The sequence below is a fragment of the Choloepus didactylus genome, chromosome X, assembly GCF_015220235.1.
Source record: "Choloepus didactylus isolate mChoDid1 chromosome X, mChoDid1.pri, whole genome shotgun sequence".
Lineage (NCBI taxonomy): Eukaryota > Metazoa > Chordata > Mammalia > Pilosa > Megalonychidae > Choloepus > Choloepus didactylus.
In genome coordinates, this window is record NC_051334.1 from 167,237,077 (window position 1) to 167,381,255 (window position 144,179).

General features: G+C 41.0%; 1 protein-coding gene, 1 non-coding gene and 3 pseudogenes across 5 annotated transcripts; 1 reads left to right on the top strand and 4 right to left on the bottom strand.

Moving 5' to 3' along the window:
* The first annotated feature begins 22,268 nt into the window (after positions 1-22,268).
* LOC119523890 lies at positions 22,269-22,403 on the top strand. The gene has a single exon (XR_005214694.1). It is a non-coding gene; the product is annotated as a small nucleolar RNA SNORA9 (small nucleolar RNA).
* Positions 22,404-22,729: 326 nt separating this feature from the next.
* MOSPD1 (motile sperm domain containing 1) lies at positions 22,730-47,950 on the bottom strand. Of its 4 annotated transcripts, none has more exons than XM_037822426.1 (7): positions 47,675-47,918; positions 47,114-47,231; positions 33,500-33,752; positions 33,310-33,385; positions 31,644-31,861; positions 27,420-27,581; positions 22,730-24,231 (listed from the first exon to the last, which is right to left on the bottom strand). In XM_037822426.1, the coding sequence occupies exons 3-7, from the start codon at positions 33,651-33,653 to the stop codon at positions 24,200-24,202; spliced, it is 642 nt and encodes a 213-aa protein (XP_037678354.1). In that variant the 5' UTR covers positions 33,654-33,752; positions 47,114-47,231; positions 47,675-47,918; the 3' UTR covers positions 22,730-24,199. The 4 variants fall into 4 exon arrangements, with proteins under 4 accessions (XP_037678354.1, XP_037678355.1, XP_037678353.1 ...); XM_037822427.1 differs by having other exon boundaries at positions 47,107-47,231; XM_037822425.1 differs by lacking the exon at positions 47,114-47,231 and having other exon boundaries at positions 47,675-47,916.
* A 13,409-nt stretch (positions 47,951-61,359) lies between these two features.
* LOC119523211 lies at positions 61,360-63,314 on the bottom strand (annotated as a pseudogene).
* A 32,602-nt stretch (positions 63,315-95,916) lies between these two features.
* LOC119522453 lies at positions 95,917-102,995 on the bottom strand (annotated as a pseudogene).
* An 8,494-nt stretch (positions 102,996-111,489) lies between these two features.
* Positions 111,490-112,545, bottom strand: LOC119522454 (annotated as a pseudogene).
* Positions 112,546-144,179: the final 31,634 nt, after the last annotated feature.

Sequence of the window (144,179 nt, forward strand, 5' to 3'; positions counted from 1 at the left end):
TAGTACACTTCCCCCGTGCTCTCACAGAATCCTTTCTCACATGGAACTGTACTTGCCTCATTATCTGTCTCCCCCTCAGACTGCGAACTCCTGGTTTAAGGACAGAGACCATGTCTTGTTCTCTCCTGAAAACCTCACACCTAACTCAGTGTCTAGCACACGGTTAAATGCTCAAAACAGCATATATTTTAAAATTTTAATTTGGCATATATTGAAACTACAGAAAATGGTAAGCAAAAATAGTAAAAAGGATTTACACATGCCCTTTGTCAAGATGCATCATTTGTTAGCATCTTGTCACATTTGCTGTATACACATATACACACACACTTTTTTCTGAAACACTTGAGAATAAGTTGCAGAATCATATCCCTTTCCCCTTAATGCTTCAAAGTGTGGTTCCTAAGAACAAGGACATTCTTTTGGATAATCACTATATGGTTATCAAATTCAGGAAACAGAACATTGATACAGTATACTGTTATCTGCTCTACAGTTCTTTTTCAAATTCCACTAATTGTCCAAATAATGTCCTTCATGGCTATTTTTTTCCCAGTTCATGAGCCAGACTAGATCACATGTTCTATTTAGTTGTCATGACTCTTAATTCTCTCAAGTATCCTCAAATCTGGAACAGTCCTCAACTTTTCTTTGTGTTTCAGGGCATTGACATTTTTGAACAGTACAGGCCAGTTATTTTGTAGAATGTCCCCCAGTTGGGTTTGCCTGATGGGTCCCTATGATTAGAGTCATGCTAGGCATTTTTGGGCAGAAGTAAAACATTTTTTAAAAAAAGGTGCATGATGATGATTGTTGGTAATGTTAACTTTGATTACTTGGTTATGGTGATATTTGCCAGCTTTTTCAACTGTAAAGATAGTATTTTTCCTTTGTACTTAATAACTAATGTATGGGGATGACCTAAGATGGCAGCTAGGAGAGACAGTGCAAAAAAAAACACCTCTGTGAAAAATACTAGATAGAGGCCAGAAAGTGACCCAGAACACCAGTTCCAGCAATTAACCAGCTGGACAAGGTCTGCTAAATCCACAGGAACCGTGCACTTGGTGAAACCAGGAGTCTGCGTTCTGAAACGAGTGAGTGAGCCTGCTGAATGTCCGGCAGCCATGCTGCGGTGTGGGGAAACCGTGGGTTTGCGTTTGGATTTGGACTAGTTCTTTTTTAAAAACCCAAAAGCGGCTGCAGATATGGCAGTGAGAACTGCACAGCGAAGCACGGCAGGAAAGGGCTGTGTGAACGCCTCAATATCTGGCATGGAAGGTAGCCTTTCGTGCACCCACTGCTAGTTGTCTTGGAGCAAGGAGGGCAGAGGTGAGCCAAAAGGGGAAAAATACCAAGCCCCTTGCAGCCATCTTCCTGGCAGCTGGGAAAGCTCCTGCCCGGCACCGGCACCACAGCCCAGAGCCGCGCCAAGGGACCCAGTGTGACAGGAAGTGTTTCCGGCAACACTGCGCACACGACACAATATTGGGCATGGTCAATAGCCTTTTGCACACCCACAGCTAATTGTCCCGGAGCTGGGAAGGCGGAGCTGTGCAAAAAGGGGGAAATTAATGCACCCCATTCAGCCATCTTTACAGCAGGCTGGGAATGCCCCTGCATGGCCCAACGGGCCAGGGCTTCCCTTGAGGGACAGCACACACTTGTGACGTAGCACAGCCTTCCCTCAGCAGAGGCCCTAGAAGGGCACGGCTGGGAAGAGGAACCCACCCGGAAATCCCAGGGACCATACGCCAATACCAAGGACTTGTGGGTCAGCGGCAGAGACACTCTGTGGCGAGACTGAAATGAAGGTTTAGACTCTTGCAACAGCCTTAAATCTCCAGGAACACCTGGGAGGTTTGACTATTAAAGCTGCCCTGCCTCCCTAACTGCTCAGACACATGCCGCACATTCAGGGCGGACAGCACCAACAACACACCCAAACTTGGTGCACCAATTGGACCCCACAAGAATCAGACCCCCACACACCACAAAGACAAAGCTGGGGAGAACTGACTTGAGGGGAATAGGTGACTCACGGACCCCATCTGCTGGTTAGTTAGAGAAAGTGTACACCACCGAGCTGTAGATCTGACAAATTAGAGATTGGCATTTTTTAGATCCTGAAAGAACCCTGTCAAGTAAAGCAAATGCCAAGAAGCCAAAAACAACAGAAAATTTTAAAGCATATGATAAAACCAAACGATATGGATATCCCAAGCCCAAACACCCAAATCAAAAGATCAGAGGAGACACAGTACTTGGAGCAATTAATCAAAGAACTAAAGACAAGCAACAAGAGCATGGCACAGGATATAAAGGACATGAAGAAGACCCTAGAAGAGGATAAAGAAGAAATTGCAAGAGTAAATAAAAAAATAGATGATCTTATGGAAATAAAAGAAACTGTTGACCAAATTAAAAAGATTCTGGATACTAATAGTACAACACTAGAGGAAGCTGAACAACTAATCAGTGACCTCGAGGGCCACAGAATGGAAAATGAAAGAACAAAAGAAAGAATGGGGAAAAAATTGAAAAAATCAAAATGGACCTCAGGGATAGGATAGATAAAATAAAACATCCAAATATAAGACTCATTGGTGTCCCAGAAGGGGAAGAGAAGGGTAAAGGTCTAGAAAGAGTATTCAAAGAAATTGTTGGGGAAAACTTCCCAAACCTTATACACAATATAAATACACAAAGCATAAATGCCCAGCAAACTTCAAATAGAATAAATCCAAATAAACCCACTCCAAGACATATTCGGATCAGACTGTCAAATACTGAAAAGAAGGAGCAAGTTCTGAAAGCAGCAAGAGAAAAGCAATTCACCACATACAAAGGAAACAGCATAAGACTAAGTAGTGACTACTCAGTGGTCACCATGGAGGTGAGAAGGCAGTGGCATGACATATTTAAAATTCTGAGAGAGAAGAATTTCCAACCAAGAATACTTTATCCAGCAAAACTCCCCTTCAAATTTGAGGGAGAGCTTAAATTTTTCACAGACAAACAAATGCTGAGAGATTTTGCTAATAAAAGACCTGCCCTACAAGAAATACTAAAGGGAGCCCTACCAACAGAGAAACAAAGAGATAGGACAGAGATATAGAGAAATTTAACAGACATATATAGAACATTACATCCCAAATCACCAGGATACACATTCTTCTCTAGTGATCATGGAACTTTCTCCAGAATAGACCATAGGCTGGGACATAAAACAAGCCTCAATAATTTAAAAAAATTGAAATTATTCAAAGCACATTCTCTGACCACAATGGAATACAAATAGAAGTCAATAACCATCAGAGACTTAGAAAATTCACAAACACCTGGAGGTTAAAAATGAGGGAGAGATGAAAAATTCCTGGATAATCAAAAGCTGAGGGACTTCATCACCAGTAGATCAGTCCTATAAGAAATGCTAAAGGGAATTGTGCAGGCTGAAAGGAAGGGACACTAAACAATTGACTGAAACCACATGAAGAAATAAAGATTTCCAGTAAAGATCACATGGTAAATATAAATACTACTGTATTTTTGATTTGTGACTCCACTATTTACTTCCTACAGGATCTAAAATACATAAACTGTAATGATAAATCAGTGGTTTTGGACTCAATGTAAAATATGTAATTTTTGACAAGAACTACATAAAGATGGGGGAATGGAGGAGTATAGGAACATAGTTTATGCGCCCTATTGAAGTTAAGTTGGTATCAAAGAAAACAAGATTGTTATAGACTTAACATGTTAAATTTAAGCCCCACAGTAAACACAAAGAAAGTATCAGAGAATATGGTCATAGAGATGAAAAGTAGAGTATGGGTTACGAGAAGTGGGGGATGGGGCAATGGGGAGTTAATAAAAATGAGTGTAGGGTTTCTGTTTGGGGTGAAGGGAAATTTCTAGTAATGGATGGTGGGAAGGTGATGGCATTGCAACATTGTGAATGTGATTAATCCCACTAAATGGAATACTTGGGAGGAGTTGGAATGGGAAGATTTATGCTGTATATATGTTTTCACAATTGAAAAAAAAGACAGTCTAAATAGATAATGACAATTAAATGCCATAGATGATCCTGGATGAGATCTAAGAATAGAGGAGAAAAGGCTCAAAAGGACACAATTTGGACATAAGAAAAAAATGAAATATAGAGTGTAAGCTTTATATCAATGTTAAATTTCTTGAACTTCTTAACTACACTTAATTGATTACATAAATGAATATTCTTGTTCATAGGAAATGTATATGTGAATTATATTATTTGTTCAAGGATGTGTGCAACTTGCTCTCATATGTTCAGAAGACAGAGCAATAGATGATGGGAAAGAAAGAAATGGTAAAGTGACAAAAATATTAAAGTTGGTAGATCGGGGTGTTGGTGGAGGGGGTTGGGGTATGCTGGAGTTCTGTGTATGGGGTTTGTATTATTTTTGCAACTGTTACTGTAAGTTTGAATTTATTTCAAAATAAAAATAAAAAAATAGCTAATGTATTGAGAGATATTTTTAGACTATGTAAATATCATGTTTCTCATCAAACTTTTACCCACTAATTTTAGGATTCATTGATGACTCTTGTCTGAGTCAGCTATTACTATGGTGGTTGCCAAATGGTGATTTTCAAAATAATGCATATGCATTGGTTAAATGAATCATCTATTTGTCCTCCAGAAGGGATGACAAGATCTCAAAAATCCCCCTTTGCTAGAATGGCAGCTTCAGGTTGACTGCAAGTTTGGAACCTAGACAGAGACAAACTGGTAGCTTGGCTCTAAAGCACAAGGATACTTTTCAGCACTTGGAAAACTTAGATGAGGTTCTGCAATCCCTCCTGGCCTTTATCAGGGCCCAAAATGGACTCCATGCATTTCCCAAGATAATCTCCATACTGAGGGGTAGCAGCAGCAGCAGCAGCAGCTGTTTGCTCAGTAGGGCCCATGCCCATGGGTTCCCAGGCTCTTGCTCTCAAACTTGAGAGCAGAGAGGGTGTTCTAGTTTGCTAATGCTGCCAGCATGCAAAACACCAGAGATGGATTGGCTTTTATAAAGGGGGTTTATTTGGTTACACAGTTACAGTCTTAAGGCCATAAAGTGTCCAAGATAACACATCAGCAATCAGGTACCTTCACTGGAGGATGGCCAGTGGTGTCCGGAAAACCTCTGTTAGCTGGGAAGGCACGTGGCTGGCATCTGCTCCAAAGTTCTGGTTTCAAAATGACTTTCTCCCAGGACTTTCCTCTCTAGGCTGCAGTTCCTCAAAAATGTCACTCTTAGTTGCTCTTGGGGTGTTTGTCCTCTGTTAGCTTCTCCAGAGCAAAAGTCTGCTTCCAACAGTGTCTTCAAAATGTCTCTCATCTCCAACTCCTGTGCTTTCTTCAAAGTGTCCCTCTTGGCTGTAGCAAGCTGGCTCCTTCTGCCTGAGCTTATATAGTGCTCCAGTAATCAAGGCCCACGCTGAATGGGCGGGGCCACACCTCCATGGAAATTATCTCATCAGAGTTATCACCTACAGTTGAGTGGGTCACATCTCCATGGAAACACTCAAAGGATTCCAATCTAATCAGCACTAAAATGTCTGCCCCACAAGATTGCATCAAAGAATATGGCTTTTTCTGGGAAACATAATACATTCAAACTGGCGCAGAGGGTAAGGGGGCAGTCTTGCCTTCCCTTCTGTTTATTTGCAGAACATGAGACAGAATTCAGTATTCCATGCAAGCTCTTCTGCTAGTCTGTAGCGCCACATTTTTAAGTGCTTGGATCAAGGCATCATTTTCATGTGAATTCATGTACAGAAAAGGAAAGTGCACCATGACTACATGGAGGGCAGAGGGAAGTGCGTGATGGGGCTATTCCTGTTTGGGGACCATATCTGAAATCAAGAACACAAGTGGAATGCTGTCCCTTTTAATGCTTCAGCCCAGTAGTAGGACTGTCTGTCCCTCCTGCTCACTCTGGTCTTGGTTGGCTTGCCAACATGTAAGGGAGGAAAATGAGATGGGTGGGACATGCCCCGTCCCCCTGAAAGAGGCTTTGGACATAATTTTCAAATGATCACAATCTATTCATGTAACTATTACATAGAGGACAATAATAGAGAACAATCACAGTCTGCAAAGCTCTCACACTTGTATTCCCTCATCCTTCTCACAATTACTCTGTGAAATAAATATATTTGTTACCATTTGACAGATGGGGAGCTTGAGACCCAGAGAGGTGAAGTGACTTCCCACAGCTACTGACTTAGTAAATTCCACGAAGGGCAGGACCATGTCTGTGATGTGTAGAGCCTGGCCCCTTGGTAGGCACTCAATAAATATTTTTGACTGAATGAGTGAATGAATGACTAAATCTGAGCTCTGGGCAGACTAGATCTCTATAGTCTTCATTTCTTCACCCATTATTCTTTCCACTGAACCTCACAAATAACTATAGACCGAGATATGGTCTCAAGACCCAGTGATTGGGTCAATTCAGATTCTCTTGCTGTATTTGGTAACTTCTAAATTCTGTGGCCATAATCACATCAGTCTATAATTGATGGTTTTCCCTGCTCTACATCTGGTCAACTGATTAAGAAGCCATTTCATTGATACTTAAACCATTGATTTCTAATTTTACTTGAGCTATATTTGTCCAAAATTGTTAGCATGGAAGGCAGGCCTTATCACATGAAGTTTTGCTACAACAATGTATCAAGGAAGTAAAGAACTTGGCATATTGTCTTCATATCTTTGAAATGGAATGTTGATGTTCCCTTATGTCCATTTCTTGGTCTCCATCAGCATTATTGAGGCAGCCGGAAAAGCTAGCAGGCCCACCATTTAGCCCAGCCGGCAAAGACTCATCAACAACCTGCTGTGTACCCAGCGCTTTGCTAAGCCCATGGGGAGAAAAAAAGAGAAGTAAGCCCTCAAGGAGTTTCCACTCTAGTGAGGGATATGGTATCCACATGGGAAACAATTAGCAGAGGAAGGAGAAGGCCAGCATTTGCTGAGCACCTGTTAGGTGCCAGACACTTTACAAACACTTTGAGGCAGATACTACCCCCATTTAACAGATGAGAAAATGGAAGGGCAGAGAAGTTAAGACAACTTGCCCAAGATCACATACCCAGCAAGTAGCAGAATTATAATTAGAATCCAAGTCCCTCTGACTCCAATAGAATATCAGACAACATATAGTCAAGCGCTGGGTTGTGTGGGCAAATGAGACGTACTGAAGAAGTTTCAGTGAGACGTACTGAAGAAGTTTCAGTGAGATGAATGGGATCTCTGAAGACCCAGATGGGGCCTCTGTGAAATAGTGTATGTCAGGAAGCTGACAGCCTGTGGTGAGTGCTCCCATTTCAATCCCTTTGTTACCTGCCCATTACAACCACCTGTTCCTACTGAAGGGTTCAGACTTTGTCTAACTGTCTTCTGGTGTACTTGGAGAGGTGGGGAGGAGAAGCTGGTTCAGATTTCTGGATTCAATTCAAATTGCCTCTTCTCTGAGGCTTCTTAACTGTTATTCTTCCTAATAAATACCTGACTTCCAGGGGGCAAATTTTCCGTGTTTCTCAACTCCAAAAGCACAGCTCCCTCTAAGTCCAGAGGAACCTCTCTCTCTGCATGGTGGCCTGGTGCCTTTTATTTCAGAACCACAGGACTCTGCACCCACCTAGCCTGCCCTCTCCCTCCTCCCTACCCTTATGCTTCTATTCACATTGAAGGGGCGAGAGGAATTTAACTTGTTTCTGATTTTTTTTCCATGACAGGGAGAAGAGTTGAATTTGTTAAGCACAGAATCTTCCCCATCTGCTCAAGTCCTTACCAGTGGAATAGCTTCTTTTGAAACATAAGATCTGCAGATTAAAATAAAAGAAGGGTGCATGCATTCTCCAACTTTCTTTCCAGTAGAGAAATTAAGATGGAAAGGGAAAAGCTTGTTCCTAAGTCTGTAGTTCTAGTTCTCAAGAGCCAAAGAGTTAAGGTGTGCTTGCGTGTGTGTATGTGGTGGGGGGGTGGGGGTGGGGGTGGAGGGGTTCTCTCAAAAGAGAAATTGGATAAATGAAGGGTTTGGTTGGGCACTTGCAAGAAATGCAGGATTGTGCTTGAGTTTTTTTTTAACTTTTTATTTTGAAATAATTATTGATTCCCAGGAAGTTGCCCTTCACCCAGTCTCCTCCAATGGTTATACCCGACATCATTATAGTACAATATCAAAAAGCAGGAAATTAATGTTAGTACAATTGTAGTGTATGCATATAGTTCTATGCTATTTTATTACATATATTGATTCATGGAGCCACCACTGCAATCAAGATACAAACTATTCCATCACCTCAAAGATCTGTCTCCCTTGTGCGACCCCTTTATAGTCCTACCCACCCCTCTTCCGCTACCAGCCCTAACCCCTGGTAACCATTAATATGTTCTCCATCTCTGTAAGTTTGTACTTTAAAAAGTACAATTTCCTTAAGCACCTGAATTGGCTCCTCTAGTTTTCACAAAATCCCAGGCTCAAAGGAGTGGCTTCTCCAGCCCAGTCGTCTATCCCATGCCCAAATTCCCTCTACAACATCACTGCCCAGTGTTCATCCAGCCCTCACTACACACAAATCAGAACCTTCTCTGGGATTTTAGGAGTATTAAGGTATTTAATTTAAATACTTAGAGCAAAGGTGTTGTTTTCATTCAATGAACTTATTCAATGATTAGCAAAATTGTTACCTTTACATTAAATATTACCACATACTGATTTTCCCACCACATATTGTCTTTTCCCAAACTGAAACATCCCTTTTTCTATACCTTTTACCTAGTGAGAGAGACAAGATGCAGGGAGCCTGGAAGGTTCACAGAGAATTCCAGAAATCCTTTCCTTAACTATAAATAGTCTGGCCTCATGTTTGCTTCCAGCCCATTATAATTGTAACTGAGCCTTTTCCAATGTAAGTGATTCATGTGTGGAATTTATTTCCTGGACTGATTGTGAGCATGTTATCTGCATGATGTCTACAAGGGTCATTCTTAAGATCATCCAAACTGGAGTCCAGCTCTCCAGGATTCCTTTGTGGGTAAATGAGCTTTACAGGACACTCTAACCCTGTTGTGGTAGCATCACAAAATGATGAATTGAAGTCACCCTAAGACCAGAAGGGGCTAGCACATGTGAAGCCATGGGGATTCCATGGCTAGGATTAATTTGAATCCCCCACCCCCGCTCCCCCAGACTATTTTGACATCTTTCCACTTTGCACAAACATAACTTGCTCTTTCCTTTACAAAGAGCACCATGCTCTCCTCAACTGGACAGTGGGAAATACACAAATCCAGGCTCAGACCCATTAAGATGCGCCATTTAGAAATCTCAGAGGTTTTCTAAGAAATGACACCAAACTAATGACTCCCTCCACAGCCAGCCCCAGAGGTAGAGGTAGGAGGTTTCCCCCCTCACAAAATAACCCATTGGTGTAATTTCTAATTTCCAAAGTGAAAAGATATTTCCAACTAATTTAGTAATATTGACATGCTCTCAGCTGCCCAGCAGTTTTATTTTTGGGTGGGGGGGGGCAGGGAGAGTAATTTTATAGCTACTCTTGTGCTATCTTTTTCTTCAGTCAATGTTAGGTAGAAAGAACATAAGGCCATAAATCCCATGGCCTGGATGTTGGTCTCAGCCCTGCCACTTACCCGCTGGGAGGCCTTCTTGTGGAGGGCAAATTCCTTTAACTCTCAGAGCCTCAATTTCCTCATATGTAAAAGAGGGATAAATAATAACTACCCTCATAACCTTACAGAGGTGATCATTTAGATAAAAAGAGAGCTTAGGCTATTATTGTGAATATAATTAACTGTGCTGAATTGTGGGTGAATGTGGTGGAAAGGGGAACTTTAGAGTCATGTATGTCACCAGAAGGAAAGTTGGAGGTTAAAACATGGGACTGTATAACACAGTGAATCTTGTGGTGGATGATGACTTTTATTAACAGCGCAAATATAAAGAAGTTCTTTAATGAATTAGAACAAATGTACGGCACTATTACAAGGAGTTAATAATAGACTGGTATATGGGAAAAATGTACCTATTAAAAACTACGGACTATAGTTAACAGTAATATTTTAATATTGTATCATCAACAGTAACAAATGTACCATACCAATACTAGGGGTCAATAATAGGGGGGAAGGGGCATGGGATGTTTCGGGTTTTCTTTTTTATTTTTATTTGCTTTTGGAGTTATGAAAATGTTTTAAAATTAATTGTGGTGATGAATGCACATGCAACGATACTGCGAGCCACTGATTGTATACTTTGGATGGACTGTATGGTGTGGGAATATATCTCAATAAAATTTCATTCAAAGAAAAGAGAGCATAGAAAAGTCTTTGTGAAAGTTTTGGAGGGGAAAAACACTGAGTATACTAAAAATACTCTGGTTTAAATTTTCTTCAGTTTAGAAAAACAGTCTTAAAATAACTCAGTCTTATCATCTGTTTTACCTTAAGTGGCTTTGTTTGTTTGCCTGTTTTGACCCAATTCTTAGTATTATCCATGACTTTTTTTTATCATGAGGGTGAAGTTGGCCATAAAATATTATTAAATCCATTAGAATGTAGAATAAAGTGCTTCAAATAGTTATTTACATGGCAGAGGGGATACACTTAATTTGAATTCATGCATAAAGACAGTTAGCTTTGTTGAGCTAGGGGTTCATTGTTTTCAGTGGGATTACTGTTTCACTACAGCAAGTTGTGTCCAGGTCATTTGGTTACAAAATAGAGAGTCAATCATATCCCCCGTGGCAGCCTCTCCCTGGTTAATTTGCATTCCTCTTCACCTGGTCTTTTATACTGAGGGCAGATTGCCCTGAACTGAATCCCTGAGGCTTTGAGCTGAGAACTTCATCATGTTCCTGCTAGAGGCTAATCAATCATCAAATAATCTCATTGCAAAACCAAGTAACCGTGCTGCTCCATTAATGCAGATCCCCAGGGTCATTATGGCAATGAAAGAGAAGGAAATGGCCTAATCTCCTCCCTGGAATAAAGGAGAGAAGTTCCTGAGCTCTAATGAGTCCTTGCTTAACTGGGGGTGTGCTCCAGGAATTGTGCTTTTTCTACCATTTCCTGTAATATTCCTTTCAAAAACCTACCCAGAGAGCAAATAAAGAGACAGTGAGAATTAAATATAGTACATGATCCTGGATGGGATCTAGCAAGGGAGGAGAAAAGGCTCAAAGGAACATTATTGGGACATATGAAAAACTTGGAATATTGATGGTAAGCTTTATGTCCATGATAAATTTCTTGAACTTGATACTTGCACTTTAAGATGGTTACATAAGTCAATGTCCGTGTTCTAAGGAAATGTGCATAGTAGTATTAAGTGTTCAAAGAGCATGATGTATATGATGTATACAACCTACACTGTACAGTGTTCGGAAAATGGATTGATGGACAGATACACAGACGGGCAGATAGACAAAAGGATAGATAGATGGTTGGATGGATGGAATGAAACTGCAACTGTGGCGGATGTTGAAATTGGTGTTGGTGTCTGGGGGTGGGGTCACAGATGTGTTAGAGATCTCCATATAGGGTTTGTATTGTTTTTGTAACTGTCCTGTGGGTTTGGGAGCATTTCAAAATAAAAAGCTTTTGGAAGTAAAGTAGTTATTTTAGGTTAGTTGTCTTTTTCTTACTCCCTCGTTATGTTATGGTTTGTTTGAAATGTTTTTTTACTGTATGTTTTTCTTAAGTAGTTAATTTAAAAAAAAAGAAATAAAAAAAAAAAACAATGAAAAAAATATGCACAGCCCCCTTGAGGAGCTGGTGGAGAATGCAGGGGTGTTGGGCTTCCCCACCTCCATGGTTGCTGATGTGCTCACAGACATAGGGGACTGGTGGTTTGATGGGTTGAGCCCTCTACCACAGGACTTGCCCTTGGGAAGACTGTTGCTGCAAAGGAGAGGCTAGGCCTCCCTATAATCGTGCCTAAGAGCCTCCTCCCGAATGCCTCTTTGTTGCTCAGATGTGGCCCTCTCTCTCTAGCTAAGCCAACTTGAAAGGTGAAATCACTGCCCTCCCCCCTACATGGGATCTGACACCCAGGGGAGTGAATCTCCCTGGCAACGTGGAATACGACTCCCGGGGAGGAATGTAGACCCGGCATCGTGGGACGGAGAACATCTTCTTGACCAAAAGGGGGACGTGAAAGGAAATGAAATAAGCTTCAGTAGCAGAGAGATTCCAAAAGGAGCTGAGAGGTCACTCTGGTGGGCACTCTTACTCACACTATAGACAACCTTTTTTAGGTTCTAATGAATTGGGGTAGCTGGCAGTAGATACCTGAAACTATCAAACTACAACCCAGAACCCATGAATCTTGAAGACAATTGTATAATAATGTAGCTTATGAGGGGTGACAATGGGATTGGGAAAGCCATAAGGACCACACTCCCCTTTGTCTAGTTTATGGATGGATGAGTAGAAGAATGGGGGCAAAAAAAAAAAGGCACCCAGTGTTCTTTTTCATTTTAATTGTTCTTTTTCACTTTAATTTTTATTCTTATTATTTTTGTGTGTGTGGTAATAAAAATGTTCAAAAATTAATTTTGGGGATGAATGCACAACTATATAATGGCACTGTGGACAATTGAATGTATGATTTGTATGACTGCATGGTATGTGAATATATCCCAATAAAAATGAATTTAAAAAAAATACAGATCCTAAAAAAAAAAAAAAAAGCTCTACCCTACAGAAGTAGAACGGTGCAGCTCCTAGCTCTTCTAGAGGACAGTGTGGTGGTTCCACAGGAGCCTGGGTGTAGGGCTGCCATAGGATCCTGCAACCCCATTATGTGGTGTATACTTGGAAGAAATGAAAGCAGGGACACAAATAGACATTTGCACACTGATGTTTATAGCAGCATTATTCATGATTTGCAAAGGATGGAGGTGGCCTAAGGGTACATCAATGGATAAATGAAGGGGTGAACTGTGGTGTATACATAACAACGGAATATAGAGCGACTGCAAGAAGGACTGAAGTCATGAAGCATGCAACTAGATGAATGAATCTGGAGGACATTATGTTGAGTGATTTAAGCCAAAAACAAAGGGACAAATATTGTAAGGCCTCACTAATATAAACTAACTATGATGAGCAAATGCTGAGAATTGAATTCGAGATCATAGGTTATCGGGGGATAGAACATGGACAGAGACTGGGCAATTGATGATTAAGGAGTACAGAATGTTCAAATAAATCTTATTGTAAAGGTTCTTAGATTTTAAGCTCTTACAGCAGTCACGTATTCCTGAGTTGCAATGGTTATCTCTAAATTCTGAGATGCTGATCCCTTTGTGTATAACCTGGTAGTTCCCTGGGACATTGGGTATCTGTGTGACACCTGAGACTCAGAGTTACAGTTCTGCAGCTCTTAAAGTCAGCATTAATCCATAAAACAACTGTTAAAGAAGCTAAAAATGAGATCAGACTACAGTTATATATATGAATGAAATGGACTTGGTTAGGACTAAGATAAATTAGAATACAGGGTAAAGGATGATATTGACTGTATTTTAAAACTCCAATTTCTGCATAAGACCAAAGGAAAAGAGGTTTATTTGGTACAAAATTTATATTTTCTGTAGCACACTATCTAATTTAACCTGTCTGGTCAGTTTATTTAAACAGCATAATTACATAGAACTTAGAATAAGGAATAAATTCTTGTTATTCTGTACAGGCTAATGTAATACCCCAATAAATCCCAGAATATTTTGGGAAGAAAATAAAAAAGTATTTACAAAGTCCCCTTGAGGGACTGGGGAAAAATGTGGAAACATTAAACTTCCCCACTTGGGGAATTCCTGCCATTCTCTTAAGCAATAGGGGCCCCTAATTTAATAAGCCAAGCCCTGAATCTAGAGGCTTGCCCTTGTGAAGCTTGTTATTGCAAAGGAGAAGCTAAGCCTACTCATAACTATGCCTAAGAGTCGCCCCCAGAGAGCCTCTTTTGTTGCTCTGATATGCCTGTATCTCTAAGCCAACTCTGCAAAGTAACTCACTGCCTTCCCCCCTACATGGGACATGACTCCCAGGGGTGTAAGTCTCCTTTGCAATGTGGGACATGACTACCAGGGAGGAGCCTGGCATGGGATTGAGAGTGACTTCTTGACCAAAAGGAGGAAAAGAAATGAAACAAAATAAAGTTTCACTGGCTAAGAGATTTCAAATAGAGTTGAGAAGTCATTCTGGAAGTTATTCTTATGCACTATATAGATAGTCCTTTCAGTTTCTAGTGTATTAGAATAGATAGAAGGAAATACCTAAAACTGTTGAACTGTAATGCAGTAACCTTGATTCTCAGTGATGATTGTATAACTATACAGCTTTTATTGTGTGACCGTGTGATTGTGAAAACCTCGTGACTGACTGTGCCAGTTTGGATATATTTTGTCCCCCAGAAAAAAATCATGTTCTTTGATGCAATCTTGTGGGGCAGATTGATTAATCTTTTTGATTAGGTGTGACCTCTTGATTGGATGTTTCCATGGAGATATTACCCACCCAAATGTGCATAGTACCTTTGATTAAATTATTTCCATGGAGGCATGGCCCCTCCCATTCAGGGTGGGTCTTGATTGATTTATTGGAGTACTTTCAAAAGAGCAATGCAGGCCCAGACAGAGCTGTAGCTAAGAGAGGACAAAATGCCCCAAGAGCAACACTTTGGAGAACGCCATTTTGAAACGCAACTTGGGAGCAAGTGGACACCAGCCACATGCCTTCCGAGCTAACAGAGGTTTTCCGGACGCCAATGGCCATCCTTCAGTGAAGGTATCCTTTTGTTGATGCCTTACCTTGGACACTTTATGGCCTTAAGACTGTAACTGTGTAACCAAATAAACCCCATTTATAAAAGCCAATCCACTTCTGGTATTTTGCATAATGGCAGCATTAGCAAACTGGTACAGATTTTGGTACTGAGAGTGGGGCGCTGCTGAGTTTGCAAATACCAAACATGTTGGAATGGCTTTTTAAATGGATAACAGGAAGATTCTGGAAGAATTGTGAGGAGCTTGATAGAAAAGACCTAAACTGCTTTGAAGAGACTGTTTGTGGAAATATGGACTCTAAAGATACTTCTGATGAGGCCTTGAACAGAAATGATGAATGTGTTGTTGCGAACTGGAAGAAAGGCAATCCTTGTTTTAAAGTGGCAGGGAATTTGGCAAAATTGTGTCCTGTTATCAGGTAGAAGGCAGAATTTGAAAGTGATGAGTGGGAATACTTAGGGGCTTGAGAGAGCAGGAGTCCAACCTCTTTCAAGGAGATCTCCAGACTACGTGTGGGGGATATAGCCTGGCTTCTCCTTGCAGCTTATAGTAAAATGCGACAGGACAGAGATAAGCTGAGAAATGACCTCTTGGGTATGAAGAAACCAGAAACTGATAGTTTGGAAAATTCTGGACTTCCAGAAACTGAGACCCTAGAGACTACAGCCCCACATGAGGATTTAACCAAACATGGAATCCGACCACCTTTTCAGCACAAGCCAGGATTGGAGATGGAGTTATCCAGAAAAGGATTTGTGGAAAGTCCTATTGTCTGATGGTTTTGACCCCTGTAAACTACATGCCAAGCCTACAGAATTTTTGTGAAATCTGTATAAATGGAACCATTGCTGGTCTGGACTGGAGGAGATGGAAAAGGAACAAATTGAAGGAAAAATGTCTTCAAAGACAGAACCATGGTGATTGAGGTCTGGAGTCAAGAGTTCTAGGACAGGGAGAGTGGAGCAGCCCACGCACATGGAAAGGGTGAGTTTGCCCTGGAGGTCGAGGGTGGGCCTTCCACCTCGATGTTCAGGAAGAGTGCTGCCACCCCAGGCCCCAGAGAGGGTGGAGCACAGTCCCCAGGGATTGGAGAGAGCCTGACCACCACCCCACTGTTCTGAAGGGGTTGAGCGTGTGCCCCGGAGATGGAAGAGAGTCCGGGTGCTGCCCTGAAGTTTGAGGAGGGTGGGGCCGAGAAGGTGGTCTCCCCAATGTGTGGATATGTTGCAGCACTCACCCTAGCATTTGGAGAGAAAAGGGCTGCCACAAAGGCCCTTAGGAACGGTTAGACTCCTGCTTGCTCAAGCCCCAAGGATGCAACATCGTTCTGTAAATGACTCTCAGACTTTGAAATCTAATGGAGTTTGCCCTGCAGGTTTTAGGAACTGTTTTGGTCCTGTTTTCCTTACTGTTTCCCCTTATGGCAATGAGAATGTTTATCTTATGACTGTCCCACCTTTGTATATTGGAAGCAGATTACTTGTTCTGAGTTTCACATGTCCACAGCCAGAGGGGAATTTTGCTTTAGGACAAGACCACGCCTGTAACTGATTTTCACGGGATCTTGCATTTAACTATTGTTACTGAAATGATTTAAGTTTCTGTGATATTGTGATGGGATGAATGTATTTTGTATATGGAAAGATCATGTTTTTCTGAGGTCCAGGGGGTGGAATGTGCCAGTTTGTATATATTACGTCCCCCAGAAAAAGCCATGTTCTTTGATGCAATCTTGTGGGGCAGATTGATTAATCTTTTTGATTAGGGTGTGACCTCTTGTTTAGACGTTTCCATGAAGATATTACCCACCCAAATGTGGGTAGTACCTTTGATTAAATTATTTCATGGAGGTATGGCCCCGCCCATTCAGGGTGGGTCTTGATCGATTTACTGGAGTACTTTCAAAAGATCCAGGCAGGCCCAGACAGAGCTGTAGCTAAGAGAGGACAAAATGCCCCAAGAGCAACACTTTGGAGAACGCCATTTTGAAATGCAACCTGGGAGCAAGCGGACACCAGCCACGTGCCTTCCCAGCTAACAGAGGTTTTCCAGATGCCATTGGCCATCCTCCAGTGAAGGTACCCTTTTGTTGATGCCTTACCTTGGACACTTTATGGCCTTAACACTGTAACTGTGTAACCAAATAAACCCCCTTTATAAAAGCCAATCCATTTCTGGTGTTTTGCATTCCAGCAGTATTAGCAAACTAGAACACTGACACTCCCTGGATTGAGTGGACAGATGAGTAATAAAATCAAGACAAAAAATATATAAATAATAGGGGGTTTGTGGATAAGGAGAATGGGATGTTTTGGGTGTTCTTCTTTATTCTTATTTTTATTTTTTAAATTTTTATTATTTTAGGGGGAAGTAATGAAAATGTTCTAAAATTGTGGTGATGAATGCACAACTATATGATGATACTGTGAGCCATTGATTGTGTACTTTGGATGGATTATATGGTGTGTGAATATATCTCAATAAAATTACATTATGAAAATGCTACCCAGAAAACTAAAGGGTCTATTTCACTGTCTGGTAGTGCTCAGGGGTTTATGGCTTCCTCCTTCATGTGAGCAACTCAAAGCCCATGCAGAGCTACAGGATAAGGCCACCCAACTGACTTGAAAGTGAAACAGCAGTTAACTACCTGTCCCCCCTTTCTATATGATGTCAAAATTGTATGAATGATTTTTAAAATGCATTTACCAGGTATTTGGATCTATAGCAAATCTTTTTGTTCTGGGAGAGCTTGTGGTTTGTAATTCAGTTCATATTTGGGTCAATGGGCACTGGAAACAGGGAGTAACTTTGAAAATTGCTCCAGTGTTGTTTTTTTTTCTGACCATCCAGAAATACTTAGCTGTCTACATGATGCCATAATAACTGGTTGAAGAGTGAAAAGTTCTTTCAGTGGAGCAAGTGACTGCTTGCACAGTAACAATTTGCTTTTCTGTTGTTGCCGAGTTCACTGGTTGCTTTTCTGTCATGTACATGTATACCATCTGGGTTCTTTTTTTTTTTTTTTTTACTGAGTTGCCCCAAAATTGATCTCCCTAACTGGAAGGCAGCATACTATAAGTGTAAAATAATTAACTCTAAAGCCAGACAGATCTAAGTTTATTAGCTGTGGGATCTTGGGAAAGTCAAATAATACCTCTGAGCTTCAGTTATCTCATCGGTAAATTTGGCACAGTAATGTCTGCCTTGCAGTGTTGTTGCAAGATTGTTAGGAGAATGTTAAGTGTCTACCATGTACCAGGTGATCAGCGCTTTTTAACTTTTAATGTCCATACAAATCACCTGGGATTTTGTTAAACTGCAGACCATCATTCAGGAGGTCTGGGGCCGGCCCTGAGATTATTCATTGCCAACAAGCTCTGGATGATGCCAATTCTTCTAATCCACAATCATGTTCTGAGTGGCAAGGATCGAGATATTATTTGCAAAGTGCCTATTATAGTTAATATTTACTACATGGTCACCCCAAATAATTCAATCACCCATTTAAAAATTACTGAGAAGAACTCTCTATTCCACAAAAGTAACATGAGCCCACCAGTTGCTATGTTGCCATAGCCCTTACAAAATCTGTCTCATCAGGATTGGCCGTGATTGGCAATTTTTGAAGCCAGGTGTTAGATACACAGGAGGCATTCATTCATTATTCTCTCTGCTTTTGTAAATGTTTGCGTTTTTCATATTAATTTTTTTCATATGGAGCAGTCTCAGCAAAGCACAAAGCCCCTCTCTTAGGGCACCTAAGAAATTCTGACTCTCTTGCTTCACTCCAAAATTTCCATTTTTCTGAAGTAAACTAAGACTAGATATTTAGACTGTGTGCTAATTCATCAACTGTAAAACAGTGATAATATAATGATTAACCTCACAAATGCTTAAATTAATTAATGCCATTAGGGAGCCAAGAATATTGCCTGTCATGTAGTAAACACTCAAATGTTATCTGCTTTCATAGTAAATATCATTTCACAGTTTTATCTTGCTTAGTATGATGCTGAGTGGGGATAGGTCCCATATGTTTCCACTCTCTGTTATTCTATGTCAGATGTTTCTATGATTTTACATTCAGAAATTTGAAATAACATGCTCAATTTCCTGTGTTTGGTAACAAGAGAATTACATAATTGGTAGGTACTCCGTATATGTCAAAATGTTTGATTTTAAGATTTTTAAGGATACAAGCATAAAAGAAAATGCTACAGGCATAATAAATTTTTAAGTAAAAATATCCCAGAAACAGAAAACACCTCTTGGCTAACATCCTGAGAACAGCCCAAGAACAGCGGAGGATGGAGGTTACCTAGTACAGTGATTAGCTCCAAAAACATGTTCATTTCGGGAGAGAGTGCTTTTGTTTAAATTCTACAAATAAATCCATTCCTAACCTTGCCTCCCGTGACTTATTGATTGTACGAAAGTGATTTGCTGTGGGGTTTCGTTGGTGTCTTTTTTTATGTTGCAGGCCAGTGTGTGCCAGCTTTGCATTTTTACCATCCATCCCGGTGGTCAGCCCATGTTTTTCCTTCACGTTAGCACAGCTCACGCTTCATTTCATCAGGACAGATTTTGCATTGTGTTTCTCTACGTTGGTGGACTAAAATCTGCTCTCCATCCTTATGATATCATTTCACCTATTCTTTTCAATTTACTGAATAGGCTTTTCTCCCACCCACCTTGATCACATCCTGCGATGCCTAGCTTATGTGTTCATTAAGCCTGTGATTCACAAAGCAAATCACCCAGCTAATTGGAAATGCACTTAGTGAGTTGGACATACCCCACCATCATCTTCCCTGAACTGGGCCCAGTTTTTATTAGGTGCCAAACCTGACAAAGCCCAGAATAAGTGTCACTTTAATTTGTCGAACGTCTTTTGATGAACCCTGTGACAGAGGCAAATCAGAGAGAAACTAGATGAACAAAATAAACAGCCAGTTTGAGTTACATTCATTTGCATTTCTTTGTCCTCTTAGTCATATAAAGCCTCTCCAAACCAGTGTCCTAATTTATTCCTCCTTTTTCTGCCTATGGCTTATGGAAAGGGGCTTTGATGTGGTAACTGGATATGGCCTCATCCGAATGCCCCGTTGCTGGAACAACTCTTTGTTATTCTGTCTGGCATTTAATTCTGGAGAGCAATGTTCTGCTCTGGCATGTTGTTTATCACTTCCAGATTATAGGTGTAACGAATATTTTCCTAATGAAATAATCACTAACTTGACATGCTGCTACTGGGATAATACAGCTAGCCTCTGCCAGTTCTCTTCATTTGAATCTTTTAACCTTCCTTTGGGTCTATTTTAAATTGTTCCTTTTAGGCACGTTCTCTCAAACTGTCAGGACTTTAGGTGCCGCTTGAAATCCTCAATCTCTTTCATGATAGCAGAGTTTTGAAAACTTACTATTTCCATGTTCATCTTGAAACCCTTGTAGGTGTCTCCTCTGCAGCTGCTATGTTCTTTCCACTTAATCATTATTCAGTGAACAGAAATGTCTGGGAGATGCTCATTTCCAGAATCCTTTCTCAACATTGGAAACTTTACATGCTGACTTTGTACAACCCCTTTTGCAGTGAACTCGGGTGGCAGGATTGTGCTGGCCTTAACGATTTCGAAGTGGCAGAAACACCTGCAGTGACAGATAATTACAACTGTGGCCATGTCCCTTACTGTGCATTTCCTGTTTGCTAGCTGCTTTCAGGATGAATCATATATATATTTTTTCACAACGTCAGCTAATTTGCCTCTTCCCTGACTAAACTTTGTAATACTTGTGGCCCCTTGTTTAGCTTGGTTCTTTCCTCACTAGCCTCTATGTTCATCTCCTTCTCTCAGGGACATAAGTTTTCTTCATGGTAGGCAGGAAATAATAGCACACATGTCAGTCTCAAATATCTCCCTAGGAATTGTTTCAAAATAGCTCCCTTCACCTCCTGGCACACATATCCATGCCTTTTTTTGGGAACCCAACTTCTTTCTGCATATGAATCAAACCCACCCCTTCAAGAGCCAGTTGAAATCCCACTTCTGTAACTACCCACAAAACTGTCCCTCTGAGTCCTGCAGCATCTGTGATTTGGGCTCAGAATTTGATCATAGGCTGTTAAGTTGCATTTCTTTTCCATCCTTCCCCTGCCCCACCACACACTCAAATCTGGGCTGTAAATCTGGACAGGGTGGACACATGGTGTATGATAACGTGCCCTGGCACCCAGTTCTTGTCGACTGTAGCCGTCAAAATGAGGCAGGTTTTGAATTAAAGGGGAGGACTTAGTGAGTTAAATAAAATAGTATCTAATAAGAAAGATTCAACGATCCAACTCTTAAATGATTCTGGGAATCTACTCTGGAAGTTTTTGTTTTTTTCTGGTTCTTTCATAAAATTGTGGGAAATTCCATACAGCGGTGGGGAGGAAAACAGCTGTGAAGGGGAGACATTGGTTACAAAGTTTAGTCTTTGATATGAAATATTACTAAGGAGCCATCAAAAATTAACTCTCTCCAAGGTTATAAAGGAATTGTCTCCCATATTTTTGTGTAGCACTTTTATGGTTTTTTTTACCATTTAAATTTTTTGATCCATTTAACATATATGATGTTGAGAATACATATCCGAAAACATCCTGGGATGTCTTTCCATTTGTTCGAGTCTCCTTTTCTGCTTACCAGGAGTGTTTTATAGCTTCCCTTGTAAAGGGTTTTTGGATTTTAATTTTTTGCTATTGTAAATTTTCCATTATATCCTCTGACTGTTGCTTGTGTGTATATATGAAAGCTCCAATTTGTAATTTTAGAGTAGAATAGGGTTTTCTGTGATTCAAAATCCAGAAGCCATAAAGCATTCATAAATTCAACTACCACAGGAAAAAATTTGCATGGTAAAAACACCATAAGCACATTCAAAAGAAAAACAATCAACTAGAAGGGAATGTTTGCAACTTGTATCACCAAGAGCTCCTACAAACCAATAAGGAAAAGACCAACAACTGACCACAAAGGCGGGGTGTGTGTGTGCAAAGGATATAAATAAATAGCTTTAGGAAAAGATGCTCAATCTCACTTGTATAACAAGCTAAATAAAATTTCGAATTACACTGAGATACCATTTAGCTATCAGAGGCTGTGGGAAAACAGGCACTCTTGTGCATTGCTGGTGGGATTGGTCAGGAGGGAACTGGTTAAGTGAATTACGGTACAGTCATACAAGAAAATTACTGTGCAGTATAATAAAAAGAATGAGGATGCTCTTTAAGTACCAATATAGAATGTTCTCCTGGATATACTGTTAAGTGAAAAAAAGGCTAGATGCAGTATACTACAGTATATAGAACGTTACCATTTGTATATAAAAGCAGAAAAATAAGGATATTAACATATTAGCATTAAAAAACAATGGAATTGCAAGCCTCCAGCATGCTTGGGTTTGGGGTGACCCTGTGCATTCCTATAGTGCTTGCAAGAACAGTTTCAAAATGGTTTGAGACCTTGCTCTGCTCCATCTACGGAGCAAGGTTATAGAAATACCATAGAGTTGGAAAAAATAGAAGTACAAGCTAATAAAAGTGGTTACTTGTAGGGGGTTGAGTGGGTAGGGGATGAGGTGGACAGAAATGGTGAGGAGTGAATTTTCATTACCTTTTTGACTGTTACCTATTCAAAAAGTTAAATTAAAAAATGAATTATCTTCCTTGGTAAATTAAGAAACTCGAGGCATTTTTAGCTCACACACTTCACTGTTCTTGTTTTTCCTATTTAACTCACAGGGATAGGAGGCAACTTTGGGAAACAGGAGATCTAAAACTTTGAGCTCCTTAGACATAACCCAGACAGAATGTTTAAATCAACATGCAACTCAGGTATCCATTTTCTTTTATTTTTTAAAAGTAATTTCTGTCCTTTACAATGTGTTGTCAAACGTGTGTGTGCACTTACACACAACACAAATGACTTGAGATAGAGAAACAAGGATAACCTACAGTTTGTTTTTTTTACAAAATTCAAAGTAGATTACATTTATGTGCTTTTCAGTCATTACATAATGTACAGACATGATCCATTTAATGATTTATGCTCCCCAAATGGTTAAACAAGAGAATTTTCTATGAAAGCTTTTTAGAAGCAAAGTCCTGTTTCCTACAAAAACCAGTCTCAGGCATACATTTTGTGTTTACATATAGTCCTTGAGAATACTACAGTAGCAGTGCATAAGTTCATTCTGTAAAAATATCTGAAAGATGATTTTCAAGAGACTTCTTCATAATGCATTGTGCTCTCAGATAAAAATTCTAAGTCAAAAGATAACAGTTAAAACTGCATACTTGTGTCAGAGATCAGAAGAGGCCATAAAGAAATGTAAATAGTTGTGCTTAGGGGATTCTTTTTGGTAAAGTTGTTCTAATAATAAATAAAAACTTAAAAAGTCTCAGCGACTGATACAAAATAGACACAGATATCAAGGATTTTCTATACTTGGCTTAGAGTTTAAAGGAGAAAATAATCTCCATGTGAACGACACAGCATCTAATAATCTCAGTTTAGGCAAGTCATTACAGTCAGTCAGGCAAAGGGGCTGGGGAGAAAAGATAAAATTTTTCCTCCCTGTTAGCAGAAAGCCAGGGTGAATCTACAAGCCAAACAAACGCCTTCCTTCATTTAGAACTCTTAGACCAAAGAGAGAGGTCGCCCTATTTCTAGTGGGCTTAAAAAAAAAAAAAACCACCCACATACTTGGCGTCTGGACCACAACCTATTTTGTAGTTCACCAGATGAGACCCTAGGGTGAGCATGATCCCTCAGTACCTTATGCTTTTTTGAACCTCCATGCATGAACTGTAAAACGCTTACTTTAGAAATACCATAGCAACTGTTGATGGTGCCAGAGGACAAGGTATAATTTACATAGTAACGTTGATCCTTGTAGCCAAGAAATAAACGTAATTTTTATTTTTAGGCTGGTCAGTTTGTTCTTTTAGGCCTTTCGCTTTGAAGGACACATGACCCTAACAATCAAAGCAAACTAGAAAAAGATGACAAAATAACAAATGTTGTTTTAATTAAAGTCTTTTGCATGATAGGTATAGATATAAAAAGAATTTCTTCAAATAATTTCATAGGTGTCACTCAGAAGCATCCTTGCTGTCTGTAACATAATGTGCTAGAGTCCTTTGAATAAAATTATAGTAATTTAAAATATATATTATATATTTGCAATTTTTTTAAATCATTCTATAGTTTATAGCATTTTAATGGAGTGAGACAGAGATAAAGGCAGTCCACATTCATGATATTTCAAAGATATAATTACTTCAGAAGTCAATTGAAATCCTTGCTCATGTTCTAAGTATAGCCATTGTGAGAAGACCTGAAGGAAAAAAATTGAAGAACAGTGAAAGAAATGCATTTTACAGAATCTTCCATTTAATAAGCAATTGTTTAGCCCTCAATGAGAAAATAAAATAAAGCATCCAAGTAGGCACTCTACCAAGAACTCAAAGTCAGTTTGAATTTAGTTGATATTATACAGAAGAAATCCAATTTGCAGCAAAGGGCAGTCCCTGGTTATATTTAATTAAATCACTAATGTCTGGCCATAACTAATTTAACCATCAAATATAACTTCTACTTTATCTGGTCACATCAGCTATAATAATAGCAGACATGCCATTTAAAAGTGTCAGGAAAGTCAGTCGACTTCATCAACAAAAACATGGAGAGCTTATTTATATCCCAGGGCCCTCGGGCCACAAAGAGACAGAAGCATAGTGTTCCTGCTTTCCTTGTCTCTTGCAGAGACTCCATATAGAAAACCATAAAAATGTAATAATGTAAGAATATACCAAGTCTCAAATGAGAGGAAAAGAAAATGAGTGGAAACAAAAAAACAGCAAGAGAATCATCACATAGGACTGGGGCAGTCAGAAAAGATGCCCCAAAGAGATAAAAGTGGAGATAAGCATTAAAAGATGGGCAAGAAAGATCCAGAACAAAGAGATGAGATGGGCAGGCATTTCATTTGAGGGAATGGCAAGAGTGAGGGGCACAGAGGTAGGACCTTTGGGGAGGATCAAAAAAGCAATCTTGTGGACTCTAATCAAGAATTTATACAGGGAAGCAGCTAGACAAGTTAGGCTCAAAGAGATCTCAAACAGATTGCAGGGAACCTTTAAATGTCAAACTATGACGTTGTCCTTTATTCTGTGGACTACAGAGAACCACTGAATGTTTCTGCGTGTGGGTGGTGGTGATGAAATCACAACAGAAAGGAAATCAGTGTGACAGCAATGTGGTGGATGATTATGGGGGGAAGGAATAGAGGGAGAAGGGACACAGAAGGTAGGGAGACAACTTAGGAGACCATTTGGAAATTGAAAAAAAAGAAAATACAGACCCAAGGAATAGTGACAGAGACATACTGAGAAGAGTTGGCATGTAAGAAAAGGTGAGAGGGGAATATGAGGAAAGAGTCACAAGTGGTCACCTCAGACACATGGTATGTACAGATAAAACGTTCAATTGAACTAATTAACTGTAAGATTCAAGCCAGGATGACTGAAAGAAAATGATTTAACTGGAAATAAGGGAACAGGTTTAAAGTTGTCTTTTTCTTACTCCCTTGTTATGGTTTGTTTGAAATTTTTTTATTGTATTAAAAATTTTTTGTGTGATATAGTTAATTTAAAAAAAAAAAGTTAATTTAAAAAAATGAGAAAAATATGCAGAGCCCTCTTGAGGAGCTGGTGGAGAATGCACGGGTGTTGGGCTTCCCCACCTCGATGGTCGCTGATGTGCTCACAGACATAGGGGACTGGTGGTTTGATGGGTTGAGCCCTCTACCACAGGACTTGCCCTTGGGAAGACTGTTGCTGCAAAGGAGAGGCTAGGCCTCCCTATAATCGTGCCTAAGAGCCTCCTCCCGAATGCCTCTTTGTTGCTCAGATGTGGCCTCTCTCTCTACCTAAGCCACCTTGGCAAGTGAAATCACTGCCCTCCCCTCTACATGGGATCTGACACCCAAAGGTGTAAATCTCCCTGGCAACGTGGACTATGACTCCTGGGGAGGAATCTAGACCCAGCATCGTGGGATGGAGAACATCTTCTTGACCAAAAGGGGGATGCGAAATGAAACGAAATAAAGCTTCAGTGGCTGAGAGATTTTCAATGGGGTCGAGAGGTCACTCTGGTGGACATTCTGACTCACTATATAGATAACACTTTTTAGGTTTTAATATATTGGAATAGTTAGAAGTAAATACCTGAAACTACCAAACTCCAATCCAGTAGCCTTGACTCTTGAAGATGATTGTATAAAAATGTAGCTTATGAGGGGTGACAATGTGATTGGGAAAGCCATATGGACCACACTCCCCTTTGTCCAGTGTATGAATGGGTGAGTAGAAAAATGGGGGCAAAAAAAAAAAAAGGCACTCAGTGTTTTTTTTTCAATTTAATTGTTCTTTTATACTTTAATTTTTATTCTTGTTATTTTTGTGTGTGTGGTAATGAAAATGTTCAAAAATTAATTTTGGGGATGAACATACAACTATCTAATGGTACTGTGAACAACTGAATGTACGCTTTATATGACTGCATGGCATGTGAATATATCTCAATAAAAATGAATTAAAAAAAGAGAAAGGTTCACAATATTAAACAAGGCCACATTGTTCATCTTTATCACTGTATGAACTTTAAGTGTTTCCCTTGGATCAATTCCTAGAAGTAGAAATGCTGTATCATGGGATGTACACACCTTACATTTTATACATGTTTTATACCACTATAAGTCAGCAAAAAGAAAATGAATGGAATAAAAATATTGGGTACTAGATAAATAAGCTGAAAAGAACTAAATGTGAGCCAATAACTAAATCTTAAAAAGTACCTTACCTGCTTTCGACCCAGCAATTCCACATACATATATACATACATATATACATATTCTAGAGAATATGTATCTATTCTCTAGAATACATACATATATACATATTCTAGAGAAATCTCACACGTGCAAAAGGAGATATGAATAAGAATGCTTTTGTAACATTGCTTGTGATAGTAAAAAGAATGTAAATACCCTAAATATCCATCAACAGAACGGATAAATTGTAATATAGTCATACAATTAAAATTAATGGGCAGGAGCCAGAGTTCAGATAAATAAAACTGAGAAATAAAATAGATATTACATGAGAGCAATTTGGCGGAAAAATGAGATACCAACTACTTGGATTGCCAGCATCTAAATAAATATAACACAAAACTAAGGAAAAGAAATCTACCAAAAACACTGGATGTCTAGATTATCAGTGGGATAGTCTTCCAATTCATGAACACAGCATGTCTCTGAATTTATGGTCATCTTAATTTTTTTCAATAAAGTTTTATAATATACTCTAAAAAAAAGTACCTTACCTGAGCATGCTTTTGAAGCAATCCTTTATCTGTTTTTTTTTAATCAAAACATCACCACCATCACCCCACGCATACAAACTACCACTAATGCCTCTAAGCAATAAAAGTTGCCCCAAATGCATCTTTAAGAATACTTACCTAAAATATAAGCAGCCACTAATTTTTGATTCACACTTAAATGGAGATAGAGAGGTACCAGGGATTCCACATCCCCCAGTGTAGGAAGCATTAGGGCTGCAATGCACACCAATCCCAGGAAGACAGTTAGTAAACTAGGCTCTGAGGAGACAGTTTTGTTTCCTGTGAAAACACAAAAGTCCCTGAGCTTGCTTCTAAAAACAAGTTTGTTCACATATATTCATTGTCTGCCACTTACCAAGATTCTGGTTTTGTCTGATCCCTTCCCCATTATTCCCATTCCAGGGGGACTTATCTAATGGACTTATCTGGAAGCCCATAACTCAAATGCTAAGTCATTACGGGATGGAATGCTGAGATAGCATTGTGAGGTAGTGAGTTCCTACTGCAAAGAACAGTGGTCACCAACTTTTTCTCCCCCAAATACACACTAATCAGTAAAAAGTATCTGAGCATGTATCACTGATGTATGTATATTTATAAATTATATACATGACCACTGTACTACTATTATGCATAATATAAAGCATACTCACAAATAGAATTTTAAAGGAATATGCTAAAAATAAGCATAAATTTAAGTTCTGATATTTTCTTCCTGTACCCCAATGGATTGTGTGTTTGTACTGCATTCTGGAGATCACTGCCTTACAGCTCCATTATCTTCTGGGCATATCTTAAGATCTGTCTCCAGATAGGTTTGGTTCATAATAACTGAACTTCCCTGCTACCATTTTTGAAAATGTTAAGGCACCAAAAAGGCATCACTCTGGTATTAGAAAGCTGCCTGTGAAAATTCTTGCCCTCTGCTCTACCCCACTGATAGCGAAAAAGCAAGAAAGCAGCAGAAACACTATCTGGCAAATAAAATTCCTATAAAATATGTTATCAGGCCTGTCTTTCTACAGTTCTAGCTGGAGGCATACAGTATACATAGCCATATTTTTAAGAAACTCAATAACAGCAATGGGCTTTTCCCATTATCCTTCTTTTCATTAAAAGGAATAGCCAACAGCAACACAGTCTTTGTGTTTTATTAATGAAATAACACTGTTCATTTTATTATTAAATGCAGCTTCTCTAAATTATTAATACCTTAGCTGTTGTGCGAAGTTTAATTGAACCTCACCAAAGCCAAAGAGCTGAAAACAAATTCAAATTTTACAGTGATTATTGCTTGAAATGAAGCAATAGCATAAATACCTGAGAACAAGTCTTACCTTAGCTAATAAATGAAGCACCTTTATACTTAAATTCATTGCAAAAATGAATTTAAGGAAAACATTTATGACAACCACATCACTCAGTGCAAACCCACGATAAAGATAAATTCAAGGAATTTTTAGTAAAAAAAGTCCTAAAACATTTGTTTAAATGCTTGGCATTTTTCAAAATGAAAATAGCTTTTTTTCTGATACTACATGACTTTGTAAATACGTAAAATATTTTTAAATACATAGGACCATATTATACATACTGTTCTATAACTTTTTTTCTCTCAGAAATATATTTGAACCTATTTCTCTGTCAATATATATAGCCATTTATCATTCTATCAGATCCCTTTAAATGCCTGCCCAGTATTCTACCTTATGGATATTCATAAGTTTACCAATCCCCAATGGATGGACTTTTAGGTCATTTTCAATTTTTTGTTATTATAAATAATAATAATGAGCGTAATTTTCTTAAGCCAGAGGGCACAGACTCAAACATACAAAGTAGTTCATTAATAATGTAATTAAGACAAAACCTCCAAGATACAGCTGGATCTTTCAAAATGTATTTTTAATAACCTGAGCTTTGGTGTTTTGTGAAAGTATACTTAGTGGGTTTCTCTTGGTTACATCTCCATTAAATGAAAAAAAAAGACAAAATACAAAAGTTTGTTTATGAAAATGGTCTAGATCTAGAAAGTAACAGAGAGCACATATAAGATTTGTTAAGTGTGTGAGATTATAGAAGCTTTTAGCCCTTTTGAATTCGTTACTGCTCTAATTTTTTGTACACAATGAGCTTAAGAGAAATTCATTTACTGACTCTCAATACATTTTAAAACCAAATTTTTCATGATGCAGCTTTCAACCATTTTCCAGCTAACACTGAGTCTTACAACATTGCTGTACTTCTAATGCTTTTAATAACATGCTTCTGCTGAAACATTTTAGATGTTAAAGACTTGCAAACATAGTGCCATTAAAAAACCTCTCAGAAAGCAATCTTGGTTTGTTTCAACATTTTACTTCCAAGAAAATTAACGAAAAACCTCAGAATCCCATGTACTGGAAATCACAAATAATTACTCTTAATTTAACAGAAAGGAGTGATATTTTTAATTGTCAATAGAGACTAAATCAGTCATTATTATACTCTATTAAAGAAGAAAACTTTACTCACCTTACTGCCAAATTACTAGAAACATTGGGGTAACTACCCATAAATGGGCAATGTAGGCCAGGACCACGGATGGGGCTCAACTGCGGCACTGCCCTTCCTGTAGAGCCTCAATAGCCAGAGGCGCCTCATTTCAAAGAAAACCAATCCAATGGACCCGTACAAGATGTGAAGTCCAGCCTTCCTAATTCAGCCCATTCAACACACATTTACTGCGTAACTACTCTGTGCCAGGCATTGTGCTAGGTGCTGAGGCCATAATGGCGAACAAGATAAATAAGGCAAATAAGACATCTGCCTTCATGGAACTTCCTGATGTGAACAGTTTGGAGACATTTTTTTTCCCCAAACAGAGACCACCATGTGATATATGCCAATGCTACCTGTCCTCATTCATCTACTCTACTCCAATTTTACAATTAGAAGAATTCCCTAATATATTTTAGGTACCAAAGTTTCATCAGAAAAATGAAATAAGAATTAGAAAATCTCAGTTAAATGCACAATGTAATCATTTAGCCCTTTCAGGATAATTTTCACCTGAATTCTAACAAATTAAAAAACTTAAAGGAATCATGCTCTCCATACATATTCCATATTACAGCTAAACCTTAAACCTTATTATTCTTGGCTCTTAAACCAGCCCATTAAATATCAAACTGAGCTCCAATGACCACTTTCTTTTAAGTTATGAGTTTAATGTCAAAAACCAAATGCTTTCTTGTCCTAGAGAAGGCATTTAAAAAGGGGAATCTTGCCAACTTTGCAATACACTCTTTCAGCCTCAATAGATAAAAAGTGATGCTGTCACTCAATAACCAAAAAAGAGAATGCTCTCCTAGCTACTACTAAGTCCCTAGTCCTCTACATTTTCCTGGTGATAAAATGTCACTGGAAAATCTGAGCACTACCTACATGGACTGAAAAGACACTTGGCTACAGTAAATCGAAGACACACTATTCCCTGCCTTATTGAAATAAACATTCTAAGATGAGCAAATTGATACAGATCTAGGAATTATTGTAATGACAGGAGATTAAAAAAATATCCCACATATATAATATTGTAATTCCAAGGACAGCTGCTATACCACATTCATGTATCACTATCAAAAAGTTTCCATGTTTTTTCTATGGAAAATGTTATCTTCCTCCTCTTTTAATAGGGTTGGGGGGAAATAATGAGAAGTTAAGGAGGGAGGATGACATCCAAAGAGTTGAATATGAGGGTAGTGTCAATGTTGAAAGAATATATCATAACACTTCTGAATATCTAAACTGGAAGGAAATGAGGAATGGAGAGGGATTCAATTAATAGCCCACCGGGGATATTATAATCTACTTAGTTTAATTAACTTCAACTTTAATGAGATTTTTTCAAAATAATATGAACAGTGCACTAAGCTTGGTGTATTGCCAAACACAATCTTTCTCCTCCTTCAAACTAATTAAATGAGAAAGGATACAGGAAAGTCACAGAAACAAAAGTATGTAATTGCCAAATTGTACTAGAATCAAAGTATGGTGCCTGCATTCTCAGATTTTAAAATATATATGCATTTAAAAGGCTGTGGCAACATTTCCCTTCTCCTCCTAGCTTTGTTCAATGAGGGGTATTGTCCCCTCTGAGAGTCCAGCCCTAGAGATCTCGCTCTATTTCAGATACCGAACCCTAGGTTCAGTTTTGAAGTGGTTGAATAGGTTTAATGTGGCAGCAAGAAACAGGTTTTAAAAGATTATTTTTCTAGTCATTATTCTTAGTTCCTTGATCATTATAAAGTTAGAAATATGTATGACCTCAAAAGGGCTTTAAAAACAACCCAAAACTACCTGGTTGAAATGACTGCTCAAAGAATAAACTTTCTCTTAAATGTTCCTTTATTCTTTTTTCCTCTTCTTCCTTTTGTTGTTCTTTTGCGGATGGAAGAAGAGTAGCAACAACTTCTTTCCTTCCTAAAGCCTTCCTCTGGCTTTGCTCGGAAACTTGGAGACGAAATTTGTCTATTACTCCATAGTGACAGGATCGAACATCTCTATGACGAATCACACTGGAAACATCAAAAAATAACAAATGCTATTTAGGTTTCTGGGGGCCTGTCAAACACAATGCAGCAAAAGATTTCAATACAGTAAAACAATATTAACTAACACAACAAAATACACAAATATAGAAATTTGCTGATGATGCTAAAAAAGAAATTGCAGTATCACCCAAAAGCAGCGGGTAATTCTGAAATATTTGATGAAAGCACAAACTCTAAAACAAAGAATAAAAGACTTAAATAAAAGTGATGAGTAAAGAAAATTACTTCTAGTGATGACTTCTTTCCTGGATATCTGTGTGCAGAAATATTTACTAAATAGGAATATATGAAATTGCTTCTTCTCCACAAAAGTCTCATAAATTTCAGTACTGCTTATTTATTGTTCAAGTGATAAACCTAACCTTAGACCTAAAGCTGAATTCCAGGCACACAAATGAAAATAAGCAATTGATTAAGTCCACCATGACTGATGCGACAGAAGGTTCACAGTACACCTTCACATTAAGAGAAAAAGCATAATGCAGTGGAATTTTTATTTGAGTTATCTGCAGTTACATTTATTTTACTTTGTTCTTACTAGCGAGCACAAAACAATTTGGTCAAAGGAAACACGTTTCTTTAGCAAGAGACTACATTTCTTTGGCATAGCCCTTGCCTTTTGTATACTGAATGAAAATCAAAAGCAATGTGGAAAAACATATTCTCAAAGATACATAATTTTAGTGCTCTGAGAATGAAAATGTATTCCAAAGAAAAGACTTCTGCTTCTTGTCCTCACAGACGATTTAAAAGCATAAAGTTTACTCAGTAGTTTAAATTAAGGGCCAGTCAATGGATCCATCTGGTCAGCACTAGTTCTAAAGTGAAAATTAAATATGAACAGCTTGAACAAACAATCGTTTAACTGACACTCTAAGACGAAATTATCTGGAAGAGCTCAGATAACCTTTTACAGATGAGTAGTTACACACTTGCTTCCTGTTTGTATAGATTAACTTCCAGGCTTATTAGCTGAATCACTTCAGATGAATTTACATTACCATTGTTCTTAAGAGTGTAGCATTAGTAAGTTTTCTAAATGTTACTATAATAGCAGGATGTTCCAAAATAAGCTAAATTTCCTACAATAAATGGAGATATTTAAGGGAATCGTCAGAACTTCACTTTCATAGATGTGTTTGCTACAATAAAACTGTAACAATGAAGAAATGTTCATGGAAATATTCACACCTGCATTAGCTCCAATACAATGAAATATTATTAAGTATTCGGTCTTCCTGTTTACAATCTCTTAGAAACTTCTTAAAGATAATTTTGATAGGACTTAAACTTTCAGCAAAAACACAAGTAAATGCTTATGTGGAAACAGCTTCAAGAAAAGCTCTTTTTCAAGTTAGAAACATAAATATTAGCACACTTAAAACATGCTACCAGGAAGTGATGTGACTTACATATCCACACAACACTGAGGCTTTACTGCACCTGCAGCGTCAACGACAACATACTTATTTGGAGTAGTACACAAAACTGAAAGAAAAAGTCACAATGGCCATTAGTGGTTTTTTTTTTTTAAATAGTTTCTACAAGTATAAAATTAGTAGAGACTAGTTAAAACCCTTAAAATATACCTAGGAGACTTACCTTTGAACTTTAAGGCAAACTCATAAGGATTGTAGAGAGTCAACACTTGCTTATGTGTTGACTGATCATCTGCATAAAATATTAGCTCCGTGGGAAACACAAAAACAGGAAGATTTCCTTCCACTAACTCTGGTTGTCTTTTTTGTTGATGCATTGGCACTAATCCCCCCTTGCTGCAGCTTCTGTTTTCACAGTCTCGTCTATTCTGGACTTTTCTTAGATTCAGTTAAAAAGTCCGAAGCATTTTGGCAATCTAGAAAATGACAGAGAAAGAGATAAATAAAAAACAAATGACTTTCATTTTCATTAACTTCTAGTCCCTCCTCAAAAAAAAAAAAAAACAAAAAAAAGCAAAAAAACAAAAACCAAAAAAAACATGTTCAGCATGCATTAAAATAGGTCCCCAAATCATTTAAACATGGCTTTGACTTTTCCTCTTGGCTTACTTACATAGCTTATCAAACTAGGCAAAGAAATTTACACATGCTCCTTACACATTCAAGATTTCAACTTGTGATAAAATACATAAATACTTGGATAAAAGAATAAAGGCTTTCTACCTCAAATTAATCACCCCCTTCAAAGAGGTAAGATCAAAGGGACATCACTATTTTTAAACCTCAGATCTAAAAAAAAAAAAGAAAAAGTATTGCCACAACTGAATTTTATGTGAGCCAATCAGAATTCTTGAACAGTAAAAAATAAGAAACAAAGGAAGTTTCCATGATTTATGGGAGAAAAACACGAGAATCGCATTTATACTCATTTCAACAATGCTTTATTTAGTGCCTTCTGGGCAGTATGGCTGGGAAAGTTCTTCTCATCTCTTTTTTCTACCGAAACCCAAAACAAGCTAAAATCTCATCTAAAGGGGACCAAATCTCCAAACTTGTTAAGCCATCCTTTTGAGTTTTCTATGAAAATTCAAAGTCAGTAACTAGTCTTTGGCATGAGAGTGGCACAGTGCCTCTCCTCCTACGTCGAGGACACAGGCTTTGTGTGAACTATTTTCCACCAACTTCAGAAGCCTTTTTGGATTCCTTCTGGGCTTCTTGAATATGCTCCAGAGAGTTGTAGCTAGCAGAAGTCTGACTGTCTGATAAGTGCTGTGTTTCTGTATTTATTTCCTAACCCAATTTTAATCAACAACATTCTTATTTAGCTAGCACTCTAAGTGTGGCTTTTAAATAAAATATAAAAGCTAAAACCCACAATGACAGCAAATATCTTGATTTTCACCCTGTGGATCACACCTTTAAAATAAGCTATAAACCATTTATAATGAGCTCAGGTTCTCACACATTCAAACAGAAATATAGCAAATGAATAAATGGTTTGGTTTTACTAGCAAGAAGGGGCTCATGTGCTCTGGGTTCTTGATGGAGGCCTTCCCAACCAACTTTTATCAAAAAGGACACTGTATAAATCAGCTATACTAATATTTATTCTTTTCTTTCGGCCGAACGCCAGTACTATGTCAGGAGCTGAGCAGAGACACACGAGTGAATAATGCACTGGCCCTGCCCTCAAGAAACTTGAGTCTAATTGGTGAGACAAGATCAATATTTAAGCTACCTCTATTATAACGCACACCATTGTATATCAAGTGCTAGGGAATCAGAAGTCTACGTGAATAATTCTGCCTAGGAGAGAGGATGGGAGATGACATTTGAGGTAGTCCCTAAAGAAAAGAAGGGTACATGTTTATGTGTTGTGGGGGGACAGGGAAGACATTCAGACCAAGGGAACAGCATAAGCAAAGGCACAGAAGGGTGAGGGTAAGGGGGAATGTTGGGGACAGTACTATCCACAGGCTGTCTCAGATAATCTTTCTATTTTTATCCATATGCTTTATAACTTGCATGTAGCTCCTAACAGTGTTTGGTTTTGTTTTATTTTAATGAGCTGAAAGGGCCTTTAGAGATTATCTATGCCTATTGGCATTTTTATTAGTAACAATACCTAACATTTGTATAATTCATAAGAAATTACAAACTTTTAAATTAATTATATATTGAATGAATTAATATATGTAAAGCTCTTAGACAGCACTTACTGTGGGCCAGGCAATGCTCCAGATGTTTGTTGTTATCATCATCAACATCATCATCATCATCATCATCATCAAATGATGAAGAAACCAGACTGAGACACAAAAATAAGGCCAGCAGGCCTCCTGGTTCCTAGTCCAGCATTCTTTCTGTTACACCAAACTGTCTATTTCAATAAAATAAAACTAAGAATATTCTGAAAAGCATCTGATTAAATAATTTTGATTTTGAGTTTCTGTTTGCTCCAAATTTCTTTCTTTTGCTGAGACCCATACATTTCTATTTGGATAATGTGCTTTCAGAAGTGTGGTATATGATTTTTTCAGTAGAAAAGAATAAGCTCTTTAGTTTCTTACGAAGCTTGATTATTAGGAATCCAACATCCAAATTTGACATCACTAAATAATATTCACCATCTCATTCTAAAACTCTTTTAAGATGAGAAGGTTGCTTATGATAAAAAGTGGCATCTCTGATTTGTGGGGAATATTTGGATTATTCAATAGAATTTGGTACAACCAAGTATCCGTCTATATTAAAAAGTAAAGTTGCGATAAAATCCAACTGAGAGGAGGCGGGGCAAGATGGCGGCATAGAGAGGAGTGGAAGCTAAGTAGTCCCCCTGGAACAATTACAAAAAACCAGAAACAACTAGTAAATCATCCAGAATAACTGCAGGGGGACAAACGAGACCATCCACTCATCATACACCAACCTGAATTGGGAGGAATGCCTGAGAACACAGCATAAAATCTGTAAGTAAAACCTGCGGATCCAAGTCGCGAGACCCCCTCCCCCATAGCCCGAGCTGCAAAGCCTCGTGGTGCCAGAGAGAAGCTCTCTCCCAGCAAGCAAATATAGCTCAGCTGAGCTCCAACTGGGGTTTTAAGTAGCGAGTGTGAACTGCTCACTACAGGTACACATCCCCAAAAAACAGACAGAGGCTTTGGGTGACGACTGACCTTGGAGAGCCAGAGGGTCGCCTTGGACTGGGTCTGAAGGGGACTATCTGTTTCTTTTTCGGCTCAGTGGAGAAAGCCCCAGTCATATTCAGTTTCCAGGGCTGTGACTCGGGGAAGGGTGGAGACAGCACAAGCAGAGAGAGAGACCATTGAAATGCTAATGACCTCCACCTGGGGGGTCTGTCTTCTCTAGGAGGAAAGGGGTGGGGCCCTTTCCATTCAGAACCAGACCCCAGAGCCTGGGGGAACACGGCCATACCTCCTCACAGCAGTCAAGAATTATAGGCTAACAGGCATCACCTGCTGGGCAGAAAAGCACAGTGACCTGAGGCATCAAAGGGTGGAGCAATTTTCTAAGACACACCCTCAGGGAAACCAGATACTGAATATTTCTTCCCTCTGGGACCTGAGCCTGTTCTGGTCTGGGAAAACCTGATTTGGATAACCAAGGAAACCATGCCTAGACAACAGAAGATTACAACCTACACTAAGAAAAACAAAGTTATGGCCCAGTCAAAGGAACAAATGTACACTTCAACTGAGATACAGGAATTTAAACAACTAATGCTAAATCAATTCAAAAAGTTTAGAGAAGATATTGCAAAAGAGATAGAGGCTGTAAAGGAAACACTGGGCATATATACGGCAGAAATCAAAAGTTCAAAAAAACAACTAGTAGAATCTATGGAAATGAAAGGTACAACACAAGAGATGAAAGACACAATGGAAACATACAACAGCAGATCTCAAGAGGCAGAAGAAAACACTCAGGAACTGGAGAACAAAACACCTGAAAGCCTACACACAAAGGAGCAGATGGAGAAAAGAATGAAAAAATATAAGCAACGTCTCCAGGAACTCAAGGATGAAACAAAGTACAATAATGTACGTATCATTGGTGTCCCAGAAGGAGAAGAGAAGGGAAAGGGGGCAGAAGCAATAATAGAGGAAATAATTAATGAAAATTTCCCATCTCTTATGAAAGACAAAATTACAGATCCAAGAAGCGCAGCGTACTCCAAACAGAAGAGTTATGAATAGGCCTACGCCAAGACACTTAATAATCAGATTATCAAATGTCAAAGACAAAGAGAGAATCCTGAAAGCAGCAAGAGAAAAGCGATCCATCACATACAAAGGAAGCTTAATAAGACTATGTGCGGATCTCTCAGCAGAAACCATGGAGGCAAGAAGGAAGTGGTGTGATATATTTAAGATACTGAAAGAGAAAAACCGCCAACCAAGAATCCTATATCCAGCAAAGCTGTCCTTCAAATATGAGGGAGAGCTCAAAACATTTTCTGACAAACAGACAATGAGAGACTTTGTGAACAAGACACCTGCCCTACAGGAAATACTAAAGGGAGCACTACAGGGTGATAGAAGACAGGAGTGTGTGGTTTGGAACACAATTTTGGGAGATGGTAGCACAACAATGTAAGTACACTGAACAAAGGTAACTATGAATATGGTTGAGAGAGGAAGGTGGGGAGCATGTGAGACACCACAAGAAAGGAGGAAAGATAAAGACTGGGACTGTGTAACTTGGTGAAATCTAGAGTATTCAACAATTGTGATAAAATGTACAAATATGTTCTTTTATGAGGGAGAACAAGCAAATGTCAACCTTGCAAGGTGTTAAAAATGGGGAGGCATTGGGGGAGGGATGCAATCAGCATAAACTAGAGACTGTAACTAATAGAATCATTGTATTATGCTTCCTTTAATGTAACAAAGGTGATATACCAAGGTAAATGCAGATAAGAGGGGGGGATAGGGGAGGCATGTTAGACACTTGACATTGGTGGTATTGTCTGATTCTTTATTCTACTTTGATTTAAGGTTATTTTTCCTTTTGCTGCTTCCTAGCTGTCATTTTTTTTCCCTCTTTCTTTTGCCTCTGTACCTTCTTTGACTCTCCCTCCTGCCTTGTGGAAGAAATGTAGATGCCCTTATATAGATAGTGGTGAAGGTGGTGAACACATAAATGTATGACCATGCAGAGAACCATCGATTATTTACTTGGGATGGAATGTATGGTGAGTGAACAAAACCATATTAAAAAAAAAATGGGTTGATGACAAAACCTCGAGGGCAATATACTGAGTGAAATAAGCCAGACACATAAGGACAATTATTGCAGGGTCTCACTGATAGGAATTAATTATAATATGTAAACTCATAGACATGAAATATAAGGTACCAAGATATAGGACGAGGCTTAAGAATGGGGAGTGGTTGCTTAGTATGAGCAGAATGTTCAATTAGGATGAACTTAAATGTTTGGAAATGAACAGGGGTGTTGGTAGCAAGATGTGAGAATAGCTAACAGCACCGAATGGTGTGTGAATGAGGTGGAAAGGGGAAGCTCAGAGTCATATATGTCACCAGAAGGAAAGTTGGAGGTCAAAAGATGGGAATGTATAAAACTAAATCCTATGGTGGGCAATGTCCATGATCAACTGTACAAATACTAGAAATCGCTTCCATGAACCAGAACAAATGTATGACAATACAATTAGAAGTTAATAATAGAGGGGCATATAGGGAAGAACTATATACCTATTACAAACTATATACTACAGTTAGTAGTATTTCAACATTTTTTCATAAACAGTAACAAATGTACTATATCAATACTACGAGTCAACAATTGAGGGGGGGTTGGTTAGGGATGGGGAGGATTAGAGTTTCCTTTTCTTTTTTTCTTTTTTCATCTTTCACTTTATTTCTTGTCTGGAGTAATGAAAAGTTTCTAAAAATTGAACAAAAATTAAGTGTGATGGATGTACAGCTGTATGAGGGTACCCAAGGGCAAGTGATTGTACACTTTGGATCTTTGGATAATTGTATGGTATCTGAACAATCTCAATACAAATGAAAAAAAAAAAAAGTAAAGTTGCATTTATTCCTCGTGCCTTATACCAGGGTAAATTCCAAATAGATCAAAGCTTTAAAAATGAAACCATAAAAGCACTAGAAGAACCCATGGAAAGTCTTTTCTCATAAAATCTCAGAGTTTAGGGGCTTTCTAACAATGGTATAAAACCAGAAACTACAAGATATTGATAAATTCAAATATACAATAATGTTTAAAAATTCTGCATGGGAAAAAACTTTATAAGCAAAGCAAAAACAACATTTGTAACTCATACTATAGGCAATGTCTAATTTCCCTACTATATAGAGAGAAACTTCAAATTATTAAGAAAGACCAAAAACTCAATATAAAAATGTGGAAAGAATATATTTTATAGAAAAGGACACATAAATTGTTCTTTAACTTATGAAAGGATGTTTATCCTCACTCACAAGAAACACACAACTTAAAACTACACAGATATATTTTTTCCCCTATCAGGTTGGCAAAAATTAAAAAGTTTGATAGCAAGTGGTGGGAGCAATAAGGCGTATACTTGGGATGTAAATCGGTCCAACCACTACACCTGCCAGGATTAAATGCATGTTCCCTTGGATCCAGAGATTCTACTTCTAGGAATTTATCCAACAGACACACTCACCCATGTGTGAAATCACATATGCAAAAGGTCTTCTTTGCAGCATTGACAAATAACATAACTTATGTGAAGCACATAAAACAGAACTTTGTACTCAGTAAGGGTTTGTTGTTGTTAATGGCAAAATATTGCAAACAGCCCAACTGTCTATTAATAGGGGATTCATTAAATAAAGTATGGTGTATCCATTCATTCAGATACCTGTCATAAATAAACAGGAAGCTCTATGTGTAGTGTGGATACGAAATGATCTTCAAGGTGTAGGGCTAAGTGAGAAAAGCAAGGTGCAATGTAGTACCTAGGGTATGTTACTATCTGTATGAAAAAGGGAGATGAAAGAATATGTAAAAAAAAAAAAGACTATGTAAACCTATTTTATTGGACTTGGATAAAATATCTGTGGAAAGATATCCCAGAAACTGAAAACATTGGTTGCCTCTGGAGACTGAAACTGAGTTGTTGGGGATAAAGGTGGAAAGGAAATTTTCTCTGAATACCCCTTTGTATCTTTTGAATTCTGAACCCTGTGACTACCAATTCAAAAGTTAAAAAGGAAAAGTCAAATCATACAACAATAATAATATTAGGGTTCTTTGGAATTTGAGAAAGGTGCCAGTTTTGAAATACAGAATTCAGAAACAACGTGTGAAAAAGTCTCTGTTAATTGCATTTTCCAATTTATGATCCTATAAACAGATATGGAAAGCCTTCAACTATGTGTTAAATATGATTTATAATAACTTTACATACAACAGAAACTCATTACAATGAGAAAGCAAAGCTTTATTGAAGATGACTAGCAAACTTAGGAAAACATATAACTCTAATGTATAACTTTTTATAAAGGAGTATGAGATGGTTCATAAATCTGGGAAGTCAAAATTAACCACACAAAACAAGTGCTAAACTCTTAGTTCTAACTTTAAGAGAGGAGAGGTTAGTCAGCACACGCTAGAGTAGAAATTTTACTGGCTTTGAATAATAGCTTAGTAACGATTCTTATTCTTTTTCTTTTGAAGTTTTCTTTACGATTTGAATATGCATACATTTTCCATGAATCATGAACAGGCTGTCTATATTCTTGTCACCATTAAAGACATGTTTGATCAGTTTTGAGCAGTTTATTATTACTGCTTTTCATTTCCTTATTCCCATTTTCACTTATCTTGGCTAAGATATATGAGTTGCCTCCTAAACTGCTTCCGATAGAAATTAGAGCGGAATTAACACCAGGTCACCAGAGCAATATTAGCAACTCTGCCAACAAACATTAATGAAGCATAACACCGGCCTTTAATTGACGGTTTTCTGAAGACTAACACTTTCTCTTTTCTCCAGTCCATATTGCAAAATGATAAAGTGCAAAAATCCTGGGGAACTATTATATACTAAGCTGGTAAATCCTACCGCAAATCGGTTTATGAGGTTGATTTCCAAAAGTCAAGTACCCAGAAAGTTAAAGAAAGTTAGCTCCCAACACTTAACCATTTTACTGGTGAGGAAAGCAGGCCCAGGATGGGTAAATGACTTACCCAAGTTTACACAGGATATTGGTGGCAGAAGTCTGGATTCTGGCCTCACACTTCCTTCATACCATATCATCTCTATCTCTCGATGCAAAAATCCTGCCTCCCTGAAGCTGACTACCATGCATGCCCTCACCTCTAGAAAATTTCCCCACTTTTCAAGAACAGTTCTCAAAAGATGACCCAAAATCCAAGTCACAAACAAGTATGCATTGTCTTGATTTATGTATTTCTTTTTCAGTTTTGTAAAGAAAAATCAAGAGACAATTTCACCAACTATGTTGCACGCCCTTTCCTTTCCTGATGATGAAACAATGCCTATGGCTGTCAGTAACTATTCATTAGGGCATAAATAATCGCGGTTTGCCCCTGTGGTGGTTTGAAGCTGTATGCACCCCAGAAAAACATGTTCTTAAATCTAATCCATTCCTGTGGGTGTGAACCCATTTTAAGTAGGACCTTTTGATGAGACTACTTAAGGTGTGGGTCTTAATCCTCTTACTGGAGTCCTTTATAAACGAGATGACCAGAGAGACAGAGCACACCATGGAAGCAAGAAGCTGAAATCAAGGAAACCTCAAGGAAAAAGGAGAGACCAGCAGTCGCCACTGAGTGCCTTGCCACATGGCAGAGGAGCCAAGGATCACCAGTAGCCAGTCTTTGGGAAGAAAGCATCACCTTGATTTGGACATTTTAGTGGCCTCAAAACTGTAAGCTAATAAATGCCCATGGTTTAAGCTAACCCATTTCATGGCATTTGCTGGAGCAGCCCCTTTCTTCCTCTCTGCACACCAAAATCTTCAAAGCCTAGTTCAAATTCCACCTCCAATTCCTTCCTTCTTTTACTACACTGATCTACATGGAGCTTGCTACTTTGTTGTTATTCTTAATGTTCTTACTGTATGGATTTGTTGACATTTGTTTTGTGTGGGTTAATTTAGACTCCTCAGTCAGATCTCAGACATAATGCCATAGTATTGGCATTTTGCATCCCTCATAGCAACAAGCTCAGGGCTGGGCACTTAGCAGATATGGAGTGAATCAGTTCATCTACAAGTGTCTGCTAGTAGCTGTCTCATCCATCCGGGGAATACCACCCTCCCCCAGAGCTGAACAAACTTTGTTCATATAAGACAGGCAAAGGAGTCCAGTTAAAGGAACAGGTTAGGGGTAAGAGGAGAACAGAGAGAATCCACACTCCCAGCTGCCTCTCCCCTCCCTTCCCTTTCCCTCTCATCTCTCCTGGCTCCTCAGTGCCAAACTGAGCCAGTGTTTAGGCATCTGAGACCCCAACACACCCTCAACCTTACAGGGAGACAGTGCAGCTAGGAGATAGCGGTTCAGGAAACTGCTTTGTCCTTTTCCTCTGTACCAAAGGCTCAGAAGAAACAATCCTGAATGAAGTAAAATTCAAAAGAAAATCTGATGTGTGCACACCACCTTGTGACCACTTTGCAAACTACTCTTCCACAGAGAAGCATAAACACATTGACATCTTCACACACACACACTTGCCACCATCGGTCAAAGAGAAGACCAGTGCGCCAGAGCGTGATTATTTTCTCTGTTTTCCTCATTTGAAATTGAACAGAAGGTAAGATGACCAGATAAATAGGGGTGTTTCAATATCTTTGACCACCATAGATTCAAAACTTGGAGACTGTTAAAGCATATGAAGACCACTTTAAAAGCATATTCTCATTTACTCTGGCAGAACTGGTCCCATTGGAGGGTGGGAGCAGGAGACTGTAAGAAGAATCAAGCAAAATAAGTGGATGTTGGAAATTCTTGGGCTGAAGTGGTTCAGTTTGAAATCTAGTGACCCATCTGTTTGGCCACAGTGTAACAGCTACTACCTGTGCCCAGATCTTGCTGTTTACTTTGATTAGGGTTCCCAGCTCCACCTTCAGGTCAGCCCCGCCCCCTCCTTTATCTGGGCACAGGCCTTGCCAATTAGCAAATAAGTACTAAAAAAGAGCAATAAGTCATTTTGTTTTAGTCTCTCCAGTATCAAAACCCCTCTTTCCTTCCCATTTCATAAACTCAGTTCTCTTCCTCTTTGAATTTCCAGTTTTGTCAACTTGGATTTCTAATGGCTGGTATGTTCCTAAGGTCAACTCTTTCAAAAGTGATGTTATAATGTCACTTTAGATTTTAAATGGCCCATTGCTCAATATTAGGCAATTTTGTTTTTATGCATTTTCTAGGCTTTTGTCATAATTTGATATCTTACTAATGGGATTGACCAGTATAAATGATATAGCAATAGGTGATACCATATTAAAGATGTAAAAGTTCAGTAGTTTAGTGTGCATTTTAAGATAAAAAATAAAAAGAATCCCTGACAGTAATGTCTTTTAAAAAAATTTCATTTTCTTTTAAACTAGTGATTTCAACCCTTGTTTTACAACATTCCAATGTCTTCAGTTATTTCAAAATGCATATGCAATTCTCAAAGCAAAATCCATATAAATTCATGATATGAACTATATATTTTACTATATGTAGCACACTCAGAAGTTTCAGAATCGCAAATTCACTAACCAAACATTTACTGAGCACTTGTATATTAGGCACTGTGCTAGGGAATATGGAGGAAACAGGAAGACTGCCTCAGTCCTTCAAGAACTCAATCTAGCAGGAAAAGCAGAATATACGGAGTATTTAAGATATGATGTGACAAGTGTTAGAAAACAGGTAGATACAAAGTGTTCAGGAAACAAAAGCAGGAGGCTGCCTTAAAAATATGCCTTGCAATATGGGTGGAGTAGAGGGTGAATTCCAGGAAGAAGGAAGAATGTGTGTAGAGTCATGAAAGGGACGCTCAAAAAGAGCTTGGCATTGCATATAGTTACAAAAAAATAGCACATGTAGTGGAGAGTGGGGAGAGATAAGGCTGGAAAGGTAAATTGGAGGCAGATTGTAAAAGGTCTCACAAAGCCAAGTTTGGGGGTTTAGATTGGATTTTGTATGTCAGTGGTTCTCAAAGTGTGGTCCCCAGACCAGCAGCAACAGCTTTGGGAGCTTGTTAGAAATGCAAATTCCCAGGCCCTACCCCAGACCTACTAGATTAGAAAGTCTGGTATTAGGCCCACCCATCTGTGTTTTAACAAGCCCTCCAAGTGATTCTGATGCACACTAAATTTTGAGAGCCACTGCTGTGGGCAAGGGCAAACCTCAGAAGGATTTTAAGCAGGGAACTGATCATATCAGATTTAAATAGAACATTTGCCATTGAATCAAGCAAGCACCTGGCACCTGAGTATAGTTACAATTAAAAAAACACTATTGAATGAATATACAATGAAGAGATGATGAGGACTAGACTAAGGTAGAAGGAATGGAGAGGAAACATTTTAGACATGTTTTAGAGGTGACCCACATTCAATAAGGTGACTAGGATGTATCCATACAAAGGTGTGACTGAAAGGTTTTTGATATAAAAGAAAGCCACAGTTTTAGCAAATGTATCAACCGCTAGCCTGGTATTTGAGGAAAGAAGTGGTCCGCATAGAATCTAGAAAAGGGGAACGTCAAGAGCAATCTCTATATGTGCCCCCATATTGTCAAGGGCAATGGGTGCCCTGGCTTGTGCACTAGTCTTCTGGCCTACTTGGCAGTTCTTTCTCACTGTAAGTTAGTAAACTGGCATCCATATTAACGTACAAATCTTTTGTGAGTTTGGCTATTATGAATCAGCCCCAGAGTCTGATCATTTCTGGATGTGCTGACAAAATTAAATTCCTAACCCTGAAAAGCTGAAAACCAGACATTGGTTCTGTAGATCTAACCAAGTACTGCCAAGGTGAGAGCCTGCTAGGTAGAGACTTCCTCTTTTTATTCAAACTTTATTACTAACCACATAGCTCACTTAATTCAAGAAGTTGGAATGAGCGAAAGAAATCAGACTTTGTAACTATGCCTTGAAGGTCAACAAAGTCTGTGTAGCTTACTTCTAATTTTTGGTGGCAGGATTTAGCTGAGACTATCTTCAGTTTCCCGATGGAGGGGAAAGAGAGAGGCAGGTCAACCTCCATGGCTAATTTAATATGTAAAGAGAATTTTGTGAGGTGCAACTCCTGTTTTAGTTCAGGCTCTGGATGCCTCTTGTTACTGAAGTTTCTTTTAGTTGATACAAATATCTTGGCTTATTTGACCAGCTTATTTTGTCCAAGAATAGTTCCCAATGAAAAACTGTTCTATTTCATGGAAATTGAGTGCTATAAGGGACTTTGGAGAGGAAATTGAGGGCCTCAAAGAGTAAGTTACTTAATGTATTTTAAATTTCTCTATTTTCCATCTTAAACTTTTTTAAAAAAACAGAAAATAGTAGCAAATCACTTTATACTGGGGGATGGGGTAGCTTTTCTTGTGGTTTCTTAATTGGTTTGTATTTTTAGAAATTGGAGTTAACGTAAAAGTCCTATGAGACAAAAATTTTAAAATAAAAATTGGGGGAAGAAAATGTACATGAACAATTTTAAGGGAGAAATGCATTATTTTATAAGCTATTCGTTCTATTTTCTAACTTTACAATGACTGTTGTCCATTATGTTTTATTATATATTACATGGAAAGAGAATCTATCACAACTACCCCTGACAGATTTGAAATTCCAAATTTTCAAATAGCCTGGTGTTTGAATAAACCTCTTATTTTGAGAGTTCTATAAATGCTTCAGAAACTAGTTTAATCTCACATCCTGTTTGAATATGTAGACATGAACAACTTCAAAGACACATTTGGCCTTGTTTCCTGTCTTCCAAACTTCCCACTGCTTTATAGCAAATATATGTGTAATCTAAAAGTTGGGGTCCACTCCCTATTCAACATCCTGTCTATAATATTCTATAAACAATGAGATTTCCCAGGACTTAGGGAAAATGTGGACAAGATTTTCATTATCAAGAATATATTCAAACCTCCCCCAAACAAATAAAAATAAAAATAATAAAAAAAACAAAAAGAATATATTCAATCCTATGTGGGCCCTGTCTGAAAAAAGTAGACTTTCCCCCTGTCTGAAATTCACATGAAAATCGGCAATGCATTCCAAAAGAACAGAACTGCTTTTGGGGCAAGATCCAAAGGACCACAATTTTCAGATTTACATATTCCTCTTATTTCCCCTAAAGATAAAAGATCCGGGACCGTTTTCACTTTATATTTGCCTTTCCGCTTCCCGACGTGAGGTCCCTTCAATTCTACTAGGACAGAAATGCTATTTCAGTCCGGAGAGGACAGATGTCTTCCTTTATCCAAAGGCGAAACCGCAGAGTATTAAGGACTGGGGAGGCAGCATAAAACGGTCCGTCCCAGGACTTCAACTCCACCTGATTGGGGCCCAGCCTTCCCAGCCCTTGTCCCCACACCGGCCCACTCCATGTGAAACCAGTCATGTGAGCCTGTTTACGGCTGAGCAGCTGGTGCAACCATCGGGATCCGAGCGGAGGTCCGGGGAGGGGGCAGGATACAGGCCACACACCCCCTAACCCTCCTCCTCATTATTCCAAGAAGCCGTTCGTTCTCCCCCACTGCCAGTCCCCTCACCCCTCACTTTCATCGCCCTCCAGGCAGAGAGCAGAACAGAAGCCAGCCCGGGACGCCTCGCTTCAGCCCCGCCGATTTCCTTCCAGTTGTTCGCTGGGGGCGGGAGGGGGGGAGTACTCGCTGGGCTGGAGGAAGGAGAAGGAAGGAAGAGGACGGTGTCACCTCGAACTGGGAGCCAACCTCCCTCCCCCAGTCCTCCTCACAACGTTCGCCGAAGAGTTGTCCCTGGAGCCGGATCCCCGGGGTAACCGAACTCTGCCAGGCAGGCACCCGGAGGCTCCCGTGCCTGCCTTCGCCCGGGCACACACCAGCTCTTCAGACACTGGGGCCGGGATCTAGGGGCAGCGGGGCAACTGACAGCCAGAGATCGGGGCAGACAGTGACCCCCGTCTGCCTCCTCCCCGCCTCCCACCCGCATCCCGGCGCCGCGGAGCCCGGCTGTCAGTCCGCGAGTCAAGCTGGCGGTTTGGGTATGGGTCATTCTTTCCGCGGGGTCTCTCGGCAACGTAACTTCCACGTTTCCCCGAAGTCGGAGGAAGTGGGTGACGCGACGGTGGGGGACTCTCACCTCGGGAACACCGGCTCCTCAGAAAGCAGCTGCGATTGCTCCTTTGGTCCTTTGTCAGCGTCTCTAGGCTGCACTGCCTGCTGGGATACCGGAGGACTCAAATGCCACCTCTCTCCGCCCTCGAGGATGAGCTGCGTCTGGATCGGGGTGGGGGGGCGGGGGTGTGTGGGAAGAGGGAGAGGAGGTGGAGCTGGGGCCGGGCCGGGCCGGGCCCAGGCCGGAGGCGGGGACGGGGCCTCGTTATTGCCCCCTGGCCTCTCGGGGTTTCTTCCTTCTCTGTGCTTTAAACTTCTTTCTTCTCTGTCCTGTGACCGGCCCCTCCTCTCGCCCCTCCCCTCGAGGAGATTGGAGACGCCCAGGGAGGGCCACCTCTCTTTGCACTTGTTAGGCAGTCACCTTTGACTCCCCAATGTCACTCCCCTCCACCCACACACATCCATTGGAGGAGTACCCAAGTTCTATCTTTGAGACATATCTTATTGGCCACTTCTTTCCCCACTCTATTCTCAGAGCTACAGACTCTTTAGGCCCCATCACTTTTTGCTTGGACTACTGTGGTAGCCTGCGGATTGGTCTGTCTCCTTCCATTCTTGCCTTTGTCTAAACCATCTCCCAGACAGCAACCAGAGGGATCTATCCAAAATGCATATATGGTCGTTTTATTGCTCTGCTTAAAACTTTTTAATGTCTCTGCAGGATCAAGTCCAAACAGGGTCAAGCCCAAACCCTTTACCCTGATATATAAGGTCCTCTATAATCCTTTTCTGATGCACCCAATACTCTAATCCAATAAAGGAAGACCATGGGGACTGGGGCAACTCAACCAGTGCTGGTTGCCCCAAATACTCCCCCTTGAAAGGAGGCTGCACTCAGTAACTTTCACAGGCCCTTTGAAGTATCATTAAAGTTAGAATTTTGAAATTAAATTTTAATAATGTTCAGAAAGGAAGAGTAAGGTGCAGTGGCCACAGGCCCCCTTCCCACAAGTCCAAGATCCAAAGAATTCGCCCCAGTTGCCCTGCCAAGCAAAGGGCTGCCAGTAGATGTTCGTTGCACATGGGCCTCTGGTAAACTGTTGTTCATAGATTCCCCTCATTTAAAATGCCCTTCTCTGGCTATGGAATACCTACTTATCCTTCAAAGTCCAGAATAAATGCCACTTCCTCCAATAAACCCTCCAGGATCCTCCATGAGAACTGTTTACTCCTGCTCCAACATCAAAGAACGTTGCTTATTCTGCTATGCAATTCTTCCTGACTTGAGTAGTTGTGTATGTGTCTTCCTTTCCCCCTTACCCAGTCTGTGAATTCCTCAAAGCCGGCCCACAGCTGCCAGTACTGTGCCTTATCTAGAAAAGACATCAATAGAATTATTTTAGCAGTTTTTAAAATTTTTTTATTCTGGTAACATATACATAACCTAAAATTTCCTATTCTAACCACATTCAGATATATAATTCAGTGGTGTTAATTATATTCACAATGTTGCCCTACTATCACCAAAACTTTTCCATCACCCCAAACAGGAAATCTGGACCAATTAAACATTAACTCCCCATTCCATACTCTACCGTGGCCGCTGGTAACCTGTAATCTAGTTTCTGCTTCTGTGAATTTGCATGTTCTAATTATTTCATATCAATGAGATCATATGATATATGTCCTTGTTTTGCTTATTTCATTCAACATGTTGACTTCAAGGTTCATTCATGTTGTAGCATGTGTAAGAACTTCATTGCTTTTTTATGGCAGAGTAATATTCCATTGAATGTATATACCACATTTTGTTTATCTAGTCATCTGTTGATGGACACTTGGGTTGCTTCCATCTTTTGGCATTGTACATCAACACAGTTTGATGAAATGAAATGAAATCCTTCATCTCCATTGCATGTGAAGTCCTAAGTAGACCCAGAAAGGACTCTGGGCAAGACCTCCTACAGCAACTGTCCTCCCTTCACTAGGACATCTCCATCTTGACCTGGCCATGTGTTGCTTTTGCAAACATAAACTGGTTTGGCAGCAGAGCATTGCAAGATTACAAAAGCTTGGACTTCTCTTGCAGGTCAGACTGGTTTATGGTACAATGTGTGGTTGTGGAAAATGTAACTAGTACGGCTCACTTGAGAAGCCAGTGTAGAAAATTTCATGATGCCATAGAAAATAAGTGAGTTTCTATATGCAGACATTGTCTCCTGCATTGTGGAGGCTTTTGACTCCTGTTTGCTTCAGGTTAGCCTTGGGCTTCACATCCCTTCAGAACTAGTATACATCTGTGTTATAAAGTATTCTTTTTGCAACAGTTGACATCTTGTATTGAGTGGTTCTTCTGTCATTAATGTGTATTTGGTTTTCCCCCACTTATATTACAAGCTATGCTCTGGCGGCATCTCCTCACCCCCAAAACAGGGACAAGAATTCTGGATCTGCGTAGCTCATCAAGCTGTTAGGAAGTTCTAATGTGGTGATTTACCTGGTATCTGTGGTAATGTAAACTGTAGGATGCTTTTCAAACATAAGGTCTGTTTTATTGTTACAATTTTTAAAAATCTTAACACTCTACTGCTTAGGTATGTGTGTCTAAGATGCCACATTAGAAATCAAAGCCTGTATTGCAGATTCCTGGGGATAATGCTTTAGATCACAGCTTCCCTTTTTAGAAACAGATTCCCAGACCCTCACCCCACCACCACCACCCACTTGTTGAATAAAAATTTCCAGGGGAAAGACAAGGTAAACATTTTATTAGGAATGGTGCCGGGTGTTTCTTATCCTCAGGCAAGTTATTTACATCTCACAATGAAGGTATTTAAGATCCTTTCTGGAAGCTCCTTTAGATAAGGAGAAAGCCACACTGAGAAACGAGCTTGGAAGGAGGCTTGAGCATGGCAGGCAAATTTTTCTGCATTACAATCTTGCCTGTGGCTGGTATAAGCAAAACCTTCCCCTTGAATGTCTTTGTCTCTGCCCCAAACTCTCAGAACCTGGCTTGAGGCTAGATGGCTTGTAGCTAATCTGATTTACCAGCTGATGCAAAAATGGGGCCTTCACTGCCTCAATCCAATCAGTGATTTTTCCAGGATCTTCTCAAGGCCACAGTGGCTTTGGGCAACACCCCTTATGCTCACTGTGCCAGTTTGAATGTATTATGTCCCCCCAAATGCCATTATCTTTGATGTAATCTTGTGTGGGCAGACCTATCAGTGTTAATTAGATTGTAATCCTTTGAGTGTTTCTATGGAGATGCACCCCACCCAACTGTGGGTGATGACTCTGATTGGATAATTTCCATGGAGGTGTTGGCCTGCCCATTGGGTGGGTCTGAATTTAATTACTGGCGCACTATATAAGATCAGACAGAAGGAGCGAGCTTGCTACAGCCAAGAGGGACACTTTGAAGAAAGCACAGGAGCTGCAGATGAGAGAGTTTGAAGACGGCCGTTGAAAGCAGACTCTTTCTTTGGAGAAACTGAGAGAGGACAAATATCCCAAGTGCAACTAAGATTGACATTTTTGAGGAACTGCAGCCTAGAGAGGAACGTCCTGGGAGAAAGCCATTTTGAAACCAGAACTTTGGAGCAGACGCCAGCCACGTGCCTTCCCACCTAACAAACAGAGGTTTTCCGGACACCATTGGCCATCCTCCAGTGAAGGTACCCGATTGCTGATGTGTTACCTTGGACACTTTATGGACTTAAGACTGTAACTTTGTAACCAAATAAACCCCCTTTATAAAAGTCAATCCACCTCTGGTGTTTTGCATTCCGGCAGCATTAGCAAACTAGAACACCCACTCTTCCAGGGCTGAGCTAGGTACCTGTCTTCTGGGTGCCCCCAGCTCCCTGGGCAGTCCTCTTCCAGAGCAGTTATGTCCTGTATTGTCATTGTTTTCGTGTTTGTGTCTTGGGTGGTGAGGGCTGGACTTGTTCTTGTCACCTTTTCATCTCCAGGGCCTACCATTGTAACTATATATTGTAGGTGCTTTGGTTGAACTGATCTGTGAACTTGTCTGTTTACTGCCTGCCTCGTCCACCTGCTTGACAGTGAGCTCACTTGAGGGCAGTAGCAGAAATAGGTTCAAGCCTGTATCCTCATGGCCCAGCTTTGTGCTATGCACAGAGTTAGAGGTCAGCAAATGTTTGTGGAAGAATGAATGGTCTCCCTTTTGGTAAAGCCTATGTTAGCTACTTTGGGAGAGATGCCGAGTCCCCTAGGCTTTGGCACTGGCCGTCTTGGAATTAGGACTCGGTGAGAGTTCCACATATCGAGGTGCTGCTCTTTTCAATATTGAGGTGAAATTCACAGAAACACAAAATTAACTAGCTGAAAGTGAACAATTCAGTGGCATTCTGTGCATTCACCATGCTGTGCAGCCACCATGTTTATCAAGTTCCAAAACATTTTCATTTTCCTCATTCATACCCATTAAGCAGTTATTCCCCACCCCCACCCCCCACCCCCCAGCCACTGCCAGTTACCAATCTACTTTCTGTCTCTATCGATTCACCTATGCTGGATAATTCACGTAAGAGAAATCATACAATACATGGCTTTTCGTGTCTGATTTCTTCTGTCCTGGTTCTCTGCCCAAATTTATGGAATCAAACCACAGAGAAATTGTTCTGTATTTTTCTTCTCCTCCATCCTCTGACCCATATTAGCTAAATAAAAATGGCTAAATTGCCAGTGAGTCAAGAACATGTATTGAATTGCCTGCTAGATTTCAACACTCTATATGAATGATTCTGTTTTATTTTTAAAATAGTGGGAGCGTTTCTACTGTCCAGGAGCTTGAGGTGGCCTCAGTGACCTCGAGAAGAGCCTATGACTTAGTGAGCCTGTGGGCAGAGTCACTGATAGTTTTCCTCTTCTGTTGTGGCAACCAGGGCACCTTTATCCTTTGCACCTGTCAGGTTACAACACTGTTTCAGAAGGCTCTCTGTTCACCATGCTAGAGAAAGTTGACCAAGACAAGGAGTCAGTCTTAGGCATAGTATTAAGGGAAAAGAAGCAAAAGTCAGGAACTTTTTTTGTGAATACAGAAAACAACTGTGGAATGAGACATGCAAGACAGTGTGGTTATGGGAGCCCTGGGCCCAGGGCCTTCCCTAAGGGCCTTGAAGGCTGCACATAGCAGCTTGTATGACCTAGGTCAGTTAAGATTTGACCTACTCTCCTTGTAAAATCAGGTTTCTGGCACTAAATGTAATCTATAGCTTACTTCCCTCCTGAAACTACCTCCTCCCGGAAACTCTCTGAGATACTGTTATCTGCAAGATAATCTGTAGTCCTCCCCTCCTCCCTGTTGACTATAATCGATCCCTCCCTATGTCACAAGACCCCCACTCACAAGACTCCCCACTCCCACCTTATGCTCTGTCATGGCCCAAGAGGGCTTTTGTAGCCAAAGGACTAAAGAAAGTACCGGACACGTTCTGAGACATGAGCTTTTATTATGGGGTTTACCTACAGGGGTGGGGGGAAGTCAAGTCACATTGCCCTGGATTCAGGAGCTGCTCTGAATGGCAGTGGGTTCAGAACTCAATGTGAAGATACTCTGCCATTTGGGGGGGCTGAATAAGCTGGTTATAAGGGCTCGACATTCCAATGGGTATGAGAGCATAAGGCAGGAGCGGGGTCTTGCAATGTATGGAGGGACTGATTGTAATCAACAGAGAGGAGGGGAGGATTATAGATTATTTTATAGATGACAGTATCTCAGGGAGTCTCAGGAAGGAGGTAGTTTTGGGTATAGACTACATTTAGCACCTGATTTTACAAGGAGAATAGGTCAAACCTTAACTGACCCAGGTCACGCAAGCTGCTGTGTGCAGTCTTCAAGGCCCTTGGGGAATGCCCTGGGTCTGGGGTTCCCACGTGCTCTCATACCCATTGGAATGTTGAGCCCTTATAACCAGCTTGTTCAGCCCCCCAAAGGGCAGAGTACCTTACACACGAAGCTCTGAACCCACCGCCATTCAGAGCAGCTCCTGAATCCAGGCAACATGACCGACTTCCATTTCCTTGTAAGCAAGCCCCAAATCAAAAGGTCATGCTTCTGAATATGCCCGGCATCTTCTTTGGTCTCTCAGCAGCAATGGCCCATTTGGGCCATGACAGTGGTTTACTGGAAGAAGTCTTGAGTCATAAGCTATGAGAACTGGGGTGAGTTGCTTACCTTTCTGAGCTTTGTCTGTAAAACCTTACTTCATAGGGTTGCCTGAATGGAGGAAATAATACACTTTTGTAAAGAGACTAGAACACAGAAGGTACTCAGTCCACAGTAATTATTATTACTATTAAGAATCTAACATCTGATGAAGAAAGAAAGAAAGGCCATGGGACACTGAGACTAGGGAACTTTGTTATAAAAATTCAAGGGGAGAGGGAGCCCAGGCTGAGGACATCAGAGCTGTGCTGCTCCCCGTTGCCTCCTTGGCCTCATGGCACAGGCAGGGCCCGCCATCGTGAAGATGCTGAGCTCGGCCCTATGGGGCAAGCCCGTAAATGATGCCTAAAAATAAAACATGTATGAAGAGAGAGTAAATTTAATGAGCATCCACCATGTGCCATCATGTGTGGGCTGAGATGTAGCCAATCCAAAGTGGACCTCCAGGACTCATAGCACTTCCAGGGAAAAGGCCAAATATGAGTCAAGGACAGAAGGGTCAGCAAAACAGACCTGGACCTTGCTGTCAGGAACCTACCAACCTTCAGGGGGGAGACAGGCATTAATGTAATTAGGAAATGAGGTAAGAAAAACCAAAGCTCAGTGAAGAATTTACAGCAAAAAGATGGCGTGAGCATTTATGATTTGAGGTTACTCTGGATGCAACATGGAGAAGAGAATGTGCTTCAGCGTGACATCCAGGCACAAAGCTTCCATGCACCCTTTCTGCTCAGGAGACAGTGGGCTGGGACTGTAGCTGTCCATGTAGCAGTTATAGATAGAGTTTAAGAGTGAAAAGCCAAAAGGCATAGCTATGCTCAAAAACAAGAACTCTGAAATGAAAGTGAACAGAAATGCAAAGTGGTGAGTGCAGCCAAAGACATGGGCTTGCTGGGCTTCTCCATCACACATGCTTGTGAAAGAAGGCTGAAAAGAAAAATGCAGACCACCAGGGACACCTATGCAGCCTTCTGACCAGGACCTGAACCAAGCCATTCCCAGCCTTGAGGTTTGGCTGGGATCTGTGGTGTCCTCAATGCCAGGCAGGGCTTTAAGGCTTGGAGAGTGTATAGCAGAGACTACAGCTGCACCCAGTCCTGTCTGCCCTTCATCTGCACTAACTGGGCATGTGGCCGCCCAGTAACACTACATTTCCCAGCTTCCCTTGGAGTTTGGTGCAGCCAAATGACCAAGTTCTCACCAACGGAACATGAGAGGAAGTGATATGCACGACTTTGGGGCCTGGCCCATGGAACCTCACACATGGATCCCTCTATGCCCCCTTACTATGGGCTATAGCGGCAACAAAAGTGTATTGATTTCTTATTGCTACTGTAACAAGCTACCACAAAATTATTGCCTTAAAGCAACACAAATTATTCTTTTACTAGTTCTGGAGGCCAGAAGTCCAAAATCAGTTTCACTGAGCTAAAGACAAGGAGTCAGCAGGGGTGGTTCCTTCTGGAGACTCTAGAGGAGAATCCACTTGTGGCCTTTTCTAGCTTATGGAGGCCACCTGCATTCCTTGGTTCATGGCCCCTTCCTCACATCCAGCCTCTGCTTCTGCCATCACATCTCCTATTGCCTCTCTGTAGTCAAATCTCCTTCTCCCTTCTCTCTGACACTTCTGATTACATTTAGGGTCCACCTGGATAATCCAAGGTAATCTCCCCATTTTGAAATCCTTAATCACATCTGCAAAGTCCCTTTTGCTATATGAGGTAACATTCTCAGGTTCCAGGGATTAGTGTGTGGACATATTTGGGGGCCTTTAATCAGCCTACCACAAAAGGTGACAGGTACAACCTTGGAAGCCACATGTTCAGATGGGCATAGCCCCAGTCACCCTGGGTCCCTGAAAGACTGCGTGGAATAGAGTACTTTCCCTTACCATCCCCATTCCCCTCCTCTACACACTGGAGAGAAATAAAATCTTGTTTTGAATTAAAACCAAAAAATTCAAGGGAAGTCCATATTTTCTAATGATGGTGTAACCCAGATATTGACTTGGCTCATCTGCTAGATTTAATACCATAAGCACGGCTTTTTTCCAATAGAAGGTCCTGCCTGACCCAGTGCTACAAAGGAGAAACACATCTCTTAGTGTGACGATCATTTATTGACAGTGCTCTTGCAAAGAACTAGAGGAATCTTCCCCAAACCAGTTCAAAGTAGGGATGTGAGTTAGGGTTTTTATAGGTAAAGGAAAGGGGATGGGGTAAAAAACTAAGTATGGCTGCATGATTCATTCTTGTCTGGTCAGCGATGACGTTGGCTCTTTGCAAGGAGGGCACGGGCAAATTTCTTGTTGTTCCAGCTTCAGTGATTAGATTTAGATAACTGATGTGCAAGCTCTTACGTGTAGGGTCTTCATGACTCTTTTCAAACTTTTGTTTTTTGAGGAGGAAGTCATTGATTCACTGGCCACAGAGTGTTCTTGACGCTGTTCTGGTATATTATTCTCATAAGCAGTACTGAGAAGGTCTGATTAATGTCCTTCCGGGAACCAAGTACAAAGAGTAGACAGCTAAGCTCAGCTAGGGTAAGCATATTTTCTAGCTATCAGATTTGATTAGGTTTGGCCTGAACCCCAGTTCCAGCTCATGTCTTAGCATCTTCCAGAGAATTTCCATGCTTGGCTTCCTCATACTTTTCGGCCTCCATGTTCTCAGACATTTGTGCATGCCATTTTGATGCTGTCATGCATCAAACCCAGATGAGAAGTTCTACTCCTTTCCCATTCCCACTAGAAATTCCAGCATACTCAGCATTTTCTAAATTTGGTAACTTTGCTGAAAATTTTAAGGGTTGTAGGAGAGATCCCACATCATGCCCTGGATAGTTCTCCACACTATCTGTCTTGGCTGTCTCCACACTTTCATTCTGTTCCTTTTCAATACCAATGACCCCAACCTTTATGTCTAACTCCTTAGCATCTTTCACAAAGGGCTATCCTGCCAGGCTAATCTAGATTTTCCTATTTAGTAATGTGGTAGGTGCTCAATAAAATATATTTCAATTTTGAGCTTAAAACTGCACTACAACTTTTGGGACAACCTATTAAAGTAGCATGCCAAAGGGCAGCATTAAAATTTCATTAAGCATCCAAGATGCATGACTTATCACACTCAACTTTCTTTATAGGAAAACTTGGAGGGCAGACTGAACTAATATGCTTGAAAAGTTGTTTTTTTTTTTTTTTTTTTTTTTTTTTTTTTGTCTTTTAATGTAAGCATGCACGCCATGGCACATCTGGGAATCTTTCATTACAGAGGCAGAGATTATTTCAATGATTATAATGAGTAAGACAAGGCAGGGAGATCTTACAATAACACATACTTAAGATGTAGCTTGTATATAATTATACTTCACTTCAGCCATGTGATTTTGAACTTCAAAAGTGACCAGCCCTATAATCCAGCTTTAAGTATTTTTCTAAATGTCCACTGCAGGAGGAAGGTATACTATACTGCAATGCAGTGGTTAAGAGCATGGATTAGAATTATTCAGATCTGAGTTAAAACCTCATCTTTGGCAGTTAGCAGCTGTATGTGATCTTGGGCCTCTTGTGGTCTCAGATTTCTTATCTGTAAATGCGGGCAACCATATAATAGTACTCATCTCATAGAGGGTTGGAGGAATGCACATAGTCAATATTCAATTAATAGTGGTTCTTATTAGAAATAACTAAAAGTTATAAAGCAGTTGTGGTGGTTTGAAGCTGTATGTACCCCAGAAGAACATGCTCTTAATGTTAATCCATTCCTGTGGGTGTGAACCTATTATTGTAAGGACCTTTCGATGAGGTTACTTCTGTTAAAGCATGGCCCAGGATGGGTCTTAATCCTATTACTGGAGTCCTTTATAAGAGAATGAAATTCAGACAAAGAAGGAGAAAGCCAGGGAAGCAAGAAGCTGAAGTTAAAGAAATCTGGAAGAGAAGGGAGAGACCAGCAGACGTTGCCATGTGCCTTGTCACGTGACACAGGAGCCAAGCATCACCGGCAGCCAGTCTTTGGGAAGAAAACATCACCTTGATGATGCCTTGATTTGGACATTATCTTGGGCTCAATAGTGTAAGCTAATAAATTCCCATTGTTCAAGCCAAACCATTTCATGGTATTTGCTTTAAGAAGCCTGAGTGCTGCTGCCATCATCCTGCAGAACTTCGTTGTCTACCTGGTCAACCTATTCATTATCCTGGCCATTCTATTCCTTGACCTGCTTGCCTTCAACGACCCTCTCTTCACTCAGACACCCACTCCTACAGTTACACCCTAGACATTGTAATCAGCAGAAACTTATCCTAATTTAAAATTCCACTTTCTGGTTAAACCTCCCATTATGGTGCTTTCCCTTTAATTACCCCACTATGCCTAGCTCTTTTCATCCAATAAAGAGACACTTGGTTAGTTATCAACACTAGATTCTGTTTCTCTTCCATGCTAACAGAACCCCACTTTTTTCCACTATCTACCCTCAAGGAATGTGCCTCTATTCGCTGGCTTAGGGGTAAATCCTGAGTAATCTAAAACAGTGGAATTTTTAAATTGTGGTCTGTGGAGATCCCTGAGACTCTTACCAGAGGTCCACAAGGTCAAAGGTCAAAACTATTTTCATAACAGAAGTCATTATTTGCCTTTTTCAAAAAAACCTGTGTGGTCATTTTTCACTGACAGGCATTAGCATGAATCAAGGCAGTGACACCAAACTCTACTGGTAGTCATCATAGTTTTCATCACCATGGTAGTCACCATAGTTTTTCTTTTTGCAGAAAGAAAAAAGAATTCAACTTCACATGATGAAGCCATGAAACATTAGTTTTATTAAACCTTATCCCTTCAATATGTCTTCTTAATATTCTGTGTGATAAAATAAGAAGTAGGCATACAGCACTTCCTCTGCATACCATAGAACGATGGTAGTCCCAAGAAAAAGCACTTGCTCAGTTGAAATGTAAACTGAATTATCCACTTTTTTCATGGAACTCCATTTTTATTTGAAAGAATGACGAACTGTGGTTATTCAGACAAGTATTTGGCAGACATTTTCTTCATAAATAAATGAAGTGGGCCTTTCACTTTCAGAGTACAACCAACAGTATTTGTTTTCAACTGTTACAAATGCTGCTGAGATACCAAGGGAGATGAGACTAAAACAATGCCCATTAGATTTGGGAACATGAAGGTCCTGCTGACCTACTTGAAAGATTTCACGGAATGGTGGGGGTGGGATACAGATTAAGGTAGATTGAGACGTCATTGGTAAGTGAAAAAATAGAGGCAGGGAGAATAGACAACTCTTTGGAGAAGTTTAACAGTGAAGGGGAAAAGAATAGAATGATAGCCAGAGGGGGAAGTGACATCGAGGAAAGTAGCTCTAAAGAGGTGAAAGGCTTGAGGATATACAAATGATGGTGGGAGGGAGAAAGTAAAGAGGGAGTGGCAAAAGATATAAGAGAAATGGGGAATTTGTGGGCAAGATTCAGGAGAACAGATTGGGATCTTGGGTTCAGTTGATGATAGTGGTGGTTGTGGTGGTTGTCATGGTATGTTTGTTTTTTAATTCTATTTTATTGAGATTGTTCACATAACATACAATTATCCAAAGATCCAAATTGCACAATAAATTGCCCTGGTACCATCATACAGCTGTGCATCCATCACCACAATTAATTTTTTTCCAATTTTTTGAACATTTTCATCACTCCAGAAAAGATATAAAGACAAAAAAGAAAACCCAATTCCTCCCCTACCTCTAACCACCCCCCTTCCATTATTGACTCATAGTATTGGTATAATACATTTGTTACTGTTGATGAAAGAATGTTAAAATTTTGTTAACTGGAGTACATGCTTTGTGATGGGTATATTTTTTCCCTATATATCCCTCTATTATTAACTTCTGGTTATGATGTCATGCATTTGATCTAGTTCATGAAAGAGAATTTATAATATTTGCATAGTTAATCATGGACATTGTCTACCACAAGACTCACTGTTTTATACATTCCCACCTTTTTTTTCCTTTTTGGAGGAAAAATTTTATTGTTAAATGTTTACATCATTGAGAAATATCATTGTAATTTCCACTATATACAAAAAATAATTGTTTTAAATTACAACCATACTCTTTTTTGCTAAACATATTGGACAAGAGTAAGTAAGCCAACAGAACAGATTAATAAAACGCTAATGGTTAAGGCCAAATTTTTCTGGTGATTGTCATCCTTTTGCAGACCTCCAACTTTCCTTCTGGTGACATACATGACTCTAAGTTTCCCCTTTCCACCACATTCACACACCATTCAGCACTGTCAGTTATTCTCACAATAACGTGCTACTGTCATGTCTGTCCATTTCCAAATACTTAAGTTCAACCTAGTTGAACATTCTGTTCATAATAAGTAACTTCTCCCCATTCTTGAGCCTCATTCTATATCCTGGTAACTTGTATTTCATGTCTATGAGTTTACATATTACAATTAGTTCATATCAGTGAGACCCTGCAATATTTGTCCTTTTGTGTCTGACTTATTTCACTCAGTATAGTGCCCTCAAGTTTTCTTCATCAACTCGTTTTTTTTTTTTAATTTCATTTCTATATTTCAGAAAACCTACTTGAATACACTTTGAAACAAGAGTACAACAAAATAGAATATACTTCAAATGTTGAATATACAAACTATTATAGTTCAAATCTGAACACTGGCACTTACCCTCTTAAACTTCAACTAAAAAAAAAAAAAGAAAGAAAGAAAAAAAAGAAATAAAACTCCAGGTTTTAGAGCTACCTGACAAAAATTAATGCTGAGCCTGCACATCCAAGTGACAGTAGAACTGAAACTGATATATCTGCACAGATGCCAGGGCTAAGTGAGTGACACACGCATGTTACCGCAAAAGGCCAGAGCCAACTGTTAATTTGTCCACAATTAAGAAACTGACAGACTTAAACTACCATATAAAATGTTACATGCAAATTCTATAACAATACTGTGCTAGGTACAAGATTTAAAAAAAAATTTTAATAAAAAAGCTTTACACAAATGAGCCATTAGCTTATTTCAAGAAAGAAAACTGAAAATTAGTCTAAGGCCTTTGTATTAAATCAGCTTAAGCTATATGATATTTAAAAAAATGCACTAGATCTTTTTTGCTATTCTGTTTCTGAAGCTTTTGGATCCATTCTTCAATTCACATTCTAAAATACCTATACTAGCAGAGTCTTCACATAGCACCAGTTAAGTGAGTACTGTGCAAACACAGTAATAATTGCTGGTATGCATACAAAATGCATCGAGAATTGCTATATGTAACAATAAGATCACCCATCCCAACCCCTCCCTGCTGAAAACTACATAACCTCTTACAGAATTTTAGTGTTCCAAGTCTTAGTGTAACTTGATATTGTAGTGAGCTGCCTGGTCCCTTTCAATCCTTTTTCTTATTGACGGGTTCAGTTGTTTCCTACTGCAAGAGGCAGTTTTCTGTCAGCATCTCAATATGTAGTTCAATTCCCACTGAAACATGGGATAGGTAATTTATTTCCATTAAGTTTGATTGTTTTCTTATATGCATTAAAAATGTTTTAAAGTCTTCTTTTGACTGATCTTCATGCCTTCCCTTGCACACATTTATGTCAGTACTGTTTAACCAATCATCAACAGTCTAAAGTCCATGGTAGAGCTGCTATTTTATTACTCACATGTCACTAGTCCTTCTGAATTCATAGTTACAGGAAGGGCAATAGCTGAAGGCACACTGACAACCACTACATGGGTCACTGTCTTATTTCCATCTGCTGGTTTTTCTTCTTGTACCAGCTGCAAAGTTTCTTGCTTTTTTTGCCACTGCTTCTGATTTAACCTCTGGCCCTTTTATGATGGCACTGATAACTCAGGGAGGAGTCTGGCCAGATGCCTCCTGAGCAGGCATTGATAGTCTCATTACAGGTCTACCATGGGCTATTGAAACAGGGGTAAGTGCTCTCACAGCCAGTGGGGTTCCAACAATGTTAATGCTTCCTGATCCAGTCAGACTTGACTTTGTCTGCAGCTGACACTGTGCAAGTTGTGTAGCTGGGATGGTAATAGTTTTGGCAGGCTGCATGGTGATTTTGTCTCCATTTTCAGAAGAGGCTGGCATCATAGTAGGGATTGTCTGAATGACTACCTTTGGCGAGGTTGCTGTTGTTGGACTAGTGCTGGTTATAAACTGTGCACCTGCATTCACTGACTGAAATGACACAGTTGAAATTTTCTGACCCAATGAGGTCATTACAACAGGTACTTGCACTGCCACATGAACTGTCCTTGGAGCTGCTGTCACCGATACAGATGTGGTGGTAGTAGGAGACCTGGATGAAGCATCATGACCAGGGCAAGTGATATTCACAACTCTAGCAACCCCTTTTTCTGCTCTGGAGCAATTTATAGGAGATGAGTTTTTCCACCACGAACAGAGGGTGCGGCTTTCAGGAGACTCTGTAGACAGTGACACTCGTTTTAATGATTTTTCATCAGTAGCTGCTGCTAAATCTTCATTACAGGTTTCATTTTTGTCATCATCTTTGGCCACTATATTTTTGGGCATATCCTTGAACTGATATAGAAGCCTCTGTCCTTCAACCTTTGCAAGAATTCCCCTTTGGTAGTAGTATCTCAAAGCTCATCCCATAGTTTCGTAGTTCATGTCTGGCTTGTTCTTATGCTTTCCCCAAAGTTTAGAGACAGCCTTTGAATCGATGAGCTTAAAAATGCCTTTCCCTCTCTGAGTCCACTTAATATACCGGAGACAAGTATTTTTACCTTGAAGCAGATCTAAAAGAAGCTCCCACAAATAGGTTGTGTTCCCTTTTCCTTCTCTGGGTTTCTTATTTATACCTAACTCAGGAGACCCATTGGAAATTGGTGATTGCTGGGTCTTTGGTTTACAGCCAACTTTTTTCTTTTTCATTGGTTCATGGCTATCTGGTGATGTAGGAATAGGAGAGGTATCCATTGGTTCAGACTCTTCAGTTGACGCCTCCACTACAGTTTCTGTAATGACATCTGGCCTCATAGCAGCATGGATAAATTCAGGACTTCTTGAATCCCTCAGGCAGGTAGAAGATTCCATATGAAGCAGGGCTTCAGCAGCTTCAATTATTTTATCTGTACAGTGTGCATTACTGCTATGAACTGATGCTTCCACAGTATTGTCTTCCTTCTGGCTCAATCTGTTTCAACTTCAGGTAATTCTAGGATTAGGGGCTCCTTTTCAGATCTCCAGTTTTTTATGTCCATCTTCTACCTCCCTGTTTCCACATTCTCGGTCTCAACTTCTTGTTCTTCTGCCACATCTTGCATCATATAAGTCTCACCATCATAAACCAGAACCTGGGCTGCATAGCCCTGCTCTAATCTGGCACTCAGAACTGGCTCCACAATCACTGCTGGATATTCAGAAACCTTTCCACTTTCCTCTTGATTTTCTACTGGATTGCTCCACCGTCAACCACTGCTGATGTCATTGTTTATTCCCTGAGGAAGCTTCAAATGCTATTAATCAAATGGTATTAATCAATGTAATTAAAGGTTCATGGATGATTGCCAGAGTTACAGGTTTGCATTATCATGTTTAAAGTCAAAAGAGATGGAGTGGAGTATATATCCAGAAATCCAGTCTTCTAAAGTTGATTAACCAGAGAGCAATTTGGGTGTTAAGCAGTTTAAGCATCCTCCACTACTTTCACACCTTGGCAAGAGCTAAAATCTGAACCAGTAGTTCTTTGGAACTACTGTTCGCCACGTTGCCTGGGAAGACTGCGGCGACACTCTTCCTCCCTGCAGGGCCGCGGACTAACCACCGCCACCGCAGCCGGGCTGGGCGTCCGCAGGGAGTCAGGGCCTCCCTGTGCCGGAGCTGCTCCACAGGGAGAGGAAGAGACAGAACAGCTCCGCGCTGCCCCGCGCGACGCCCCCAGCCCACTCAACTCGTTTTTGTTTAAGACGGTTTTGTTCACATACTATACATTCCATCTTAAGTAAACAATCGATGGCTCCCTGTATAATCACATATTTATGCATTCACCACTATCACCACTATCTGCATAAGGACATCTCCATTTCTTCCACAAACAAGGAGGAAGAGTCAAAGAAGGTAGAGAGACAAAAGAAAAAGAGAGAGGGAAAAAAAAAATGACAGCTAAAAAGCAACAAAAGGAAAGATAGAATTAAACTAAAGTAGAATAAAAGAGTCAGACAACATCACCAATGCCAAGAGTCCCATATCCCTCCCTTATGTCCCCCTCTTATAGGCATTTAGCTTTGCTATATTGCCTTTGTTATGTTAAATTAAGCGTAATACAATGTTTCTGTTAACTATAGTCTCTAGTTTGCATTGATTGTATTTTTCTCCAATACCACCCCATTTTTAACACCTTGCGAGTTTGACATTCATCTGTTCTCCCTCATGTAAAAACATATTTGCACATTTTATTACAGTCATTGCCCACTCTAGATTTCACCAAGTTACACAGTTCCAGTCTTTATCTTTCCTCCTTTCTTCTGGTGTCTCACATGCTCCCAACCTTCCTCTCTCAACCGTATTCATTGTTATCTTTGTTCAGTGTACTTACATTGCTGTGCTACCATCTCCCAAAATTGTGTTCCAAACCTCTCACTCCTGTCTTCTCCTATCACTCTGTAGTGCTCCCTTTAGTATTTCCTGTAGGGCGGGTGTCTTGTTCACAAAATCTCTCATTGTCTGTTTGTCAGAAAATATTTTGAGCTCTCCCTCATATTTGAAGGGCAGCTTTGCTGGATATAGGATTCTTGGTTAGCAGTTTTCCTCTTTCAGTATCTTAAATATATCACACCACTTCCTTCTTGCCTCCGTGATTTCTGCTGAGATATCCGCACATAGTCTTATTAAGCTTCCTTTGTATGTGATGGACTGCTTTTCTCTTGCTGCTTTCAGGATTCTCTCTTTGTCTTTGATGTTTGATAATCTGATTATTAAGTGTCTCGGCATAGGTCTATTTAGATCTATTCTGTTTGGGGTATGCTGCATTTCTCGGATCTGCAATTTTATGTCTTTCATAAGAGATGGGAAATTTTCATTGATTATTTCCTCTATTATTGCTTCTGCCCCTTTTCCCCTCTCTTCTCCTTCTGGGACACCCATGACATGCACATTCATGTGCTTCATGTTGTCATTTCATTCCCTGAGATATTGCTCATATTTTTCCATTCTTTTCCCTGTTGTCATTTCATTCCCTGAGATATTGCTCATATTTTTCCATTCTTTTCCCTATCTGTCTGTGCCGGTTTGAATGTATTATGTTCCCCAAAATGCCATTATCTTTGATGTAATCTTGTGTGGGCAGATGTATCAGTGTTGATTAGATTGTAATTCTTTGAGTGTTTCCATGGAGATGTGCCCCACCCAACTGTGGGTGATGACTCTGATTGGATAATTGCCATGGAGGTGTTACCCCATCCATTCAGGATGGGTCTAAATTAAATCACTGGAGCCATATAAATGAGCTGATAAACAGAAGGAATGCAGTGCAGCTGAGAGTGACATTTTGAAGAGGAGCTACAGCCAAGGGGGACACTTTGAAGAATGCACAGGAGCTGAGAGAGTAGCTGCAGATGAGAGACAGTTTGAAGACAGCCGTTGAAAGCAGACTTTTGTTCTGGAGAAGCCAAGAGAGGGAAAATGCCCCAAGAGCAACTAAGAGTGACATTTTTGAGGAACTGCAGCCTAGAGAGGAATGTCCTGGGAGAAAGCCATTTTGAAACCAGAACTCTGGAGCAGACACCAGCCACATGCCTTTCTAGCTAACAGAGGTTTTCCAGATGCCATTGGCCATTCTCCAGTGAATGTACCCTATTGCTGATGACTTACCTTGGACACTTTATGGCCTTAAGACTGTAACTGTGTAACCAAATAAACCCCATTTATAAAAGCCAATCCATTTCTGGTGTTTTGCATTCTGGCAGCATTAGCAAGCTAGAACAGATTTTGTTACCAGGATTGGGTTGCTGGTGCTGCTGAGTTTGCAAATACCGAACATGTTGGAATGGCTTTTTAAATGGATAAGGGGAAGATTCTGGAAGAATTGTGAGGAGCTTGATAGAAAAGGCCAAAACTGCTTTGAAGAGACTGTTTGTGGAAATATGGACTCTAAAGATAGTTCTGATGAGGCCTTGAGCAGAAATGATGAATGTGTTGTTGCAAACTGGAAGGAAGGCGATCCTTGTTTTAAAGTAGCAGAGAATTTGGCAAAATTGAGTCCTGGTGTTGGATGGAAGGCAGAATTTAAAAGCAACAAACTGAAATATTTAGCTGATGAGATCTCCAAGCAAAATATAGAAGCCTCTGTCTGCTTGTTGGGGGTTTGTAGCTTGTATTCAGCAGTCCACATTTGTTAATTACAACCCCAGTTGGAGGTGGGCTGAGCTATGTTCGTTTGTTCGGGGAGTGATGCTTTCTACCACAGTGAGGTTTTGCAGCTCAGCCTGTCATGGAGGGAGGGGACTCTTGACATGGGTCTGCAGTTTTTACTTACAGATTTTATGCTGCGATCTCAGGCATTCCTCCCAATCCAGGTTGGTGTACAATGTGTGGATGGTCACGGTTGTCCCCGAGCAGTTATTCCAAATTATTTACTAGGTGTTCCTTGTTTATTAGTTGATCCAGGGGACTGACTAAATTTCACTTCTCTCTATGCCACCATCTTCCCTTGCTTTGTGGTATGTGTTTTTATGTGTTGCTTGAGTAGGGGTGGTGATGTTTTGAAGAAGATGGAGAAAGTGTGAAACGGTCACTACAGAAAGAGGGAGAGCAAACAGACCAGAGAAACAAAGTAGTCAGGGTTGATCTCATCACTTCTGTTGCTTCTACCATCTATACATTGCTGGCTCCAGCTTCAGACCTATATAATTGCCCATTCAGTATAGCCACTTGGATGTTACACAGGAATTTCATTCACCATGTCCAAAATCAAAATCACATTTTTCTCTTCCAAACCAGGTCCTCTTTTAGTGTTCTTTATCCCAGTGAATGACACCATTATCCATCCTGTTATGCAAGATAGAATCCTAGGACTCATCCTTGTTTCATCCATTTTCCTCATCTTCCACATCCAATCAGTCACCAGATCCCAATGATTCAACTTCCTTTACACATCTCAAGTCTATCCTCATCATTCCATTCCACTCCTACCACCATAGTTCAGGTCAGTATAATCTTTCATTTGGGCTATTTCTGTGTCTTCCTACCTGCCTCCTTTACCCTTTATTCTATATTCCATAAGCAGCCATAGTGATCTGTCTGAAAAGTAAATATCATGTCGCACCTGTGTTTTAAAATTTTCAATAGGTTTTCATCGCCCTTAGGATAAAGAACAAATATTGTAAATCCCTTTCTCTACTCCCACCCTCACCCACGTCTTCCATCACACACCCCATATTCCCAATGCCCCCATCCTGCTATACTTTTCCTTTTTTTTCCATAGCACTTATCATCTTCTAACATTCTATGTACTTTTATTACAATTACTGTTTATTGTCTGTCTCCCCCTGCCAGAGTATAATCTCCATGAGGGCATGGATCTTTTTTTTAATTCATAGCTATATCCCAAGCACCAAGAATAGCTCCTGGCACAATAGTAAGAATTCAGTAAATTTTTGCTGAGAGAATAGATGAATGTTATGCCCTGCCTGATCTAGACCCTACCACCTCTTTGTCTTCATCTCCTGCAACTTTAGCCTTTGCTCTCTCAGTTCCAGCCAAACAGGTCTTTTCTGAACTTCTCAAATATATCATACCCCCCACACACACACAGGACCCTTGCACATTTCTCTCTACCTGGAGTGCTCTCTCCCTAATCCTGTCACTCCCCACTCCACACCCCATACACCAGCACCACAATTTCCCTCTATTCATCTTTCAGGTCTCAAATTAAATATTTTTTTAAAAAATTTGAAAACAGTCACTGTTTATTAACTAATCAGATTACAAAAATAATCATGGTAGACACCTTAGCTCATCCTTCTAATAAGCCTATTGATCTGGTCTTCCCTGTTGCCAGCATCTCCTCCTTCTACAAACTGGGTGGTCTTTTTCTTCATCCCCCCTCTGGGAGAAGATAATTTGAAGGGCCACAGAAAGTTGTTTGCTTCTTTGAAGCATTTCCCAACAATATAGAGCTCATAAATCAGGTCCTCCATGCAGATGATGCCATATTTACCAAGAGATCGTGCAACCAAAGAGTTATCTGTGAAGACAAACCGTTCCTTATTGATTTTGCCATAACTATGCTTATAGATCAGTTCATTCACTGACTTCAGGTTCAGGTACCCCATGCAATATATGGTTCCACAATTCTCAGCATATTAACTGAGGACTTGTTGAACTTAACAAAGGTGCCATTGAAGATTTGGTGAAGGCGAAGAAGCTGCAACACTTCGGACCTTTGGGCTCACACCAATCATTTACTTTACTTTTCATTTATGGACAACAGACCTTACTCCAAGCTTTTGTATTTACGTTCTTGAAGCTTTGGATGTACTTTGAAAGAGTCCGGCATTCTTATTTTACAGATGAGAAAAGTAGGCCCAGAAATGGGATGTGACTTGCCCAAGGTCACCTTTGTATTCTATCCCTCAACATCCTCATCCAATCACTCCTCACAGTTCATAGCATTTTCTATGTTCCAAAGTGCTTTGACACTCTTAATGTCTCATGTTCTTCACCTGGAAAAGGAGGATAATTATGGGCACTAGCTCCTCTGAATGATACATATAGCACCTCCTACCTGACCAAAGATTGGACTTGCCCCTACCCCCACTTCAGTCATCCCTGGAGGTCTATGACTCCCTGGAATCATATCAAGTTTTGGTTGCTATAACCTTGAACTCTGCCTGCCCTGAGTGCACCTTGTTTTGAGACAAGAGCACAGGCCAAAATGTTTTCCCACTATTTGCACACAGCCCCTGGCACTTAGCCACCTTGGTCCCTCAGCCCTATATAACCTTGTAGAGTGGTTGCCATAGGTACGGACATACTCAAGTGAACTTCTTGCCAGTCTCGCTGTCTGTCATGAGGTTGCTGCAGCTCTCTGTCCGTGAGTGCTCTAATAAATGGTTAAGGACTGATCACCTTGGCATTCAATTCCTCTTTCTTTGGAATCTTAACAGGCCCTGTTGTGGGGCCATTCGAGGTAGTCCTGACTGGGTCTCCCCCATTCCTTCTTTTGGGGCAAGTCCTGCTGCTGTTTCAGTGAGACACAACACTCATCCAAGGTTGATATAAGAATTGCATGAGATAACTTAGCCTTCAGTAAGTGTTAGCTATTGCTATTCTCTTTGTTGTAACAATTACCATATCATGGATTCTTCTCCATGACCTTGGAAGGCAGGCAGTTTAGGCCTTCGCATCATTTTACCTTGAACAGATTTAAAAGACAGAGGGGTTAAGTGGCTTGTCTGGCTTGTAAGTATCACAGTCAGATCTGGAACTCTGATATTCTGCCACCACCTGGTGCATTGGGTAACACCTTCAAGAGCCTTTCCAACTCTAAAATTTTGTGGTTCTATATAAAGTAGTTTCATGGTCAGCCTTTTAAAAACTCTTTAGGCCTGTTTTGTCTCAGAGATTGAGTAGCAGAGCGGGGCTCACACTAAATGACACTGAAGGGAGCCAGCTCCCTACTACTATAAATCAGCGATGCCCCATCTACTGCACTTAACTTATGCAATTTCAACTGTGTGTGTACGGCCAACCCCCCACCCCCACCCCATACAGGAAAATAAAATAAATAGAAAGAGTGATTCCACTTGAAGTTCTATTCAGTAAGCATATGCCACAGAGTGATCATGATATAGAGGTAATTCAGCTAGACAGGAAATATGCAAAAGTATGCATAGTGGATTTTATGGGAAACATGTAGGACTTTTCAAGAATAATTTTAAGGTGATTTTTATTTGACATGCTGACTTTATAACATACTCTTCACATTTGATGTAACACTACAATAATACCACTGCTGATATTACTACAGCTATTACTACTAAAAGCCACCATTTATTGAACAATTACTACATGCCAAAGTGCTAAGTGCTTTGTAGGTAGTATCTCATTTAGTCATCATAACAATCCTATGGGTTAGGTACTTAATTATCTCCCTTTTAAGTGGGAATTTATAATGGTCACAGCAAAAACAACAACAATAATAGCTACAACTTGAATAACTAAGAGTTCAGAGAGGTCATATGTCCAGCATCTTAAGAGATGTGTCAAATCCAGAGTTACAGCCAACATTGGATTCTGTATTCTTTCCCACAGGGGACACAGACATCACTCATAAAATGTGAAAGCCATTGAGAAGCTCTTTCTTATTAGTCATCATATCTTTATGGGCGGTTGTGTCTAAAAATCCTAGAATGTCATTTGGCACAGGCTTTTTTTTTTAATTATAGAAGTCATAGGTTTACAGAAAAGTCATGCATAAAATGCAGAGTTACGATATACCCCCTGTGCTGGCTTGAATCCATTATGTTCCCCAGAAAAGCCATGTTCTTTAATGCAATCTTGTGGGGGCAGACTTATTAGTCTTTTGATTAGGGTGGAATCTTTTGATTGACTGTTTCCATGGAGATGTGACTCACCCAACAGTAGGTGAGGCTTTTGATTAAGTTATTTCCATGGAGATATGACTCTGCCCATTCAGGGTGGGTCTTGATTAGATCATTGGAGGCTTATAAGGGATCACAGAGAGGAGAAGCTCAGAGGAGCTGAGAGAGACATTTTGGAGAGAAGCTAAGAGCTGACACAGACCCAGACGCTTGGAGACACTTGGAGATGCAGACAGAAAGATATTTGGCGATGCTCAGAGTTTACCCTGGAGAAGCTAAGAGAGGACCCTCAGATGCTTAGAGAGAAATGCCCTGGGAGAACAAGCAAGGATGTACAGAGGCTGAGAGAGAGAAGCCATGAGAGATAGAAGCCCAGAGACATTTTGGAGAAAGCCATTTTGAAAGCAGAACCTGGGAGCACGGGACCAGCAGACGCCAGCCACATGCCTTCCCAGTTGACAGAGATGTTCCAGATGCCATTGGCCTTTCTACAGTGAAGGCATCCTCTTGATGATGCTTTAGTTGGGATACTTTTATGGCCTTAGAACTGCAAATTTGTAACCTAGTAAATCCCCTTTATAAAATTCAATGTATTTTTGGTATTTTGCATTCCAGCAGCATTAGCAGACCGGAACACCCCCCTATTATTTACACCTTGCATTAGTGTGGTAAATTTGTTGCAACTGATGAAAGAACATTTTTATAATTGTACTATTAACTATAGTCCCTGGTTTACTTTAGGGTTCACTGTTTATGTTGTACAGTCCCATGTTTATTTTAAAATTTTTATTCTAGTAACATATAGACAACCTAAAATTTCCACTTCTAACACCATTCAAATATATATTTCAGTGCTGTTAATTACATCCACAATGTTGTGCAACCATCACCATCATCCATTACCAAAACTTTTCCATCATCCCAAATAGATACTCTGTACAATTAAACCACAGGCTTTTAAATCCCCGTCAAGACCAAAATGATTTCCCTGTCACCCTGACAGCTGATAGACCTGTGTTTCTCTAAAATTATTTGTTTTGGCTCTTTTTTAAAAGTTATTTTGTAAGATAGCTACAGTTTTTTTCAATTGATGAAAGTTTTGTTCAATTGAAGCAATGCCTAAAGTTTCAGAAATCATATACTTTTAGAAATTGAGAAAAGTTTGTCCACAAGCTTTAATCTGATTTCCATCCTGCAAATCTGGTTCAGTGGGCTAGAAATTTGGAGGCCAGTTTCCTCGTTAATACTCTGGGTGACTTTAGGCAACCCACCTACTCTCTAAGGATCTTTAGTTTTCTTCTCCTAAAAACAAGGAGACACCTTAAGATTCTGTCCTGCCTTGACTATATGAGTTGAAATATTCCTGGATCATCTTAAATACCTGAATAATTCTAGCCTTTATAAATGGTTAGCTGTTTTAAATCAATCACTAAGTCTCAATGTTGCCTAGGGTATGAAGAGCAAAACTTTCAAAGAGGATCACCCAAATTTGAGTGATGCCCTTCTTTTTTTTTATCTTCATTTTATTGAGATATATTCACATACCATGCAGTCATACAAAACAAATCGTACATTCGATTGTTCACAGTATGATGCCCTTTTATATGGGGATATGTCTGTGTCCCCAAATAGGGAAACAAGTTGTAGGCATAAAAACCTACTTGCAAAAGCCCACTGACACGAGGGCAAAAGCAGGGATTTTCTCAGCAATTGTGGAAACTGCTTTAAAAATAAATACTTTTCCCTTTCACAAGGTTGACATTAAAGATAAAACCCATTTCATACTTTCTATGTCTTCCTAAGAACCTAATTTAGCTCTTGTGCTGTCTCCTTCACATTCTTCATACTTCTCAATCATGTCTTTATTTTCTGAGAGCTCTTTCTCATTTTCTGGTTGCTAGTTTTAGTTTTATATACACAATATACTCTCTTATCTTTCCATGGGTGCTAAGTTATCTTTTTAATGATCTTTTTATCCTCCCATTATCTGCTTCCTCCAGGATCAGATATTTATTTGTTCATCTTGAACTTATTTTTTGCTGCTTTTTTTCCTCAAATACTTGTTCCTTTGTTGACGATGTTTATGATGGGAGGACTTTGCTGAATGGGAGAAATAGCTTTGCTTTTATATATATCTATACCCAAAGTCCCTCTTCTATGAATGGAAGGCTTGACTGTATAAGAAGATGGGTCCACCAATAAGCAGGCTCCCTTTTGTGTACTGCACAGAGAGCCCAGCTCAGCATGACCTCCCCCTACTCCAACTGCCAGAGCAAGGAGGACTTTATTCTTAGTGTGTACTCCTGGATACAGCTTTCTTTCCTTTTTTTCCCTCTGGATCTGCTGTGGAGGTCTGGAGTAATCTTAGGCTCTGTTCTCCCTCAACCCAATGCCCACTCCTAAGGCCTGCCCAAGGCAAATTTTCAGCTCTGTTTAGAAAGCAGTTATTTGGGTGGAAGATAATTACAAATGCTATTTCTGATACCCAAGAAAGAGAGGGACCTTGACTGCTGTCCCTCAATCTATACATCTTCTGTGTCAACTTCAAGACACTAACCCTACGAGCTTTTTGAGATTCAGGGCCATGTCCCATTTACCATTGTTTCTCCAGCATCTAGAACAGTATCTGACACAGAGTAGGTGCTCAAGAAGTGCTTATTTCATGAACAAATTACAGATGGACATGGATCAAATGATGGAGGGCCTTGGTGCCAAGTTATTTAACCTGAAGAAAATGAGAAGTTATCAAAGTTTTTTTTTTTTTTTTGAACAGGGGAATGTCATGATTGGATCTGCAGTTTTAGAAGATCAGTTTGACTGCTGAGTGGATAGGGTGGAAACACGGGGACCAGTTAGGGGGCCATTTCGATTATCCACATGAGATATGATGATAACAGCTTAAAACTAAGTTCATACTTCTGGGAAGATGGCAGAATAGGAGAGGCCGAGCAAACATCTCCTCCATGAAAGAAACTACAGAAAAGGCGGAGAACGCCCAGGACAGCAGTTCCAGGGTGTGAGCAGCCAGGGAAGGACCTCTATAATACGCAGTGGGGACTTGGACGAAAAAGCAGAGAAACTGCATCTCAGTGGACAGGGTGAGTTTGTGCATCTGGGACCACCACCAGGGGGGTCAGGGCTGGCAGCTGTGAGACAGCCACTGAGAAGGGGAGGGAGCAGCTCTCCACTCCCATGTGACGGTCTCAGCAATTATCTGGGGAGATAATCCACCACAGCCATATGGCTGGGAGCTTCTGTGAGGGAACCTGGGAGGCAGCAGACCAGTGTTGACTGCATTTGCTCTCCATCTATGGAAGTCCATGGTGTGCACGGGTGAGAGGTGGTGATAGGTCAGGGTGCCACATGGAAGCACCAGGAGTCCTTCCTACACCCTAGAGTCTTGTGGGCACATGGCAGGTAGGGAGCAGGGTATGTTTGAGCTGGAGGGTGAGGCATACACCCCACAGCCCAAGAGCAATCCACTTGGATGCTCAGGAATCACCAGACTTATGGGGCCCTTTAGTGGACTCCCTGCCAAACCGCACAGGGCCCACCCTGCACCCACAGGGCTGCCAGTCCCCAGTGAACATGGAAAACTTGTGCACTGATTGGATTTCCACCAATGGAAACTGCTCAGCACACAGGCAAACTTGAAGGAAAAGTTGAGGATGAGAGGTGGCCCAAGAGCATGATCTGTTGGGAAGACAGGGGAAGTGCATACCAGCAAGCTGTGGCTCTGCCAAAAAGATACAAATGTTCAAATAATTCTGCATTTCCCAAAATAACTTTATTAAGATAATCAAATGCCTCAAAGCCAACAGAAAATCAGAAAGCACATGAAGATCCAAGAAGATACGGACAAGCCAAATGACCAGATTAAAAAGCTGGAGGAGACAGAGAATTTGGAGCAATTAATCAAAGACGTACACACAAATCTCCAGAACAACTCCAGTGGGTTGGCTAAAGACATAAAGGGCATCAAGAAGACTATAGAAGAGCATAAAGAGGAATTTGAAAGTGTAAATAAAAATATAGCTGATCTTAGGGGCAGGGCAAGATGGCAGCATACAAAGGTGTGGAATTTAGTTAGTTCCCTAGAGCAACAAGTAAACAGGCAGGAATAACTAGAAAATTGTATGGAACAACTGTTGGGGGGACATCCATGACTGGACACACATCATACACCAGTCCGGAATGGGTAGAAAGGCTGAGATTGCAGCATAGAACTGGAAACTTGATACTGATTACACCCTGCTCCTGGGACCTGGACCCAACTGGTCTGGGAAAATCTGATTGCGGCAATCAAGGAAACCAGATGCCTAACAACAAAAAATTACTATTCACACAAGGAAAAATGAAGATATGGCCCAGTCAGAGGAACAAACTTACACTTCAAGTGAGATACAGGAGTCAAAACAACTAATTAAAGATGTTCAAACAAATCTCCTAAATCAAATCAATAAGCTGAGGAAAATGTGGCGAAAGAGATGAAGGATATAAAGAAGACACTGGATGACCATAAAGAAGAATGCATAAGCTTGAAAAAAACAAATGGCAGAACTTACCTGAATGAAAGGCGAAATACGAGATGAAAAACACAATGGAGACATAAAAGAGTGGATTGGAAGAGGCAGAAGAAAGGATTCAGGAACTACAGGACAGGACATTGGAAATCCTACACACAGAAGAACAGATAGAGAAAGGATGGAAAAACATGAGCAGAGTCTCAAGAAATTGAAGGAATACATGAAGCACATGAATATACATATCATGGGTGTCCCAGAAGGAGAAGAGAAGGGAAAGGGGGTAGAAAGAATAATGGAGGATGTAATCACTGAAAATTTCCCTTCTTTTGTGAAAGATATAAAACTACAGATCCAAGAAGCGCAGCATACCCCAAACAGAATGGATCCAAATATACCTACTACAAGACATTTACTAATCAGCTTGTCAAATGTCAGACAAAGAGAGAATTCTGAAAGCAACAAGAGAAAAGTGATCCATCACATACAAGGGAAGCTTGATAAGACTGTGTGCATTTCTCAGTAGAAACCATGGAAGTGAGAAGGCAGTGGCATGATATACTTAAGATGTTAAGAGAAAAACTACCAACCAAGTATTCTATATCCAGAAAAACTGTCCTTCAAAAATGAGGGAAAGTTTAAAATATTTTCAGACAAACAGACACTGAGAAAGTTTGTGAACAAGATGCCTGCTCTACAAGAAATACTAAGGGGAGCACTATAGGCAGATAGGAAAAGCAAGGAGAGAAAGGTTTGGAGAAGACTGTGGAAATGGAGACTATTAGTAAGGGTAAAAAGAGAGAGAGAGAGGAAAAGACAAATAAAATAAAATATGACATATAAGATCCAAAAGACAAAATGGTGGACATTACATTGAGTGAAATTAGCCAGAAACAAAAGGACAAATACTGTGTTGTCTCACTAATATGAGCTAACATTGATGAGTGAACATTGAGAGTTAAAGTTGAGAACACAGGGGTTCTTGGGGTACGGTAGGGAACTGTGAACCAAGGAATGTGGAGGCCTCTAGAAGCTGGAAAAGACAAGGGAACAGATTCTCCCCTAGAGCCTCCGCAAGGGATTGCTGCCCTGCTAACACCTTGATTTTAGCCCAGTGACACCTGTGTCACTTCTAGCCTCCAGGGCTGTAAGACAATAAATTTTGGTGTTGTCTTAAGCCACTAAAATTGTGGCAATTTGTTACAATAGCCACAGGAAACTAACACAAGCAAGTGAGATTGATTGCGCAGTAAAACGTGGGAAACCAGTTCGGAGGTGTTAACATTAATCCAGAGTACGGTGAAATGAAAGAGGGTATGGATTTGAAGACATTTGGAAGATAGAAGTGAAATACAAAATTCTCTGCTTGCTTTTTTGATATTAAAACATTTTTAGCACCTGATTGTTTTACTGAAGAAATGTCTGCATGCATAACTTGAACGTCATTGCTTTGAAGCATTAGGAGCACTTGACAAATTAGGTCACTTTTCTCTGCCTTGAAACACTGTCTTCCCCTGGTTTCCAGGGCAACATGTATTCCTAGTTTTCCTTCCACATCAATGGCTGCTCCTTCTCAGCCTTCCTTGCTTTTTTCCTCTCTTTTCCCCTCCACTTTTGAAACATTTTATTAACCCAAGATACCAAAATCAGAGACTTTGACACATTTGTGGAAGATGGGAAATAGCTGGAATTTTGTTGTCAGATAAATCAAAATGGAGAAAACCGCAGCCTGTACCATGCACAGGAGAAAACAGCAGCAGAGGTGGCATCCCTTCTACTGTACAAGTTGCAGAAGGAGACTTGAAGCAAGAATGTCTGTCTATCTGAGGGACTCCTGGCAGTCTTTCTAGAAGAGCGGTTCACCTGAGTTAAGGAGGAGTTTTGGGGGACAGAAACGATTGAGATGGTGCAGGGAAAGGAACAGCATTTACAAAGACACAGAGGCTTTCTTGTTCCAGAAATTCCAGGTAGTTCAGGATTAATGTAGTATAAACTTCTGGTGTATGCATATTAGAAAATGGGGCCAGAAACAATGTGTTATGGTTGCCTATTTACTTGTATGTTGTCCGCCCCCCCACCTCCTATATAGGAAATATTTGTTTAACCAATTGTCACAAAGAAATTCTCCTGTGTTTTCATCTATCAGACTTGCAGATGTGCCATTTAGGCCTGTGATCTATTTCTAGTTAATTGTTGTGTATGGTTTGAGTTAAGGATTGAAGTTAATTTTTTTGTGCACATGGATACAATCATTCCAGCACCATTTATTGAAAAGTTTGCCATTTCCACATTGCATTACCTTGACACCTTTGTCAAAAATCAATCAATCAACTATATATGTGGATCCATTTCTTGACCTTATAATTCTGTTTCATTGATCTTTATGGCTGTTCTTACACCGACTACACTGTCCTGATTATTGTAACTTTGTAGTAAATCTTAAAATTATGTAGTATAAGTCTTACAAATTTGTTCTTCTTTTTCAAAATCATTTTGGCTATTCTGGGCCTTTTGCTGCCCATATAAATTTTAAAATCAGCTTGTCAATTTCTAAAAAAATGTTTCTGCATTTTTAATCAGAATTACTTTAAATCTATAGATAAATTTGGGGAGAATTCATGAGACTTCCAATACAGGAAATGGTGTGTGTGTGTGTGTGTGTGTGTGTGTGTGTGTGTGTGTATCTGTGTCTGTGTGTATGTACTTTTCCATTTTTCCATTTATTTAGGCCTTCTTTAATTTCTCCTAGCAATATTTCGTAAACTTCAGAGTACAGGTCTAACACGTACCTTGTTAAATTTATCTGTATTGAATTTTGGGGGGTATTGTAAATGGTATATTTGAGTTTTTTTAAATTTATTAATTTTTATTGAGGTTGTTCAGATACCATACAACTATCCAAAGATCCAAAGTGTACTATCAGTTGCCCATGGCACCACCATACAGTTGTGCATCCATCAACACAATTATTTTCTTTCAATTTTTAGAACATTTTCACTACTCCAGAAAAGAAACAAAGACAAAAGAAGGAAACTCAGATCCTTCGTACCCCTAACCACACCCCCCACTCCATTATTGATTCATACTTTTGGTATAGTACATTTGTTACTGTTGATGAAAGAATGTTACAATACTACTAACTGTAGTACACAGTTTGCAATAGGCATATATTTTTTTCCCTATATACCTCTCTATTATTAACCTCTAGTTATAGTGACATACATTTGTTCTAGCTCCTGAGAGAGATTTCTAATATTTGTATAGTTAATCACAGACATTGTCCACCAAAAGATTCACTGTTTCATACATTCCCATCTTTTAACCTCCAACTTTCCTTCTGGTGACATGCATGATTCTGAGCTTACCCTTTCCATCACCTTCACACACCTTTCAGCACTGCTGGTTATTCTCATTACATGCTACCATCACCCCTATCCATTTCCAAATATTTAAGTTCACTCTAGTTGAAAATTCTGCTAATAAGCAACCGCTCCCCATTTTTTAGCCTCATTCTATATCTTGGTAACTTATATTTCATGTCTATGAGTTTACATATTATAATTAGTTCAATATTATAATTAGTTCATATCAGTGAGACCCTGCAATATATGCCTTTATGTGTTTGTCTTATTTCACTCAATATAGTGCCCTCAAGATTTCTTCATCAACCCATTTCTTTGAAGATGGTTTTGTTCAAGCACTATACATTCCGTCCTAAGTAAACAAACGTTGGTTTCCCATATAGTCACATATTTATGTATTGAGCACCATCGCCACTCTCTATATAAGGACATTTCTTCCACAAAGAAGGAGGAAGAGTCAAAGAAGGCAGAGAGGCCAAAGAAAAAGGCAAGAGAAAGAGAGAAAAACAAATAAACAAACAAACAAGAAAACTTGATAGCTGGAAAGCGACAAAAGGAAAGATAGCATTAACCTAAAGTAGAATAAAGAGTCAGACAACATCACCAATGCCGGGAGTCCCATACCCTTCCCCTATCTGCCCCCCCCCCTCATATGCATTTAGCTTTGGTGTATTGCTTTTGTTACATTAAAGGAAGCATAATACTATGTTTCTGTTAATTCTAGTCCCTAGTTTGCATTGATGGTATTTTTAGCACCTTGCAATGTTGACATTCATTTGTTCTACCTCATGTAAAAACATATTTTACCTTTTATTACAATCATTGAGCACCCTAGGGTTCCCTGAGTTACACAGTCCCAGTCTTTATCGTTCGTCTTTTGTTCTGGTGTCCCATATGATCCCAGCCTTCCTCTTTCAACCATATTCACAGTCATCTTTGTTCAGTGCACTTACACTGCTGTCCTACTGTCTCCCAAAATTGGTTTCCAAACCTCTCACTCCTGTCTTTTCCTTTCTGTCTGCAGTGCTTCCTTCAGTGCTTCCTGTAGAGCAGGTTTCTTGTTCACAAACTCGGTCATTGTCTGTTTGTCAGAGAATATTTTAAGCTTTCTCTCATATCTGAAGGATATAGGATTCTTGGTTGGTGGTTTTTCTCTTGCAGTATCTTAAATATATCACCCTACTTCCTTCTTGCCTTCATGGCTTCTACTGAGAAATCCACACATAGTCTTATCAAGCTTCCTTTGTATGTGATAGACTGTTTCTCACTTGATGCTTTCAGGATTCTCTCATTATCTTTGATGTTTGATAATCTGATTACTAAGTGTATTGGCATAGGCCTATTCCAATGTATTCTGTTTGGGGTACACTGCATTTCTTGGATCCGTAATTTTATGTCTTTCCTAAGAGATGGGAAATTTTCATTGTTTATTTCCTCTATTATTGCCTCTGCCCCTTTTCCCTTCTCTTCTCCTTTTGGGACACCCATGACATGTACATTCCTGCATTTCATGTTGTCATTCAATTCCCGGAAACATTGCTCATATTTTTCCATTCTTTTCTCTATTTGTTCTTTTGTGTGTTTTCTTTCAGGTGCCTTGTTCTCCAGTTCCTGAGTGTTTTCTTCTGCCTCTTGAGACCTGCTGTTGTATGTTTCCAGTGTGTCTTTCATCTCTTGTGTTGTGCCTTTCATTTCCATAGATTCTGCCAGTTGGTTTTTTGAACTTTCAATTTCTACCTTATGTACGTCTTGTGTTTTCATTATATGGTTCAGCTCTTTGCCATATGTTCCCTAAACTTTTTGAATTGACTTATTATTAGTTGTTTCATTTCCAGTATCACAGTTGAAAGGCAAGTTTGTTCCCCTGACTGGGCCATAACCTCATTTTTCTTGGTGTAGGTTGTAGTTTTCTGTTGTCTAGGCATGGTTTCCTTGGTTACCCCAATCAGGCCTCCCCAGACCAGAATGGGCTCAGGCCCCAGAAGGAAGAAATATTCAGTATCCAGTTTCCCTGAGGGTGTGTCTTAGAAAATTGGTACACTCTCTGATGCCTCCAGTCACTGTACTTTTCTGCCCAGCACGTGGCGCCTGTTAGCCTATAATTCTTGACTGGTGTAAGTTCTGAATGAAAGGCAGGTAGTAGAGCTGGGCCCCACCCCTTTCCTCTTAGAGAAGATAGATGCCCTAGGGAGACATTATTAGCATTTCAATGGTCTCTCTCTGCCTGTGCTATACCCTTGTCTGGGTCACAGAACTGGGAACTGAAAATGGCTGAGGCTTTCTCCACTGAGTCGAAAAAGGAACAGAGCCAGTCCGAGGTGACCCTCTGGCTCTCCAAGGTCAGTTGTCACCCAAAGCTTCTGTCTACTTGTTGGAGATGCATACCTCGTAGTGAGAAGGTCACACTTGCTAATTAAAACCCGAGTTGGAGCTCAGCTGAGCTATATTTGCTTGCTGGGAGAAGGCTTCCCTCTGGCACCATGAGGCTTTGTAGCTCGGGCTGTGGGGGAGGGGTCTCCCGATTTGGATCTGCAGTTTTTACTGACAGATTTTATGCTGTGATCTCAGGCGTTCCTCCCAATTCAGGTTGGTGTATGATGAATGGACAGTCATGTTTGTCCCTCTGCAGTTATTCCAGATTATTTACTAGTTGTTTCTGTTTTTTTTTGGTTGTTGCAGGGGGACTACCTAGCTTCCACTCCTCTCAATGCCACCATCTTAGATCCTCAGTACATTTGAATTTTAATATCTAATTCTAGCTGCTCTTACTTCCCAGATGGAATAACAGGGACCAGACTAATTATCCTCTGACCTGAAACAATGAAAAATTAGACAAAATATATGAAACAATGCACTTAATACATCAGACTTCAGGCAATGAAGGGGGATGATCCCTGAGAAATGGAAAACAAATGAGGTGAGCTCTACCACTGTCCCAGTTTACTACCTATAAGCTCTAAAGTAACCTCTAAAATAGTACAAAAGATTCCCATTTTATCTTCTTTGTGGGTTTATTTTTGTTGCATTATTTTGTTGCATTATTTTGGAGTTTATAGTATACATCTTTAAATTATTACAGTGTACCTTCAAATGATATTATACTACTTCACATACAAAATCCTTACAAAAGAGTACTTTGGTTTTACACTCCCGCTGTCTGTGCTACTGTTGTACATTTTACTCCTATATATGTTATAAATCCCAAAATATATTATTATTTTTTGTGTTAGATGGTTAATATTTTGTGTGTTTGCTAAAATACCTGTTTTAACAGAGATAAAATTCACATAACATAAAATTCACCATTTTAAATTGTATAATTCAGTCATTTTCAGTAGACTAACATGTTTGTGCAACCTCCACCAACAGAAAGTAAATTGGCTGATGCATAATATAAATAAGTCTTATTTGTTGGTGTCTAAAGGGTCTTTCATATACCTTTGAGAATAAGAGGTCTTACTTCACCATCATCTCTCCCTCTCCCAGCAATCAATCACAACAAGCACTGTACATTCCAGATCCATTAAACCTTTCAGTGAGCTTTTTACACTTTGTATACCCATGAGGGTAAGACTTGTGTTATCATCATTTATTTCCCTCATTGTTCCAGGCCAAAGCCAATATGCATAGACCCACTATGAGGTGTATATGCAAAGTTTTGAAGCCAGGGGAGGTGATGCCTAAATGGGGGCTGGGCCTACTTTATGGGGTGGATCCTCAATGAGGCTGAGCTAGTCTGGAACCTCATTGCTTAGTATCAGTGCCTGGAACATAGTAGACACCCAGGGGTAACTTCATCTCTGAATAAGCATTGCATTTTCTAGTCTTGGTGCTCAACTGTCACCATTTCGAGGAGGCCTTCTTTGACTACTGTGCCAGTTTGGATATATTATGTCCCCCAAGAAAAAGCCATGATATTCTAATCCAATCTTGTGGGATATTGGGATTGGGATTAGGTTGTTTCCATGGAAATGTGACCCACCTAACTGTGAGTGACACCTTTGGTTAGGGTGATGACTCTGATTGAAATTTCCATGGAGGTGTTACCCCACCCATTCAGGGTTGGTCTTAATTGACTCACTGGAGTCCTATAAAAGTGTACACAGACAGAAGGAGGTGCTACAGCCAAGAGAGACATTTGAAGAATGCACAGGAGCTGAGAGTGGAGCTGGAACACAACCTGTGATCAGCAGACACCAGCCATGTGCCTTCCCAGCTAACAGAGTTTTCCGGACGCCATTGGCCTCCCTTCAGTGAAGGTACCCTAATGTTTATGCCTTCATTTGTACATTTTCACAGCCTTCAGACTGTAACTTTGTAATCAAATAAACCCCCTTTACAAAAGCCAATCCATTTCTGGTATTTTGCATAATGGCAGCATCAGCAAACTGGAACAACTACCCACAAGTTAATTGTCCATTCATTCAGCAAACACTCATTGAGCAAGTGCATATAAATATGAACCAGTTCCCCTCTCCTGTGATCCCATAACACTTGAATGTATAAGACAGCAGCACACTTAGGTTAAATGAGTAGTAGAATAAATAAGGAGTTAGAATAAATGAAAGCCCAGTTTCAAGTTCTCTATCTATCTCTGTCTCTATCTCTATCTCTATCTCTCTCTATCTCAATCTCTATCTCTATCTCTATCTATCTTTCAGTGTATCTGCACTGCCTAGATCAATGCTTGGCATATAGAAAGGCCACAATAAATGCAAGTTGAATGAATGAACAAGTGAATGAAAAGGCATGGAGATGTCAAAAGCAGAGGCTAATAAATAGTCTAAGGTCAGAGCAGAGGCTCCAGAGGGAACCAGATACTTGCCACATTCTGTCAAATCTTCTTTTACAGTGTCCCTTGAATTAGTCCCTTCTCTATTCCCATTGTCATCACCCAAGTCCAAGCCATTTTATCTCATATCTGGACTATTTGCAGTAGTCTTATAACTTGTCTCCTTTCTTCCTTCTTTTTCCTCTTCAACCCATCTTGCATGCCAGTGCCAAATTAATCTTCCACTTCACTGCCTAATGAAAAAAAAAACAAACCATGAATTAGCATTGCTTACATCAGAGATCTTTATTCCAGGGTCTGTTAACTCATAGGATATCTGTTAACTTCCTGAAATTATGTTTCAAATTTGTCATTTTTCTGTGAAGAGGGTCTGTTGCTTTTGTCAAGAGAGGCTCATATTGCCCCACTACTCATGTTTCCATGAGGAGAGGGACTGCAATTCTTCTCCGCAGGAGACATTTCTGTTCCCTCTCTCTCTCTCCACTTTATTTGCTTCTTGCCTCAGGAGGAGGAGTAACTCATGCTAATGATGGCCTGATTTCCATTGCTCCCAGTTCTGGGCCAGGTTAATATGTTCAAGGTTACTGCAAATAAATGACCCAACCTCCTGATTCATTTCTCTGTATAAGTGGCAAGTATTGTCTGCTCCCTGCTTCCCACAACCAGGTCAGGACTTCTCTTGCCAGTGACTAAATAGCTAATCCCATCTAATTTAGGAGGAAGGAGTAGGAAATCTGCCTTGTGGTCATGCAGACATGTGGTCATATCCTTCAATACAGCTTTTACAGATAACAAAGCTCATATTTTATTCCCATCTCATTCTTGTATATATTTCTCTGTTGGTTCAGAACCCATAAGGGTGGAAGGATGTGATTAATTAGCATCCTTGATCCCGTCCCTCACCATACGCATAGCTTTTTATTCAATGCTTAGAGGATCCATCACACGCACACACACACACACACACACACACACACACACACACACAGTTTAAGAACCTACAAGATAAAGTCCACAGTCCTTTACTTGGGATTCATGTCCTTCCTAAACCTGCCTCCCCACCTCTATCCCTCACTGCTTTCCATAATGAATCCTCTGTTTCAGTCAGACTGTTCCATCCACCTCTATGGCAGCCACTGGGTCTCAACCTACCAATTTCTTCTCCCTGGGATAATCTCCCCACTCCTTTCTGCCAGTCCAAATCCTACATATATTTCAAAGCCAAGATCATCCTCCTCTATGAAAACTCTCCCAGACATTCCAGCACAAAGTTTGGATTTACTGATTGTCTGTCACATAAGTTAATGTTAATTTTTCCTCTTTCTTTGTTCATGCCTCTATTCTTCCACACTACATTTGTGAGTCCCAGGAGAGCATGAATCCCATAATCTCTCTTCATTCCCTCAAAGCTTAGCATGCGTTAGAATCTCAACAGACACTTGTGGCTAGAATTTATCTCCTCTTATTCCTTCATTCACAGCAATGGTTTCCAGAGCTAGTGGTTTCAAGGACATGAAACTGCCCTTCATCCACAATTAATAATAGCAATTGACTATCTTCTAAAAATATGTTAACAGTTTCCATTTATTAGATGCTTACACTCTGCCAGGCATCATGCTTTACTTGGATTAACTCATGGACTCCTTGCACCAACCCTTTTAGAAATGAAGACATTCGGAAGAGCTTAAGTAATTTACTCAAGGTCCATCAGCCCTTACAGTGACAGAGCCAGGATTAAAACCCATGTCTGACAACTGTGAAAACACCATTTCTCAACGTTGGCTGTATAACACAGGCATCTGGGATGCTTTAAAAGATTCTGATGTCTGAGTTCCACCCCTAGAGATCCTGATGTAATTGGCATGGGGTGAAGTCTTAAAACTTCCCCAGATGATGCAAGGGTGCAGCCGGGACTGGGCTCTTAATTTCTATACTCCACAGTCTCTGATGTGGGGAAAGTGACAGTAAGGGTGTCATGGTGACAGCATCTGTAGACTGAGCTAATAAAGCACCAACAAGAACTTGGAGCCACAGGTGTGTGATTAGGAGAAAGGCAGCTTCTCCTGTGAATGCCCAGACAGACAGATGATGGGATGCCTATGGACAGGGGACATGGCTTTATGCCAATGATGTGGGAATCTCAAATGACAGGGTGGCCCCAGTTAGCATCTAAGTTTTACAGACCCCTTGCCCATCCCAGATGGTCATTCATTTACTCTACAACTGCTATTCTGAAGCCTTGGGCAGGACCTCCTTTTCCAAAGGTTCAAAGCTTGAGAGCTTGAAATATTTGAATAAAATATTCAAAAGCATCTGATTAAAACAGGGAGGCACACTCCATAGTTAAGGCCTTACCAGCTACTATCCTAAGGTTATTAGTCAGGAGTCAGCAAAAAAATAAACAAACAAACAACAAAACAAACAAAAAAAGCAAAAAACAAACAAACAAAAAATAAGCCTCTTTCTCCCACTTTATCTCACTGTACCCTCTGTGCCGAGTACAGAGCTTAGAATGAGAACAAGCAAGTCTGGTTCAGGGTGAGGTCATACCTCCCTTCAGGGGCATCAGGAGAGGCAGTGTCAAGTAAGTTATCCACAGCACCAACCCGGCCAGCCTCCTGTGAGGTCCTGGGCAGGTTTTCTCAGTGGTCAGTACCATGGGCTCTCTGGAAGGATTTTCCATCCCCCACCCTGGCTCTAACCCCTTGCGGGCCCAGAGCAGAAATAAGACTCTCCCTTTGCCAGGGGCCCACAGAAGTAGAAACCTCACCAGCGTGGGCATTGATGATGCCAGACCAGCAGCCACAGGTAACAAGGGCAAACAGGAGGAAGCAGTGAGTCTGTGAGGATAGCCTAAGAGAGGCAGAGGTGGGGGGGGGGGCGGTCTGCAACAGTGCTGGCAGAGCCCCAGCAGAGACCAGGAGTAGCCTCTACCATTGATTAAGCACTGTGTGCCAGGCACACCTTACCTCATGAAGGGTTAGAGTTAGGTGCCCTAAGATTTTTTTCTGTTCTTGTTTTTTGCCTTTTATTAAGGCATAATTTTTTTAATTGAGATTGTTCACAAACCATACAATTATCCAAAGATCCAAAGTGTACAAGCAATTGCCCATGATACCATCATACAGCTGTGCATCTATCAACACAATTAATTTGTTTTCAATTTTTAGAACATTTTCATTATTCCAGAAAAGAAATAGAGACAAAAAAAGGAAACTCAAATCCTCCCATACCCCTAACCACCCCCCCTCCATTATTGACTAATAGTATTCATATAGCACATTTGTTATTGTTGATGAAAGAATGTTAAAACTACTAACTGTAGTATATAGTTTGCAGTAGGTATATTTTTTTCCTATATGCCCCTCTATTATTAACTTCTAGTTATAGTGTCATACATTTGTTTTAGTTCATGAAAGGGATTTCTAATATTTGTACAGTTAATCACAGACATTGTCCACCACAAGGTTCTCTGTTTTATACATTCCCAACTTTTAACCTCCAATTTTCCTTCTGGTGACACACATGACTCTAAGCTTCCCCTTTCTACCACATTCACACACCATTCAGCACTGTTAGATATTCTCACAATGTGCTACTGTCATCTCTGTCCATTTCCAACCATTTAAGTTCAACCTAGTTGAACATTCTGCTCTTAATAAGAAACTGCTCCCCATTCTTCAGCCTCGTTCTATATCCTGGTAACTTATATTTCATGTCTATGGGTTTACACATTATCATTAATTCATATCAGTGGGACCGTGCAATGTTTGTCCTTGTGTGTCTGTCTTATTTCACTCAATTCAGCGCCCTCAAGGTTTCTTCATCAACCCACTTCTTTTAAGATGGTTTTGTTCAAACACAATACAGTCCGTCCTAAGTAAACAATTGTTGGTTCCCCATATAGTCATGTATTTATGTATTGAGCACCATCACCACTCTCTATATAAGGACATTTCTTCCACAAAGAAGGAGGAAGAGTCAAAGAAGGCAGAGAGGCCAAAGAAAAAGGCAAGAGAAAGAGAGAAAAACAAACAAACACACCAAAAAAAAAAACAAAAAAACAAACAAAAAAAAAAACTTGATAACTAGAAGGTGACAGAAGGAAAGATAGCATTAACCTAAAGTAGAATAAAGAGTCAGACAACATCACCAATGCCAGGAGTCCCATACCCTTCCCCTATCCCCCACCCCCCATATGCTTTTAGCTTTGGTATATTGCTTTTGTTACATTAAAGGAAGCATAATACAATGTTTCTGTTAATTCTAGCCTCTAGTTTGCATTGATTGTATTTGCCCCCCAGTCCCATCCTGTTTTTAACACCTTGCAATGTTGACATTCATTTGTTCTACCTCATGTAAAAACATATTTGTACCTTTTATTACAATTGTTGAGCACCCTAGGGTTCCCTGAGTTACACAGTCCCAGTCTTTATTGTTCGTCTTTTGTTCTGGTGTCCCACATGATCCCAGCCTTCCTCTTTCAACCATATTCACAGTCCTCTTTGTTCAGTGCACTTACATTGCTGTGCTATCTGCCAAAATTGTGTTCCAAAACTCTCACTCCTGTCTTTTCCTTTGTCTGCAGTGCTTCCTTTAGTGTTTCCTGTAGGGCAGGTATCTTGTTCACAAACTCTGTCATTGTCTGTTTGTCAGAGAATATTTTAAGCTCTCCCTCATATTTGAAGGACAGTTTTGCTGGATATAGGATTCTTGGTTGGCAGTTTTTCTCTTTCAGTATCTTAAATATAGCACACCGCTTCCTTCTTGCCTCTATGGTTTCTATTGAGAAACCCTTACATAGTCTTATCAAGCTTCCTTTGTATGTGATGGATCTCTTTTCTCTTGCTGCTTTCAGGATTCTCTCTTTATCTTTGATGTTTGATAATCTGATTATTAAGTGTCTTGGTGTAGGCTTATTCAGATCTTGTTTGGGGTACACTGCACTTCTTGGGTCCATAATTTTATGTCTTTCATAAGAGATGGGAAATTTTCATTGATTATTTCCTCTGTTATTGCTTCTACCTCTTTTCCCTTCTCTCCTCCTTCTGGGACACCAATGACACGTACACTTTGGCATTTCATTTTGTCCTTAAGTTCCCAGCGACCTTGCTCATATTTTTCCATTCTTTTCTCTATCTGTTCTTTTGTGTGTAGGCTTTCAGGTGCCTTGTTCTCCAGTTCCTGAGTGTTTTCTGCTGCCTCTTGAGATCTGCTGTTGTATGTTTCCATTGTGTCTTTCATCTCTTGTGTTGTGCCTTTCATTTCCATAGATTCTGCCAGCTGTTTTTTCAAACTTTCAATTTCTACCTTATGTATGCCCAGTGTTTTCATTATACTCTTCATCTCTTTTGCCATATCTTCCCTAAACTTTTTGAGTTGATTTAGCATTAGTTGTTTAAATTCCTGTATCTCAGTTGAAGTGTAAGTTTGTTCCTTTGACTGGTCCATAACTTCATTTTTTCTTAGTGTAGGTTGTAGTTTTCTGCTGTTTAGGCATCTGGTTTCCTTGGTTACCCCAATCAGGTTTTCCCAGACCAGAATGGGCTCTGGTCTTGGAAGGAGGGAATAGTATCCCTGGTTTCCCTGAGAGTATCTTAGAAGATTGATACACCCTGTGAGGCCTCAAGTCATTGTGATTTTCTGCCCAGCAGGTGGTGCCTGTCGGCCTGTAGCTCCTGACTGGTGTAAGGAGGTGTGGCCCATGGCTGTTTTCGCCCAGGCTCTGGGTTCTGGTTCTGTATGGAAGGCAGGTAGTAGAGCTGGGCCCTACCTCTTTCCTCTTATGGAAGATACCTCCCCTGGGGGAGGTCATTAGCATTTGAATAGTCTCTCTGTCTGTGCTATCTCCACCCTTGTCTGGGTCAGAGCGCTGAGAATTGAAAATGGCTGAGGCTTTCTCCACTGATCTGAAAAAGGGACAGAAAGCCCCTTTGGGGCCAGTCTGTGACCACCCTCTGGCTCTCCAAGGTCAGTTGTCACCCAAAGCCTCTGTCAGCTTGTTGGGGATTCATAGCTTGTGTCAAGCAGTCCACGTTTGTTGATTAAAACCCCAGTTGGAGCTCAGCTGAGCTATATTCACTTGCTGGGAGAGTGCTGCTCTCTAGCACCACAAGGCTTTGCAGTTTGGGCTGTGGGGGGAGAAGGCTCCTGGCTTGGATCCACAGTTTTTACTTACAGATTTTATGCTGTGATCTTGAGCATTCCTCCCAATTCAGCTTGGTGTATGATGAGTGGACAGTCACATTTGTCCCCCTGCAGTTATTCCAGATTATTTACTAGTTGTTCCTGGTTGTTTATTAGTTGTTCCAGGGGGACAAACTAGCTTCCACTCCTCTCTATGCCACCATCTTCTTCCATCTCTTTAAATTTTTTTAAATGCAATTTTGTTGAGATATATTCACACACCATATAATCCATCCAAAGTGTGCAATTAATGGTTCACTATATCATCATATAGTTGTGCATTCATCACCACAATCAATTTTAGAACATTTTCATTACTCCAAAATAAAGAAAAAATAAAAATAAAAAAGAACACCCAAAACATCCTGTACCCCATATCCCCCGCCCCCATTTATTTATATATCTTTTGTTTTTATTTATTACTCATCTGCCCATACACTAGATAAAGGGATTGCCAGTCACCAGGTTTTCACAATCACACAGTCACATGATAAAATCTATATATCTATATATCTATATCTATATCTATCTATCTATCTATAGTTATACAATCATCATCAAGGATGAGGTCTACTAGATTACACTTAAACAGATTCAGGTATTTCCTTCTGGCTATTCTAATACACTAGAAATTAAAAAAGGGATATCTATATAATGCATAAGAATAACCTCCAGAATGACCTCTTGACTCTATTTGAAATGTCTCAGTCACTGAAACTTCATTTTGTTTCATTTCTTTTCCCCCTTTCGATCAAGAAGACTTTCTCAATCCCATGATACCAGGGCCAGGCTCATGCCCGAGAGTCAGGTCCCACATTTCCAGGGAGACTTACACCCCTGGGATTCAAGTCCCACATAGGGGGAAGTGAAGTGAGTTTATTTGCAGAGTTGGCTGAGAGAGAGAGATCAGCAACAAAAGAGGTTCTCTGGGCATGGCTCTTAGGCATAATTATAAGCAGGATTAGCTTCTCCTTTGCAGGAATAAGTTTCATAAAGGCAAGCCCCAAGATCAAGGCTTGACTTACTAAAATTAATAAGCAAATTAATGCTTGCAAGAATATCAGGAATTCCCCAGGTGGGGAAATTTAATATTTCCACATTTTCCCCCAGTCCCTCAATGGGACTTTGCAACTACTTTTTTATTTTCTGCCCAAAATACTCTGAGGTGTATTGGGGTACTACATTAACCTGTATAGAATAATACAATCTTGTTCCCTAGTCTAGGTCCATGTAATTATGTTGTTTATATAAACTGACCATAAAGGTTAAATTAGATATCTGCTACAGAGAATATAAATTCTGGACCAAATAAACACCTCTTAAATAACAGTTAAAACTCAGGAATAGATGTGACTGCTGTAAGAACTTACAATCTGAAACCTTTACAATAAGCCTTATTGAACATTCTGAACTCCTGCATTGTCAATTGCCCAGTCTCTGCCCATTTTCTATCCCCTGATAACCTATGCTTTTCAATTCCATTCTCAGCATATGCTCATTATATTTAATTTATATTAGTAAAGCCTTACAATATTTGAACTTTTGTTTCTGGCTTATTTCACTCAACATAATGTCCTCAAGTTTCATTCACCTAGTTGTATGCCTTACAACTTCAGTGTTTCTTGCAGCTGCTAAATATTCCATTGCATGTATACACCACAGCTAGCCCTTCCATTCAAGTGGCGATGTGCCCTTAGGCCACTTCCATCCGTTGGCAATCATGAATAATGCTGCCATAAACGCCAGTGTGCAAATGCCTGTTTGTGACCCTGCTTTCAGTTCTTCCAAGTATATACCAAATAATGGGGTTGCAGAGGTCCTATTATTTTTAAGTGGCCATTTTCTTGATTCAGCACTCGCTATGTTCCTGCAATCCATTAACTGTTTTTAGGAGCTTTCAGAAGGAGTTTTCTGCCAGTTCTTGCTGGTTGTTCAAAGCTTCGGTGAGGGGACAGAGCCCTGGAGCGTCTCACTCCACCATCTTGATTGGGGCAGAACAATTGGTTGCATCCAAATTATTTTTTGAACATTAGAGACAATAACTCTAGAAGGTATGGCTGAGCTGCCCTATAAGAAATTAAACAATTTGGTATCTAAATTAGAAATCCCATGCTAGTATTGTTTATTTATTGACCCTATATATGCATCACGTATGAAACTTTTCATCTTGCAAGTTCTCTCATTAATGAGTTACATAAACTTTTAACACATACTTACTGTGTATTTGGATAAGAATCACATTTTTAATAGTACTATACTTTCATGGTTTTGAAGCACCCAGGAAGATGCCCAAGTGGACTCACTGGCTGAGTTAATATGACTCTTTTGCCTAAAGAGTGCACCTCATGAACTACTTATACTCAGCCATGCCTTTTCTTGGCTCTCAGAGTGAATCCCAAACAGAAATAGAATTTCTCTCTCTCTTTCCTGTCCCATGTTTTGTTTCTAGTTCTAGTTCTAGTCTGCATGTAGTTCTGATTCTAGTTTTCACTAAACCAATAATTTATTCCTTATTAATGGTTACATGACAAGAAATCTGGTTTTATGGTCTAGCCATCTGTTGATGATTTATGTCTGTTTACATATGATGGGAATACATTCTCTGTTCAGTGTCTGGTTTGTTAATCTTATTTTTCATTTTGTTTTCATCTGCATTACACTGAGTTTAAATCACTCAAGAAAATGCCCTGTTGCCACTGGAAAGGAGAACTCCTATATATATATATGTGATTTTAAAAAATTATATTTTTTAACCTACGACTGATATTGTAAAATTGATCCCTTAAGCTGTCTGTATTTTTGAATACTGTTATCTGTAAAGGAAGAAAGCCTTTACTTCTTATTGTGTGAGAAAATATTTTCTTACCTGCAGAGAGGGTTAATGAATTAGATTATAAAGTCTTTTGAACCAAATGAGCCCTCATTTGATTAGTTTATACAGACCAAGTAGTACTTGCATTAATTTAATATAAAGGAACTCAATAATTCCCAGAGAAGAAACTGAACTTATAATACTTTAAATGCAGGAGATTTTCCTGTTAAATTTGAAATTACAGAACCATAGGAAGTTGCAAAGATAGTACGTACAGTACCTTTCATCCAGCCTACACCAATGATTACATGCACCATAATTATAGTACAATGTCAAAAACAGTAAATCGACATTGGTAAAATCTGCGTATGTTCTGTGCCTTTTTTTTGGCTGTTCTGTGTAGATTTGTGTGACTACCCCCAGAGTCAAGATAGAGAATAGTTCCATCACAAGAATCTCTAGTGATACCCTTTTATAACCACACCTCCATCCCTCCTCCCCCACCTGCTCCCCACCCACCATTCCTAACCCCTGGTAACCACTAATCTGTTCTCCTTCTCTATGATTTTGTCATTCTGTTTGCTATATAAATGGCATCATACAGCATGTGACCTTTTGAGAATGCCTTTTTTTCACTCAGCATAAAGCCTTTGAGGTCCATCTAAGTTGTTGCATGTATCAATAGTTAGTTCCTTTTTATTGCTGAGTAGTATTTTTAACTTCTCTGTTTTGTTTTCCTTGCCTTCCTGTGGGTTACTTGAACATTTTTTAGAATTCTACTTTGATTTATCTATAGTGTTTTTGAGTGTACCACTTTGCATATATTTTTAATGGTTGCCCTAGGCATTAAATTATTATATACGTTACTTATCACTGTCTACTAGTGTTGACATTTTATCAGTTTGAGTGAAGTAGAGAAAACTTCGGTCATTTCCCTCCCTCTGCTCTCCCTTATTTATAATATAATGGTCTTAAGTATTTCCTCTTCATGCATTTTGAACCACATCACACAATGTTATAATTTTTGCTCTGACCATGAAACACAGTTCAGAAAAATCAAAAGAAGAAAAGTCTACCCATATTTTTACCCTTTCTGTTGTTCATTCTTCCCGATGATCCAAGATTCATTCTTTTAACTTGTTTAGAGAACTTCCTTTAGCCTTTCTTCTAGGGTATGATTTCAGGGCCAAATTCTCTTAGTTTTCCTGATCTGAGAATATCTTGATTTCCCCTTTTTTTCCTGAAGGATATTTTCACCAAATGTAGATGTGTGCCAGTTTGAATGTATTATGTCCCCCAAAACGCAATTATCTTTGAGGCAATCTTGTGTGGGCAGATGTATTAGTGTTGATTAGATTGTAATTCTTTGATTGAGTGTTTCCATGGAGATGTGACCCACCCAACTGTAGGTGATAACTCTAATTAGACAATTTCCATGGAGGTGTGGCCCCATACATTCAGCATGGGCCTTGATTAGTTCACTGGAGCCCTATAAAAGCTCAGAGAGAAGGAGCGAGGTTGCTACAGCCAAGAGGGATGCTTGGAAGAACGCACAGGAGCTGAGAGAGGAGCTTCAGCTTACAGAGACATTTTGGAGATGGCCTTTGAAAGCAGACTCTCCCTTTGGAGAAGCTAAGAAAGGGCAAATGCCCCAAGAGCAGCTGAGAGTGACGTTTTGAAGAGGAGCTGTGGCCTAGAGAGGAATATCCTGGAAGGAAGCCATTTTGAAACCAGAAGTTGGAGCAGACGCCAGCCATGTGTATTCCCAGCTAACAGAGGTTTTCCGGATGCCATTGGCCTTTCTTCAGTGAAGGTACCCTTTGTTGATGGACACTTTATGGCCTTAAGACTATAACTGTGTAACCAAATAAACCCCCTTTTAGAAAGCCAATCCATTTCTGGTGTTTTGCATTCAGGCAGCATTAGCAAACCAGAACAGTAGGAGTATGGGTTGACAATTCTTTTATTTCAGCACTTGAAAATGTTGTGTCACTTCTTTCTGGCCCCCATGATTTCTGATGAAAACTCTGCTGTCATTCTAATTTATTTCCCCTGTAAAGATTTTTGGTTTCTGAAATTTTATTATGATGTGTCTTTGTGTGGAAATGTGGTAGACTTTAAGGAAAATTTCCTACAAAATCTGATTGCTCAAAAATAATATTAGATAAATTTAGATAAAATATATCATAATATATCCTGGTATACCAGTGTGGAATACAAAGCAAGTGTACTTTTGTTTTTGTGGTAAGCCTTGAATTTGTTTTCTTATGGAGATCTTAGTTAATCTTTTTTTTTTCAAATCTGAATTAAACACTGTATATTCTAAAACATGCAAAAAATACAACAAAATTGAAAAGGATATAAATTACAGTCTTTTTAAAAAACAGACAATAGTAAAATAGTACAGTCAGCTCGTTATATGCAAAAATCATGAACAGCAGCTTTTCATTAAAGTCTCCAATATTTTACTTATTCACTGATTTTACTTATTTAGTGATTACATAAAGAAACAAGTTCCCGTAGGCTGTACACATTCTCTCTTTTGCTGTAACAACACATACCTGTACAACCAGACCAATTGTACAGGAATCTACAGAATAGATACATAACGTACTTCTGTTAAACTTTTCGCACAGATAATTCTTCAACATCTCCATAAGGGGGGAATTTTAGGAATGAAGTCAAGGACAGCAGGGCCATCTGTATTTGATCATCTGCAACCACAGTGAACTGAGCACCCCTGAATGTCATAGTTCAATTCATCTCTTCAGCATTATTCAGAATTAAGTAAAATCACAACAGAAGAACCACACCATAACAAAACCTACGGACCCAAAACAAAATACAAAAACCACCCCCCCCCTTCAACCCTTGGTAGGTCCTTGTATTTTCTTATAGAAATACTGCTGTCTGTATTCCACCTGCATGGCTGGGCTGGACCAAGTCAGAGCCCAGCCACTGCCAAGCGTCAGAAGACAATGTCAAATCAGCAGGTGGCAGACCAGGTGAAGATCAAAAGACAGAGCTGTGAGATTTTTCAGTGTGCTTAGGAAACAGAGGACAGAGAAAGCAGCATGTGTGGCTTGGTAGCCAAGGGAAGTATGGCACCAAACTTGCAGTCAAACCTATGTGTACAGCAAAAACGTTCAGTCTGCTGTAAGTTCTTCGGTTATCAAGAACACTTTTCTGTAACCTTTTCTGCAAAGAAGGATTTGCAAACTCATTCTTATGCAATAATATATTTTTCGTTTGCTCACATTTAAGAAATCCCCCAAGTTGCTCTGTAACAAAGTCTAGTACCTTAAAATTTTCTACAAATCACCTTTACCTACATTTTAGTGTGCAGCCTTGTCTGTCTTCAGGCAAACTATAGATAAACATTTCATATACATAATATATGTTATTTACAAAAAAACAGAGTATTAACCCCAGATTTTACAGTAAGAACTGATTAAAATTGTACAAGAACAGAGCTGCTTGTTTGAATCCGTAGAGGTTTCTACACAGTGGGGTGTGTAGTGAGTGCAAACAAAATTACTCCCACTTAATTAATCCAGGATTTTGGGCTTTTTGCTTTCTGGAAAAAGCAGAGGCTGCCAATTCAACCCAAGAGACAAAGTGCCACTTCTCTAGCTCAGGAAGGAGGTGGCCCAGGAAGCAGGCTTCTCGCTTCTTGCAGCAGGAGCTAGTTTGAGGTCGGGCAGGGCTGCGGCATGGTTTAAAGATGGGGACTGGTGCTTTTTCGAGGCCGCCGGGAGGAAAAATGATGCGATCACGTGGCCTGAAGCGGAAGTGCTTGCAGCCTTTCACCTGCAGTCAGGCTCCCCTGGTCCTTCTCTGATGCTGAATGCAGCTGACAAGGGTCCTGGGGCCCATCTGAGACACTGTCAGTTTTACTTGGTAGATTTCTCCTTCTTGAATGCTCTCCAGCAGAACAATCTGTCAAACCGTCAAAATCTTTCTCTTCTGACACACCCATGAACTCCGTGAAAGAATGGTCCTCAAGGACATCTGTGATATGTTCTACAGTCACTTCCCTGGGGGGGGAATTCCCTGGCTGGTTGGCCATTTTTGCTAGGGCAGGCATCTAGTTCTGAATGTGAGCCAGTCCTACACAGTATTTTAGAATTTTTCTCAGGGATATTTTGGGATGGTGGGCTCCCTTTGGCTAAGGCACTGTTTCCCTTCAGTGGCACTGTGATGATAGCATCCTTTACCAAGTCTCTTTCTAGTTCCGTCAAGTCTGTGTTTGAGGACAGTCTGAAATCATGCACAAGTGGTGGTCAGGAAAGCTCACTGGTGTCTGCATCCTTCATCTGAATGGTCAGCTGATCTGAGCTGTCACTGGAAGGGACTGCCATGTCAGACAGGATGGTGGTGGAGGCACTGTGGGAGAAGTAGCCACTGGTAATACTGCTGGTGGTAGGGCTCTGGGACACTTCTTTCTCCAAGACCTGTGAGTCTGTCAAATCTACTTTAGATGAAAACCACTCCCTGTTCTCCAAGCTGGCACTGTAAACACTGAAGTCTGCAAACTCCGCAGGTATGTAAGGCTGTGAACCTGTTAGATTCCTGTTACTAACTAACTTCCAGCTCATTTTCCTCATCCTCCGAGTCAATATTCTTCTCATGTTTGCTATTGTGTTCTACTGGCATGCAACTGCCATTGCTTCCTGAGGGTACAGTGCAACCAGGGTTCTGTGTCTGAGATGAAGGCATGCTCTCCTGGCTTAGAAGAGGTCTTATTTCAAGAGCTATCCACTTCTTATGCTCCTCTTTTACAGGCATTAGGGGTTTGAAAAACTTTGGTGGCTGAGGAGAGAATGCTTTAAAAGGACTGACTGTTAAGGCATCAGTATTCTCTGATGTGCAACCTTCTTTACTCCTTCGAGGTGAATCCCTGGGTAGAGTTCCATAATATACTACATCTTGGTAACTGGAGCCGTGATCAGACGTGTCTAACTGGTTCTCTGATCAAACCTTATTACCTTCGTCAAAGCCAGAAAGGTCTGCTCAACTGGAATACATGTTATGAACGTTTGGTGTGCTGAGGCTTCTCCACAGATGCCAATCTTTAGAGGAAAGTGTTTCTTTGACAGTGACGACCTGCCACGGGGACATCTGAGGCTCAAGATGTTCTCCACCTGCAGCACACCACGTGTGTAATTTTCAATGTGCATCTCCCCGTCTGACGTGCTTTCGTTTTTGGTCCTCACTGCCATGAAAGCTAGCACTTCCCAGTCCTCAATCTCCTCTGTTGACTTTGGTATATTGGATACTACTTCTTAGGTTACACCACGGGAGTAAAAAATATTTGCTAATGATATTCTCCTCTTCAAACTCTGGGTGAAACGCTGCTTATTGTAAATATTGGCTGCAAACTTTTTTCACAGTACTAACTCCATAGCAGCCAGATGGCTGAGTTGGACTGTGGACTTCACAATTGGGTAAATCCTTTCATTCCGTGGTATGACCCTATTCAAGTGAATGGAATCATAAACTGAGGAGTCCCGAGAGGCTGTGGCTGAAACGTCCTCATCACTATGCTTTACGATGGGCAGGTAGAAAAACGGGCTCCCATGCTCCTTGGGCAGGATGGAGTTCACACTCCACGCGTCGGGGCTGATGAGCTGCTGGTTAGCACTGAGATCATCTGCACTCAAATCAAGGAAGAGAACTGGTATGTGGGTTTCCATTCTAGGAGGTGGGATCCAGTCGGCAGGAGCCGCCGGCATCTCGCTGCCTGGGGCTGGGACAAGCACAGCATTCCTTTCCTCAGTCAGTCCCACCCACTGCTCCAGAGCCAAGCTTCAGACTCCATATCATCCTCCATTTTCTCTATTTTATTGTTGACTTTTTAAATCTGCTCATCTAACTATTCTCGTCATTTAATAACACTTCTCTCTTATACTGTTTAAATCTTCTTCCTGGTAATTGTCCAGCCCTGTCTGGAGCTTGGTGGACCTGGCCATTACGTAGCCAATGCATACTGACAAGATGGCTTCAACCATGAGGGGCAGTGTCTCTGGATGCTGCACAGGCTTCTCGGTTACTTGCACTCTATGGTAATGACCCTGTCTTAGTTGACATCCTGTGTTGACATCTTTGGCCTGATGAAGTTCCACTGCAGCATATTCCCCCAACTCATTCAATTCTAATATGCAGATCCACATTTCTATTCTGTAAGTTACTTCATTCCACCAGTCATGCAATGCTCTTGTCTTAGCTTGAAGAGAATCAACTTCCCAGTTGGAGCTACCATTTATTTCCTGTACACCAATGGCCCTACACTTCCATTGGCAGTGCTCCATCTGCAATGAACTTCAGAAATACTTCAGTTATGTTTACCACAGTCCTTGCAGTGAGAGAAAGTGACTGTGTACTGGGCATCCTAGGACTGTGGCAAAGGCACCTCTGGGTCCACCACTGGAGCAGCCATCATAGATTCACACTGGTCCCAGAACGTGTACTGACAGAAGACAAAATCTGAGAGGTTTAAGGGCAGCCCAGCTGCCTCTTTAATTTTATCCTGGCAGGTCAGTTTTTTGACTCAGTGAATGATCTCCCTACTGCTGTCTACGCCTTCAAGGCTCCTATTTTCACTGGAGTTCTCAGGAGTTGTCCTCCACCATGCCCTCCCGAACAGCTCCAGTGACCCACATCACTTCCACATGGAGACGCCCTGCAACTCCCCCTGCTGGCTGATGATGGGGACTTCGTACCGAAGTTTCATGTCACAGAAGAGGCACTCTAAGAACACGTTAGCCACACCTATTAGGCTGTGATTCTCTTGGGCTTTATAGAAAGGGTCACCTCGTTTCCCATAGATTCTCTTTGTCTCAGAAACTCTCTCCTTCCACTCTTGATAAAGGTCCCTCACATCAATTAATTTATTCTCCAGCTTCTTAATGGTCCAGGCTTGGGTACCCCTTCCTTTCCTCCTCACTTGAACAGCTGGCTCACTCACTATTGTTCCTCTTTCTATTGGCACTCAGGTTTGCAGCAGGGATCTGAAGAGTCACTTGGTAATCAGTGAGTTTGCTCATTTCCTCAGCTAAGAAGTTGGCTTCCCTCACCAAGGTATTAGCCTTATCTAGCTGCTCTCACAGTTTTGCCAGGCTTTGTCACAAGAGTTTGCTCGTCTCCTCAGCCCATTGGGTCACCTTCTGTTGAGCTGTCTGGCTGCTGTAGGCCAGGCAGTCTGGGCCACTCCTCGGGGTGGGGGTGGGGAGCTGCCTCTTAGGGGACAGCTGCTGGTGGAGCTACTCCAGTTCCCACTGGTACATAAGCCACTGCTCTTCAAGGGCACTCCTCTTTTCTTCTACGCATTGTTCTTCCAGGACCTGAACCACACTTTGAACTGGGTTCAGTGTTTTCATGAAGACTTCTGTCTGTACAGATGCATAACTGTAGTCTGGTTCTGAGGAAGCCTCACTGGCTGCATCCAGGTGGTGGTCCAGTGGATCCATTTCTTTTTCAAAGTCTTTCAACCAATCTTGCCTTTTCCTCTTATGTAAATTAATTCTAAAAAAGTGGTTATTTCTCCACAGGATTCTATCACCGTGCTACAGCTGGGTGGTACTGCACACGGGAGCACTAGTTACACAGGACCTTGCATTTTCCTTTGGAATAAGAGAAACATCCCCATCAGATGCAATGTCAATCCCACAGCGCTCAGGCTGAATTCCGATAGCAAAGAGCTGTATATCCTGAGAGGTATCTACACCTACCCTGGTATGATACTTTAAATAATAAACAAGGAGTTCAATGAGAGCAGGGTCTGCATTTAGGTTAACTAAATAGCCCTTGTCATCTCCCACCTTGATGCCACATGTCTCAAGGGAAATCCCCATAATTTCAAGTTGCCACTGTCTCCCCTGTGCAACTTCTTCTGTTTTTCTCAGCTTCTCTTCCCTAGTCACTGTTAGTTCTTTAATCAGCTTTTCAGATTCTTCTAACTTCTCCTTCAGTTCAGGGGCTTTCACAGCCCCAGCCCGTGAGAGCTGCTCTCTCAGTTTCTCCACTTCTTCCCACAGTTCCCGGATGACCATTGTGTTGGGATCCTCTTTGACAATAGCATGACTGACAACCCGTTTGGCACAGTCTGCATATCTTAACTGGGCTAATGGTAACTATCATGGAGGTCTGGCTGTTGCCCCACAAATTGTCCTTAAGAAGCCAAGTGAGGACCAAATCTCAATATGGCACAAATTTGCTTTTACCCTTGCCACTTTCCTGGTCAGCCAGTGAAGATATAAACCAACCCCAACGCTGTAAGGGACTTGTTAATGTTGTTGCCTTCTTTCAGTGGCTCTCCTGTAGTGCCTGCTTTAGATACTGGTTCGTCGCTCGCCAGGTCTACCAAGCTCATCTTACTGATCTTCTCTTCTGAGTTCCTAGACTGCAGGTTGTAGAGTGCCTGTATGATTATTATGTTGAATACAGGATGAGAATGGCTACTTTCTTCATTCACGTTGGCTGAGGTTACTGTCCAGGCATTTCCCTCCGACTCAGTGACTCAATATCCTCAAAGCATGTAACAGCCAGTTGAGATAAACCATCTACATATGGTCCCAAAACTATGCTCTTGAACTTTAAGAGACCACCTACTCCCTTTGAGGTCAAAAAGATCCCAAACTTTCTCATTATTAATTTCCATATAGGAGACTTCTGTGATTCATTCTGCTCCAAAGAAATCCTTTGAAATACAAAGCACACAGAGTCTTGGAATAAAGCCCAGCTGCTCAACATGGCCCATCATAAAAAAGGATTTTCCTAAATCTATCTGTCCATATGCAAAAATACAAGCATTATACATACCCCTGAAAGGACTTTTCAAGAATTCCTTCCCCAAGGCACTTGAAAACCACTTCTTGACCAGCATATTTTGTAGTGTGAGATTCATCCATGGACCCAATGCAATATTCAAAGGCAAATACCTTGGAAAGTTTCCTTTCTCCCTGTTTGGTGTTAGAAGAAGGAGGGTGCAGGACCTTTTGATTCCCTTCCATCTCTACCACGCACTTGGTGTTCAGTTTCAGTTCTCCTGGGTTTATGGGCCGGACTCGGGCAGCAGCTTTTACCTTAGCATCCGACGTGTTGCCTGCGCTCCGCGGGCTGCTCGCTGCGCCCCCTTGGTCCCAGGCGGCCCCTCACACGCCGCCGCCGCCACTGCCACTGCGGCAGCCAAGAGCCTCCCGAGCGCGGCCACTGCCGCTCCGCCGTGTGCACCCAGGAGCACCGGCCATCCCAGGAAAGCGCGACGCGGGGAATGGCCGTGGCCCGGGCAGGGGCCAGTTAATCTTAACTATTTAAATTTTGTATACTGGTCTGGCTCATCAGAACAGCTAACACTTGCTTCCACATGTGTCCACTTATAGAAAAATTATATGTTCAACCAAGTAAAAAATGGAATTTTAATTATGACAAACCTTTTGATAGCAATGGTAATTGATCTGTATTTTATCAACTTAAATATAATTTCCATGATAACTATAATTTCCATGATTCCTCTTTAACTCTGAACGTGGACAAATATTATATCAAGATAAAGCATTTCTTAGAAAGATAGAATGCAATGCATCCGAGGTGATGCATAGTTTTAAAATATATATCATTCAGTCAAATCATTGCCCGTGTCCACACTTGCCACATTTAGTGTTAAAGGGATTAGAGCGGATTAAGGAAGTCATATTATTTTTGAACATAAACTTTGCTGGTTTTCTAAAATGCCTGTGTGTGATAGACATTGCTCAATTACATACAGCCCAGTTTTCTCTGTGAAATAGAAGGAAGTTACAAATTGGGATTATTAAAAGTGTTTGAGACTGTACTAGGAATAATAATGGCAAAAATACAAATGTATATGCAATATAATGGGATGAGGTTTTGCTTATCAAGGGAAAAAGAGTAATTTCATCTTAAAGTAAAATATCTGGTTGTGCCAGAATGTGAAATAAGATAGTAAAAGGCAATACGTACCTCAGCAGGCTAATTTTCTGTGTTTTGACCTTTGCCATGTCTTTAATTTTAAAAACAACAAACAACAAATGTTGCTCACGTTTGAAAGCACTTAAGATCCTTATAGTTAGGTCATCTGCTATATTTACTATAAAATATTGTATTGTCATTCTGGTTAACAGGTAGCTGATCTACAACTGCTGCCTTTGCCACTCCTCAGCATAGATGCCATTCTTACCACACTTGGGTTTTGACACCCCATGCTGGTCCACTGTCCCTTGTGGATGCCCGTATCACCTAACTCAAGCTTGAGCATTCTGCACCAGGTTGCTTCTATACGGATACCATATTCACTCCACCTAGTCTCTAAAATCCTTTGCCAGGACATCCCTACCCCCAGGACCATGGAAGCTCCCCTCACTGCTCTTGGTTTCTGACATCCTGTGTTGGACTGGCCCTTGCATGGACCTTTCTTACCCTGTTCAGTCTCTGCACCCTGCATGAGGCCGTCATTGCTACTACTGCCCCATTCCCCAACAAGTGGACTCCCTTCTTAGACAGCTTAGGCTCCAAAACCCTGTGCTAGGTCACCTCTCACCCTGTGTGCCTGCCCTCCTTACTGCAATCAGGTCCTGAAACACCATGCCAGGCCCCTCCCCTGTACGGATGCCCTGCTTGCCCTGTTTGAACACCCCCTGAGTGGACACCCTCAACATCCCCATAGGTTTTCAAATCCTGGGCCACTGCCATCAGTTGCCCACCATGGAATTGCTCCCCTCACCCCATGTTGGCTCTGTCACCCCACATCAGGCCCTCACTGCCACCTTTCCCCTCCATGTGGATGCACTTCTCATTCTGCTCAGGCACTGACACCACATAACACAGGGTCATCCTGGCTCCTGTATCACAGATACCTACATTGCTTGGTCTCGCTGAGGTAGGTTGAATTATGTACCCCAGGAAAAAAAAAAATTTCCTTAATCTTAATGTCATTGCTGGGGTGTGAACCCATTGTAAGTAGGAAATTTAGAAGATGATTTTTAGTTAAGGTGTGGCCAACTGAATCAGGATGGGCCTTAATCCTGTTACTGGAGCCTTAATAAAGAGAAAGGCACCAGAAGGAGCTGGAAGATGGAAATCAGTTGAACCCAGAAGGGAAAGGAGAGGATCTCACCATGCGATGGGAAAGCCAAGGAACCCAAGGATTGCCGGCCAGCCAGAATGTTACTGAACTTGGGAGGAAAGGAAGCAAGCCTTCTAGCCTCTGAAGTTGTTGTTCTAAATTCCTGTTGTTTAAACCAATCCATTGTTTTGTATTTGTCATAACAGCCAGGAAACTAAGACTCACCTAATGGCCTTTGGACTGAATTGTACAGTAAGAGAAGAGGAAGCGGAAGAAGAAACCCAATCTTTTTTGGTGGTCCCCTATTACTTGTTCTTATTTCCTATTCCCTCTTAGTTCTTTAATAATACTGAGGAAGTCAATTTTATATCCTGTGGCTGCAGAATGAGATGAAGACTGCATTCTTTCCCCAGACCAAAGCACGTATTTCCAAAATCTGAGCCCATTGCAAGATTGAGTTTGCTTGTTTTATTTCTGCTGTCTCTAACTCAAAGTGCTTTGTTTGTTCAATGTATTTTGTGATTCTCAATTGCAATCTCATGTTTATTGATGATTTATATGCGGGAGGAGGCTAGCAAAGCACCAGGAGCCCTGGGATCAGGGTGGCTTCCTCCAGACACCACTGCAGGTGAGGTCCCTGCTTCTACAAAGAAAAGCTTGAGTGGAGACATACCCCTTGCATTTCATCAGGTGGAGTACAGTGGCCACTTGGGCTCCCCAACAAGCAAATATGAGCAGTAATGAGCCTTAAAACAAAACTAAACACACATCCATGTAGCCCTGAATCAGAGAGAAAGGAAACAGTCAGAATATACAGTGAAATAAAATAAAAACTCATCATGCTTTCAAAGTCTCTATAATGATATAGGGAAAAAGTCACACAAAACAGCAAGTCATAAAAGCAGTTTACAAAGTAGTTAATATATGGTGTGGGAGTGCTTCAGGCCCTTCTATATCACCGCACACTGGAGCTGAACAGAGGCCCTCATATTAAACAAAATTGTACATTGGGGGTGGGAGTGAAGGGCCACGAAATCATGATCACATAGGACACGCCCAGAGAAAGCTGGAAAACCTTTGTTTTTGGAAAATTCCTTGTTCTTTCAGGGATCCTAAAGAAGTAAAAGAAATGAGGGGGGGGTGCCCTGACATTATGATAAGGGAGGATGTGGCCAAGAGAAGCTGCCAGGCTTGATTCGGTGGCTGCTGGCCCAGAACTGAGCTCCTTATGTTCCCTGTATTTGGCTCCTTTTCACCCTTTTGGTGGTTGTACCTTATTTCCTCACTCAGCCTGAGTCCTCCTAATGCTCAAGTCACCAAATCCATTCTGCCCCAGTGGGTCCCCTCTTCTCCATCCCCAGGGTCCCTACCCCAATTCCGTTAGCCCACTGATTGCAGAGGCCCCTGCACCATTGTTCAGCTGATTCTGGAACCTATTTTCCTCTAGCTGGTATTTCTCTACATCGTAAGGAAGCAGAGAGCACACTGACATCACATGGTCAAAGGTAACAATTAGAGCTCCTAAAACCAGTCCTCTGGGTTAGAACCACTTGTTCTACCAAAGCACATCTGAGTATTGAAGATGATCTGCTCTTCAATCTGAGTGGATGGCAACATTCCTTCCTCAGACGAAAATCAGACAGTTATTGAATGAGCCACCAGGGGGCAAACCTGCACTATTTTCCTAAATTCTAATGGCCTCTTTCTTATTTCAAAAGGGCAGAGCATTTGGAAAATATGGGTAAACCAGTAGAAGAAAATAAAAATCACGTATAATCCCACATCTGAGATAATAACCACTCAGAACATTATGGCATTTTGTTCCCATCATTTTTTTTCTCTACCTAAATGTAAACAGATTTTTTAAATGTGGAATTTCTCTACATATTGTCTTGTGTTTACTTTGTTTGTCACAAAATGTTGTGAAGATTTTCCAAGGTATTATATATTCTTCTATAGCATCATTTTCTAATGTTTATTACAGAAACACAGACAATCCACTTCATTGTTGTTAAATTTTTGTGCACACCATTGATAAGCTCCTTGGGATACGTGACTAGAAGGACAATTGCTGGATCAAAGGCAATTTAATCCTTCTAGGTTTTTGACACGTATTGCCAAGTGGCTCTCTAGAAAGAATGTGACAGTTATGCTATCACCAGCAGTGTGAGTGAACATTGATTTGGCCCTGTCACTTTCAACCCTGCACATATTTTTCTAAAATTTTTGCCAATTTGACAGGCAACATATTGTATCATAGTTGTTTAAATTTGTATCTCTTCAACAATCAAGTGGAAAAGGAACATTTATTGTACATGGATTATTCGTCAAGTGCTGTGTTAAACACTGGGAATCCAGCAAGGTATAAGACAGATTTTGTTCCCATCCTCCCCAATTTCATGTTTTAGGGAGATAGGGTCCTGCAAAATATTGACAAACGAGTAGTTATGGATTGGGAGAGGTGTTATAGAGGAAAGAAAGTGTTACTAAGAAAGCAGACACAAGAAAGAAACAGGGTAGTGTGTGATAGATACTAAGGGCTTGCTTATTGGCTACTGATGAAATTAAACATCTGTTTTCCTTATGCTTATAAACTACTGTTTCTTCTTTTGTGAACTGGGGTGGGATGGGGGAGTTTTGTTTTTTTAACAGGAAAAGAGAGAGATATATCTTTTGACAAAGGGTAAATGAGAGCTGACAAGAAGTTTGCTGCCATAATGATGTCCTTGGTCTCATAAAAGGCACACTCAACCTCTACCCCATCCTCTCTGGGCTGGTAAATGCTGAGGTGGTCCTGTACCTGGAGGAGGTCTATTCCTTATCTTACCACAAAAGTAGATACCAGTGTGGCAGACCCTCTCAGACATACATGCGCACAAACATACACAAGCACGTAAACACAGGCATGAACCATGGGAAGCCACTGATTATGACGGGGGGATGGTTAATCAGAAGACCCTGAGCAGAGGCCCTGGACCCTCCTTCCATCCTCACATAGACCCACTGGTGGGAGGGTTCACCTCAAAATATGTGATTATAAATGTCACTTGTATTCTCATTGGGGAAAACTTGTAAAGAGTGAGGAAGGCTTCTGGTCGCAAAAATACCTCCCCCACAAACCCTTCCTGTCGCTGCTCTTCCCCTGAACTCCTAAGTAGTCAGGAGACAAGGGGAGACAGCTTCCAGATAGTGCCTTCAACATTAATTATGTCTAGGACCACACCTGTCATGATAGACTAGCAGTGGGTCTGCAAGTGCTGATTAAGGACAATGAGCTTCTTTTTCACACCTATAGTGGGTTTTTTTTTGTTTTTATGTTTTTTTAATTTTTTGAAAGGTCTGTTGATGTCACTGGTTTATTGAGTTAATACAAAGTATAGGATCTTACATTTTTAAAAAGCAAAACTAAAGAGATTAGAAAGAAGTTTGCATCCTTTTAAGAATATAAACACAAATTAGATTCAACAATTAGGCACTTAAAATGTAAATGTGAAAGACTGGCATTTTAGAAGTACAAACTATAGATAACATACCTAAATTCCTCCTGAAGTAAGTTTACAAACACAAAAGCACAAGCATGGAAAAATGTATTTCTAAACAAAGATAATTTCCTCCTTTTAAAAAAGAACAAGTATTCAAACCACATATGATAGAGCAATGATTAAGGTACTGGCGGGTGGGAGAAAAGAGCTTCTGAAATTTATATATTTGATTAAAATTTAAGCATTTAATAAATTGATTACAATAGCATATAGTATATATCATAATGAAAAATATGTCAGGAAAATAATGAATTCTAGACTTAAAATTTTACTTTACAACAAGGCACTTAACACATTGAAACAGTAGAGTAAATTTCCAAAAGAATGCAATTGGCTACCTCTCCAACCTTGTACTATTTCTTTTGTGAATATACTGTAACACAACCATAAATTTTGCAGCATTAATCGTTGCATAGGAGGTAAACTAAACAATGTATTAAAACTTGGCAACTAGATTAGCTTATGTTTATAATTTCTTCTTTTTCCCTTAAAGGGCAGTTTTAAATAATCACACAGTAAAGAACAATTCTCATTCATGATTCATTTAGAGAACAGCATAGTTTGAATAAAATTATTCAGAACTTACAAGGTGTATAGTTGCATGAAACTTATCTTTGGGTATCTTTGACATGATTTTCAGTCTTTTGGGTATTGAAGTCAAGAGCACTTCTTAATAGAAGAATATTTTTAATAACTGAATCAAAGAAGTTAAATTATTGCCACATGACATTTAAAAGAATAACAGAAATTTTTAATACATACAAATAGAAAAGCCTTCAACACAAGACATATTACTTACAATATGCTTAATTTAAACATGTAAACTCGTTTATTGAGAAATTCTTTCTCACACTTCTTTACACTACAGAGATGAGTGTGTTAACACTGCCTTTAATTTTTCAAACAGTGCAAAACAAAAAACAATGAAACAAACAAAACAATAAAAAAGATATGTGCTAAATATTCAAGGAACAGATGTGAACTCTCAATTAAAAAAGAAACTATGAGTTTGGCAAGAAGAAAAAAAACATAGAAAAGACAGCCAATTTGGTGATTCAGAGTCAAAAGAGTTGTAGGTAGTTAGAAAGGGAGACATTAATGGTTGTGATTGTGAGAGGTAATAATGGTCTGCAATTTTTCTTTGATCAAATGGATAAAAGATTACAAATGCAACTCCCTATAAATCTGAACACATTTTCCCTTTGGGAAAGTTTAAAATGACTTTAAAATAACTCTTTTCACATGATGCTTTCAGATTATTGGCAAAGATAATAAAGAAAAAGACTTTTAAAAACTGGTGAATACGCTTTAAAAAGTGGCAGGTTTGTGGTCCGAGCCAATGTACCTATCTACTAAAACCCATATAACATATTTCCACAAGGGGGCACTGGTATACAGCAAAGAACCCTCCCTGTGCAACATCATCCATAAAGCATACTAGAGGTTCATGCCCTGAAACAGGCTTCCTCCACAGCAAAACTTGTTTCCCAAGATGCCAGTAAATTAAAGAACAAATTCACAATTACTTCAGGTAGAAACAGGGAAGTAGTGTTTCATTTTCAGAGCTAGTGGAGGGGCTCAAAAAATAGAATCTGAGGAATTCATTCTCATAAGAATGCATCATATTTATAGGTATTGTATGTTATAGATGTTTCACAGAAGGACTAAATTACAGCAAAAGCTTCAAACAGGAGTACTGATTTACAAAAGCAAGGCAAATGGATAAGATCTTGTCTCTTAACTGGCAAAGAACTTAAAGGAGATCCAAAAATTCACTCTGTTTCAAAGGCAAGATTGTAAGTATCTATGTTTTATATTCCAAAATGGCATGTTGGGTTAAATCTCAAGTTTGTTCTCTTAAATGTAGATGTGTTTCACTGTTTCTCTTAATTTCCCAACATGAAACTTTCATTCCACCCCCTCTGCATGGTTTTTAAATCATATGCTTCCTCAGCATATATTTAGAGAGCTGTACATGCAAAGAACATGGAAGCAGCAATGTCTACATGTGGGGTCATAGATGTTTGTAAAGTTCTTTAAAGAGGTGATGGTGTTGTTTTTTAAAACATGGATTACTTGACTGAAATGCAATGTTTATTGTTTCAAGGCTTGCCAGTAGTCAATAAAGAATGATTTACAAAGCTTAAATAGTTTTCCTTATTTAACTGAAAAAAATGCGGGTGATCCCAGACACAGGTGAGTAAGGCTCTAGGGTATATCCAATTGTTTCATTTGAATCAGAGGCTCCAGAAAAATACCCCAATGTTAGGAAAGAAAAACCCAGGGTTTTTCACTCAGTATTTTCATTCTATCACAAGTGTCAATCAATCAATGTCATTATGTAGAATTATGGCTAGACCCATCAGATAGGCTACAGATAAGCTGATTTATTTAAAAATTTATTTTATTTATTATTTATTATTAATAACAAATACCAGAAAAATCCTTGCGTTTCAATACCTGCCAAGGATGGTTAGTTTCATTTCTTGTTTTAAGTAACTGGAGTAGAAAGCATTTTTTTCCTGCCTTTGAATTCAATTACCTATTCCTTTAGTGATTCTTCTATTATACAGAGAAAGAGGCATACTAAAAACACACTCAGAACTTTAGCACCAAGAGATGATGACTATTCTAAACAGATTTGTATTGTGCTTTCCTCAACCAATTTAAAGGTCAATTTTGTGTTCCTAATCAAGGCTGGCTAGTTTTGCTAATAATGATAAATTCAGTAGTAGTTTTCATTCCAAAAGGTGAGAAAATTTTACTTTTAATATAAATGTAAATGTCTCCTTCCTCTCTCACTAATCCCCCATCCTCGTGCTCTATTGCTGATGATTTTGAACCCCTCAAACTTCAAGTAGCAAAGGAATTAAACAAAGAATTATCCAAAAGATTCAATAGCATTATATTATATAATTTGATCAGATTTTTAAAAATTCCTCTTTTTTTTTTGCATCACCTCAAAGAAATTTAGAAACAATTATCCCCCTTTACCGTGTAGCTGTAACTGACACACTGATTCCTACAGTAGATAGTGCAGCACCATGTTATAATTCTCACAGGGTAAAAGTAATATTATTCTATTGTGGTATGTCTTTATGATCAGTTTATGAAACTGGACCTATTAAGCTTTTGGCCTCTGTTCTAGTTTGTTAATGCTGCTGGAATACAAAACACCAGAAAGGGATTGGCTTTTATAAAAGGGGGTTTATTTGGTTACACAGTTACAGTCTTAAGGCCATAGAGTTTCCAAGGTAACGCATCAACAATTGGGTACCTTCACTGGAGGATGGCCAATGGTGTCTGGAAAACCTCTGTTAGCTGGGAAGGCACGTGGCTGGCGTCTGCTCCAAGTTCTGGTTTCAAAATGGCTTTCTCCCAGGATTTTCCTTTCTAGGCTTCAGCTCCTCAAAAATGTCACTCTTAGTTGCTCTTGGGGAGTTTGTCCTCTCTCAGCTTCTCTGGAGCAAGAGTCTGCTTTCAACGGCCATCTTCAAACTGTCTCTCATCTTCTGTGCATTCTTCAAAGTGTCCCTCTTGGCTGTAACTCCTTTTCAAAATGTCACTCTCAGCTGCACTGCATTCCTTCTGTTTGTCAGCTCATTTATATGGCTCCAGTGATTTAATTTAGACCAACCCTGAATGGGTGGGGTAACACCTCCATGGAAATTATCCAATCAGAGCCATCACCCACAGTTGGGTGGGGCGCATCTCCATGGAAACACTCAAAGAATTACAATCTAATCAACAGTTGTATGTCTGCCCACACAAGATTACATCAAAGATGATGGCTTTTTCGAGGACATAATACATTCAAACCGGCACAGCCTCCATCTTGGTTTTTCATAAAGCACTATGCAACTATGAAGACATCATTTTCAGTGAATTGTGACCAAATGTATTTCATGTACACTTAGGAGCCCTCACACAGATCTCACAGTAGGACTTGGCCTGGGAGGGAAATGCAGGCTTGTTCAATAAGTGGCACAAGCATCAGTTCACACACGTGTTTTCAGCCTGAGCTCATGCAGCTGACTGCACTGGGGGCACTGGGTCAATTTACAAGTGTGTACACAAGGATCACCTATTAGCTGACACAGGCCAGTTTTGTGTCTGCCATCGAGATTTCAAAGTGAAATATTTACACATATGTAAAATCAGTGGGTGTGCTGAATACTTCCATATTTATTTAGATCACATTAAAGAAATAAAGTTAGTAAAAAAGAAAGTAAAAGTGACACATAGTGCATTGGGTGGTAGCAGCGTACACATTTCCAGACCTGCCCCTGACCTTGCACACAACAGGATGGAAACAGAGCTCACCTGAGTTTACTCACAGCCCATGGACCTCCCCTCTTGCACCAATTAAGCCTAATGCTGACAACCACTTTCAACATTAGGTTATTCTATTTACACAGTAGCTGTATATATCCAGATATTTAATTTAAAGCATTATTCAATTCTCCTGATCTTGAGAGGAAAAAAATTCAATATTCTGAAGTAGAGGGCTTTAGTGGGAAAGGATAAGGAAGGGGGAATAGGTTCTTTGGCACCTCTTTAACAAGCTCATTAGTAAAAATCCCAGTTGGGGGGGGGGGCTTGTTACCAATGAATGAAGAGCTGAAGGAGAATATATCTTTTTCAGGATGAATAAAAACCAGTCAAAGGGTAATACTTCAGTCATCTTTCTAATCATTTACATAAAATTTGGTCCACTTCTTCATTTACCAGTCAGTTCTCCTAAAATAAAAAACAAAACCATACCTTTGGTTATAGCATTAACTCTTTTAGTGTAAGAGCTGATGCCTTTTTGTTTTGCTCCTTGGGTAGATTTCTCATTATCTTCACCGATCTTCTGTACCCATGAATACTTTTTGCATAATGATTTGAAGCAGCCAGGAGGCCAGGACAGTGGCCAGGAGAAGCAGCAAGGAATTGAGCCTTGTACATTTTTCTCAAAAAAATATAAGATGGGGGACCACCATGCTTGAGTCAAGAAATTAGTCTGTGAAGAGACCTTCAAGTTCTTTTCATTGGCCATTCAATGGTACCACCAAAACAGCCGCGTTGTGATGTAATAGTCAATGATCACATCAACAGTGTAGTGTTCATGTACCACCAGAATGCAGATGATCCCAGCAGCACTCAGCAGCCAGCAGATTAAATGATACCACCAGAAGTGATGAGAAGAATATTCTTTGATGAACAAATAAGTGAGTGTCAACACAACTGTGTGACTGCTGAAGAGGAAGTCTCTGCACAAGATATGTGATCCAGTTATGGGCAATCCACCTCCAGAAATCAACCATAGAATCTGCTGTACTTTTGCCTGAGAGTCTCCATTGAGCTTTGGAGCACATTGAAAATGCATTCCAGGCACAGGGAGAGTAGTAACGTACATTGTAATACAGCAATACAGGTATAAAGTTCCCATGATCAAAAAGAATCTGTGCCCCACTATTGACTTGTATCTCAGGAACAGCCACTGGGTGATCCATAATACATAGACGAGGTTGAAGAGCACATACACAAAGGCAATACCAGTTTTCCACCACTCCAAAGGAAATTTGTTCCTTGATTCAGTGGGCATAGCAATTTGGATATAGTCTGGGTACTTTTTGGTGCCCTTTCGCAGTCCATTGGATAAGCTCTTAGGTTTACTATTGCCATTTTTGTTTTCTTCTTCAACAGATTCAGCAGATCTTGTGTAAGTGTTTGCTGGATCGTTGGTTTAGTTTTCCATATGTTCAAGTTTTGCTGTCTCTATGATATCCATCGTCTCAGTCTTCAGATCCGAAAGGAGATGGTAAAGCTCTTGTTATCTGTGGAAAGTTAAATTTTTTAATCCTTCTATTTCCAAGGTCAACATGGACGCTTACAACCAATTCTGTTTCCTAATACAAAACGAAGAAGGTAGTCATCTGATTGTTGTTCCTCCCATGTGCTGTCTGCTGTACATTCGCCACTTTCGGGAAGGAAGCCAATTCTCTTCTCCTGAACGATGTTCCTATAACACCCGCTCTCAGCCGTGGCTCCAGACACTCCCAGCTGAAGGCACTTGCTCCCGGGCAGGGGATCTACTGAGGGACGGAGCCCGCTGCCTCAGCCGCGGCGGCCACCTCCAGCCGCCGGCACCCTCGGGCCGCAGCCGCTAAAAAGTTGACTCGTGGTCTACGCCCGCTTGCGCCGCGCCCCAGCGACGTGAAGCACCTCTCCGGGTCCCTCCCGCGGCCGCCACCCCCGAGGCCGCCGTTGGCGGCGCCGCTGCACCCGTCGGACTTGCGGTGGCCGAGGGCACCTATAGTGTTTTAATTTGCTTCAAAACAACTTCATAGCAACCACAAGGAAAATAATTGTGCAAGGAATGAAGAAACACCCACTAACTAATCCCACCTCTTTAATGCATCAACCCTATTCATTTTTCTTCACCCCTTTTCGTTTCAGACATGCTCTCTTTATGCCACTGGAATGACGCAATAGCATCTAGAAGATGTGTGCATATCAGTGGTAGGACGTAAGACTCGATAGGATATGATGCCGGCAAGAGCCCTCACGACAGAGCAGACGTGGTCTTGCAGTTCAAGATGGACAGGGCTGCCTCTCGTGGGATGTGAGGTCCAGCTCCGTATTTTTGGGAGGACAGGGCCTGGGGCAAACCATCATTGTACTATTTCTTTCCTCTTCACCCTGTCTCCTCACAGGTTAGTACACAATGGAGAAATGGTTCGAGTGAATATGAAAGACAGTTTTGATAGGGAACAAGAATTCAGAGAATGGCTACAAGCAGCCTGACAATGTGTGTAGGACAGGGTCTTCTGGAAATTCACTGCCCAGCTGCCAGCAATGCAGGGCCCTATAGAGTGCAGGGCCCAGTGCAATTGGTCCTTTGTGTCATATCCATATAGTAAACCAATATTTTCTGGTGTAGCTTTGGAAAGAAAAACAAAAACAAAAAACAAAAAACTGGGCTTCTCCTGGTGTTCGGTAGGTCTGGTTGCCACCAGCAGAGTGGTTCATAATCTGTATATTTTAATGTTCCGTAGGAAATTTAAGCTTCCAGGATTCTTGACATGGTGGTTAAGGGTTCCAAAAGAATGAGAGTGGAGGCTTCAAAGCCTTCTTGCTCCTTAGGCTCAGAACTCCCGTGATGTCTTTTCCAATACATTCTATTGCTCACAAGTTCAGCCCAGATTCAAGGGAGTGGAACGCCATCTCTTGATGGAAGGAGTGGCAGAGTTACATTGCAAAGGGCTGTGCTTCCAGGGATGGGAGGAATTGTGGTGGCTGTCTTTGCAATCAATATACCAATCTACTAATCTACTTAGAATCAATATTTTACCACTTTAAGTGTGAGAGGATTGTTATGGAGTACTTGGCCATGTAAGGACTCTTCCTTTATCCATTTTAAGAAGACATTCAGGTGTTCCCTTCTCAAAATGGTTGCTTGACCTGGTTGATAACTGGTTATCATGATTAAATGGTGCATTTGAGAAGCAGTCTGCTCCGGTTTGTTAATGCTGCCATTATGCAAAATACCAGAAATGGATCAGTTTTTATAAAGGGGTTTTATTCGGTTACAAATATACAGTTCTGTGGCCATAAAAGTGTCCAAACTAAGCCATCAACAAGAGGATACCTTCACTGAAGAATGGCTGATGGCGTCTGGAACACCACTGTCAGCTGGGAAGGCACATGGCTGGCGTCTGCTGATCCTTTGCTCCTGGGTTCTGGTTTCAAAATGGTTTTCTCTAAAATATCTCTGGTCTTGGCTCTCTTAGCTTCCTCAGCTCCTGTGCATCCTTGTTTCTTTCTCCCAGGGCATTTCTCTCTGAGCGTCTGGGGATCGTCTCTTAGCTTCTCTGGGCAAACTCTGAGCTTCATCTCTTAGCTCATCATCTCCAAGCGTCTCCAAGCATCAGCAAGCATCTGAGGCTGTGTCAGCTCTTAGCTTCTCTCTTAAATACTCCAGCGAACTAATCAAGACCCACCCTGAATGGGAAGGGCCAAATCTCCAAGAAAACATTCAATCAATGGGTCATACCTTAATCAAAAAGATTAATCAATCCACCCCCACAAGATTGCATTAAATAATATAGCTTTTGGGGGGACATAATATATCCAAACTGGCTAGGAATTGAACAGTACCATCAGTCAGTCATGCATATATATGTTCATCAGCGTTCTTGCTTTCAGACAACGCTTAGCTAGTTTAAATGGGAAGAAATCTATTTCAGGGCGTTGGGTATGTTACAGGATCTGTGGAAAGGCCAGTGCCACGGACTCTAGGCTGGACTTCTTTTACCATCTGTGCTGCTGCTACTACAATTGATCCCAGAATCTGACTCTGCAGCCACGTATCCCAAGAAAGTGGATGGTCCATGCCCTGCCACTGTCCACATTCCAAATCTAAGCCTAGCATGGAGGTGTCTGGTTGGCAGAACCTAAGCTCTATTGCCTACACCTTAGTGGCAAGGGAAGCGGAGAAAGGCTGGTTGTCTTGTTTTGTTTTCTTTGTATACAGTTCCATGAATTTTGACAATCAGGATACAGTATAGTTCTGTCACCCCCCAAAACACTCCCTTCTGCAATCCCTTTATAGTCAGAAACTACCCCTACTACTACACTCTGTCAACCACTGATCTGCTTTCTGTCACTTTAGTTTTCTCTTTTCTAGAAGGCTATGTAAATGGAAGCATGTTGTATGTAATCCTTTGAGACTGGCTTCTTTCAGTCAGCATAATGCCTTTAAGGTTCATCCAAGTTTTCAATATATCAATAGTTCATTCTTTTTTATTGCTGAGTAATATTCCATTATGGTGATTTAACAGGGTTTGTTTTAACCATTTACCAGTTGAAGAATATTTGGTTTGTTTCTAGATTTTAGCAATTATGAATAGAACTGTTATAAATATTTGTGTACAGGTTTTTGTGTGATCATAAGTTTTCAGTCCACTTGGGTAAATACCTAGGAGTGGGATTGTTGGGTTAAATGGTAACTATGTTTAATTCTATAAGAAATCACCAGACTATGTTTCAGAAAGCTGAATGAAACTTCCAGTGGCTCCACATGCTCACCAATACTTGGTATTACTACAGTTTTTTGTTTTAAAATTTTTTCCATTCTAACAGGTGTGTAGTGGTATCTAATTGTAGCTTAAATTTGCATTTCTCTAACGGATAATGATGTTGAACATCTTTTCATGTGTTTATTTGCCATATTGTCTTTGGTGAAATGTCTCTTCATCTCTTTCTTCCATGTTATAATTGGATTGTTTTTTATTGTTGAGTTTTTAGAGTACTTTAAATATTCTTGATACAAACCCTTTGTCAGATATGTGATTTGCAATATTTTCTCCCAGTTCATATCTGATGGGAGAGGAAGCCCACCATGGGCCATGTGCACTATTGCACATTCTTGCTGGGTAAGGCCCTAACCATTCTTTACCTTGGTCATTTCTCAGGGTTGTATTTACAGTGAATGACCATGAGGGATGAGTTTTCTCCCCACCCAAGACAAAGAGCAGGCTTGTTTCTGCTTGTTATAAATGCAGCAAATCCCCCAAACTCAGTGTTCCTCTCCTATAATAGCACACAGCATGTGCTGGGACTCATGATGGGCTCTTTGCTTTGCCCCCATGGGGCTTGGGGTGCATGGCGACTGGGATGAACAACATACAACACTCTGGCTACTACTTTTATAGTGAATAATTAAGTCTTTTATCACTGAGTCTGGAGTCGAGGTCTTCTGCCAGCTTCCATGAAACAGTAACAGGGTAAATTTCAGATCCTGCAGGGTGCTTGACAGTTTTGGTGGTGAGGATGGGATACTGTCAGAGACATGGATTTCTGGAAGACAGTGGATGAAGGCCCACTCAAACCAGGTTAGGAGATATTAGAAGAGTTCCTAGGTCCTAGTAGGGAATACATTTGTCCAAGTGGTAAGCAAGGGGGAATGCAAAGGATCCCCCCACAGCCCTGCCTGTTAATGAATGTTAGAGGCAAAGTGATAAGAAGTCAGGTTGAAACAAGCCAACTGATTGGTACCTTGGCCCTTGATCCCTCTCCTGTGGGGGAGTGGAAGGGATGTTATCTTAACAGTGGGACAGCAAGCCCTGCAGCCCTACTTAAAGAGGAAAGATATCTATGGCTGCTGAATCAAGGGGTCCCCAAAGCTGAACTAAATGGTATCAGCAATGAGGATATAGAGTTTTAGGTAGATGGAAAAGAGTAGAAGGTTGTTTGTTGAGCTCTAGTGTGCAGCCCCTCAAAATTGCAAATAAATGAAAAAGCCTTGCATATTAGTGCAGAGTTGATCTCTCCTTCCACTCCCCTGATGCCTTCCTCCTCCTCTACCCTGATTTCAGCTGCTTTAAAGAACTAAAATGAGTGTTCTGGGGAACCATGGGTGGGGAGGAACTCAAATTTTTAGGGATCCATTGGATCCAGGCATTCAATTCACCATCCTACCTAGTCTTATGGCAGAATGGGGGCTCTGGGCGCAGAAGTGGTCAACGGCATTGAGGACTTAGGAAGAGCTCCTGAGTTGGGGTCTTCTGGGAGCTCCATGGGGGAGGAGGTGACACAGATATTGGGGTGAGAGCCAAAAGGGGAAAAAATCTGGTTGCTCCAACCATTTCCTGCAGGCTGATTTCTTCCAATCCTTCCCACCCCAACCCCTTGTCTAGAGCTCCTGGCCAGGAGATAACATAATGCAGCTACCATTGTAACTTCTGAAGTGCAGGTGTTAAATTCCTTGATCTGTATTCCCACAGGGAAAACAAAGAACCTGAATTATGCTAATAGAGTTTGAGCAAGGCTCTCAGTGGAGAAAAACAGTTAAAGTGGCCTTGTGGGTGGGGCCCTCTGGGCCAATTCAACGCACTGTAGTTATACAAACGTATAATGGAATTACTGTGTTAAATGCTTGTACCGTAAATACTCATAAAGTGCCAGAGGAAATTCTCCCACTGAGGGCAGAAATAGAGAAGTGCTACTGGGACAAACTCCCCTGTCATTTGCCATCAGTGTCGGAAATAAAGCGGTGCCTGTAAGGGAATAAACGCTCTCTCGGTTCTGGAGGAGAAAAGAATTTATTTACAATCTTGCAAGATGGGGCGTCCAGCCAAACACGCGGGAGGCTGGCGCGCCAGAGGAAGAGAATGGCGATGTTTAAATCCCCTACTCCTAATTCGCAAGTCCCTCCCCTGTTTCCCCATTGACTGGGTACTACAGAGGTTACAGCCTATCCGAGAACACTAACTAATTCATCTTTTGAGATTTTAATTTGTACAGCCAATCCCAGAGAGCCAACTAGCTCATTATTGAGATTTTGAACTGATTAGCCAATGCCCCCCCAAATTTTATTTTTTTGCTGTGAGTTCCCGCCTCTGATACTACCTCATGTCTCTTTACATCAGGCAGATTCTCTCTTCTCTTTGTCTGGGGCTTGTTTAAACTGGTTTTGCCTCCATTTCCCTTATTCCATGCTGTCTCTATGTGAAAACGAAACTTATTCCTTTCTTACAGATTCCCTCCTCTTTCTTTTTTAAACACTTTTAGTTTTCACATTTTAGATTCTCAAATTTGCTAAGGGCTTTTTCACATTCCTCATCATACGGATCTTTCTTATTTTTGATTCTAGTGGTTTTGATGGGTTTTTGAACTAGCCTTTGAGCACACAGGATTATGTAGCACCCAGCTGTTATAAACATTTTGGCTGGAATGATAAGGAAAATTAAAATAGATGTTGCAATTCCTTTCCATTTCTCGAACCAATTTTCCAACCATTCTATGAGTGGGTTGTTAATGCTAGAATTCTTTTCTAGTTTCTGAAATAAGGCTGTTAAGCCTTGTAGGGCTTTGGTGATAGTTCCATTAGGCGCGGTATTATAGGGGATGAATGTGCGACAATTTCCCCCAACTATAGCACAGATGCCTCCTTTTTCAGCTAGCATCATGTCTAGGGCCATTCTGTTTTCCCATGCCATTCGGCTAGTGGCATCTAACTGTTCTGCTATTTCTTTAATGACATCCCTGGTATAGTTGATAAATTTTAGCTGATGATTGACATTTTTATTGATGGTGACCCACCAGAATAAGGACGATTTAAATTCTGCAGCTACTTGATTTTTAGCTTTAAACTCATTAGGAACTTTCTGGGGAACCCCTATACTATCTACAAACATTTTTTTATTGAAGGAACTAGGTACACTTTGTACATTTTTCTTTTCTCCTTTGCCTTGGGTTGGTACTTTTTTATTACTTTCAAATGCCAGGGTAAATGAGATAGCCAATTGAACCAGAGCACAGGTTCCTCCCCACCTTTCAGGTAGTGTTGGCCAGAGGATGCCCTTCCCACAGTACCACCAGAGGTCTGCTCAGGGTATAGTTAGGCTGGAGAAGTTGCCAGTACTATCCTTGCTCACATTCCACACCTGTGTACACAGAGCCATGGTACCAAGATCCTGGAGCCCTTCTTCCCATCTGGAGAGACAGGCAGAGTGGTTTCCGGGACCAAGGTGAGACGCTGGTATGGCTTTGACACTTCCCTTCTGGACTGGAGGGAAAAGGGAGGACAACGTACTACAACTTTCACCAGGAGTAGCATTTTGAAAGAGGAGTGTTATACATTTAAACTCCCTTTCATGCTTTTTCATCCCCAAGGGGAAGGGCATAATCTGAACAGTGGGTTGTTTGGTTGTACAAGCATAACAGTCACTTCTGTTTAGACTCTGGATGGTATGTTTGCCCCATTCTACCCAGGCATTTGTATTTCCATAACCTGTCTCTATTTCTGTGGTTTGCTTTAAGTCTTTGGTCTTAAGTGTTCTAATGACCTTGGGGTCAATTTGAACTGGAGAGTTAAATTCCAGCCAAGTTTCCCTTAATGGTTTTTCCTCCAACCTGGGTAAGACCCATCCCTCATACTGTGTGGTCCACCAAGCAGTGTCCCAAGAATAACAGGGGTTAGGTGTCTCATAAGTTATACTCTCAAATGTTCGCCCCCCAACAATCTTGCTTTCTATTTGAACAGTCTGCTTACATAAATGCTTATATTCCTCACTCAGTTGTTGCTGACGTTTTAGATTTTTACAGCTCATTACTTGACAAACATCAAATTGTACAGTTTGAGACTTTAAGCCTTTGACTACACTTATAACCAGCTTAGCAGAACCTGTTACTCCTTGAATATAGAACATTATGATCAGTATAAGCAATTTCATCATTAAGCTATACACAGAGCACAATGCAAACATAGGGTTTAATTCAGCCCTTCCTCCCTCCTAGTATGTTCTTTCAACTGTTGCCTATTTAAAGTGATCCTTAGGGGATCTGAGGTAGGAGTCACTTTCCAGGATTCAGGTTGAGTTGCTGGATACTTATCGTCTGGTTCAGGCACCGGTCCCTTCACTCGTGTGTAATGAGTCCAGCCTCTTTCTGCCGTTCGGACTGCCGTCTCAGTTGTCAGCAAGACCTGATAGGGTCCTTCCCAGATCGGTTGAAGTTTGGATTCTTTCCACGACCGGATCAGAACCCAGCTGCCAGGCTGATGTCGATGGGCAGCAAATTCAAGAGGCGGGGTCTGAGCCAGCAGTCCACGGTGCCTGAGAGATGATAAAGTAGAAGACAAGGCCAGTATATAATTCTTAAGAAAAAGATCTTTTGTGTCTAGGGAGGGGAGCTCTCCAGTCCACCTGGGGAAAGGCAAACCAAAAAGCATTTCATAAGGGGAAATTCCCAGTTCTTTTCTAGGGGCAGTCCTGATTCTTAGTAGAGCTATAGGTAAGCACTTGATCCAAGGTAACTTTGTTTCCAAAACTAATTTAGAAAGATGTTTCTTTATGGTTTGATTCATTCTTTCCACTCTCCCAGAGGATGGTGGATGCCAGGGAGTGTGGAAGTCCCAAGTGACACCCAGGCTTCTCATGACATTCTGCAACACACAGGAGGTAAAGTGACTGCCATTATCAGAGTCTATATTTTCCACTAACCCATAACGGGGAATGATTTGTTCAAGGATAACTTTAGAAGTTCCCAATGCTGTAGCTGAGGATAGAGGGTAGGCTTCCACCCATCCAGTGAGGTGGTCGACAATTACCAAAATATATTTTAAACGACCGATTGGTGGCATTTCAGTATAATCAACTTGAATGCTCTGGAATGGTCTCAGGCCCGGCTCTCTTCCCCCTTGTACCTGTTTTCTTAAAACCTTTTTATTAATTTTTTGACAAATTATGCACCGCTCACAGATTTGTTTAGCAACTGTATAAAGGCCTACACATCCAAATTGTCTAAGTACTACATCACACATGGCTTGTACCCCCCAATGACTCCCCTGGTGTAGGACTGCTAATATCTCCCTCATTATTTGTTTATTTAACATTTGTCTGCCATCTGGGAGAAACCATTTCCCCTGATCATTTAAGGTTGCTCCTAACTGTTTCAACTCTTTTACTTCTTTGGCAGAGAATGTAGGGACCCCAAATTCCTTAGGGATAGAGGGTATTAGGATCATTATTTTTAAAGGGGGGTAGAGAGAGGCCTCCTTAGCCTTTTCATCAGCCAACCTATTGCCTTTTGCCTCAAAAGTAGGTCCCTTCTGGTGTCCATTTATATGCACCACTGATATTTCTCTAGGTAAGAGTAGATTGGTTAATACTTGTTTCACCAATTCCCCATGAACCAGTTCTTTTCCTTTGCTATTGATTAATCCCCTTTCTTCCCAGATCTTTCCAAAGGTGTGGACTACCCCAAAGGCATACTTAGAGTCAGTGTATATTGTACCATCCTTTCCTTCTAATAATTTGAGGGCTTGATTTAGTGCATACAATTCACAAGTTTGAGCTGACCACTTATTGGGCAATCGGCTAGCTTCTTTTACTTCACAAGTTATCCCATCCACAACTGCATAGCCATTGTGCCTTTCTCCTTCTAGGACTTTGGAGGATCCATCTATGAACAGTCTTTCCCCCGAGTGCAGGGGAAGATCCCTTAGGTCAGGTCGGACTCGAGTTTGGTATTCAATTAGGTCTAAACAGTCATGCTCAGGGGTCTCTACTTGCTCAGGCCCCTTCCAGAGGAAGGAGGCCGGGTTTAGGCTATGATCTGTTGTTAAGACCAAATCATCTTTTTCCATTAGGATTGCTTCATATTTTAAGATTCGAGAATCAGTTAACCATTTCCCTGCCCTTTGAGACAGAATAGTTCTCACTTGATGAGGAGTACTAACTACTAATGCCCCTCCAAAGGTTAATTTCCTGCTTTCTTCTACTAAAAGGGCAGTTGCTGCAATGGCTTGAACACACCCAGGCCACCCCCTAGAGACTGGATCTAAAACCTTCGAAAGGAAAGCCACCGGCCTTCTTTGGCCTCCCCAGATTTGGGTTAGGACCCCCAAAGCTGTTCCCTTATCTACTGTAACAAACAGGTGAAAGGGTTTTTCGAGGGAAGGAAGTGCTAGAACAGGAGCTTGCACCAGTGCCTGCTTGAGTTCATTTAATGCCTTTATTTCCACTTCCTCCCATTCTATCTTGTCAGGCTCTTCCTCTAGTAATTTTTGGTATAGCTCTTTAGTTCGAGATGCAAAAGAATCTATCCACAATCTACAGTACCCTACCAATCCCAGGAATTTTCTTAGCTCTCTTTTTGTTTGAGGAAGAGGCAACTCTACTATGGCCTGGATTCTTTCTGGATGGATTTTTCTTTTTCCTTCACTTATGAGGTGGCCTAGGTACTTAACTTCCCTTGCTACAAATTGCAGTTTACTTTTAGATACCCTTAATCCTTGTTCCCCTAAAAAGTTCAGTAGATTTTTCGTAGCTTGAGCCACCACTTGCCTTTCTTTACCTGATATTAATAGATCATCTACATATTGCAGAAGGGTGATTTCAGGTGGGACTGGAAATTTTTCCAGTACCCTCTCTAACTCTTGCCCAAAGAGATTGGGGGACTCCGTGAAACCCTGAGGTAAGACCGTCCATCTGTATTGCTGCTTTCGCCCATTGAAGGGATCTTCCCACTCAAAGGCAAACAGGTCTCTACTTTCTGGATCAAGGGGACAGGCCCAGAAGGCATCCTTTAAATCTACTACACTAAACCACTTATGATGGAAGGGAATTTTACTCAGGAGAGTGTAAGGATTAGGAACTACAGGGTGTCGAACCTGGACAATTTTATTAATGGCCCTTAGATCCTGCACCATTCTCCAGCTACCATCTGGTTTCTGAATGGGGAGAATGGGAGTATTAAAAGAGGACATACAGGTTTCCAAGAGTCCATCCCGAAGGAGACCCTCAATGATGGGTTGGAGTCCCTGTCTTCCTTTAAGAGGAATAGGATATTGTTTCTGGCACACGACCTCCCCTTCCTTTTTTAACTTGATTTTAATTGGGGGAATTTGCAACCCTCCCCTGTTTCCTTCTTTTACCCATACCTCCTCCTTAATGTCTCTTTCATCTTCTTCAGTGAGCAGGGCCAAAACCTCAATCCGTCCATTCCTTACCTCTAAATCCAGTCCCATAGGTATTATTAGGTCTCTTCCTAATAAATTACTCCCAGCTTCTGGGATGTGCAACAAGGGAGCTATGATTTGATTATTTTCCCAACAAATGTTAGTAGGTTCAAGAATGGGAACTTTAAATCCCTCCCCTTTTACCCCTGTGACGGTGAGGGAACTGCCAGAGAGCCTGGCCCCCTTTGGAAGATGATTTACAGAGGAGCAAGCTGCTCCAGTGTCTACCAAGAATGTAATTTCCTCTTGATATGGGCCCACCTTTAAATTTACTAAAGGCTCCCGGTGGGCTTCTGAGATGAGGAGCCTCTGACTCTCCTAGTCTTCAAAATTCATTAGCGGTATAACTCGACCCTCCTTCTGTAAGTCTGGGCACTCCCTTTTGAAATGGCCAGGCTTTTCACAATGATAACACCCTGCAGAGTTCTGCATTTTCCTTGCTCCTTTTTTTAAATCAGCCCAGCCCCCTCCCCTATCTCGCCTCTGTCTGCATCCCCCATTTCCTGTTTCTAATCTTTTCTTGACCAAGTGGTCAACAGTGGCTATCATGACTTTAGCCTGCTGCTTTTGTTTTTCGTCCTCCCTTCTTACAAATACTTTCTGTGCTTCCCTTAATAACTCCTCCAATGGCTTATTCATCCATCCATCTATTTTCTGAATCTTTTTCCGAATATCAGGCCAAGATCCCTTCACATAGCTGACCTTTAACATTCCCTGGGCTACAGGGTCATCAGGGTTCATACCTGAATATTTCCTTACTTGTTCTCTCAATCTTTGTAGATAAGCAGAGGGAGACTCATCTTTCTCTTGATTTACCTCAAAGGCCTTATCCAAATTTTGAGATTTGGGTACCGCCAATTTTATTCCCTCTACAATGAGGTCTCTGAGATCCTTCATTTGTGCCCTATCCTCTTTATCATTATTATCCCAATCAGGGTCAGTATTTGGAAATTTTTGCTCTGCTGCCATCACCCCTTGCCCTGGCGGGTGTTGCCTTTCCCATTCTTTCATAGCAGCCCCTCTTATCATTCCTCTCTCCTCTTTTGTAAAGAGGATGTTTAATATGGACATAAGTTCAGACCACGTGTATAGGCTAGAGCCTAGGAACTGATCTATTTGCTCAGCCAGCCCCATTGGGTCCTCTATTAGCAATTTCATCTCCTTCTTAAAATTTCTTACTTCTGCACTCGTTAATGGGGCATTTACATACCCGACTTCCTTTGGCCCCATAGGCACCTCCCTCAAGGGGTAAAGGGATTTAACGGGGTGATGTTCCCTTACTCTCTTTCCTTCAAGAGTTTTTGGAAATGGAAAATTCTGTACATCCTTTTTGCACTGTATTAATTCTTTCCTCAACCATTGATGGGTCATATCTGGTGGGGCAGTTGGCGCCGATGGGCCTCCTGATTCCCCTGGAACCTGTGCGGACCTTATTAGGTCCTCAGACTCTAACAATCTCTGCCCTGGGGGAGGAGGGGAATAGTAGGGAGGAGGAAGGCTTAATAAGGGGTCCCAGGGTTTAGATTCTACCAACTCATCTTCCAAGTTTGGGTTTTTATCTTTCACAAGGTAAAGGGGAGTTTTTTTGTTCTTTAGCCAGCACGTGGCATAATCAGACTCCTCCTTAGAAAAGGGTTTCTTCTCATTAACATAAATTACAAGGTTGGCACAGAGCCAGTCCTCCTCTGACCCATACTTTGGCCAGAATACGTCTGGTGGTGAAATGCTTTCTTCAGTCCAAATGTAACAACAGTATTTAATCATTTTCTTTTTGTCCTTTCCCTTGGTCCGATCGCTATCGGTCCAATATTTTAACATCCTACCTAGTGGGCTATCTGGAGGGATGTCCCCGAGGGACTCTATAGGTGCCCCCTTTTCTTCTTCCCCGGCCGGCCAACTGCCTCTATTTCCCATCCTGAGTCTTGTCTGGGCTTCTTTCTCTCAGTTCCTTTCGCTTCGTCTGTCTCTGGCCCTTTCCCTCGCGGGAGAAGGGAACCGCAGATTGAGACTCCGCACTCGCTTCGTGCAGTATGTCGCACGTCTCAGTCACACACAAGCAGCTCCAGACTCATCAGGAATTCCCGACCACCAAGGCAATATATTACTTTCCTTACCTTGGTCCGTGCACGGAGTTGCCTGGTCAAACAGAGGCAAGCCCTTTCCCCCTTTTCTCATCCACAACTGGCAGATCCAAGCATCTGGTCTCGGGCCCTTTAGCTGCCGGAGATGGGCCCCCAATGGCGGAGTCCGAGACCGCTCAATCAGCGGGGCGCGCCTTCCCTTTGTCCACCTCGGGGGTCCCCCTCCGAAGCTTTGGATCCCGGACGAGCCCCCAAGTTGTCGGAAATAAAGCGGTGCCTGTAAGGGAATAAACGCTCTCTCGGTTCTGGAGGAGAAAAGAATTTATTTACAATCTTGCAAGATGGGGCGTCCAGCCAAACACGCGGGAGGCTGGCGCGCCAGAGGAAGAGAATGGCGATGTTTAAATCCCCTACTCCTAATTCGCAAGTCCCTCCCCTGTTTCCCCATTGACTGGGTACTACAGAGGTTACAGCCTATCCGAGAACACTAACTAATTCATCTTTTGAGATTTTAATTTGTACAGCCAATCCCAGAGAGCCAACTAGCTCATTATTGAGATTTTGAACTGATTAGCCAATGCCCCCCCAAATTTTTATTTTTTTGCTGTGAGTTCCCGCCTCTGATACTACCTCATGTCTCTTTACATCAGGCAGATTCTCTCTTCTCTTTGTCTGGGGCTTGTTTAAACTGGTTTTGCCTCCATTTCCCTTATTCCATGCTGTCTCTATGTGAAAACGAAACTTATTCCTTTCTTACATCAGTGAGAGGCTTAGCATTTAGTGTGAGTGCCTCTATCCTCTGATGTACAGAACTTATACTATATAGATGATGTCCAGTTGGTTGGCAAGTCTGAATCCTCAAAGTCAACTAGCCTTGACTGCAGTGTTATCACACCTCTGCTCAATGGTGTGATCAACTCAAGGATGTGATCATAAGCCTTGTCAATATTCCCCTTGATGCAACTTGTTACATTTTTACTGTCTCTTGGGCTGTTGCCAATGGCCTGGCCATTTGGTCTGTCACTTGAAAGATTACATGCTGGCAGATAAAAGACACCTCCCTTTCTGGGTCATGAACTGTGGAAACAAACTGCAGCTGCTGATGGGACTGTCTGGTCACTCACAGAGATGCCGCACAGAAGGACCCATTCTCAGTTGAGACATACTAAAATCTAGCTGCTGATCAAGCCTTTACTTCCCAAGTTGCCATCAGACATGGCAACACATCTACCATGAGGGACTGGGCACAAAGTAAAGGAATCTGTTTCTGATGCAGAAGCTACGACTATGTCAGACTTGAGACTCCAGCAAAAAGTTGGCCTGTTTGTCTTGAAATGAAGGAGTTCACATTGCCTGGGGCATTGACCCCATCCACTCTGGACAGATTGACTACATCAGACCTTTTATGGCCCCCTTAGTGCTACTGTTAGTCTCTCAGCACTTCTGATACTTTTTCAGGTAGCATGTTGCCATTCCAGTCTGAGCAGCTTAGTCTGACCTCACCACTCATGGCTCTTGAGTCTTAGCTGTATCATGTTTCCAGCTTTCCAACCCATTTGCAGTCTGATAATGGGAGACCTTTAGTTGCAAATGTTGTCCAGCAAGTCAGAGTACTTGATGAACATTCCACAGGTCCTAAAATCCACAGATATCTGGAGCATTGAGAAGATTTCTGACTTTAATTCCTCTTGGCCCACACTGATTGTGGCCATTCCCAGAAAGGGATCATCTCCTCTTGGCTGCCTCCTGTGCAATGAGCAGGATGAAACTGTCTGGATGCAAGGAAGATATGATTGGAGAAAAGGTGACATTATAGGTACTAGGATGGGACACGCTGATTATTTCGCAGTGGATGGAAAACAATCCTGGCACATTGGGAGAGAATACCTTAGACCTCAGGATAAGCCAGGATGGAGGAGGGGGCAGTGAATGCTCTCTATCTCCTAGATCCATCACTGACTGGTGTCTGAGTCACGCAGCAACTATGCTATCTATCTGACCTGCAATTGAGTTAATCATCCCCTTCCATGTGCTATGAAAACAGAAAAATTCATGTGGACATGGTTAGTCTGAAACTATTTTGTTATTCCTGATGCCATAATGGCAGCTCATGAAAGTGAATGTGTACAAACACACAGTCCAGTGCAAACTTGTTTCAATCAAATGCAACCCCATATGCTTCTCCTGACACCCGAGGGACCTTGGGTTATGCTATGTATGAAGACTGAGGCTGCAAATACTCAGTGATACTGCTCATGTGGCTTTACCAAAACAATGTGATGGTGGCAACAAATATCAGTTTGTGTTGGCTTCAGGGTAGAAAGAAAGTGTAATTCATATCATTTACTGTATATTATCATCACATACTGCACAAAACATATAAACTAATAAGGTCATTAAATATTAAATAACCTGGTAGTTGGGCTATAAATGCTTTATAGTATGCATAAATCCTAGGTGCACTGTATAGACATACTAAAGAATGTTTTAGTGACATTTGAGAAAACTGATATAAGAATGCATTATTATTTTCATCATAGAAATTAATGAAATATAGGCTCCTGCAATCCAACAATTTGGTATCCAACACATTTTCAGTATCAGGTAAGATTCAGATAATGACAGATGCCTATACACTCTTTTTCCATACTTAATAATTCTAAATAGCAGCAGCAACAATAGCATGCTCCGCCTAATATAGTATGACCACACCTTGCACAAAATAAATCACACTCAACTTCTCCCAAAAGGGATGGTCAAAGTCTCACAAGTTTTTACATCCAGCTCTAAATTCAGGATCATTGTACAATGTTCATTCCTTTTTAAGTTCATCATGTTCTTGTCTTGACATTCTGTAACTTGTGGACTAAATTATGAAGTTATGCTCATGATGCAATAACAGAAAAAGAAAATATTAACAGCTACTTCCACCCTTGTTCCTGAAACTAGTCACAAGGCTATAGTTGGTATTTATAACTTTTTTCTTCTACCACTCCATTCCATTTTCCCTTGCCTCAGTCAGCTTCTCAGCTATCCAGTTCTCTTTGCCTTATGCACTGATAGGTTGGTTCCCTTGGTGGTCCTGCCTACATGATACTGCTCTAATCTTTCATTAACTTTTTTTTTGTAAAAATATTTTAATACTGTTCCTTATAGTTTTTTTAAAACAGTTTTATTCACACACCATACAATCCATTCAAAGCATACAATAAATGGCTCTCAGTATAATCACAGAGCTGTGCTTCTATCACCACAATCATTTTCAGAACAATTTTACTGCTCCAAAAAGAAAAACCCCATGCCCCTTATACTCCCTTATACTGACACTTAGCATTGGTGTGGTACCTTTGTTACAACTGATGGAAGAAAATTAAGTTACTACCTTTAACTATAGTCCATAGTTTGCATTAGGTGCATTTCCCCCTTATGCCACCTTATTATTATAACACCTTATCGTTGAGAAATACATTTGTTCTAATTCATGAAAGAACCTTCTTGTATTTGTACTATTAAGTACCTTTGTCATCTACAACAGGGTTCACTGTGTTATACAGTCCCCTGTTACATCCTTTAGCTTTCCTTCTAGTAATATGCACGACCCTAAACTTCCCCTAATCTTTTATTAACTTTTATCAATCAGCACAACAACATTAGGAGGGGCTCCAGAGTCTCAGACATAGTTCTCCTCGGCTGTGTTCTATAAGAGCAACTAAATATGGCCTTGATGATCAGGATCAATCATACCAGCCAACATGGTAACCCATATTTTGCCTGTTAGTCCAGTGACATGAGTAGCACAAAATGGCTAGGTGGCAGTCTCAACATCCAGTTCAGTGGGATCATTGTTGTTTTTCCTGGTAGAGGTAGTCTTCCCTTGGCTAATGAGACCTCTAAACTAGCAGAGGTCAAAATCAAAGGAATGGGAAGAAAATATTTGCAAATGGATGTTGAATAGGCAACCCACCATTCTGTCAAGTCAGCTGCTTCTCGATGATGAAGGATAAGGTAGTATCAGTGTGAATTCTGTTTAACCCTTTCTTGCCTACCTTTTATATAAAATGAGTTCTTTAGTTAGAAGCAGAGCACGAGGGATATCATAATTATGAGTGAGGCATTGTAAGTTCATGGTCCATTAAAGTGAAGCTGGCTGAAGTATTGCAGGCAGGGAAGGCAAGTCCATATTTCAGTCCCTTCCATGATGGATGGAGGCCGATGTAATCCATCTGCTACCAGTTGGCCAGTTTGATTCCCCTCTACCACCACAGGAAATGGTACATAGTAGGGGTTCAGCAATGGCCTCTGCTGTTGGCAGATTGGGATTGGACATAGCCTCCATCCCTAAAATTATGGCCACTTTATACAAGGGTCTTGAGCAGGCTTCCGGGTGGCTTGGGAAAGAGGCTGACTGACATCTACATGCAGGTCATCTTGTTCACATGATTATAGAAAGCCACCACCACAGTTGATGCCATCTATTGGGCATTTATGTGGAACACAAATTCACCCTCTGTTGCCATTTCTAGAGGGCCAATCACATACCTTTTCTCCCTAACCTCCTTGTCATTGGTACTACAAATTTTGTTATTTCCAAGTCCCTGAACATCAAGCTGTATAGATCTTTACCTCAGGCCATTTCTCCTTCTAAGCAAAGTGAACAACCAGATATGCCTCTTGAAATTCTGTTCTCAGTGAAGACTGTACTTTGAGTGCAATATCCTTGAGTGGAGCTGTGGTGCCACAATAGTATGCTTCAGGTTGGTACCCTTATATCATGCAGAAACATACATAAATAGGTTTGAATTTTTTACTCTTAAATAACTGGTTATGGAGTGGTCCCAATGAAACCATAAGCGTGGGTTTAGAAAGAGAAAGCAGGCACAGGCACACTGAGAGTGTGAGCCACTGCTCAGGTACCTTACTTGTGCCTTCAGGACCTGCTCCAGGCCATCCATATATGCCACTTCTATTTCAAGATCCCTCTGTATGCATCACTAGCCAAACAGGTGCCTTAAACAAAGATGTTAAAATCTTGATTTCCGTGATCCCCCATGCATGCAGTATTGCTTTTGGTTTACTATTTTGACAGTATATTATAGTGGTTAAGAGCATGGACTGTGGAGCCAGTCTTTGGGTTAAATTCCAGTTCCACCGGTTATTAATTACTGATCTTGGTCAAGTCACATAAGCTCTCAATGCCTTAATTTCTCTTCTGTAAAATGTGTACAATAAATAGTATCTCCCTTTGTAGGGCTATTTTGAGGAATAGTGTTAATATATGTAAATTGCTTAGAAGTGTGTCTGGCACATAGTAAGTGCTATAATTGGAAGGAAAGGTAAGTTCCGTATGACCCTTCTTATCAAAAAAAATCTCACTCCACAGGTCAGGAAGCCAATTTGCGTATTTTGTCACTTGCTGGTTATCTCTATTACAATTGCAAACACAGGACCTGGAGAAATAATCTGGAATGGGTTTATGGATCCATTGGGCCCACTCTGAGTTGGATTTAGGCTGAAATCCCATTTATCATCTGCCCTCCATGAGCTCTTACTTTGACCATGAACAACAGTGTTGGTCTGAGTCCACAGGGATTAGTGTTAGCTCAGAGCCATTGTCCCATAATCCCTAAAGGGTGTGTGAATTTTTATTTCCTCTCTGAACAGGTACCCTGGTAAATTGCTGCAAGTCCTTTTGGGAATGGCTAGGAAGATTGATAGTAAATACTTATAATGTTACCGTAGCATTGCTACGGTGCCCGCGAGTTAAGGTACGAGACAGCCAAACAGAATTTAAAGAGCCTTTATTAGTCAGCTAGCTGGCGGCTACTGCCTGTCACTCCGTGCAGGGAGTTTAGTAAGCAGCAGCAGCTCGACTGGAGATTGCTTGAGACTTATATAGGCAGAAATCACATCCTGAAAATGCAAGCAAGCTACTTTGACAAAAGCAGAGTTGGCGGTTAATTAATGGGTGCTTAAGATCTTTAGCAACCTTGAGAAATTTTCTCAAGGCTGGTGCAATGGTTAATTATTGGAACGGTTACACTTGGCTAATGCATACATCCGCAAGTCTTACTCCCTAAAACGGCACAGTTTCACTCCCTTCCTCTCAGGGCTTTAATGTTTACTTTGCAGTCATTACCGGTTGAGGGGGAAGGGGACTCTCTTGTTACAGATTAAGGGGAGGGAGCCCACTTCAGCATCTTTCCTCAAGGTACACAGTCTCCACTTCATTCTAGAGATCCTGGGTATGTGAACTGAGGGACTGTGACATTCTATCATGGAGAATTCTTTTGGTTACATGGATCAGACTTCTATTTCAGTCCTAGGGTCCCCATGATCAATTGATCACCATCAAAGATCCCTATGGGCCATGGCACTTTTATTGCCACTTGCAATGGTTAGGTTCATGTGTCAACTTGACCAGATGTGATGCCTAGTTGTCTGATCAAGCAATCACTGACCTAACCATTACTGCAAGGACATTTGTGGCTGGTTAATAAACCAAAAGGCTGGTTTATTAAATCATCAGTCAACTGAGAGTATTACTGATTACATCAATAAAAGGAGGTCTTCTGCAATGAGAGAATCCAATCAGCTGGATTTAATCCAGTCAGTCAAAGACTTTTAACGGAGAAGAGAGAGAATGTCCGGCGCCCTCTCGCTCGGTCCCACGCGTCCTGTCCTCGGCCGGCAAGGAGAACAGAGGGAAAGAGGGAGAGACGCAGACAAACCGACACCTGAGGCACACAATGGCAGTGAATGCAAGCCTTTTACTGGAGCCAGGAAGAAAACTTTCTCTGTTACATATTCCACACGAGGCCCTACACCCCGTGGGAGAACAACCTCTATGCGGCCGTCAGGCACGGCTCCCTGTGGGCTGTCTCTCCGAGGCTAGCGCGGGCACTTTCTTATATACGATAGTTACAACCAATGTGCAGGCACTACGTAAGCGTGTACAATAGGCTAGCAGGCAACCGCCGCCCTAAGCGTCATATGCGGAAACGGGATGCAGGCGCCATCTTGGCTCACTCGATGGGCGGGGGTAACTCGAGAGCAGGTCTCGGCGTGTCCAACAGGCCCTAACTCTAGAGCAGGTCGCGGCATGCCCACTAGGCCCTAACCCGGAAAGCGGCTCTCCACATCTCCCCCTTTTTTATATATTTCACCCAGTGTCTCCATTGATGAGTGTACTCCCGTGGGCTTGAGTAACCCACTACATGTTCTGGTGCTTTGGGGAGTCTGGACTAGGCCCCTGCCATTTCACGGCAGAACCTCTGGCACCGACCAGAATGCTTACCTCATATAGAGACCGGAGAGCCCGTGAGCTGGAAACGACGTGACTCTCCCTACCGGACTTTGCCTTGTAACTGGGTAGTGATAGTTGGGACAGGAGAGTGGCATCCAGCGTCAAAGGCGTCACTAGGCGTCTCTGTGCAATGGCCAGAGCCCCGTGCGGCCGTCACCGGGCTCCCGCCTACGAGACTCGCCTGAGACAAAATTTGAGACTGCTGGAACTATCAGCTAAATCCGGGATATGGCTATGGACTCTGCCGCGAACCCTGCCCCAGAGTGCCCCACCCCGAGTGACCGGGACGGGGATGGATCAGTCTAGGGCTGGCTGTCCATGTGAGGGGGAGTAAAGGGGTTAACTGTAGTTCAGCAAGGTGGGGGCTCAACGCTGGCAAGGCGCTCAGGCGATTGTCCATGGCTTTGCTGCTGCAGGCTAAGCGAAGGAGTCACAGGCAGAGGGAGGTTCAAAGTCCAACAGTTCAGAGAAGCCGGAGCGCGGCGTCGGTGCGATGCTTTTGCGACCGAGAAAAGCCTCGTGGCCGTCGAGCCGACCGATGGCGACGGGGTCGCGGAGGATTGGCTGGTCCTCCGGAGCAGTGGTCATCAGAGGTGGCGAGTTGCTGGTAAAAGATAGCACCGGTCTGCTTCCTCACAAGTTGGACGATTCTGCGAATGATGCATGGTCCTAAAGCAAGAGCTAGAATAATTATTATTAGGGGGCCAAGAAAGGGAAGGATATATGGGAGGACGAGAGCGAAGAAACTGGACCAATAACTGGCAGCCTCACGATCTCTTTTACGTTTTTCCAGTCCTTCCCGGACCTTCTTTAGACTGTTCTCTGCAAGACCTGTGGTATTGGCATACACACAACACTCTTCCCCTAGGGCGGCACAGAGGCCTCCCTCTTTGAGGAGCAGAAGATCGAGGCCTCGGCGGTTTTGGAGCACCACCTCAGAGAGGGAATTAATAGAATTTTTAAGATGGGAAATAGCGTCTTGTAGGTGACGGATGTCCTCGTCGACAGCAGCCCGGAGATGAGTTAGGGCGAGACTGTGACTGGCTAATGCAGCAATCCCGGTACCAGCGCCTGCAAGACCTAGGAGGGTGGCAACCGTGAGGGCGGTGATGGGTTCTCGCTTTTGCAGCTTGGCAGGAACTGCAGTTGTTTCCAGGCGGAGGAAGAAGTCTTCCTCACTGTGGTATAGGACCCTGTAAGCAGGACTGCTTTCCACTTCCGGTTGTGTGCGGACTGGATGTCTCCGGATGGGTTATAGCACGAGTTATTGATGCGCTGGAAGAGAAAAGAAAAACATTTTTCTCAGGGAGAGACTTCTACCCTGGAAAGGTTATTATTAAGGGGAGCTTAATTTTGGATACTTGTGAAATTACAAGATGGCTAGCGTAAAATCTGGGGCATGGCTAAGGCCTTTAATTATAGCTTTAAAACCTAAGTAATGGTGGAGCAACACAGGGTTGTTTTCAAACAGAAAGCTCACCATGTGCTTTATATCAAAATCATATTTGAACCAGAGCCCTGATTCGAATTGTTATGTTTTCTAAAGATTTTAAATGCTTCTAAATTAAATTAATATTATTTTAGAGCAAATTTTTCCTTTTCCACCTTATAGAGTTTCTTTTAATCCACAATCTTAAATTTTTATGCCGCTGCAAAATAAAATTATCAGCAAACAAAGATCTGTAAATTAAAAGAGTTCACCATTTTAGTACAGAGTGCATGCAGCTATATGATAAGATTCCTTTAAACTTTAAAGACAATCCATCAGGGAAAAACTTTCCAGTGCATGTTATGGAAATGATTTGCACTGTGATAGTAAAATGAGGTTTTTGTTTTGTTTTATGTTATGTTTTAAAGACAATTCTAAATTATCTCTCTGGAAAGCAAGACCTCAAACTCTTTATTAGGACATTTCTTTCTCTTATGCAAATAGACAGTTTTACATGGAGTCAAAAGTATGAGCAGACAAATACTGTTTTATTTACTAGTATAGGAAATTTTCTTAATAGTACAATTCAACAGCAAACTGAAAGACGTGGCTCCTTTGTCCAGATCAAATTTTTGTTTATATAATTTATATACTCAGCACCTCTTCTATATGGTTGTCATCATGAACTATGTTTCCCTGAGAATAAAATTATGTAGTCTTTCCTCAAAGCAGTACTATAACATGAATGTATTCATTTCAGTCAACAGCATTGAAATGCCTACTGTAAGAAAGGAGAGTTTCTCAAGTAACACATGGAACACAATTCTAAGAATGTGGCTGCCCTTAGCAGTGTGTTCTCAATGTTAAGGAAACATTGCCCAGGTGGGAGCTTCCATCTGCATTCAGTCCACCCTTTCTCGCCGGCTCTCTCTTCCTCTAAGTGCTTGGACCGCTGCACACACTCTCGCCTCCCCTTCCCGCAGCCCATCCTGGTCTGAACATTTTTCACAATCTAAACCAAACATCATCAGCCACCGGCTGATGGTCACCAGCACTTACTTTCCCAAGTTATTTTTTCTCTATTCATTAAGAATATGGCTATGCCTTGATCTCTCGAAATCCCATAACCATCCAGATATATTTTTGCTAACCTTTACTCTAGGCACTGTACTAGATGTTATGCAGCACCAAGCTGTCATCTCTATCCCAAGCTGTTTTCCCAGCTGCTAAAATATCTTGCTCTCCTCTACCTCATCCCCAATAAGCCTATAAATTTAGAGTATTTAACCTTTTCATGGATTCACTCTCTGTTGTTCAGTAATACTACCATATTTTAAATAAATTGTAAGAGATTTTTGCCTTTTGTTAGAGTTGGTATCTTTATATTTATATATGATACAGAAATTGAACTATTTCTACCACGCAGAATTTAGCATTTAACAGGACTTTAAAGTGATTGAACTGCCATTCTAACTGAGATCTATATTAGGTAATGAATAATGGTGTTAACCCAAGTTATTTGAGTGTAAAGTTAAAATTCTCCGGCAATCCCAATTGAGCTGTAACTTCAGTGGAACAGGGCATTCCTGACATACAAAAAAAAAGGGTTTTCAAGATGGCGGCGCGGTAGGTGTGGCCAAGATACAAAATGACGGACCATTTTCGCCCTATGAAAGGGTGGGGTCTAAAACACAAGATGGCGGACCGGCCCCGCCCCGGGAAAGGGCGGGATCCAAGGCACAAGATGACGGACTAGCTCCACAAGGTGGCGGACTAGCTCCGCCCTGCGAAAGGACGGGGTAAAGCGCATGCGGCTTCTGACTCAGCTTAAGGTTGACGTCATCGCCGGAGCATTTCCTTTCCTTGAGAGAAGAAGGAGGAAGTTCGCCATCTTGGCATGGCGCAGTGCCATCCCGCCTCCCGGGTGGCTCGCGGCCAACCCCCAGTTCAAGGATCGCGCGAACGGTCTCCCATATAGGGACTAAAGGTGGATTCAGACAAACGTTAGTCCGACGCGCCCAATCTATATCGTGACCAAACTTCAGCCAAGAAGGCAGACCGAGGCTGCCGGAGGAGGGAAACCAGGGGGCAAAAATTTCAACATCATAAAGAAACTTCTGTAGGGAGCTTTTCCTAACTGAAATACCCCTCTGCTTCAGGAGGGCTTTTAAAGGAGCTAACAAGGGTAAACTTTCAGACTGCCCCATGCTTGCAGTCGGCACTGTACTTTTAGCTAACAAAGATAAACTTTCAGACTGCCCCATGCTTGCAGTCGGCACTGTACTTTCAACCACTCGGAGAGCTCTTCCGAGTCCCCGGGACCGCCTGAGAATCCACGGGCCCTGACTCTCACGTAAAAGGAGCACTCACCTTCTCGCGCTGGCCGGGCGCAGGAAGTCCGCTGTCCACCCAAGGTCGCGGGTTCGATGCCCCGTACGGGCCACCACTTGTCCGGCGCCCTCTCGCTCGGTCCCACGCGTCCTGTCCTCGGCCGGCAAGGAGAACAGAGGGAAAGAGGGAGAGACGCAGACAAACCGACACCTGAGGCACACAATGGCAGTGAATGCAAGCCTTTTACTGGAGCCAGGAAGAAAACTTTCTCTGTTACATATTCCACACGAGGCCCTACACCCCGTGGGAGAACAACCTCTATGCGGCCGTCAGGCACGGCTCCCTGTGGGCTGTCTCTCCGAGGCTAGCGCGGGCACTTTCTTATATACGATAGTTACAACCAATGTGCAGGCACTACGTAAGCGTGTACAATAGGCTAGCAGGCAACCGCCGCCCTAAGCGTCATATGCGGAAACGGGATGCAGGCGCCATCTTGGCTCACTCGATGGGCGGGGGTAACTCGAGAGCAGGTCTCGGCGTGTCCAACAGGCCCTAACTCTAGAGCAGGTCGCGGCATGCCCACTAGGCCCTAACCCGGAAAGCGGCTCTCCACAAGAGAACCTTCACTTCTTCTTCAGCCAGCCAGCATCTCCTGGGGAAGTCACTGAAGACCTTCATCAAACTTGCCAGCTCACTGCCTGCCCTATGGAATCTGGACTCATGCATCCTGACAGTTGTGTGAGACACTTTCATAAAATCTCATATTTACAGATATCTCCTGTTGGTTCTCTTTCCCTAGGGAGCATGAACTAATACAGCTTGGTACCAGGAGTGGTTCTTGAGAAACAGAATCTTAAAATGAGCTTTTACAATTGGTTTTCTACTCTGATTAGATTCAAAGGCACTAATGACTCCATTTCCAATAATCAAGATGGCATTGACAGTCCATGGTGTGAGTTGGCAATGGAGATCTGCAAAATATCACCATTTGATTCCCCTAATCATACTCTTGTATGAGGCAAGACTCTGGGTGACAGTGTTTTTGACACCTTAAAAGAGTTTTGTGGAGTTAAGAGGTATAATGATGTTGGCTGGTTGTTCTTTGATATGCTGGATACAGTTATAAGAGAAAGAGATGAGCAGAAGGATTCAAATTTGAAACTTAAATGCTGTATGAAAGGCACAAAGGTTTCTATATGTGCTCTGAAAGAAAATATTGACTTGAGAGCTCTGAAAACCAGACCCAGAATCTCATTGTGTGAGTAGCAGATTTACAATGTAAACTAAAATCTCAACCTCACAAGGTGTCTGCTGTTAAAGTAAAGGCATTGATTTGAAAAGAATGGGATCCTGAAAATTGGGATGGGGACATATGGGTTGATAATAATGGCAATGAGGACATTGGAACCCTGAATTCTGCTGAGTCTTTGTTAACTATACCTGTAGTGGTCTGTCCTGAGGAAATAGTCCCACCACCTCTAATTTGCCTTGAGGAGACAGCTACCCAACGTCCAGCCTGCTTTGAGGAAATGCTTCCTGATCTACAGTCTGCCCTTAGGAGCCTGCCATTCAACCTCTACCTAAAAAGATTAACCCTTCAGTGCCTGCTAAACCTGTAATCAACTCCTCTGAGTTAGCAGTCCTCACTCCTCTGTCTGGAGAATTTAATCCTGTTTCAGCAGATGAAACTGCAATGGAATGTCCTGAGGTAATTGGCTTGAAGGACACTTCTAATTCTTTTCATGACACAACCCCCACCACCACTCTTTCCTTCAAGACATATAATTAGACTAAAGTCCCAACAGGCCCTGAAAGGTGAGGTACAAAATGTGACCCATGAGGAGGTATGCTATACTCCAAAAGAACTGCATGAGTTTTCCAGTTTATATAGACAGAAATCAGGGGAATATGTGTGGGAATGGATATTAAGGGTGTGGAATAGTTGTGGAAGGAATATAAAGTTGGATCAGGCTGAATTTATTGATATAGGCCCACTAAGCAGAGATTCTGAATTCAATGTTGTAGCCCAAGAGGTTAGAAAGGGCATTAACCGTTTGGGTGGTTGGCTGAAACATGGATCAAAAGGTGGCTGACATTACCTGAGGTCAAAATGCCAGAACTGCCCTGGTATAATGTAGAGGAGGGGATTCAAAGGCTTAGAGAGATTGGAATGTTAGAGTGGATTTATCATGGAAGACCTGCTCACACAACCCAGGAATTCCCAGAGGACACACTTTTTATCAGGACTGCAAGGAATAAATTTGTGAGATAAGCTCCATTATCACTTAAGAGCTCTGTAGTCGCCCTCTCTGTAGGTCTGATATTACTGTGGGAACTGCTGTCACTGAGCCGGAATCCTTAAACACTTAAACACAATCCTTAAACACAACTCAGATATTGAGTTGGCAGAAGCCACGTGGCAGCAGTTAATTGCCAAAGACAAGGTAGGTGTGGCGGCTATAATGGAGAGCAGACTCAAAGCAGCAGTCAAACTAATCTGACTCACAGAGACCTATGGCATTGGATAGTAGATCATGGGGAATCTAGAAGTAAAATAAGTGTGCAGTCTACTAAATTCTTGTTTGATCTGTAGAAGCAGAAGAATTCTAGGTCAAGTGAACAAAAGTCTAACTTGAATTGCAAAAACAGAGAGTCATGGTCCCTTAATCAATTCCCAGACTTGAGACAGTTTACAGACCCAGAGCCTCTTGAATGAGGGGAAGGCCAGGTATCCTTGGGGAAAAACCCTGTTACACTACCAAAAATTTATACTATTCGTCTTCCTCTCAGCCTTCCCCAGGGAGACCTACGACCTTTTACCAGGGTAACTGTGCATTGGGGAAAAGGAATGATCAGATATTTGAGGGATTATTAGACACTGGCTTAGAAGTGACATTAATTCCAGGAGACCCAAAATGTCATTCTGGTCCACCAGTCAGAGTAGAGGCTTATGGAGGTCAGGTGATCAATGGAGTTTTAGCTCAGGTCCATCTCACAGTGGGTCCAGTGATTGCCTGGACCCATTCTGTGGTTATTTTCCTGGTTCTGAAATGCATAATTTTAATAGACATACTCACCAACTGGCAGAATCCCACATTGATTCCCTGACTCTTGGAGTGAGGGCTATTATGGTAGGAAAGGCCAAGTGGAAGCCACTAGATCTGCCCCTACCTAGCAAAATAGTAAATCAGAAGCAATACTGGATTCCTGGAGGGATTGCAGAGATTAATGCCACTCTTAAGGACTTGAAGGATGCAAGGGTGGTGATTCCCACCACATCCCCATTCAACTCTCCTATTTGACCTGTGCAGAAAACAGATGGGTCTTGGAGGATGATGGTGGGTTATCATAAACTTAATCAGGTAGTGATTCTAATTGCAGTTGCTGTTCCATATGTGGTATCATTGCTTCAGCAAATCAACACATCCCCTGGTACCTGGTATGCAGGACAGCTGAGTATTGTTAGGTGAAACATACGTCTGTTATTGTGTTCTATTTAGAGATTAAGTACTGTTTAAAGTGATGTGTATAGCTGCCAAGTTGACAAGGGGTGGATTGTGATGGTTAGGTTCATGTGTCAACTTGGCCAGGTTATGGTGCCCAGTTGTCTGATCAAGCAAGCACTGGCCTAAAGATTACTGCAAAGACATTTGTGGCTGGTTAATAAACCAGAAGGCTGGTTCATTAAATTATCAGTCAATTGATAGCATCTGTGCCTGGTTGCATCAATGAAGGGAGTGTCTTCTGCAATGAGAGAATTCAATTAGCTGAATTTAATCCAATCAGTTGAAGACTTTTAGGGAGATGAGAGAGAACCTTCACTTCTTCAGCCAGCCAGCCTCTCCTGGGGAAGTTCATGAAAGACCTTCATTGGAGTCACCAGCTGTTCTAGTTTGCTAATGCTGCTGGAATGCAAAACAACAGAAATGGATTGGCTTTTATAAAGGGGGTTTATTTGGTTACACAGTTACAGTCTTAAGGCCATAAAGTGTCCAAGGTAACACATCAGCAATCGGGTACCTTCACTAGAGGATGGCCAGTAGTGTCCGGAAAACCTTTGTTAGCTGGGAAGGCACGTGGCTGGCGTCCGCTCCAAAGCTCTGGCTTCAAAATGGCTTTCTCCCAGGACGTTCCTCTCTAGGATGCAGTTCCTCAAAAATGTCACTCTTAGTTGCACTTGGGGTATTTGTCCTCTTTTAGCTTCTCCAGAGCAAGAGTCTGCTTTCAATGGCTGTCTTCAAAATGTCTCTCATCTGCACTTCCTGTGCTTTCCTCAAAGTGTCCCTCTCGGCTGTAGCTCCTCTTCAAAACATCACTCACAGCTGCAGCTGCACTGAGTTCCCTCTGCTCGTCAGCTCATTTATATGGCTCCACTGATCAAGGCCCACCCTGAATGAGTGGGGACACGCCTCCATGGAAATATCTTGTCAGTTATCACCTACAGTTGGGTGGGGTGCATTTCCATGCAAATCTAATCAGCACCAAAACGTCTGCCCCACAAGACTGCATCAAAGAATATGGCTTTTTCTGGGGGTCATAATACACTCAAACCAGCACACCAGCTCACTGCCTGGCCTATGGAATTTGGACTCATGCATCCTGCCCTATGGAATTTGGACTTGTGCATCCCCACAGTTTTGTGAGACACTTTTATAAAATCTCATATTTACAGATATCTCCGGTTGGTTCTGTTTCCCTGGAGAACCCTAACTAATATACCACTCTACTCTGTAGCTCTATTCTAGAGCATCGTTACCAGTTAGCTTTTGCTGTGAAATAAACCACTCAAAATGTAGAGGCTTAAAACAACAACCACTTATTTTGCTAATGATTGTGGGATTTGTCACTTTGGGCTGGGCTCAGCTAGGCTATTCTTTTTTTGGCCATAGAATATTCTTTTTTTTCCTTGCAATTTTATTGAGATATAGTCACATACCATACAATCATCCAAAGTGTACAATCAATTCAAAGTATCATCATATAGTTGTGCATTCATCACCACAGTCAATTTTTTGAACATTTTCATTACTCCAAAAAATTAATAAAAATAAAAGTAAATATAAGAATAAAAGTAAAAAAGAAAGCCCCAAACAACTCATCCCCTCCAACCCCCTAATATTCATTTACTTTTTTGTCTCCCCTTTTCTACTCATCTTTGCATACACTGGACAAAGGGAATGTGAGCCATTCTCTACAATCACACAGTAACACCATATAAGTTATACCATTATACACTCATCTTCAAGAATCAAGGCTAGCAGGTTGCAGTTCAACAGTTTCAGGTATTTCCTTCTAGCTATTCTAATACACTAACAACTAAAAAGGGATATCTATATAATGCATAAGAATAACCTCCAGAATGACTTCTCAATTCCATTTGAAATCTCTCAGGCCCTGAAACTTTACTTTGTTTCATTTCTCTTCCCCCTTTTGGTCAAGAAGGCTTTCTCAATCCCATGATTCCAGGTCCAGGCTCATCCCTGGGAGTCATGTTCCTCACTGCCAGGGAGACTTACACCCCCAGGAGGCATGTTGCATGTAGAGGGGAGGAAAGTGAGTTTACCTGCAGAGTTGGCTTAGAGAGACAGGCCACATCTGAGCAACAAAAGAGGTTCTCTGGGGTGACTCTCAGGCACAATTGTAAGGAGGCTTAACTTCTCCTTTGCAGTAACAGGCTTCATAAGGGCAAACCCCAAGATCGAGGGCTTGGCCTACTAAATTGGTAGTCAACTGGGCTATTCTTGTATTTGTGTCACTCGTGTCTGAGGTCAGCTGCTGCTAGTTGTCTAGGTGACACTACTACAAGGGAGTGGTTGGCTATCAGTTGGGGCAACAAGGATGATTGGGGCAAGTGTTTCTCACCATCTGGCAGGCTAGCCTGGGTTTGTACACATGGTGGCAGCAGATTTCCAGGACTAGCAAGAGTGCAAATCCCAATGCGCAAGCACTTTTCAAGCCTCTACTTAGACCATGCCTGCCAATAGCTCATTGACCAAACCAAGTCACATGGCAGATTCAAGAGATAAAGAATAAAACACCTCTTGATGAGAGGAGCTGCAATGTCAATGCAAAGGTGTGAATTCAGGGAGGGGAAACAATTGTGGTAATTTTTACTCTCTATCACAGGCACCAACACCCCACCCTGTGGGAGCCCTAGCCATTTTCAGGCATTTCACTCAATTTTTTTAGAGAAACACTGCCCATTTTTATCCAGAGTATAAGCTCTTCCACTGGGTGAGAGGGTGGGAGGAAGGTGGTGGAACTCATTGTATTGTCGTTTTTCAACCAGTTCTTCAAATAATCATCCTATTTTATGTCATCCTACTTCTACTATCTATATATCTGCTGCAGTCTTTTCCTGAGATTTGTTTGGGCTCTAGTGTCTCCACACTGATTTGTTCCTCAGTTTGACCCCATCTGCATTCACTTCCAGGAATTTATCAATCTCTTTGGTCCACTCTCCCTACCTGCTCCACTGCTTTTATAAATGAATTTACTTTGTACTTTTCAATAATTATTTCATTTGTTTTGAGAGGTAAACACATGTGTTCAATCTAGCATCTTGTACCATGAAAGCCACAGATTAAATTTTTTTGGTATTTCTTTTTTGTTGTTAAGGTGAAATTTATCCAATATACACTTAACCATTTTCAATTGTACAATTCAGTGGCATTTAGTGCATTCACAATGTTGTGCAACCATCTTGAGTTTCAAGTCCCTTACACATTTTGAACCATAATTGTACATCTCAGATTAAATTTTAATCTATTGTCTTTAGACCAGAGAAAAAGTAACTTAATCTATAATTTAATTTAATCTGTTATCCAGATAGTTTAATCTATCTCTAGTGCAAATATATACATATATATATACACACACACACATTATATACACACATTTTCCCCATATACATTAAGAGTGGGTGGTTCCAATAGGTATGTGAACACTATTGTGAAAAAGATGAGCCAGAAGAAGACTTGTATAAATTCTCAAAGCAATGACCTATTACTACTTTTTTATATTTGGTGGATGGGTCCCAGGGCGAAAGATGCACTTCCTATGCTTAAGGCATTACTTTGGGCCTTTTTTCCCCACTCCATGTTTCTCCTAGGGCTATGGTTGAAAATTTTTTTCCATGTTAGACTACTTGTGCTGTTCAGACTCCTGAGGCAAAATTTTTAATATAAAAATGAGCAAATGGCCAAGGAGACACCTGGAGATGGCAGCAGCATGGCAGTCAAACTCTCCTCTTCCTTCCTACCACCACCACCCCTGAGGTCTCCAGGACTCTTTGTTCTGCATCTGTTAATTGTAAGCCCTCTGCCTGCCCACTAGGCCTTCAGTCCATCAGACCATACTTCATTTTGAGGTCATACAAATGAACAATAAACATAATATTCAGCTTCACTAGTAATGAAACATATGCAAATTAAAACAATTAGAGTAATGCTTTGCTTTTTTAGATTAGTGATAACAAAATAATACATAGTAATATGGGTGAGTATTCTAGTTTGCTAATGCTGCCAGAATGCAAAACACCAGAGATGAATTGGCTTTTATAAAGGGGGTTTATTTTGTTAGACAGTTACAGTCTTAAGGCCATAAAGTGTCCAAGGTAACACATCAGCAGTCGGGTACCGTCACTGGAGGATGGCTAATGGTGTCCGGGAAACCTCTGTTAGCTGGGAAGGCATGTGGCTGGCGTCTGCTCCAAAGTTCTGGTTTCAAAATGGCTTTCTCCCAAGACGTTCCTCTC

What these genes read in the sequence shown, in the direction of transcription:
- MOSPD1 (XM_037822426.1), bottom strand. Translation starts at nt 33,653, where the DNA reads ATGCATCAACAAAAAAGACAACCAGAGTTAGTGGAAGGAAATCTTCCT. An exon ending in CCTCAGTGTTGTGTGGATAT is followed by an intron (nt 31,862 to 33,309) that starts GTAAGTCACATC and finishes TGATGTTTCCAG; the next exon opens with TGTGATTCGTCATAGAGATG. An exon ending in AGTGGCTGCTTATATTTTAG is followed by an intron (nt 24,232 to 27,419) that starts GTAAGTATTCTT and finishes TTTTTCCTTCAG; the next exon opens with GTCTTCTCACAATGGCTATA.